The following is a 105,479-nucleotide window of genomic DNA, read 5'->3' as shown; positions in this document are numbered from 1 at the left end:
ATTCCGGGGTCTTTTGGTATCAGCAACTCGAGATATCTGCAAGTTAACATGAACGTGGATTTCAACTCTCGGGTGTCCATAGTACACACACTATGCAGCCCATGCAGATGTAAGTTTGGAAACCCCCATGAAGAATCCCTTGAAGAATGGATCTACTAAACCATGCACAGTGGAGTTTGTGATCTGTGCCCAGGTAGGTGATGCTAAGTGGAGGTAAGCTCTTCTCCAAGGACGGGGGAATCAATTACCATAAATGGTGTTGCCCATAGTAAGTTATATATTAAAAACATTTCAGAAACTGGATCCACAGAACCACCTAGTGCTCAGAGGCTGCAACTACATAGTGATTGTTTACACCAAAATTGACACAAAAGTGTGACTAAAAATTGTGACAACCAGATGTGTAACATTTCATAAATGCTTCGGTATCATCTTCAACCTAAGTGTTGCTTGAATTTTATTTTCCCTTTACACGTTACCTACTGATGTAGGACTGCTCCTTAAATTTCTCCCTCCAAATAAACTCATCAGCCCATCTGCTGCTGAAACCCTCATGCATGCCAAACCCCGCTCAACCATCACCTCTGTCCTCCCTGACCTACATTGGCTCGCAGTCCCCCAACGTCTCAAATTCTCATCGCTATATGCCTCGCCCCTCCCTATCTCTACAACCTCCTCCAGCCCTACAACTCTGGCCTCTTGTGGATCTCTCCACTTTCACCCCACCATTGGTGACCCTGCCTTCAGCCTCCTTGGCCCCATGCTTTTGGAATTCCCTGTCTGTCTCTCCACCTCCTCTCCTTCTTTAAGACCCCCCCCACCCCTTAAAACCCACCTCTTTCACCAAGCTTTTGGTCACTCCTCCTAATATCTCCTTCTTTGGCTCAGTGTCCATTTTTTGATTACATTTCTGTGACGCACATGGGGACATTTTTCTATGTGAAAGGCACGACATAAATGCAAGTTTTTTGTACAAAGTCATAAACAAGAGTCGTTGACTTCATTCATGTTATTGGCTCCCCCAAAAGAACGTGGGGTTCTTCAGGACTCTCACAGAACCATTCAGGGGGGAACGCGAGGAATCTCCCCGTTCCCCACATGGCCAGTCTGCCCCAATGACTGTGGACTCTGTCTATGACTGGCTGGTTCAGAGCTGGTAGTGGAATCATAGATTGTTACAGCACAGAAATGGTTGCTTTTCTCCATATAAACCACCTCTTATGAATCACACTCTCCTGCTCGCTCCATGTACCCTTTTAATATCCCTTTTGCATGCAACAATCTAATTCCCTTTTTAAAATAATTTATGAAGTCTGCTGCAACAATAGCTTTGTAGCAGGGAATTCCACATTCTAACCACCTTCTATATAATAGAAATAAAAATTCTTCGTGGCTTTCATCTCAAGGGGGTTGGAATACAAAGGGGTGGAAGTTATGCTGCAGTTGTACAGAGCACTGGTTAGACCTGACCTGGAGCACTGCATTCAGTTCTGGGCACTGCACCTCAGGAAGGGTGTATTGGCCTTGGAGGGGCTGCAGTGCAGATTCACCAGAATAATCAAAAGCAAAATACTGCGGATGCTGGAAATCGGAAATAAAAACAGAAAATGCTGGAAAAGCTCAGCAAGTGAGGCAGCATCTGTGGAGAAAGAATCAGAGTTAACGTTTCAGGTCGAAGACCTTTCGTCAGAACTGGAAGATGTTAAAAGAGTTAACGTTTTTGAGCAAGTACAGAGTCAGGGAAAGGGGAGGAGGAGGAAAGAACAAAAGGGAAGGCCTGTGATAGGGTGGAGGGCACAAGTGATTAAATGACAAAAGGGATGATGGTGCAAGGTAAGGAAGGTGATAATGGAACAGGTTGAGAAACAAAAGATTGATCAGGAGTAGCTATAAATGGCAGCAGCAGAACCATTACCAGCACTGGCTGACCCAAAAAATGGATGTGGAGATGCCGGTGATGGACTGGGGTTGACAATTGTAAACAATTTTACAACACCAAGTTATAGTCCAGCAATTTTATTTTAAATTCACAAGCTTTCGGAGGCTTCCTCCTTCCTCAGGTAAATGGAAAATGGAAGCAGTGGTTATGATCTGAAGTTATTGAAATCAGCATTGAGTCCGGAAGGTTGTAAAGTGCCTAATCGAAAGATGAGGTGCTGTTCCTCGAACTTCCGTTGAGTTTCATTGGAACAGTGTAGGAGGCCGAGGACAGAGAGGTCAGAGTGGGAGTGGGAAGGGGACTGAAAATGGCAAGTGACTGACAGGTCAGGGTCATGCTTGCGGACAGAGCGGAGGTGTTCAACAAAGCGATCACCCAGTCTTCTCCCCAATGTAGAGGAGACCGCCTTGTGTGCAGCGGATACAATATACTAAATTGAAAGTACAAGTAAACTGCTGTTTCATCAGAATAATTCCGGGGCTAAAAGGGTTAAATTATGAGGACAGGTTGCATAGACTAGGCTTGTATTCCTGGAGTATAGAAGGTGATCTAATTGAGGTGATTAAGATGATTAAAGGATTTGATAGGGTAGATAGAGAGAAACTATTTCCTCTGGCGGGGGAGTCCAGCACAAGGGGGCATAATCTTAAAATTAGAGCTAGGCCGTTCAAGGATAATGTCAGGAAGCACTTCTTCACACAAAGGATAGTGGAAATCTGGAACTTTGTCCCCCAAAAGGCTGTGGATCAATTGAAAATGTCAAAACTGAGATTGATAGATTTTTGTCAGACAAGGGTATTAAGGGTTACGGAACCAAGGTGAGTAAATGGAGTTAAGAAACAGATCAGCCATGATCTAATTGGATGGCAGAACAGACTCGAAGGGCTGAATGGCCTACACTTATTCCTATGTTCCTTGTGATTATCTTACATTTGTGCCTTCTGGTAAACGCCTCGCCGACCAGTGGCAGCAATCTATCAAACTGTATGACTGTTGCGTTAAGAAAAACCCCACACCACAATGACACATGGGCCATTGCCTCCTCTCTCCCCTCTCCCGGGATGGAAACAAGCCCTCCAGTTTGAAATGCAGATTTGTGTCCTTCTAAGCGGTAAAGCTGCCGGGTCTCAATGTTTGCTGACCTGGACCCAGTTGCAATTTTTTTTTGTTAAAAACGAAGGGGTTGGATTCTGATGCTTGAAAAGACTGGAAACGAGGTGTTACACTTGGCAATTCCTTGTGCATTCGTCTCTTTCCGAACTGCCTCCCCTTTTGGTTAATTTGATCTGCTCAGCTGTGACCTTTTTTTTTGTTTTAAGAACGTAGCAACGTTGTAGCAACGAAACAACCAACAGTCTTCGGGTTTACTTGGATACAAATCTCTTCCGGCTGCTGCTTCAGTATCGCGCTGTGTGACTGGTGTGACAATCTACACCCCCCCAGGCAGAGCAACACATGGAGGCTTGTGAGAGACACAGGGCAGGAAGGCTGCAGAGAATCAGATTCCCAGCCATTGAAGCATTAAATTGCTAAACTGCATCAGAGAATCTGCAGTAAGCAATTAGCAGGAAGATGCAGTGTGAGTCAGTATCACTGCTCTCGCCCATCACAGCCTTGCAGTTTGTGGGAGACTACCTCCTTTCAGGTAACTTTCAATTATTATGCATTTTTAAATGATATTTTGGTTGAAGTAATGAACTAACCTCATTTATTAAGTAAAATCTATAAAGGAGCACCATTTATATTACTGCCAATTACTGAGAAAAGGACATCCTGCTTAAAAAAAAATTACATGTTTATGTTCTGTCACTAGGTGTCAGCCCTGGCTCTGTGGGCAGCCCGCTGGCCTCTGAGTCAGAGGGTTGTGAGTTCAAGCCGCACTCCAGAGACTTGAGCACAAAACCTAGGCTGACGCTGAGGCAGTGCTGCACTGTCGGAGGCGCCATCTTTCGGATGAGACGTTAAACCGAGGCCTTATCTGCCCTCTCTGGTGGATGTAAAAGATCCCATTCGAAGCAGAGGAGTGGAGTTCTCCCCGGAGTCCTGGCCAATGTTTATCCCTCAAACAACACCACTTAAAAACAGATTATCTGGTCATTTATCTTATTGCCGTTTGTGGGATCTTGCTGTGCGCAAATTGGCTGCCGCGTTTCCTACGTTACAACAGTGACTACACTTCAAAAAGTAAAACGCTTTGGGACGTCCTGAGGTCATGAAAGGCGCCATAGAAATACAAATTATTTTCTTCTGTCTCCCTCCTCACGATGACCAGCTCTCGGGGGAGGTACTAAACGATGCCCATGGAACCACAGGAGGAGTCAGCACCTTCAGGAGAGGAGAGAAAAAGTAACTGGGGGGAGGGGGAAAGTGGGTGGGAAATGAGAATAGGAAGCCTCTTCTAAAATATCATAGAAATAAAATTAAATCTGCTTCAGACACTAAGAATTGAAAAATTTGGAGCTGTATTAAATAGAACAGAAGAGACTAAGGGGTGATTTGATAGAGGTGTTTAAAATTATGAAGGGATGGCTCAGAGTAGTTAGAAACAGACTGTTTCCAATGGTTGAGGGGGTCTAGAATGACAGGACATAGATACAAGATAAATTGTAATAGATTTACAACAGAGAGCAGGAGAAACTTTTTAACACAGAGGATTGTGAGGCTGTGGAATGCACTACAAGAGTTAGTGATTGAAGCAGAGACCAGGTCAACATTTAAGAATAGGTTAGATAGGTGGTTGAAGGAAAGGGGAATCAAGGGATACGGGAACAGAGCAGACCATGGGATTAGGACTGCTGCTTGTGTGGAGGATAAACCAACACAGACTGGCCGGGCCGGACGGTCTGTTTACTGTGTTGTAATTTCTATGTAAAAAAAAAATTATTAACAGATCGAGTTAAATTTTCAGTGAAATATAATAACTTTTATTTATGTGACCCTTATTGCACCATTGAGAATCTTCAAAACACTTTGAAGTGCGGTCGCTGCTACGTGGGCAAATACAGCCTCCATTCTGTGCCAGTAAACACCTTGGGTCATTTTACTACGTTAAAGGCGCTATGTAAATGCAAGTTAATGACCCGATTTTTTGATTGAGGGAGCAACAGTGGCCAGAATGCTGGGGGAACTCTCTGCTCTTCCGATACAGCCATGGCATCTTTAACATCCAGTGATGGAAACAGGGAGGCTGGGCATTGGTAGGACCTCACCCACGATGATGCAGGAGTCCCTCGTTACTTCACCGGAGTGTCAGCTGGAACCCACCACATTCTGACACATTTTACTATCCATCCCTATTGACGTCAAGTGAATAATTGTTTTGTTGTAAACGTACTCTGTATCGCAGAGCCCTGTAATCTTGCATAAGTACAGGGAAAATGTTAACATTACGTAAGATATATAAAAACAACCTCACAAAATCGTTCATGCGGAATAAGTAGTATGGGACCTTCACAGACCATCACTTTTTGCTATGGGGATTGATCCGGGCAAATTACTCACTCGGGCTGAAGGTCTCGATTACTAGAGACACAAGTTAAAAAGTGAATAGAAGGACTTGCATTTCTATAGCGTCTTTCACGACCTCCGGACGTTCCAAAGCACTTTACAGCCAGTGAAGTACATTTTGAAGTGTAGTCACTGTTGTAATGTAGGAAACGCAGCAGCCAATTTGCTCACAGCAAGGTCCCACAAACAGCAATGAGATAATGATGTAATAATCTTTTTTAGTGGTGTTGGATTGAAGAATAAATATTGGCCAGGATACCGGGGAGAACTCCCCTGCTGTTCTTCAAGATAATGCCACGGGATCTTTTATGTCCACCTGAGAGGGCATTAATATCTCATTGGAAAGATGGCACCTCTGACAGTGCAGCACTCCCTCAGTGCTGCACTGGAGCATCAGCCTAGATTATGTGCTGAGGTTTCTGGAGTGGGGCTTGAACCCATGACCTTCTGACTCAGAGACCAAAGTGCTACCCACTGAGCCACTGACCATAGTGGGGGAAGTGGGGGTACAGTGATTGTGGTACTGGCCTAACAACCCAGAGGTCATAAGTTCAAACCCGCCATGGCAAGTTGTGGAAAATGAGCCCAATAAATCTGGTAATTTGTGGGCTGGCACCAGAAAGAATGACCATGAAAGCTGCCGGATTGTTGTTAGTAACCCAGTTGTTCCACTAACGTCCTTCAGAGAAGGGAACCTGCCACCCCGTACCCAGTCTGGCCTACACGTAACTCTATGTCACACTATGTAGTTGTCTGTTAATGTCCTCTGATGTGACCAAGTTGGAAACAATATAGAGGACAGCTTATCACCACTTACATAGAGTCACATCGAGTCTACAGCACAGAAACGGGCCTTTCGGCCCAACTTGTCCGTGCCAGCGTTTATGCTCCACATTAGCCTCCTCCCACCCCTCTTCATCTAATCCAATCAGCATAACCTTCTATTCCTTTCTCTCTCATGTATTTATCTAGCTTCCCCTTAAATGCCTCTATGCTATTCGCCTCAACTACTCCTTGTGGTAGCGAGTTCCACATTCTCACCACTCTCTGGGTAAAGAAGTTTCTCCTGAATTCCCTATTGGATTTATTAGTGACTATCTTATATTTGTGATCTCTAGTTTTGGTCTCCCCCACAAGTGGAATTATTTTCTCTACGTCTACCCTATCAAACCCTCTCATTATCTTAAAGACCTCTTTCAGGTCACCCCTCAGCCTTCTCTTTTCTAGAGTCAGAATCACAGAGACAAATGTCACTTTCTCAGGACAACTAGGGATGGGCAATAATGGCAGCCTTGCCAGTGTCCCCCGACATCCTGAGAAGAAATAAAAGACAAACAGACATTTTTAACAGCTTTTCTTTTGATAGGTGAAGGAGCCAGCGTGAACCTTTACGCCTTGAATTCTACAAATGGCAACTCCAGGAAGCTTTCGTGCAGCGTGCTTCGAAACTACTGCGTACATGGAATCAAACCTCGTTGGGCCACACACGCGCAAGCTAACGGCCCCCTGTTGGCAGTGTTTGGAGGGAAAGGCCTCATAGTTCTTGAGCTTAATACATGCGACAAAGAACCAAAGCTGCAGGAAATGGGCCAACTCCGTGAACTACACGACTGGATTTGGGACCTTCAGTGGCTGAAGGGCGACAGTGAATCTGCCATGTACGTTGGCCTGGCTCTCGGGCACAACTCTGTGGTTCTATGTGACTACAAGGCAGGCAGGACCTTGTGTGAGGTTCACTGTGATGAGAAATGCATCCTGTATTCCGCTTGCTTTGTTGGCCACAGCTGGGCTGAACTAGTACTGATTGCTGGAACCGTCTTTAACCAACTTGTCCTATGGCGAATGGAGGGTCCATCCAATGAGGACGGCAGGGTGAAAACGGAAAGACGCATTAGTGGGCACAGTGGCGTCATTTTTAGCATTAATTACATGGAGAAGAACGGTATTCTTGCCTCAGCCTCGGACGATAGAAGCATACGGATATGGAAAGTTGGGAACTTACGTCAAGATCTGAAGGGTGGTGACGGTGGGGCAGATTCTGTACAGTGTCTTCTACAGTTATATGGACACCAGTCGAGGGTTTGGTCAGTACGGCTCCTGGAGGACCACGTAATCAGTGTCGGAGAAGATTCTGCTTGTATTGTGTGGAGCTACAATGGAAACATCGTTAACACCTTTAGAGGACACAAAGGGAGGAGTGTGAGAGCTTTGGCAGTCAATGAAGATAAGGGATGGGTGGTCACCGGAGGAGCGGATTCAGGCATCAGGTTATGGAAGATTCAGGAGAATAAGCCAGAAGACATGACCGTCACACAACTCAAATTTGGTGACACTGAGAAAATGGGGACACCAAAAGCTTTGACATTGGTTGACCCTTCTCTTATACTGGTCATGACTGATGCTGGGAGCATCTACAGCCATCGCCTGGACTGCGGTAGATGGAAATTCATCCTGGAAGACCCAAGTTACCGGTCATACAGCTTGTTGGCAGTTACAAGGCTACTCAACGGCTGTGTGGTTTGTGCCATCGGGAACATTACAGGTCACGTTAAAATATTTCCGCTTTCCAATCCTGGAGAGCGGGTGGAGAATCAAGTGCATCAAGGAAAAGTCCACAGCTTAGGCTGGGCCTCCCGAGAAGGGCAGAGCCCAGACAGAGGCAACCTTTTCTCTTCAGGCGCCGACGGCGTCATGATCTGGCGGGAGGTTACCTGCGAGGGAGACCAGGTGACCTCGGTGGTGGAGAAGAGCCGCTACCTCCTCCCGTTGTGCAGGCACAGGTGGCACACGAGCGTGGCCTTCCTGCCGAAGCAACGCTTTTTGGTTTGTGGGGACCGCCGTGGCTCCTTGTTACTCTACTCGTGTGCTGAGAGAGACCAGGATGAAGGACTTGGTGCGGCAAGTCCAGACGTGGCGGTTTCAGAAAGTGCCGATGACCACCCAGCTGAACAGATTCCTGAGGGGAAGCTCCCGGCCAAAACCGCTGGCCGACAAGGCTGCCGAGAGCCAGTTTCTGCACTGTCGGGACTACATGGGAGGCTGGGGGTGACTTCGGTTCTTTGCCACGGCGGTTTTGTGTACAGCACCGGGCGGGACGGGTGCTACCGTCAGCTGAAGGCAGAAGATGGGAGACTGAGATTGCTGAGGAGTCAGAGAGCCTGTAAGGGGATGGACTGGGTCGAACGGCTTCTCGCGACACCTGAAGGCAACCTCCTCGTCCTTGGCTTCCATTCTGCTAACCTCGTCCTGTGGAACGTCAAGACCAACGAGCAGGTTCTTTCCGTCCCCTGCGGCGGAGGCCATAGGTCGTGGAGTTACAGCCTCTCCCCGAGCAACGAGCTCTTCACCTACATCAAGTCAGGCCACATCTTCGTCTGTCAAAGGAACTCGCGAGACAGCTCTCAGACGGTCATCAAAGAGTGCGTGCACGGGCGCGAGCTAACGTGCGTGAGGTTTGTCGAAAGGCTTGAAGTGTCAAATGATGGACCCATAAGTGTCCTGGCTACGAGCAGCGAGGACACAACAGTGAACATTTTAGCCGTTTACGAAAGCTCAGGCCACGTGTCCAAGCTGACGACAATCGGTGACCACATCTCCAGCGTAAGGACCATGGCTGTGGCCAGGAGCCGCGGTCCCAACAGCGGTGACGTTCGCTGCGGATCCTCGGCCGTGCTGTTTACCGCCGGCGGCCGGGCCGAGCTGGAATGTTGCCGCCTCCTTCTTGGAGGTGGTGATGGCCAAGCTCCTGTGAGCTGTCAGGTGGAGCACCTGGTGTCTCATCGGTTGGCTGAAGACTGGGATCATATGAAAAACAGGCACAGAATGCTGAAGATGGATCCTGAGACTAGGTATCTTCTTTTTTCTCCTTCTTGTCTCCGAAGGCATTGACTCTTGCTGAGGTGTAGTTCCACAGACTCCCCACCCCACAGGGCAGCCCTCTGGCACCTCAAGCAAGTGCCCGTACTTCTTGGGTGGGCCAAGAGAAGGAATTTTAAGCGTGGCAGATTGGCTGGTGTCGGCCATGGCTCAGCGGGTAGCACTCTCGCCTCTTCGTCAGAAGGTCACGGGTTCAAGTTCCACTCCAGAGACTTGAGCACAAAATCTAGGCTCTCATACCCAGGGTAGTGCTGAGGGAGTGCTGCACTGTCGGAGGTGCCGTCTTTCGGATGAGATGTTAAACTGAGGGTCCCGTCTGCCCTCTCAGGTGGACGTAAAAGATCCCATGGCATTATTTCAAAGAAGAGCAGGGGTGTTCTCCTTGGTGTCCTGGCCAATATTTATCCCTCAACCAATATCACTAGAAGCAGATGATCTGGTCATTATCACATTGCTGTTTGTGGGACCTTGCTGTGCGCAAATTGGCTGCCGCGTTTCCTACATTACAACAGCGACTAAACTTCAAAAGTACTTCATTGGCTGTGAAGTGCTTTAGGATGTCCTGAGGTCGTGAAAGGCAATGTGTAAAACCCAAGTCTTTCTTTTCAATGCGGCCAGCTTAGACCAATACGGGTGGAGACTTGGGAGCAGCTCGAACACTCGATCTTTGAGCGGCAGGGAGGGTTCGAAGAAGTGAACTCAATCTCACCTAATCTCAGGAGCCAGTCTACTGTGGGATGTCTTACCATTCTGTGACCTTTGCTCTCTCCCGTTAAGGTACATGTCCATTGTGGTGGTGGATGATGGGACGGATTCTGGAGCAGCCTCTAGCTCCTCCTGGCATTTCCTGGCTGCGGCCTGCAGTGATGGGGCCGTGAGGTGAGCAATCTCTTAAACCGTAGACCTGCTCAACTTATTTAAATTCTTCCCTTGCCTGCCTCCCCCCGCCCCTCCCGCGATAAAGTCACGAAGCACACAGACCAGGAATTTCCCAGAAAACAAAACAGAAACCCTCAGCAGGTCAGTCAGCATCTGCTGAGAGAGAAACAGCGTTCAGGTTTGTCAGGACGGGAAATTCATAGGCTTGGACCCTGGCGGGCACTGTTTGCTGCTCTCGGCCAGCATTAGAGGCACTGCAGTTAGAATCACAGAATCATACAGCAGAGAAGGAGGCCATTCAGCCCATCGTGCCTGTACTAGCACTTTGAAAGAGCTATCCAATTAGTCCCACTGCCCTGCTCTTTCCCCATAGCCCTACAATTTTTTTCCCCTTCAAGTATTTATACAATTCCCTTTTGAAAGTTACTATGGAATCTCCTTCCACCACCCTTTCAGGCAGTGCGTTCCAGATCATAACAACTCGCTGCTTAAAAAAAAATTCTATTTATCTCCCCCTCTGTTTTTTTTGGCCTCCGTGTTCCTGATCGCTATCTAGTGATCCCAGCTGGAAAGTGGGTGCGTGGATATCGGGCGAGGATGAGGTCCCTTCTGAAGTCTAATCGCCTGCCAGCACTCGCTGACTAGGCTTGCCAATAGCTCATTAATTCGTCTCTATAAAAGACGCACACTTGATTACAGTTACGTGCCGCGTTGTAATGCTGAGCCGTGGCAGTCTTTCACTTGTGGAATTGTCTTTGGTTTGCAGACTCTTTCTAATAGACGAGAGTCAGAAGAAGATCCAGCTCCTCGCTGAATCTTTCTACCACCAGAGGTGTGTGCTGAAGCTGCAGACCTTCACGTACCAGCCGGCCACCAGAAGGCGGTAAGCATATCATTAGAGGGTTCCAAAGGGGGTACGGTGCTAACCTGCGACCTGTTTTGAAGAGGCATTGGGCGGGGTGGTCCTGATCGCCAGTGTGGCTCAAACAGTGTTGCTGCATCTTGATCCTTGTTTACAAATCCCTCCATGTCCTCGCCTCTCCCTATCTCTGTAACCTCCTCCAGCCCTACGACCCTCCGAGATCTCCGCGCTCCTCCAATTCTGGCCTCTTGCGCATCCCCGATTTTAATCGCTCCGCCATTGGCGGCCGTGCCTTCAGCTGCCTGGGCCCTAAGCTCTGGAATTCCCTCCCTAAACCTCTCCGCCTCTCCCTCTCCTCCTTTAAGACGCTCCTTAAAACCTACCTCTTTGACCAAGCTTTTGGTCACCTGTCCCAATATCTCCTGATGTGGCTCGTGTCAAATTTTGTCAGCCCCCGAGAAGCGCCTTGGGACATTTTTACTACGTTAAAGGCGCTATATAAATGCAATTTGTTGTTGTTTGCTAGATTTGGTTATTATCTTAAAAACTCCAAACTTTGTTCCTGTGCATTGTGATTTGTAAAAAAAGGAAACAAAAAGAGTAAAGCCTCTGAGGGCGAGACAGGTTAGTGTTTCAGGCCGTGTCCTTTCTTCACAGCTGAAGGGTGAAAAGGGCTGCACTGCTCCCCTTTCCCCAACATCTTGATTCCCGAATCTCCGTCCTTTACGAGTCGCTCCTGGCCTCACTCTGCCGTATCTCTGCGGCCCCTGCCTGCCCTCTGCTCCGTCTCACACAATTCTCTTGGGCAATCTGAACCCAGTGCATGGTGGGCTTGGGTCACAGCCCCACAAGAACTGCTCCTAATTCAACACCAGCCAGAACTAAATTGGCGATCTTACTCAGGGTCCAGGCGATCGCTGATGTGGGAACGCTGGGCAGTTGTCAATATTTTTCTGAGGATCACAGTCCAGTGTGATCGATTTAGTTCATTAAGATTTATTCTCTCTGCCTTTGTGTATGTGTGTATGGGGATGTGTGTCTCTCTCTCTTGTGGGATGTCTCTCTCTCTCTGTCCCTGTGACTGTTCGTCTGTGTATACGTCTCTGTCTTTTCTCTCTCTCTGTTATCTTTCTTGTGCTCTCTCCCTCTCGTGCTATCTATCTGTATGTCCCTTGTGCTCTCTCTGTCCCTCTCTCTTGCTCTATCTCGCGCTCTCCATCTTTTGTGCTCGTCCCCCCCGCTCCCTCGGCCTCTCGATCTTGGTCTCTCTTGTTCTCTGGCGGTCTCTCTGACTCTTTTGCTCTCTGACTCCCTGTCTCTCTGTGTCTATTATATCTCAATGGAGGCTCAAAGCCCGATCCTCACTCATACTGACACAGTTGAGAGTTTTAAAAACTTTCAAGCGAAGCAATCATTTCATTAACGGAAATCGGAATTCAAAAGACAGAAATGCTGCTGTTTCACTTTTTAAAGTTACAAATAACAAAATGTCTCTCACTCTGTGCAGGAGGGTGTTTCTATGCAGTGCGGCCACAGATGGAAGGATTGCATTTTGGGATATCTCACGGACCATTGAGAGGCCCACGGTGGCAAATATTCTCCTGGAGAGTGCCCACCGACCCTGGGGTACGTACCACACAGCTCAGTAAAACCGCACCCCGTTGACTCAGTGACACTCCTGCTCTCCAGCATTACACTCACAGTGTGAAAATTGAAGCCAGGTTTTGAAATTTCGAGCACTTTATCCCCTCTCTTTTCCTACCCCTGTCCCACCCTCATAGACCTGCTTTGAAGGAGGAGCGGGCCAGGTGGAGGAGAGGGTGTGAAGAATGCATGGAGGGGGTGAGGAATGGACAGGGGGAGGGGGATGGAGGGGGTGAGGAATGGACAGGGGGAGGGGGCCGGGCAGGGGATGGAGGGGGTGAGGAATGGACAGGGGGAGGGGGCTGGAGGGGGTGAGGAATGGACAGGGGGAGGGGGCTGGGGGGGGTGAGGAATGGACAGGGGGAGGGGGATGGAGGGGGGGAGGAATGGACAGGGGGAGGGGGATGGAGGAATGGGGAGGGGGATGGAGGGGGGGGAGGAATGGACAGGGGGAGGGGGAGGGGGATGGAGGGGGGGGAGGAATGGACAGGGGGAGGGGGATGGAGGAATGGACAGGGACAGGGGGAGGGGGATGGAGAGGGGGGGAGGAATGGACAGGGGGAGGGGGATGGAGGGGGGGGAGGAATGGGGAGGGGGATGGAGGAATGGACAGGGGGAGGAGGTGAGGAATGCATGGGGAGAGGGGGTTGGGCGGGGGAGGGGGAGGAGGCCAGGCCGAGGATAATGGGGAGGAATGGACCGGAGGGGGGGAGGAGTTTAGAGTAAGTGATGCATTATTGCTTGGATCCGCCAGAAAATGTTACTTTCACTGTTTCTCCGGGATTTTTTTAATGCAAGTGGAAGTTTTCAGGCTGCAGGGTGGAAATACCGAGCGGATTGCCATGGTGCCAGATCACTTGCCGTAATTATGCTTCCTGCCAACCAGCTGCAGAATGCCAGTGGTGGCTTTGGTGATGGAGCTTGTGGTCTAGGCAGCCACCCTGTTCTGTTATGAGGAGGACTTGTGACAGCTGCCTGCAGGTATGGGACTGGGAGAGGTGGATTGAGAGACCAGGGCTTCTTGTTTATTGATGTTTGTGCCGCTAGAGGTAGCACAAGGGGGTCCCTCTCCCTCCCGGCCCATCGGAACCCTCTGTCGCTCCCTCATCACTTCCTCGTGGCGACATGTCACAGATCAGCAACTCGCATATAGGAGCAGGAGTACGGCCATTCAGCCCCTCGAGCCTGTTCCGCCATTCAGTTAGATGATGGCCGATCTGTATCCTAACTCCATTTACCCGCCTTGGTTCCGTAACCCTTAATACTCTTACCTAACAAAAATCTCAGTTTTGACATTTTCAATTGATCCCCACTCTCAACAGCTTTTTGGGGGAAGAGAGTTCCAGATTTCCACTCCCCTTTGTGTGAAGAAGTGCTTCCTGACATCACCCCTGAACGGCCTTGCTCTAATTATAAGATTATGCCCCACTGTTCAAATCCTTTAATCATCTTAAAACACCTCAGTTATATCACCTTTCAGCCTTCTCTACTCAAGGGAACACAAACCTATTCTGTGCAGATTATAAAGTTTAGACAGAGAGCTCCCCCCTCAATGAACCATTGTGGGTGAACTTTGACTTGGGCGGAGGCAGAAACGGGCGTTATGCGCTCCGCCCGTTATACGCCCCGTCTGATAATCAGTTCCATCTAAGTCATTGAATATCAGGTAGGGCTTGTTTAGGGCGGCGGAGGCGATAATGCCCGTTCAGCCTCCCCCCACCCAAGTTCGAATTTCTAGCCCTGCGGTCTTTCAGAAGAGTGCGAAGGTTGGGTTTGAGCCCAATGTCTGGTGAGTGTAACAGTGTGTGTGTGTGTGTTGTTGGGGTGAGTGGGTAGCGTAGGTGAACGTCCCCCAAAGTCCCCAACTAGAAGCAGCCGCTGGACCGAGCTGTTGATACCAAGTCCTCTTGTGTTTTCCTCACAGAGCTGGGGACTCCCCGCCTGGTGTTCGAGGCCCATCAGTGTGGAGTGAACGGGCTGCACCTCAGACCCCTGGACGACGGACGCTACCTTTTGGCCAGCGGCGGGGACGACAACGCCGTCCGGCTCTGGGTGATTTCCGTGCGAGCAGTTGGCGGCGATGATGGCGTCACGTCGGGAGGCGGGAGCTCGGGTGTTCGGTGCGCGGACGGAGACGGCGCCGGGGTCTCGCTGCGGGTGGTCGAGGGGCCTTGCGTGGAGAGCGCGCACGCCGCCCATGTGACGGGGGTGCGGATCCTGAGCCGCGGGCTGCTGGCGTCCGTCTCCATCGACCAGCGGCTGACCCACTGGCGCCTGAGCGACTGCGGCCTGCACTTCCTGCGCAGTAAACACTGCCAAGTGGCGGATGTGTCGGAGCTGGAGAGCTGGGAGGGGGCCGGCCCGGGGAGACACCTCCTGGCTCTGTGCGGTCACGGGCTGCAGATCCTGAAGAGTCAGCAGACGGAACCAGACTGCCTCTTGTTACAAAAAAGTACCGCTGAGGCTGGAAATCTGAAATAAAAACTGAAAACGTCTTTTAATCTTAAGCCGAGCGTTCCATTATGGACTCAGTGGGTAAATGCAATGCCTGGCTGTGTTTACAGACCAGCAGGGTCCCCGATTCGATCCCTGGTCTGTGCTCAATTAGCCGATTTCAACCATGGTGGAGACGATACAGTCGGGCTCAATATCCTCAGGGACGGGATCAGTCGGAATCCCAGTTCCTGATCACCATCCAGCAGAAAATGCACGCGTGTGAGAGCGGACTTAGGCGTGGATGCGATGCCTTCTATGTGCGAACAGCTTGCGCTCAGAATGGCCACTTGGAGCAAGGCGCCGCAGGGTGATCGGTGCCCATGGGACCTGTACGCCAACGAGAGTCATCAGCGTCAGGAGAGGAGGGAGTAGCAAACAGCCAGACTGTTTCTGCGTCATATTTGCCACTGCAGGGGGTTGGAGTGTGTTGCATTCAGGGCAATATAAGGGTTGGAGTGTGTCACACACAGGATAACCCACAGGCTGGAGTGTGCTGTGTCAGTAGTTTAATTTTGGGGTTCTTCTAATGTTATTAAGTCCCTTGACTTTTGCTGCTGGGCTATGTGACATTAGCTGAAGCACCCGATAAAATTCTCGCCTCCCCCGCTATCTGTCCAGGACTTTAATTTATCTTAAGTGGGAGGAGTGGCCCAAATCCGACCTGAATCTGGAGAAACATTCATCTTATCCGTCCATTGGCAAGGATAATAAATCCAACCAACATGGTCACTTCTACAGAGAACCACTGCCCACTTCCATTCCCTGACGTAACTGAATCGCAGAGGCCAAGAGCAGACCTGAATCACACTCGGTGCACTCTCAGGGCCTCCTGTCCGCTAACCGAGCTTTGGCTCTGGACAGCAATATTGAGTCTGAGCCCAGGCTTTTTGGAGAGGCTGAGGCCTTCAAGTAAAAACACAAGGAACAATTCAATGGATAAATTTCATGGCGTTATTGTGAATTTTTTAAAAAAAATGTTTCATTTTGTTCAAAATCGAAGTTTGGACATTTGAAATTTTAGTTATTGAGGAAAATGGCAGGTGAATTTTTTTTCAAAATGTAGTTTTGATTCGATTAGTTCATCAACAAAACGTGACAGGCAACTGTTTACATGGGGGAAATCCCAATATAAAATGTTTACACGAGCAGTTTTAATATTAAATGTTGACATATAAGCGTGACCGAAAAGCAAGACATAAGATTATTTAAAAAAAGGAGGGAGAGAAAACAGGGAACTACAGACCGGTTAGGCTAACATCATTGGTAGGGAAAATGCTAGAGCCCATTAGAAAGGATGTGATAACAGGACACTTAGAAAATATCAACGGGATTAGACAAAGTCAATATGGATTTATGAAAGGAAAATCATGTTTGACAAACCTACTGGAGTTTTTTGAGGATATAACTGGTAGAATAGATAAGGGAGAACAGTGGATGTGGTTTATTAGGATTTTCAGAAGGCCTTTGATAAAGTCCCACATAAGACGTTGGTGTGCAAAATTAAAGCATAATATACTGGCATGGATTGAAAATTGGTTAACAGACAGGAACAGAGAGAAGGAATAAATGGGTCTTTTTCGGGGTGGCAGGCAGTGACTAGTGGGGTACCGCAGGGGTGACCAGTGCTTGGGCCCCAGCTATTCACAATATATATCAATGATTTGGATGAGGGAACCAAATGTAATATTTCCAAGTTTGCTGACGACACAAAACGAGGTGGGATCGTGAGTTGTGAGGAGGATGCAAAGAGGCTTCAGGGCGATTTAGACAAGTTGAGTGAGTGGGCAAATACATGGCCGATGCAGTGTAACGTGGATAAATGTGAAGTTATCCATTTTGGAAGGAAAAACAGAAAGGCAGAGTATTATTTAAATGGTGATAGATTGGGGAATGTTGATGTACAAAGGGATCTGGGTGTCCTTGTACACCAATCACTGAAAGCAAACATGCAGGTGCAGCAAGCAGTTAGGAATGCAAATAGTATGTTGGCCTTCATTGCAAGAGGATTTGAGTACAGGAGCAAAGATGTCTTACTGTTGTTATACAGGGCCTTGGTGAGACCACACCTGGAGTATTGTGTGCAGTTTTGGTCTCCTTACCTAAGAAAGGATATACTTATCATAGAGGGAGTGCAACGAAGGTTCACCAGACTGATCCCTGGGATGGCAGGACTGTCGTATGAGGAGAGATTGGGTGGACTCTGCCTGTATTCACTCGAGTTTAGAAGAATGAGAGGGGATCTGATTGAAACATATAAAATTCTGACAGGGCTAGACAGACTGTATGCAGGGAGGATGTTCCCGATGGCTGGGGGGGGGGGTCTCAGGATACGGGATAGGACATTTAGGACTGAGATGAGGAGAAATTTCTTCACTCAGAGGGTGGTGAACCTGTGAAATTCTCTACCACAGAAGGCTGTGGAGGCCAAGTCACTGAATATATTTAAGAAGGAGCTAGATAGATTTCTAGACACAAAAGGCATCAAGGGGTATGGGGAGAGAGCAGGAATATGGTATTGAGATAGAGGATCAGCCATGATCATATTGAATGGCGGAGCAGGCTCGAAGGGCCGAATGGCCTACTCCTGCTCCTATTTTCTAAGTTAAGATTAGTGGACGGGAAATGCCTACATATGCAAATGTCAACTCTTGAAAAAATTGAATAAGAAAAGAGCTTTTATATTGAGAATTAACAAAGCTTTCTGTTTTCTGTCTTTATGAAGTTGTTCAAATAGATTATTGATACACACACACTGAATGTATAAATTCTTTCCGAGCGTGGTCTATTAGATTAATATTTTACTGTTTGGGCAGGTGGGGTTACTCGCTGTGTGGATTGTCATGAATGTTTAATGTCCCATTTTTCACCTGTTGTGCAGAGAGCATAAACTCCTATTGAACAGGGTCTGAGTGTGAGCTGCTCGTTTCACACCTGGGTGGCTCACAATGGCCTGTCACGTGCTGACAGACGCACTTCAGTGCTGGCAAAAGGGGGTGGTTATGTGTATTCTGACCCTGCATTGCGATTAAGCTTTGGAGAGACACACACGGGTTGCAAACAGGTTAATGGGCGGATTCAGCGCAGGACGCAAACCTTGCTGCGAAGGACAATGAGAAAAATAAAAGAGTCTCGAAGTAGGGTTCAATCAAAGTTTGGAAAGCGAGATGAACGAAGAGGATGGAACGTCCGCCTCACTTCGGTCCGTTAGCGACGAGGGCGATTTAGCGTTGGGTGGGGTGGGGGGGGAGGGTCGAGATGCTGCCTCTGGTTCACTTCCAAGTCCGGAAATTAATAGACGGATGATAATCACGGAGACGGTCACCGGTCCAGAAGGTTCTGCAAACCGCCGGTCATTCGGTGCAAACGTTGCTTCTCCTGTCTGAGGTAATGAGGTTGAAGGTGGTAAAACCGATGGTTCGGTTGGTAATGGCAATGTGTAACTGAGCCACCTGAACCAGAAGCTCCCAGGTCCATGTTTGGTGCTGATCTCAGATCAGATCTCAGCCTGGATGTCTGGGGTTGGGGGGGGTGGCGGTCAGGAGCGGGCTTGGTTGTGAGGGACCTTGGAGTGCATGTCCACAGATCCCTGAAGGTTGCAGGACAGGTAGATAAGGTGGTTAAGGCATATGGAATACTTTCCTTCATTAGCTGAGACATAGAATATAAAAGCAGGGAGGTTATGCTAGAACTGTATAAAACACTACTTAGGTCACAGCTTGAGTACTGCGTACAGTTCTGGTCACCACATTACAGGAAGGGTGTAATTGCACTAGAGAGGGTGCAGAGGAGATTTACGAGGATGTTGCCAGGACTGGAGAGTTTTAGCTGTGATGACAGATTGGATAGGCTGGGGTTGTTTTCCTTGGAACAGAGGAGGCTGAGGGGTGATTTGATTGAGGTGTACAAAATTATGAGGGGCCTAGATAGGGTGGATAGGAAGGACCTATTTCCCTTAACGGAGGGGGTCAATAACCAGGGGGCATAGATTTAAAGTGATTGGTAGAAGGATTAGAGCGGAAATGAGGAAAAGTTTTTTCACCCAGAGGGCGGTGGGGGTCTGGAACTCGCTGCCCGAGAGGGCGGTAGAGGCAGAAACCCTCAACTCATTTAAAAAAAAATACCTGGATGTGCACCTGAAGAGCCGTGACCTGCAGGGCCACGGACCAAATGCAGGAAAGTGGGATTCGGCTGGGTGGCTCGTTTCTCAGCATGATGGGCCGAATGGCCTCCTGTGCCGTAAATTTCCTATGATTCTCTGTCCTCCACAGTCAAGTAGCCGCTGGCACTTGCTGTCTAAGCTTGAACCGGAGGAACGCCGTGTAAGAATCACATTTATCGCCGTTCCTTCATCGTCACTGGGTCAAAATCCTGACAGCACTGTTGTAAGTTCACGTGGACTGCAGCGGTTCAAGAAGGCCCACCTGAACCTTCTCAAGGGCAGCTCGGGATGGGCAATAAATGTCAGCAACGCCCACATCCCCAGAATGAATGTTTTAAAAATGGTATATTGTGTGGCCACATTCCTGAGAGTGACCCTCTGGGAAGTTTTTGGTTGAAACTGTGGACCTGAACAGAAAGTTATTAAAATCACACTACTTTACATCATTTATGTGGATCTGCAGTCCTCTTGAATTGAAAAGCAGAGCAGTTATGTTAAACTTATATAGAACCTTGGTTAGACCACACTTGGAGTATTGTGCACAGTTCTGGTCTCCAAATTATAAAAAGGATATAGAGGCACTGGAGAGGATGCAAAAAAGATTCACAAGGATGATACCAGAACTGGCTGAACAGTCTGGGGCTCTTTTCTCTAGAAAAGAGAAGGCTGCGGGGTGACCTGATAGGTCTTTTTGATAATGAAAGGGTTTGATAGGATAGAGGTAGAGAAAATATTCCCACTTGTGGGAGAGACCAAAATTTAGAGATCATCAATATAAGATAGTCACTAATAAATCCAATAGGGAATTCAAGAGAAATTTCTTCACCCAGAGAGTGGTAAGAATGTGGAACTCGCTACCACAAGGAGTAGTTGAGGCAAATAGCGTAGATGTGTTTAAGGGGAAGCTAGATAAGCACATGAGGGAGAAAGGAATAGAAGGATATGTTGATAGGGTTAGATGAAGTAGGGAGGGAAGAGGCTCGTGTGGAGCATAAACGCCAGCATGGACCAGTTGGGCCGAATGGCCTGTTTCTGTGCTGTAGACTCGATGTAATGTAACTCTTCTTCATTGATGTGCTGCTTCTCAGCATCATACGTAAGTAGGAGGGGCATCTCTACAACTCCGCCTCTCCCACTGACCCACAGAGCTATCATCATTTTCACCAACTGTCTGTCCAACATTAAGACCTGGATGGGTCAAAACTTCTTCCAGTTAAATGTCAGTAAAACCAAAGCCACCCTCCTCGGCTGCCTCAACCATCTACCTTGACTCTGTCATCCTGCCCAGCTGCCTCCTCAGGCTGAAACCAGAGATTGTGAACCTTGATGTAACACTTGACCTCCAGTTCAGTTTACTCCCCCACATCCATTCCATTGCCAGGACTGCTTTCACCTTTGTCCACCTCCACCCTTATTCTCTCCTCGTTAACTGGTGAATCCCATTGTTACCTCAGAACTCGATTTCTTCAATGTTCTCATTGCCAAGCTCCATTCCCCACAAAACAAAACTCATCCCAAGTGTTATAGCTCACGTCCTCATCTGCAAGATGGCCCACTCTCCCTCCCGACCCATCCACCCCCCAACCAGCATCCTTGTTCTCGCCAAGCTCCATTGACCTTTTAAAATCTTTGATCTCACCTTCAAATCTCTTGTCCCCACCCTACATCAGCCATCTCCTTCATCCATACATCCCTATATGAACTATCTTCTCCGATTCCCACCAACTCATCCTCCACTTCTTCGGCCACTTTACCCTCTGCCCTCTGGTGCTCCTTCCCCCCACCACCTGAACCACCCTCCCTATCTTCAAAAGTCTTCCTCTTTGACCATGCTTTTATCTCCTTCCAATCTTCTTTTCTCCTTTCTCTCTTCTTCTCAGCGTCCACCCACCCTGTAAACCGTCCTGAGATATCAACCCGCACCGTGCTATGGAAATGCAAGTTATTGTTTAGAGGGTCTTGTCTTAGGATGTCTAGGATGTTGTCGAGGAGCAGCGATCATAGTATCATAAGGTTTAGAATAGCTATGGAAAAGGACACGGACCACTCTAAAGTAAAAATACTCAATTGGAAGAGGGCCAGTTTCAGTGGGATGAGAACAGATCTGGCCCGGGTAAATTGGAATCAAAGATTGGCAGGCAGAACTGTAATTAAACAATGGGTGGCCTTTAAGGAGGAAATAATTCAGGTACAGTCTAGGTACAATCCCAGGAGAAAGGTAGGGCAACTAAAGCCAGAGTTCTCTGGAAAAGAGATGAGAGTAAGAAGAAGCAGAAAAAAGGGGCGTATGACAGATATCAGGTTGATAACACGAGAGAACCAGGCAGAATATAGAAAGTTCAGAGGGGAAGTGAAAAAGGAAATAAGAGGGGCAAAGAGAGATTATGAGAATAGACTGGCGACCAACATAAAAGGCAATCCAAAAGTCTTCTGTAGACATATAATTAGTAAACGGGTAGTAAGAGGAGGGGTGGGGCCAAAAGGAGATCTACCCGTGGAGACAGAGGGCATAGCCGAGGTACTAAAGGAGTACTTTGCATCTGTCTTTACCAAGGAAGATGATGTTGCCAGAGTCTCAGTAAAGGACGATGTAGTTGAGATACTGGATAGGCTAATAATTGATAAAGAGGAGGTACTAGAAAGACCAACTGCACTTGAAGGAGATAAGTCACCCGGTCCGGATTGCATCCTAGGATGCTGAGGGAAGTAAGGGTGGAAATTGCGGAGGTACTGGCCATAATCTTCCAAACATCCTTAGATATGGGGGTGGTGCCAGAGGACTGGAGAATTTCAAATGTTACACCCTTGTTCAAAAAAGGGTGTAAGGATATACCCAGCAACTACTGGCCAGTCAGTTTAACCTTGGTGTTGGGGAAACTTTTAGAAACGATAATCCGGGAAAGAATTAGCAGTCACTTGGACAAGTGTGGATTAATTAGGGAAAGCTAGTACAGATTTGTTAACGGCAAATCGTGTTTAACTAACTTGATAAGAGTTTTTTGATGAGGGAGAGGGTAGATAAGGGCAATGCGGTTGATGTGGTGTATATGAACTTTCAAAAGGTGTTTCATAAAGTGCCGCATAATAGGCTTGTCATCAAGATTGAAGTCCATGGAATTAAGGGGGCAATGGCAGTATGTATACAGAATTGGCTAAGTAACAGGAAGCAAAGAGTAGTGGTGAACAATTGTTTTTCGGACTGGAGGGAGGTGGACAGTGGTGTTCCCCAGGGGTCGGTACTGGGACCACTGCTTTTTTTGATATATATTAATGACTTGGACTTGGGTGTACAGAGCACAATTTCAAAATTTGCAGATGACACAAAACTTGAAAGTGTAGTGAACAGTGAGGAGGATAGTGATAGACTTCAAGAGGATATAGACAGGCTGGTGAAATGGGCGGACATATGGCAGATGAAATTTAACGCAGAAAAACGCGAAGTGATACATTTCCGTAGGAAGAACAAGGAGAGGCAATATAAACTAAAGGGCACAATTCTAAACGGGGTACAGGAACAGAGAGATCTGGGGGTATATGTGCACAAATCGTTGAATGTGGCAGGGCAGGTTGAGAAAGCGGCTAAAAAAGCAAACGGGATCCTGGGCTTTATAAATAGAAGCATAGAGTACAAAAGTATGGAAGTCATTCTGAACCTTTACAAAACACTGGTTCGACCACAACTGGAGTATTGTGTCCAGTTCTGGGCACCGCACTTTAGGAAAGATGTGAAGGCCTTAGAGAGGATGCAGAAAAGATTTACTAGAATGATTCCAGGGATGAGGGTTAATTACTTGGATAGACTGGAGAAGCTGGGGTTGTTCTCCTTGGAACAAAGAAGATTGAGAGAAGATTTGATAGAGGTATTCAAAATCATGAAGGGTCTAGACTGGATAGAAACTGTTCCCATTGGCGGAAGGGTCAAGAACCAGAGGACATAGATTTAAGGTGATTGGCAATAGAACCAAAGGTGACATGAGGAAAAGCTTTTTTATACAGTGAGTGGTTAGGATCTGGAATGCACTGCCTGATGGGGTGGTGGAGGCAGATTCAATCGTGGCTTTCAAAAGGGAACTGGATAAGTACTTGAAAGGAAAAAAATTCCAGGGCTACGGGGATAGGGCAGGGGAGTGGGACTAGCTGGATTGCTCTTGTGTAGAGCCGGCACGGACTCGATGGGCCGAATGGCCTCCTTCCGTGCTGTAACCTTTCTATGATTCTAGGATAAAGGTTCCCAGGAAGCTGACACGTGCTCTATTTCTCCTCTTCTTCAGGGACCACCATATCTCGCACTATTCTCCGAGCAAGAAGGTAGGTAGACAATTTGGTCCTGAAAATCCACTGTAGGTCGGGCAGAAGGCCGGTCAATTAAGCTGGACCGCCAGATACCCCAGTCCAGGCCTCCGCTGCTCATTTCCATGGGGCCTTGTTTGGGGGGAGAACCTCTGGCCACCTTAAAACACCATGTGGCTGGAGGAGGGTTCTTGCAAGCTGGGTGTTTTCTCCGCCCCAGCCTGGGACGTGCCGGATGCCCAGTGCCGACCTCCTGGCTGGCTGACATGGGGCCCAACTGGGAGGTCCAGACCTAGGTCTTGGCTTGGACCCTTGGAAAACTCTGGCCTGGTCGGCCCCCTTTGCGACGGTGCTGGTAGACACTTTAAAATTTGGTCATTGGGCTGGGTTTGCCCAGCATAAACAGGAGCAGCGCTCCCACCCGTTCCCCCTCCTGCTCTGGCGGGAACCTGAGGTATGCCCAGAGTGGAGTGGGCACCTGCCAGAGGCCTTGTGACCTTCGTCTCTGACCGTTCCCCCAGCTGTAATTATCTTTCCTCTGCTCTTCAAGAGCTCGGTTGCCATAATGAAACATTCACAAGGCATACCCTTTGAATTATGATGAACTCTTATTTATTTTCTGTTTCAATTTCTCCTTCACGCAGGAAAGGAGCCTCGTCAAAAAAGCGGGAAGAAATGGATCGATTTCACCCGCAGAATCTGAAGAAAAACTTCTTGCCTTCCATTAGCAAAGGAGAAGAGTTTGCTTTTGGTAAGAGTAAGTTCTACTCTGCAGCTACCCCAGGGCCTGGACTTGTGGCTCCTCACACCAAATCACAGAGGAAGCGACTCTTTGTATATAAGGAGTTTTACCAGAATGTAAATTGCTGAATGCTTAAAATAATGGCATTGTACCCTACAGGCCAAACGGCTGAGCTAGCTGACCTCAGCCGGGCCTGTGCTTGCATGAAGAATGGGGGAAAATAAAATCAGCCAGGGTTCCACTGCTACAAACACTACGGAAGGTTGCTCTGGCTGCTTGCCTCTCTTCCGCGGTTTTGTCCTTGCGTGGGCGGCCCTAGAGAGGGCACACACGGTGTCTGCCGGTAGGCTCATGGCCTTCCATGACCAGTGGGCACCGCAGCGATTGGAGTATCTTATCGACGCCATCAATAGTATTATAATTTAGCTTTATAAGTTTGCTTTTTTGTTTTGTTGCAAGAATATTTTATGGTTGAGTTCCTTTATTAGTTGCCCCCCTTCATAAAAAGGGGGACATGTACAAATTTGTTTGTGGTGTCGATGACACTGAGACAACTTAGTGACGTCCTTGTGGATCAATTAAAAAGACATGGACATGAGGGACAGGAAAAGAGCCACCAGCCCATCTCGCCTGTTCTTTTTGTTTTATTTGTTCATGGGATGTGGGCGTCGCCGGCAAGGCCAGCATTTATTGCCCATCCCTAATTGCCATTGAGAAGGTGGTGGTGAGCCGCCTTCTTGAACCGCTGCAGTCCGTGTGGTGAAGGTTCTCCCACAGTGCTGTTAGGTCTGGAGTTCCAGGATTTTGATCCAGCGATGATGAAGGAACGGCGATATATTTCCAAGTTGGGATGACTTGGAGGGGAACGTGCAGGTGGTGTTGTTCCCATGTCCCTGCTGCCCTTGTCCTTCTAGGTGGTAGGGGTCGTGGGTTTGGGAGGTGCTGTCGAAGAAGCCTTGGCGAGTTGCTGCAGTGCATCCCGTGGATGGTACACACTGCAGCCACTGTGCGCCGGTGGTGAAGGGAGTGAATTTTTAGGGTGGTGGATGGGGTGCCAATCAAACGGGCTGCTTTGTCCTGGATGTTGGCAAGCTTCTTGAATGTTGTTGGAGCTGCATTCATCCAGGCAGTGGAGAGTATTCCATCACACTCCTGACTTGTGCCTTGTAAATGGTGGAAAGGCTTTGGGGAGTCAGGAGGTGAGTCACTCGCCGCAGAATACCCAGCCTCTGACCTGCTCTTGTAGCTACTGTATTTATGTGGCTGATCCAGTTAAGTTTCTGGTAAATGGTGACCCCCAGGATGTTGATGGTGGGGGATTCGGTGATAGTAATGCCATTGAATGTCAAGGGGAGGTGGTTAGACTCTCTCTTGTTGGAGATGGTCATTGCCTGGCACTTGTCTGGTGCGAATGTTACTTGCCACTTATCAGCCCAAGCCTGAATGTTGTCCAGGTCTTGCTGCATGCAGGCACGGACTGCTTTATTATCTGAGGGGTTGCGAATGGAACTGAACACTGTGCAATCGTCAGCGAACATCCCCATTTCTGACCTTATGATGGAGGGAAGGTCATTGATGGAGCAGCTGAAGATGGTTGGGCCTAGGACACAGCCCTGAGGAACTCCTGCAGCAATGTCCTGGGGCTGAGATGATCGGCCTCCAACAACCACTACTATCTTCCTTTGTGCTAGGTATGACTCCAGCCATTGGAGAGTTTTCCCCCTGATTCCCATTGACTTCAATTTTACTATTCCCATATAGTTGTGTTGCCCCATGCATCACGATACAGACACTCCCCACCCACCTGGAGCCATGTGATCTCCTGGGGGAGGTAAAAAAAACGGACAAAAACCCAGGCCGATTAGGGGGGAAAGATCTGGAAAATTCCTCTCTGATCCCTTTTGGCGATCGAAACTAGTCCAGGAGATCACACAGACCCTGATTTATGTTATAGGATACCTACCTCTTGTACGAGGTGATCTGCCCCCCAGCTAGAAACAGGTCCAGCTCTTCCCTCCTGGAGGATTGCTGATTGCTAGCTAGTGACCGTTGCTGGCAAGTGTGAGTGTGTGAAGAAGGCTGTGATGCCCTCCTTGGTCAAATATACTGTGAAGGCTCATTACCTGGGTTCACAAATGAAGAACTTGGGCAAGGTACTGAAGGGCTGGTGACACCTGGACCATCGCACAGCAGAATCAGACACCACCTCTGGCAGAGGATCACAGTAAATTACTGGACTAGTAATCCCGAGAACGGGAGTTCAAATCCAACCATGGCAGTTTGAGAATTTGATTTCAGTTAAAATAAATAAGTACATAAAACTGGAAATAAAAATCTGGTATCAGTAAAAGTGACCATGAGGCTGTCGGATTGTCATAAAAACCCAACTGGTTCACTAATGATCTTTAGGGAAGGAAACCTGCTGTCCTTACCCGGTCTCGGCCCTATACGGGACTCTAGTCCCACACCAAGGTGGTTGACTTTTAACTGCCCTCTGAAGTGGCCTAGCAAGCCACTCGGTTGTATATCAAGCCGCTACCACCTTTTCAAGGGGCAACTAGAGACAGGCAATAAAATGCTGGCCTTGCCAGCGACGCCCACATCCTGAGAATGAATAAGTTTTTAAAAATAGGACGGACAGTTAAATACTATTGGGATAGCCTGCCTGATCTGCACTGTGGGGACAGGGATGTATGTGTGTGCGACATGAGGAAAAACTTTTTTACGCAGTGAGTAGTTCTGATCTGAAAAGGTGGTGGAAGCAGATCCAATCGTGACTTTCAATAAGGAATTGGATAAATACTTGAAGGGAAAAAAATTGCAGGGCTACAGGGGAAAAGCAGGGGAATGGGACTAACTGGATTGCTCTTACAAAGAGCTGGCATGGGCTCGATGGGCCGAATAGCCTCCTTCTGTGCTGTAACCATTCTATGATTCTATGTGACGGCACTAGACCTTTACACATTGTCACTGCTGTGCTGGGATTTTTGCACACCCAATTCTATGTGTAAAACACTGATTGTAGGCTTCAATAAATCTGCAGTAATATTGGCACCAAGTAGTTCATCTAGTGTTGTCAAGTCTTGAAACAGGAACGAGAGCAGGGCAGGGTGCGGAGGGAGGAATTGCGATGAGTTTGCTTTGCTGAATACTTTTTTAAAATAGTAAATTACTCCTTCCACATCTGAGGCACAGAAGTAAGTGGAAAAAATAGTTCTATTTTTAAAGAAAAAAATATTTTGCGGGATAGTTTTTGTGAAATTCGCTCTCGAAGGGTGGAATTTTGATCGCAGGAACGTCTATTGGGAATTTGGGTGCGGAGGGCAGCGAGGTCTACAGAATTTTCCACCCCCAGGCTCACTGGTCTCCATGTCCAAAATTCCCGCTATGTTCTCCCGGTGTGTGAAGCTCCCCACCAGGAGTGCAGATTTCTCTTCAGCGTCAGGTTTATGTTTTAGAAATTTTATGGAAGCACAGAAGGAGGCCACTCGGCCCATCATGCCTGTGCCGGCTCTCTGAAAGTGCTATCCATTTAGTCCCATTTCCCATGCTCTTTCCCCCATAGCCCTGCAAAATTTTACTTTTCCAGTATTTATCTAATTGCATTTTGAAAGTTACTATTGAATCTGCTTCCACCGGCCTTTCAGGCCGTGCATTCCAGATCATAACAACTCGCTGTGTAAAAATAAAATTTTCCTCATCTCCCCTCTGGTTCTTTTGTCAATTATCTTAAATCTGTGTCCTCTGGTTACTGACCCTCCTCCCTCCTTATTTACTTTTATCAAAACCCTTCAGAATTTTGAACACCTCTATTAAATCTCCCCTTAACCTTTTCTACTTTGAGGAGAACAACCCCAGCTTTCGCAGTCTCTCCACATAACTGAATTCCCTCATCCCTGGTACCATTTTAGTAAATCTCCTCTGCACTCTCTCCAAGGCCTTGACATCCTTCCTAAAATGTGGTGCCCAGAATTGGACCCAATACTTTAGCTCGGTATTTCTGGACAGGCCCATTGAAAAACGGGACGGTCCGGATCAAAGTCGATGTGCAGCCATCTTAAATCGAATCCTCTCATGGCCCCTCAAAGCTTATAAGCAGCAGCCAGAAAGGTGAACTTGCAGCTTTATGTGGGTTCAATCCCCGGAGGCCAAGCAAAAGAATGAATTTCGTTTCTTTTTTTCTTTCCACAGAAAAGGCCCCTCGGAAGCAAGCACCGTCTTCCGACCGGGCGAAACCACTTAAACCATTGCCGCAGATGGCACCCTGCGTGAAGAGGAGCAAAAGCCATGCCAACAGGGATATTGCGCCATGGGTTGGCAGCTCGCTTCTGGACGCTTCTTTCGGTGCCATTCCACAGTCGCTGGAACCTTTCCCACATCACGCCGTGTCTCGGCGCCATCTTCCGTGCAGCGCCGTCGAGCCTCATAGCGGCCCTCCCAAGGATCCCACGGAGGAAAGCAACTTCAGCAGGAACCAGGACGGGCACAAACGAACAAGGAACAACGCCACAGGGCAATCTCTCAAAGCCGTGCCTGAGAGCCCAGTGGAGGCCACGGCATTCCCGAGCCAGAGAAGTGGAAAGGACGGCAGGTGTCGGAGGGGGCTAAGGGACAAACTGCGGGGAGGCACGAAGCTGCCTCCAGTACAGAGCATTTCCAACCTCAGCTTCAGCAGGAACTTTACTTTCTCTTTCTTTGAGCTGCCTCCGCACCTGTCGCAGCAGTATCGAGCGCAGGGGTCCCGCGCTGTTTACCCCATGATGAAGCAGATTCACTACTGAACCCCTCACAGGGCGTGCTGCAACGAGGGGAATTCCATCCCAGCACTGCAGCAGAGAAGAAACCTGTCCCAGCAATGCAGCAGAGAGGAAAGAATCTTGTCTTTTCAAGTAATAACCTTTTGCCCTCAAACAAACAGGCCAAGGGCAAGCCAGTAGTGTGGGTCAGTACCTAAAGATGCTATTTAAGTGCAAATAGTTGAAGAATGGAACAGTAGAAAATTTTAAACCATCAGAAAACTCGTAACCAAACTACTAAAATTTGCCATATGTTAAGATAAGTTATTATTCTGAAGAATTGGGACGGATAGACATGGAAGGACATATTCCCCTTCCCATTTAAGGGGCTTTTACCTCGTTCCATTCACCTAAACAGGGACTTCTAATTGATACAAAACTCTTTTGCCAGATTATTCCACCACAAATAATTTCTAAAATTATTTTACACTGAGGCCCTCTTCTTGCCTCCTTATAGGGGAAAGAACAATCAACTGTTTCCTGTCATTACACACTGTCCCTGCACACAATTCTGATTGCAGCCCAACAAAAGGTTGGGGGGGTTCTTTAAAGACAGTGTTATCTACTATACATTTATCTACTCTCATTTATTAAGTTATTATTCCAAGTTCAGCTGTTCCCCCCCCCCCCCCCAGTTAATGAAGTAACAAGCTTATTTTAGACTGTTCTGAGGATGGCTGGTAAGTTTTTTTTTTGAAACAAGCAGACTGGTTAAGGGAACATGCAATATATTTGGTTTTTTGAAATTATGGCTACAAGAAGCTCCTATCAAAAAAAATAGTGGTGCTCATTAGGTATGGATTTTAACAGCTATGAAATGTAGCAGTGTGTTTCTGAACTTGTGTGTTGAGTATCCTTTAGTAAAGATGTTACTTTGCTTTATGTGAAAACTTTCTACAGCTGCAAGGTTTGGAAATGGAGTAAAATCCTGTAGGCTTGTATAGGTGATGGTAACTGGATAAGGAGGCTTAGTGATGCAAGGAATTCAAGTACAGTGGACAGGGGTTTGTGTGGAAGTCACTTGAAGATTACTGAAAGTGGTATTTGTAAGGTGAGAGGATATTAGAAGTCAGCTTGTTAAAAATTACTGATTCCCTCATCATATTATCAAGTATGAAATGAGTGGAGTATTAAAGGGAAAGGAAAGACCACAGAATAATCTTTTCTGCAAAGCACTGTTTTTCCCTCATGCCCCTAGTGTGTTGTACAAACATATGAATGGCTTTAAAAAGTAAACTTGCTGCCTGATGGAGACCTGCCATTTTGAATCCCTAGCCCCGGTGCTCCTCCAGGTAACCCAATGGGGCTTACAGATTTGGGCTGACCCTGGGTGTGGGATTTATCAGGCTGCAGATATAAAGATTTAATTTTGAAGCCAACAGATATGTTCATGCAGCATGTCAGAGGCAGAAGTTGCTTTGCTCACCCTTGAGGAGAACATTCTCCTGGCCAAGGATGCATGTTGGATGTGTAGATAATTCATTCCTAATTGCTTTATATAAGTTTACATCTTATGCTTAAACACAAGGTAAAAGTTCTAGGGTCTTTCCTTTAGCCCATTTTTATTTCCTGCCTCAATCTGCCCCCTCCTTCTCTGTGCACCATCTCTTGGCCAAGAGGATGCAGAAATGACCTGGTCTGGGCTCTATATCAATATTGAGTGAACTGGCTATGGGGAGATGGGTTGTTGTCAAGGATGACAAAGTTGCCAATAAAAGTTTACGTGTGGTGACCTTGTCTTTAACATCCTTAATGGTCCGCAGTAACATTTTATTTTACAGTCTTTTAAAATTTGTGTGAAATACCTGATCAATGTCGTTTGGAGATCTCACAGCTAGCAAGCATATAAGTTTAATTTCTCTCCTTTTTTTGATGGGAGTTGTATGTGTGCCATTGTTCGTAGTACAATGAAGGGGAGAAAATTTGCAGGGCTATGGGGAAAGAGCAGGAGAGTGGGACCAATTGGATAGCTCTGTCAAAGAGCCAGCACAGGCATGATGGGCCGCATGGCCTCTACCTGTGCTGTAAGATTCTATACCTAATGGAGGTACTGATGTTCCTGACCCAATGCCAGCAGCTGGCTGACGCATCAGCCTCTCTATAGATGACACCCAAGCAGCTGAAACATGCATCACCCCATCCAAATAGAGTAATTTCCAAAGCCCTGGTGGCACAACTAAGCTCATCAGACAGGCGCACAGTTGGCGAACATGTTACCGCCACCCTGGAATCACACTCCAGGGTCGCCCACAGCCACTCTGTCAAACTCTACCTACCATGAGATACCGTGTATGTTATACCGAAAGACTGTGAGTGCTGATGCATTCTAACCCAAGGCCAACTGCAATGTTTTTTTAAAAAAAAAAGTTCACTTTTTTTATATTATTTAAAAACTACAGCTGGAATAGATCAGTACAAAGAAAATGGAATCTGTTCCAATCAAGAGTCGGTGAAGAATCAGAAATGATTATTACTATGGAGAGATGGTTCACATTGAGCTGTAGGACTATGCCCAGTACTGATGTTCTCTTTTCAATAGTGGGATGAACCAGACAGCCCACCTTCAGAAGTAATTTTGTAACCGCGGCCACCAGCTGCCTGTGTCCGATTCTGCTGAGCTGTGATGCACGCTCCTGGGATGGAGGAATGATGTGCAGAAGGTAGCAGCTTCTAACGGGAGTGCTGGAACATGGAGTAGGTCTAACACCAGACTGCTTCGCCTTTTGACATCCCATTTAGATAAGGAATATGGTCACATTTGACTATATGGAGGAGGTCCAAGTCGAAACATGACAGCATAATCTGACATCGGGATGCTGCTCTGTTCAGACTGTCGGCACATCTGGGGCAGGCTTACACTCGGCTGACTTGACGGCGGAGCACGAAGATTGCCCGGTTTTCGGATCCCCGACTTGGTGGTGAGGTACAGAACATGCAACTTGCCGGATTCTCAGAGCTGGCTTGGTGGTGGGATGTGCAGTGTAGCCAGTGCTGTGTGAAACACTTCTCTCAACGCCTTCATCAGTTGTAGGCGAGCAAACATCTGGTTGAACAAGTGTTCCAACGGTTCCTATGGAGGGAGAAGCCATCTTTAACACTGAGTAGCAGCAGAAATCTGAGCTGCACAGGGCAAGTAGCCTGTACTATTCCAGTGAAACAACAGATTGTTACTTTTGCCTCTGTATATCACCTCCTGAGGGCGAGCGGTCAGCCTGCGCTGCTCTATAACTGCCTGCTTGAAAGAGTCGCCCAGGATGAGTCTGCTATGCTGTTGTTGCCGAGGGGAAGGGGAGGTACATAGTGACCCTCCCACATACTGCTTTCTCTCTTTGCCCCAACCATAAGAGTACATCTGGCCTTCACTCGGCATCTCTTTTTAACAGCACAGCCGAGATTGGCGTTTCACCATATGGAAAGCTCTTCTCAACCAGCATCTCACTGCTCCTTGGTTCCAGCACACCAGGCTATCCAGGGAAATAGTACCTAGCTGTTTCTGTTTTAAAAACCAAAGCCGTGCACACAAAACATTAGGCCATTTCATAAATCTATGGTGGAGTTGGGTGCTCTGGTCTGGGGGCCCCCAGCTCCTGGTGAATAAGATGATTTTCATTTGATAATCCTTGTGTGAAATTCATCCGTTTTTGATTTTTAAAAAAATTTCCTGTTTTTTTTTACTGTGCTCACCTTTTCATCAAAATTAGCGATTTGGAGGAATCTCTCCCTCCTCTTTTCTCTCTCTTCCCCCCCCCCCCCTCCCCCCCCCCCGACCCCCAATGCCTTGAGTGTCGTGTGATTTGCTTGGGTGCACAGCAAGTTCCAGGTTTTGGACTATGGAGCCTCAAATTTGAGCTCCGCACATCCCACTGAAATTTAGCAATAAGTACCAGCTTCACAGCTCCTGGTTGGCTGTATATTTCACTTTCTCCCTCCTGCCATTTTAACCTCCCTAATCTCAAATCCCAGCCCAGTGGACATTTTTTTTTGCTTAGTTTGTTGGCTTTTGAATATTTTCCTGATAGCCTAGCAACACATCTATGGCACTGTAGTAATGGGACGGTGAACTGATCTGATAGAGTCACTCTGTTGACCTTTACTTTCAGTGAAACCTTATCCCCACCTCCAGTGATGGCTATAAACAGATTCTATTGTAGAATCTGATCTGTCTCCAAAGGAATTTTTAATCAAATTTAAGAGTCAGGATATTACTAATAACAAAGGTGCTGGAGCACAGAGTAGAGATCAGTCTCCCCAAGGATAGAATAGATCCCGCAAGGTATTTCTGATTGTCACGAACCAACCCTCCTTAATAAACCTGGCAGCGTCTTCAGTAGATGAGAGAAATTGAGGGGTTACAGAGAGACTGAAACCAAAAATGGAGATGGATGGGAAGAAAAAGACAATACAAAAGAAGTAGAGGAAGAAAGAGAATTAAACCAAAAAAAGGGGGATGAAGAGATTTGTTAGCGTGGATTTTGGACTGTTGATCTCCCAAAGCTTTGTCCAATAAACTGCATGTTGAATCTTTAAGTCTGACTCCGAGTGGTGATTTTTTCCCACAACAAATTCAAACCAAAAAGGTGGGGGAGGAAAGAAAGGCTTAAATAAAAGATGGGGGAGGGGGTAAAGAAAAAGAATTGAACCAAAAGGGGGGGGGTCACAAAGAATTAAAACGGAGGAGAGAAAGAGATTTAAACAAAAAAAGGGGAGGGGGTTAAGAGACACGCAACAATCTCCAAATGGTGAGGTCAATACTGAGATTCTAACTCCCAGACCTATGAAAATGAGTCAATTTTCCTTCCTCACTCTACACACCATTGAGTTTGATTAGACCGTACACAGTGACAGTGGAATGATTGTTATAGTATTGATACTTACTCCTAGGATGTGCACACGGTTGTAATAAGAGCTGAAATCCATGCCAAGGTTTACAAGAAACTTGCACACCTAAAACGCAAGTTATAATGGGAAGAGAGTATTCAGTAATTGATGAAAGAAAGACTTGCGCCTTTCACTTCCCTCAGGACTTTACAGCCAATTAAGTACTTCTGCAGATTAGTCGCAGTTGTAATGTAGGACACGTGGCAGCAAATATGCACACAGCATGCTCCCACAAACAGCAATCAAATAAACAACCAGATCATCTGTTTTAGGTGTTGGTTGAAGGATAGATGTTAGTCAGGACACTGGAAGAACTCCCCTGCTCCTCTTCGAATAGTGCTGTGGGATCTTTTACGTCCATCCAAGAGGGCAGACGAGGCCTCGGTTTAACGTCTCATCTGAAAGACGGCACCTCCGGCAATGCAGGGCTCCCTCAGTACTGCACTGAAGTGTCAGCGTAGATTACATGCTCAAGTCTCTGGGGTGGGATTTGAACTCATGCCCTTCTGACTCAGGTGAGAGTGCTACCCACTGAGCCATGGCTGACAACGTCACAATGTGCAATTATATCTAGTCCTTCCCAGGGGAGGGGACACCATGAAGGAGATGGGAACTTCAGTTGGGAGGAGAGGAGAGAAAGAACAGAGGCATTTCAGAAGCTTTTCAAGGGAAGGCGAGAGGTAGCTAGGTGAGGTGATTTAGGGAGAGTATTCCAAACTGAAAGGGCTTTACTGACTGAAGTCAGCCTTCGATGGTGGAGCAGATGATCAGTAATCCAATGTCGTAGAAATGCAGGTTACAAGCTGGGACATTAGGTGTGATTTTTAAATGCTGTCACTTTAAGTACTGGATTTGTTTTCTTGCTCAGTACATCAATGTTATATTGACAGCATTTCAAGCCACTGAGTGCTTGACTCTCTCAAGCAGCCTGGGTATCTCACTCACTGCCTCAGTTAGGCATGTGTAAAACATGAAATTAATTGAGTTTGCAAACATCTGGTTATGGGGAAAGAGCAAGGAGGAGTGGGACTAATTAGATAGCTCTTTCGAAGAGATGGCACAGGCATGATGGGCCAAATGGCCTCCTTCTGTGCTGTAAGATTCTATGATAGTATTGAAGACATTTTAGTTTGAAATGTTTTTTTTATATCAATCACTCATGAGTTCTACTTACTGTTTCAGTGTTGACTGTCAGGTGAATCCCTTTAGCTGAACTCAAGGACTGTGTAGTCTGGCAAAGTACATCTCGGAATGGGATAATATAATTGTACAGCAACAGCCATTCCCCCTGCACAAGGAGGAAACTGCAGTTATTCTTCCAGGATAAATTAACATAAATTGAAATGTTACAGTGGGCTTAAAGAAATTAAAGATCCTAGTTCAGCCAGGTGTATCTATCAACTTTTTTTTTCTTGAAAAAATGTAAAAATTTGATATTGAAACATTTTTGTTTGAGTAATGAAAAGATAGTGATTGTGGTCCATTACAAATTACATGTTATGTAGAGTTATATATACGGAAGGGTTCACTGGCATCGCCTATTGGCAAGGTCTAAACTTAGCAGTAGACTTGGGTCAGGCAAGAAAGTCAACGTTTAGCCTGGCTTATACCTGCTGCTCTATACATCTGGTTTTCCAATTTGTCCGTGCTGTTGTGTGCTTAGAAGGGACAGTCAGATCCCAGCACCATAAAAATTTGTTCCGGTCCCGGAACACTCCTCACTCTGGAGCCAGCTGTGGTCAGGGGGATGGTGGCAATAGCCACACACATTTCAGGGTGAGTTTTGCTGCTCACAAGGGGCTCTTGGTTTATGCTGTCTGCCTGATGTGGCCTCACTCATGTTTGTCAATCGTCTAATGACCAGCTGGTGGCTATCCTTGGGGTAATTGTAAGGAGTCTTACAACACCAGGTTATAGTCCAACAGCTTTATTTGAAATCACAAGCTTTCGGAGGCTTCCTCCTTCGTCAGGTGAGTCACACTCACCTGACGAAGGAGGAAGCCTCCGAAAGCTTGTGATTTCAAATAAAGCTGTTGGACTATAACCTGGTGTTGTAAGACTCCTTACATTTGTCCACCCCAGTCCATCACCGGCATCTCCACATCATATCCTTGGGGTGTAAGTGGCTCTGGAATCAAGTAGGCTGAGCAATGAAAAAAAAATGCATTTATATAGTGTCTTTCAGGATGTCCCCAAAGCATTTTACAGCCAATGAAATACTTTTTGAAGTGTAGTCACTGTTGTAATGTAGGCAATCAATCATCAGACTTAGTAATTCAATATTGAGGCCAGGCAGGTCTGCAGTATCCCAGGGTCCTACAGCTATCCCTTGAGGAGGAGAGTGTTTGAGGTACACGGGACCTGGCCCTTAGCTCCACGACCATTGTTCCTAATTACTGTAGCACATTTTAATCCATACATAGCACTTGTCAAGGAGGAGAACAGAAAGAGTCACATTGGTGTTAATGAATTGAGTACCTCTTCCTGAAGCGCTGAAAAGTTCAACTGCGATGTTTCTGGGAACTTTGGGTACAATCCTGAAAAAGCAAGAAAATCTGTTTTTAAAAAAAAAACACTTTTGGCACCTTAAATTTAGTATTTGTGGAATCCTGTGTTTTAAGACAATTCAAAATTGATTGTGATGTGGACTGTACTACAGGTAAATTCTACAGAAAGCAGACCTAAACACAATCTGTTTCTCTTACTTGGCAACTATTTTTTGAGCCAATGCCTACTCTTCTCTCCCAATTAATGTCCCTACTAGCTTTGTGTGACCCTAATTTTAGTGAGTTCTGCTGCTCAAAAGGTGGTGTTACCCTCCTCCCTTCCAGGATGAGGAGGAAAGGGGCACGATGATAAGAAAAGACTCTCTGGGATTGACTTGTCTACAAGATATCTTGCCTGGTGTATCCTCTGTGGCAGGCCAGAGGCTGATGCCTGAGCAAGAGTCTCAGCCAGGCAGGTTGATAATACTCCGAGGCACTATTGACAATCGAGCAGCCAATTATGGTTCATTAATAGGACTTGAATGGGTAAACTTGTCACTGAGAGCTGGAATTCTTTCCACTTGCCTCTAGGTAACCCAGGTAGGCCCTAAATAATGTGGTGGTCCCAGGGGAAAGGTGTGTGGTTTTAACCCATTAAACCCCAGCAGTATCCCTATGCACACGTGGGTCTCCAAGCCTTGACTGTCTGCTGAGTTACCTGGGTTCAGGTAAAGTGAGGTACTTTCCTACAAGGAGAGAATGTGCACTTCACATCAGGCAAATAGAAACTCTACCTGCATGAATTCCTCAGTAGTTTGAAAGAAAAAAAAACTTGCTTTTATATAGCGCCTTTTACGACCTCAGTATGTCCCAAAGTGCTTTACCGCCAATGAAATACTTTTGAAGTGTCGTCAATGTTGTAACGTAGGAAACGCGGCAGCCAATTTGTGCACAGCAAGGCCCCACAAACAGTAATGTGATAATGACCAGATAATCTTTTTATTAGTGATGTTGGTTGAGGGATAAATATTGGCCAGGACACCAGGGAGAACTCCCCTGCTCTTCGAAATAGTGCCATGGGATCATTTATATCCATCTGGGAGGGCAGTCGAGGCCTCTGATTAATGTCTCATCGGAAATACAGCACCTCTGACAGTACTGCACTCCCTCTGGCCCTTTACCGCCAATGAAATACTTTTGAAGTGTAGTAAATGTTGTAATGTAGGAAACGTGGCAGTCAATTTGCGCACAGCAAGGTCCCACAAACAGTAATGTGGTAATGTTTGGTTTGGCTGACCAAAAAAACCCACACTTAGGATAACGTAGCTGTGCTCTTGGCAGATCCCCTGCTCCTTTGTTACAATTAAATCCAATTTACAAGTCAGCTAGCAATCTAGTGACCCATCTGATGAAGGGTAACACCTCTCTCTATCAGATTAACTATTCAATGAGGTACTGAAATAATACTGAATTGAGGTTTCCCAACCTGCCAGGTAAATGCCAGTACTGCAGCAAGGCAAATGAACCAGAGAGGGTCCTGGGTCCAGTGTCTGCTTCTTGTTGAGTTGGCCAATCTCAGCCAGCAAGCGTGGTGTTGAGAGCACTGCAGTCGGGTCTCTGCTCCTGATCACTATCTGGTGACCCCCCACCCCCACCTGCTGAAATGCATGTTTGCTCCTCTCTAATGAGGATGGGTTCGGCCTTGGCTGTCACGCCACCGACTGCCTACACTCATGTGAAGGATGGGGCAGTTGGGATGGAGGTACTGAGGACACTCGTGGAACTCCAGCACGAGTCACTGAGAGGAGAGAAGATGAATTTTCAAAGCAGCCACGAAGGCTCCTCCTAATGAGGCCCGTAGCACTACTGACACTGAATGTAAACGCCAGCTGAGGACGTCTCACTTGAAAAATCAAGATTCCCCAATCTGGTGTATCCGGGATCCACTGTTTAATCTATGGACGTTCATTCCTAGCAAAAGAGAGGTTTCATCAGTCATCAAAGAACTCACTACAAAAAATGAGATGACCTTATGGCTGTCTTCATCGATATCAAAGGACGAACAATAAATTACTATCTTATGGTTAACGAACTAACCAATTATTTTGATGTTGCTGTTATCTGCTGGTTCAATACAAACCTAGGGAGTTTTCAATTGTTTCATATACAATAAATCTAATGCTGCATTTACATGTCTAAATTCAAAATGCACCATGTGCCCTAGCTGCAGTATTGTGTTGAATTCCAGGCACCACACTTTAGGAAGGATGTCAAGGCCTTGGAGAGGGTGTGGAGGAGATTTACTAGAATAGTACCAGGGATGCAAGACTTCACTTGCATGAAGAGACTAGAGAAAGCTGGGGGTGTTGTCCTTAGAGCAGAGAAGTTTAAGGGAAAATCTAATAGGTGTTCAAAATCAGGAAGGGTTTTGAGAGAGTAAATAAGGAGAAACTGCTTCCAGTGGCAGAAGGGTCAGTAACCAGAGGGCACAGATTTACGGTGACTGGCAAAAAGAACTAGAGGCGAGATGAGGAGGAAATGTTTTACACAGCGAGATGTTATGATCTGGAATGCACTGCTTAAGGGTGGTGGAAACAGATTCAATAATAACTTTCAAAAGGGAATTGGATAAATACTTGAAAAGGAAAAATTTGCAGGGCTATGGGGAAAGGGCAGAAGAGTGGAACTAATTGGATAGCTTTTTCAAAGAGCTGGCATAGGCACGATGGGCCAAATGGCGGCCTCCTGTGCTGTATGATTCTACGTAATTGTTCCCAGCTCCACCATCCTGATTCTTACATGAAGTTGTCCCAGGGATGCTGCTCCAAAGGAGACCCACAACCTCCCATGGGCCGTTCTTCCTGCTGTCATTCCTGATGGAAGCTGGAGATTTAGGATTCCTATTGCTGAAAGGGAAGGAATCTATTTTTTAACTGGACACCTGCCGACAGCTCGCGAAACCCAAGATGTGTGTCTATGATTTGTGTTTACAAAGGTTGGGTCGTTAATGGCTGTCAATGGCAGGAATATGATACATCCTGCACTACAGGAAGGATGTGATCGCTTTGGAGAGGGTGCAGAGGAGATTCACCAGGATGTTACCAGGGCTGGAGCGCTTCAGCTATGAAGAGAGACTGGGAAGATTGGGTTTGTTTTCCTTGGAGCAGAGGAGGCTGAGGGGGGACATGATTGAGGTGTACAAAATTATGAGGGGCACAGATAGGATGGATACTAAGGAGCTTTTTCCCTTCGTTGAGGGTTCTATAACAAGGGGACATAGATTCAAGGTAAAAGGCGGGAGGTTTAGAGGGGATTTGAGAAAGAACTTTTTCACCCAGAGGGTGGTTGGAGTCTGGAACTCACTGCCTGAAAGGGTTGTGGAGGCAGGAACCCTCACAACATTCAAGAAGCATTTGGATGAGCACTTGAAATGCCATAGCATACAAGGCTACGGACCAAATGCTGGAATATGGGATTAGAGTAGACAGGGCTGATGGCCGGCGCGGACACGATGGGCCGAAGGGCCTCTATCCGTGCTGTATGACTCTATCTACCATCAATGCGCTCCTGTGACTGTAAAGCTGGTTTAAAAGTCTGCTCTAATGAATCAGACTGTGGCCAGTGTGAATAGTCAGGTGAATCTACACTTCTGTTTTTATTCTGCCTGATGTGCTAGCTTGCCTATCTTGACTAAAAAAACATGCGTGTAATTCTGGGGTTTATGAGAGAACTGGATGGTAATATGCCTGGCAAAGAAAAAAAATAAGCTGACTGCCTGATCTCTCAAACAATTCTTAAAAGGTGGTAGCTTTTACCTTGTTGGACGGACTTGTTGAAACGATCAAATAATGTTGCGAGCCTGGCACAGTTGTACATGACAAATGCTCCACTCCTTGTCCCTTTGGTAGAGATGTTGACTGCTTCTGTCAGGTCCAAATTCAGCTAAAGTTCATGGTGAGAGAGAGAGGAAAGTGAATTTCTGTTATTCATAACGTTTATTTTCCAATATGACTGGCCCTCCTTGGTCTCAATTTCTACATGATTTCAAATCAAATATTTGTCTCTATAGTATGTCTTTTTAAAACAATCAAATGGCTGACATTCTGCTCCAGTAGAAAAAGCCTGAGCTTCCCAGCAGTGACACAGGGAAATACTACAGTCTCCAGTCGTCATTTCCAAAAGACCATGAGATGGGTGTTCAGCCCATCCATCACAGGAAACAAATTACAGTCTGTCACAGCATTTGTATCTTAAATGATTCCAGGGTTTTTGCTTCCACTCCCAGCCCAGACATCCATTTTGCTTGATCACTGTGTAAAGAAATAATTCCTGATATCAGTCCTAAATTTCCACTGTCTGAACCAGTGAATCTGGATTTACCAGTGCCTTGCCATTTACTATCTTAAAGACCTCTGAAGCACACTTTTAGTCACCTCCTTTCAATGACAAACAGCCTGTGTTTCCAATCTTTCCCCATAAGTCAGTCCTCCAAATGCCTTGTGGCTCTTCTCTGCACTGTCTCTAGGGCGTGTGACTTGATCTCTGCAGTTTTAGCCCAGCATCCTCCGTTGGCTGGGAATGCCTGGGGCTCCCTCATGGGGAGGGGAAGGTCTCGATCTTTGCCTGCTCTTGTGCACCACCTGGTAGCTGGTTATAGACTGGCTTTGGGCTGTCTCCTCCTCCACCGTTTTTTGCCTATATCATTGGTACCTATATGCACCACGACAACTGGCTGTTCACCCTCCCCCTCCAGAACGTCCAGGAAAAAGAGTGGCAGAGCTATAGTTATAGGGGACTTGATTGTAAGGGGAATAGACAGGTGTTTCTGCGGATGCAACCGAGACTCCAGGATGGTATGTTGCCTCCCTGGTGCAAGGGTCAGGGATGTCTCGGAGCGGCTGCAGGACATTCTGGAGGGGGAGGGTGAACAGCCAGTTGTCGTGGTGCATATAGGTACCAACGATATAGGTAAAAAACGGGATGAGGTCCTACAAGCTGAATTTAGGGAGTTAGGAGTTAAACTAAAAAGTAGGACCTCAAAGGTAGTAATCTCAGGATTGCTACCAGTGCCACGGGCTAGTCAGGGTAGGAATGACAGGATAGCTAGGATGAATACGTGGCTTGAGAGATGGTGCAAGAGGGAGGGATTCAAATTCCTGGGACATTGGAACCGGTTCTGGGGGAGGTGGGACCAGTACAAATTGGACGGTCTGCATCTGGGCAGGACTGGAACCAATGTCCTAGGGGGAGTGTTTGCTAGTGCTGTTGGGGAGGATTTAAACTAATGTGGCAGGGGGATGGGAACCGATGCAGGAAGTCAGTGGGAAGTAAAGTGGTGACAGAAACAAAAGGCAGTAAGGGAGAGTGTACAAAACATGACCGGACAGATGGTCTGAGAAAGCAGGACAAAGACCAAGGGAAGTCTAGATTAAACTGCATTTATTTCAATGCAAGAAGTCTGATTGGCAAGGTAGATGAACTCAGGGCATGGATGGGTACATGGGACTGGGATGTTATAGCTATTACTGAAACATGGCTAAGGGAGGGGCAGGACTGGCAGCTCAATGTTCCAGGGTACAGATGCTATAGGAAAGATGGAGCAGGAGGTAAAAGAGGAGGGGGAGTTGCGTTCTTGATTAGGGAGAACATCACGGCAGTAGTGAGAGAGGATATATCCGAGGGTTCGCCCACGGAGTCTATATAGAATCATAGAATCATAGAAGTTACAACATGGAAACAGGCCCTTCGGCCCAACATGTCCATGTCGCCCAGTTTATACCACTAAGCTAGTCCCAGTTGCCTGCACTTGGCCCATATCCCTCGATACCCATCTTCCCCATGTAACTGTCCAAATGCTTTTTAAAAGACAAAATTGTACCCGCCTCTACTACTGCCTCTGGCAGCTCGTTCCAGACACTCACCACCCTTTGAGTGAAAAAATTGCCCCTCTGGATCCTTTTGTATCTCTCCCCTCTCACCTTAAATCTGTGCCCCCTCGTTATAGACTCCCCTACCTTTGGGAAAAGATTTTGACTATCTACCTTATCTATGCCCCTCATTATTTTATAGACTTCTATAAGATCACCCCTTAACCTCCTACTCTCCAGGGAATAAAGTCCCAGTCTGTCTAACCTCTACCTGTAAGTCAAACCATCAAGTCCCGGTAGCATCCTAGTAAATCTTTTCTGCACTCTTTCTAGTTTAATAATATCCTTTCTATAATAGGGTGACCAGAACTGTACACAGTACTCCAAGTGTGGCCTCACCAATGCCCTGTACAACTTCAACAAGACATCCCAACTCCTGCATTCAATGTTCTGACCAATGAAACCAAGCATGCTGAATGCCTTCTTCACCACCCTATCCACCTGTGACTCCACTTTCAAGGAGCTATGAATCTGTACTCCCAGATCTCTTTGTTCTATAACTCTCCCCAACGCCCTACCATTAACGGAGTAGGTCCTGGCCCGATTCGATCTACCAAAATGCATCACCTCACATTTATCTAAATTAAACTCCATCTGCCATTCATCGGCCCACTGGCCCAATTTATCAAGATCCCGTTGCAATCCTAGATAACCTTCTTCACTGTCCACAATGCCACCAATCTTGGTGTCATCTGCAAACTTACTAACCATGCCTCCTAAATTCTCATCCAAATCATTAATATAAATAACAAATAACAGCGGACCCAGCACCGATCCCTGAGGCACACCGCTGGACACAGGCATCCAGTTTGAAAAACAACCCTCGACAACCACCCTCTGTCTTCTGTCGTCAAGCCAATTTTGTATCCAATTGGCTACCTCACCTTGGATCCCATGAGATTTAACCTTATGTAACAACCTACCATGCGGTACCTTGTCAAATGCTTTGCTGAAGTCCATGTAGACCACGTCTACTGCACAGCCCTCATCTATCTTCTTGGTTACCCCTTCAAAAAACTCAATCAAATTCGTGAGACATGATTTTCCTCTCTCAAAACCATGCTGACTGTTCCTAATTAGTCCCTGCCTCTCCAAATGCCTGTAGATTCTGTCCCTCAGAATACCCTCTAACAACTTACCCACTACAGATGTCAGGCTCACTGGTCTATAGTTCCCAGGCTTTTCCCTGCCGCCCTTCTTAAACAAAGGCACAACATTTTCTACCCTATGGGTAGAACTGAAAAATAAGAAGGGAGAGATCACTTTGATAGGATTGTACCACAGACCCCCAAATAGTCAACGGGAAATTGAGGAGCAAATATGTAAGGAGATTACAGACAGCTGCAAGAAAAATAGGGTGGTAATAGTAGGGGACTTAACTTTCCCAACATTGACTGGGACAGCCATAGCATTAGGGGCTTGGATGGAGAGAAATTTGTTGTGTATTCAGGAGGAATTTCTCATTCAGTATGTGGATGGCCCGACTAGAGAGGGGGCAAAACTTGACCTCCTCTTGGGAAATAAGGAAGGGCAGGTGACAGAAGTGTTAGTGAGGGATCACTTTGGGACCAGTGATCATAATTCCATTAGTTTTAGGATAGCTATGGAGAATGATAGGTCTGGCCCAAAAGTTAAAATTCTAAATTGGGGAAAGGCCAATTTTGATGGTATTAGACAGGAACTTTCAGAAGTTGATTGGGAGAGTCTGTTGGCAGGCAAAGGGACGTCTGGTAAGTGGGAGGCTTTCAAAAGTGTGCTAACCAGGGTTCAGGGTAAGCACATTCCTTATAAAGTGAAGGGCAAGGCTGGTAGAAGTAGGGAACCTTGGATGACTCATGAGATTGAGGCCCTAGTCAAAAAGAAGAAGGAGGCATATGACATGCATAGGCAGCTGGGATCAAGTGGATCCCTTGAAGAGTATAGAGATTGCCGGAGTAGAGTTAAGAGAGAAATCAGGAGGGCAAAAAGGGGACATGAGATTGCTTTGGCAGATAAGGCAAAGGAGAATCCAAAGAGCTTCTACAAATACATAAAGGGCAAAAGAGTAACTAGGGAGAGAGTAGGGCCTCAAGGATCAACAAGGTCATCTATGTGCGGAACCACAAGAGATGGGTGAGATCCTGAATGAATATTTCACATCGGTATTTACGGTTGAGAAAGGCATGGATGTTAGGGAACTTGGGGAAATAAATAGTGATGTCTTGAGGAGTGTACATATTACAGAGAGGGAGGTGCTGGAAGTCTTAACGCGCATCAAGGTAGATAAATCTCCGGGACCTGATTAAATGTATCCCAGGACGTTATGGGAGGTCAGGGAGGAAATTGCGGGTCCCCTAGCAGAGATATTTGAATCATCGACAGCTACAGGTGAGGTGCCTGAAGATTGGAGGGTAGCAAATGTTGTGCCTTTGTTAAGAAGGGTGGCAGGGAAAAGCCTGGGAACTACAGACCGGTGAGCCTGACATCTGTAGTGGGTAAGTTGTTAGACGGTATTCTGAGAGACAGGATCTACAGGCATTTGGAGAGGCAGGGACTGATTAGGAACAGTCAGCATGGTTTTGTGAGAGGAAAATCATGTCTCACAAATTTGATTGAGTTTTTTGAAGGGGTAACCAAGAAGATAGATGAGGGCTGTGCAGTAGACGTGGTCTACATGGACTTTAGCAAAGCCTTTGACAAGGTACCGCATGGTAGGTTGTTACATAAGATTAGATCTCATGGGATCCAAGGTGAGGTAGCCAATTGGATACAAAATTGGATTGACGACAGAAGACAGAGGGTGGTTGTAGAGGGTTGTTTTTCAAACTGGAGGCCTGTGACCAGCAGTGTGCCTCGGATCGGTGCTGGGTCCGCTGTTATTTGTTATTTATATTAATGATTTGGATGAGAATTTAGGAGGCATGGTTAGTAAGTTTGCAGATGACACCAAGATTGGTGGCATTGTGGACAGTGAAGAAGGTTATCTAGGATTGCAACAGGATCTTGATAAATTGGGCCAGTGGGCCGATGAATGGCAGATGGAGTTTAATTTAGATAAATGTGAGGTGACGCATTTTGGTAGATCGAATCGGGCCAGGACCTACTCCGTTAATGGTAGGGCGTTGGGGAGAGTTATGGAACAAAGAGATCTAGGAGTACAGGTTCATAGCTCCTTGAAAGTGGAGTCACAGGTGGATAGGGTGGTTAAGAAGGCATTCAGCATGCTTGGTTTCATTGGTCAGAACATTGAATACAGGAGTTGGGATGTCTTGTTGAAGATGTACAAGACATTAGTAAGGCCACACTTGGAATACTGTGTACAGTTCTGGTCACCCTATTATAGAAAGGATATTATTAAACTAGAAAGAGTGCAGAAAAGATTTACTAGGATGCTACCGGGACTTGATGGTTTGACTTATAGGGAGAGGTTGGATAGACTGAGACTTTTTTCCCTGGAGAGTAGGAGGTTAAGGGGTGATCTTATAGAAGTCTATAAAATAATGAGGGGCATAGACAAGGTAGATAGTCAAAATCTTTTCCCAAAGGTAGGGGAGTCTATAACGAGGGGGCATAGATTTAAGGTGAGAGGGGAGAGATACAAAAGGGTCCAGAGGGGCAATTTTTTCACTCAAAGGGTGGTGAGTGTCTGGAACGAGCTGCCAGAGGCAGTAGGAGAGGTGGGTACAATTTTGTCTTTTAAAAAGCATTTGGACAGTTACATGGGTAAGATGGGTATAGAGGGATATGGGCCAAGTGCAGGCAACTGGGACTAGCTTAGTGGTATAAACTGGGCGACATGGACATGTTGGGCCGAAGGGCCTGTTTCCATGTTGTAAACTTCTATGATTCTACCTTTCTAACGGTCAAGAATGATGAGTGGTGCAGCAAGGCTTGTAAGAAACAAAACATATCTTCCCCTCGCCTGTTCCCAAACTACTTTGCTGCAGTCGGAACATGCTGGATTACTTACTGGACTGCGGTGTGCTGTCGCTAGCAGTTCAAACCTGATGGTAGCTGAGGTCATGCTGCTGATGATTTCAGCCCACGAATCCCCTAGGGAGAAATGCAGCAAACTTGTTATAACTCAAGAATCTTCAGAACAGGGAATTTTTTTTTTTCATTGAGTCCATCCCTTCCTCAGCGCTCCTGCCTACCCACCTTCTGACCATAGCCCTCAGTCTTTTTTTTTTCCTCTCCTACCATAGTGGACTGGCCACTTCAGTGGTTTTCTTTGGTAACTTTTTCACCCAAAGGTCAACTGCAGAACAAATTCCACCTAAATTCTTCATTATAGGCCTAATTTTTAAGATGTCCCTGAATTTTTAAACTTTTTTACCTTTGAACAATTTGTTTGCATCATCTTCTCAATCACCTTCATAATCTTCAATGTTGGTTAGAGATGAGTCATGCTACTCACTGCCTTAACCAGCTGAGCATTGAAGGAGACTTGTGTTTCTTTAAACTGCAGTGCACAACATAATATCCCCACTGACAAATGTACCTGTCCAGGAGCTTTGGTACCACTAACACACTCAGCAGCAGGTGATTGTTTTCATGACCCGCCCAAAAAGAGAACAATGTTGAGACATCTTATTGTCAAGGCCGCTGATGTAATGATCTAAAGGGAAGGAGCAGGGGCTAGGCTATGCACTTGTCTAGGACACTGGATAGTAGAACTGTACCTTGCACTAGGCTTCCATACTTCATCACAGATGCTTCCTGCATTTGAGACCTGCGAAACCTGGAATTAAAAAAAAAGAACTGAGTGAATGATTTAACAGGTCATTTGTTTCAAATCTCGAATTCTGTAATTTAGCCTTGCTCCTAGATTATCAATGGGTTTAATAATTAAAGTAATTAAATACTACCAAAAAAGGAAAATTTTAAGATTGGGGCTAGGTTAAAACTTCATTATTAGTGAAAATGAGTACTGCACCGCCGGAGAGAGTCAGATGTGGGCAGTACATCCTACTGTTGCTCCAAGATGCCAATGGCAGAGGGGACAAACTCCACTTCTACAACTTTCTCCAAAGGGCAGGTTCTGTCCAGTGTTGGAGGCAATAATTTATAAGCCAGGAACTTCCCTTCAGACGAAATGAGAGAGTCTTCTCCTGCATTACGTCCTAGCACCTTTTTTGAACTACAAGTAGGTTGCCTGCTCACCACCTCAGGCAGGCCATAGTGCCTTGTGTGGGAAGCCAGAAGGGGAATATTACTAGGTTTAACTTGCTGAATGGGACATTTGTGCCACTTTTTAATCTTGAAATGCAAATTCTCTTTCTCCAGGATTTTTGACTACTTACTGATATTTCGTGCCTGTTATAAATCTTGGTCAGTTCACTGTTAGTGATTTGTTATCACTCAAGTGTTTTCATTACCCCTAGGATTTCTTGTGCAAAATTGCTGTACTAGAGCAGCAAATCATGCTACATATTCTAAGTGCAGAAAGTCACAGGATTTGTTGAGGGATGTTGTGCCCTGCCAATTCACTCTCCCTACTATTTGTATTGTTTTATATGATATCTCTTCTAGGCACGTTTTAAGTAATATCTGCAGATGCTAACAACTTGCATTTATAAATGCTTTTCACTTTTAAAAAAAAAATCCACAATGCTTTACAGCCTTGGTCACGAAGCAAATGTGGGGAGAAAATAAGGAAAAGACTGACTGCATAGCTAAAGGTAAGTTTTGAAGAAGGAGACAGTTAGAACACAGGGATGTAGTGGCCTCCGACTCTGTTTTGCGGGGGTGGGGGCAGAAGAGAGATGCACGGAAGACCAGTGTTGAGTGGAGGGTGTATGTTCAGTCAGACATGGGGCTGCAGAAGTAATATGGAGGGATTTGAAGACTTGGGTTTTATGAGAGCTAAAATAGATCCTGATCAGTTCACTTTTTAAAAAAAAATTGAGGCCAAGGTACAAAATATACAAACAGTTTTGTTATCAGCAAAATTACAACACATGACTCCATTGGTACATTAAATACAGTTAAATGATATGCTGGGCTTTTTACCTCTGGGAACCAGGTTGATATCTAGCCCAGAGTGACAGATGAAAGTCTGTCTTTGCAACCATTTTGGATTTGAAATGCAGTTCTGAATGAGCATGAGTGCACAACACAAAACTTAGGTTGTGTGATGCCTGATGGGACACGCTCTTGTGTTGGAGCCCAGGTACATTTTAGGAGCAGAGCAGAGAAGCTAGACTCTACATCTAACAGTGCTGTATCTGACCTGGGAGTTTTTGATGCTTAAACCGCCCTTTATTTTTAGAGATAAATATGTTTAAACCCAATAATTTTTTTCTTTTTTTCTTTCTCTCTCTCTCTCTCGGATGAATTTAAAAATTGGGATTAAACTCCTTCTTAAACCTGGGGGCATAGGGCAGGTCTGGTGTGATCTACACTTCCCTGTTTAACACTGAGCACTTCGTTGCCCTTGTCACAAAGAAAGCACTGAAAGAAATTTACATAATGCTTTTCATGTCAAGTTCTCTCGAAGCCAATGAATTACTCTTGAAATGCAACAAGGTCCTACAAATAGCACTCTATGAACGACCGGTTAATTTTGTTGTTGGCTGGGACTCCCTGTTCTTCAAATAGTGCCTTAGGATCTTTTACATTCATCCCCCACACGCAGAAGTGGCCTCTATTTAATCTCAACCAAAAGATGGCAGCTCTGACAATGCAGCACTCCCTTTAGTACTGCACTGAATTGTCAGCTTAATTTTGTGCTCAAGTTCTGGGAGTGGGGGTTGAACCCATGACCTTCCAACTCACAATTAAGAATGCTACCAAATAGCCAAGCTGACACTGATATAGCCCAAATGAGCCAAGCTGACACAGATATAGCTGGACTTTCAATTGCCTGAGTCACAGATGACAAAGTTCTATACATCAGGAGATGTTAAGCACGTGGCTAACTAGGCACAACAATACCTATTAGGAGTACATGTACTTTGTATACATTGTTGTAAACACTGAACGTTTACTTATTTTACTCCTTTAACTGTGGTTTGGTGACTGAATGAAGCACCATGTTGACATTCCAGCAACTCTGACAAATTCATGATCTGAGATATAACATTGGGGGAAGGTGTGATGAGTGAGTACAGCATGTACTGCATTCCCCTGCCAGAGGGAGGGACATATTATGACAGGCCCAGAGGATGTGTCTTGTTTGGCAACATCCATTTTCTTGTAACAATACATTTACAGCAAGAAAACTTGCACTTATGTAGTGCCTTTTAACATAGAAAAATGTCCCAGGGCGCTTCAGAGGTGTAATCAGACAGAAGTGAATGCTGAGACAAAGGAGGGGATATTGGGAGAGGTGACCAAAAGCTTGGTCAAAGAGGTGGATTTTAAAGGAGGAGAAGCAGAGGGATTTAGGGAAGGGATTCCAGAGTATGGGGCCTAGACAGCTGAAGTCAGGCCACCATTAGTGAGGCGAAGAGGGTGGGGGGGTGCATAAGGCTAGAGTCAGAGCAACAGAGTTGGGGTGGGGGTTATAGGGCATGGAGGAGGTTAAGAGATTGGGAGGGGGTGAGGCTATCAAAGAATTTAAACATGAGGATGAGAATTTTTAAATAGGAGGCAGAGGGGACCAGGAGCCAAAGCAAGCAAGAACAGGGGTGATTAGTGAGCGGGACCTGGTGTGGGATAGGGCAGCAAAGTTTGAGCTGAGGAAAATCGAAAATGGTGTTCCTTATATAGACAACTGCTTCAATGGGTAGGAATGATTCACCTCTTTATGGTGATTGCTTAATAAGCTTTGGACTTGTTTCCTCAGCCACGTGATGTAAATCAATAGTAATTATTTCTAGGGCCAGCAATTGCACACAGTTGCATTCTGGAGTCCAAATCCAATTAAAATGTCTTTATTACCTAAATTTATAAGTTCCCCTTGTCTCTGAACTGCCACTGCAAGACATTTGGAAGTTTTGCTTTGTCCTTAAATTGTTTGTCAGGATTCTGGGTGGCTGGCCTTGTGCCTTTCTGAATTCTATTCTGATCAGTAGTTTTGCTAAAAATCTTTTACACCAACTTGGATTATCAAGGTGAAGAACCTGGGCTGGTACTCTGTGTTTTCCTTTTTTGCTGTTCCTCTGTATATGGGCTGGAGGTTAGTAGTGCACTCGGTGAGGGTTCAGTACTATCCAAGACTATCGCAAGATGCATGGTCAAAATTATGGAAGAGAGCTGCAAGTATTTTGGAACTTTTTATTGTTTTTAAACCGGGTGTTCTATAATATAACCTAATCTGCTATACTGTTTTTGTTTTATATAATTAACATAAGTAGTTTTTGGCTTGAGCTAATAGTCTGAGTGTGGTGCATTCCTTCAGTTGGAAAGATTGTGTAAAGTGGTACCACGTTCTATTTCTAAGGAAGAACTTGCATAGTAGCTTTTGCGTTCCTCAAGACCTCCCAAAGTGCTTTACAACCAATGAGGTACTTTTTGAAGTGTAGTCACTGTTGCAATGTAGGAAACGGGGGAGCCATTTTGCGCACAGCAAGCTCCTATGATCAGAAATGAGATGATGACCAGATAATCCTGTGTTGTGATGATGTTGAGGGTAAATATTACCTGGCACAATTTCTAGTGCATACTTCACTGTTAAAAGGGTTCACTTCACCCAGGGGCCTGCTATGAACCACGTTAACTTTTATTTCATTATATAGGCATGTGCTTGTCTATGGAAGCTGACAAATAAGAAGTATTGGGGGAAGACGGCCTGAATTCTGACATCCTTTATTTCATGTGCAAATCATCAGCTGTAATGGTGACTTACTGGAAGTATTGAACAGCATTAAGATGAGAGTTTTCACCAGCTATTCTCACTGGTCCACACACAAGGTGCCTCTATGGATGAAAGAAAAATGCACTGTAAATATTAGGATCCTAAGTTCTGGGACCCAGCACCCACAGGTTAATTACAGAATAAAACCTCTTCTACATTGCCCAACCTCTGAACAGAGCTGCATTGTGTGGCAATCCATGCGCCATGCCAATGATCCTTTTTTTATAACCTCGGTAAGGGGGTCACTTCAGTGCCAAATTATGGGCAATGGAACTGGGTGCTCTATGAACAGGATTGAGATCACTGACTTACTGAATTAGGACATCTACAATCACGTGCACACTAGTCTTTATTACCGAAAATGGGTGTTGATCACATTTTGAAACTGTTTGGATTTCATATCCTGGTAACTTTGAAACTGAAATAGGTATTGAGGAGCCTTTAATCAGGTGATTCGAAAGCTTGATCTGCACATCTGAAAACATCACTTCAAAATTAGGCTGTGCACTAGGATCAGAGGTTAAAAGAAATGGCTTGGATCAGACAACTGAAAGAACTTTATGCAAAAGGTGATAAGTGGAATAACCTGCCAGACAGGATGGTAGCGACTTAGACTTTAGCCAAGGAGAGTTCTAATACTAGCTCCTGAATGGACTCTACTCTGTTTGAATGGAAATCCTCTGCAGTTTGCTGCTGTACCTAGGAACCGGAGCAGGCCATTCAGCCCCTCGAGCCTGTCCCGCCATTCAATTAGTTCATGGCTTATACCTGTCGAACTGAACTAACCTGAGTCACTTGATCCATCCCGGCATTCAGTATTTGCCAGAGCAGGTCAATCTTCTGCTGCTGAAACTCCTCCTCACAGCCCACCACGTGGATCACCAGACACTGCTCCGAATCCGCCTGAGACTTGAAACACATTCTGGCTATTAATTTTAAAACATTTTTACATCCGGCTTTACTTTAATGCAAAATAAAGTTTTACTTTGACCAACCGATTCCCCTGTTCCAGTGTGCCAGGCACCACGTCTAACTGAAAGGTCTAGTGGATCCGTTTTTACCAGTGTCACTTTATACCTGGCTGTTGGCACACTCTTCCTGTGGAGACTCTCTGCTCCACAGCATGGCATATTTAGATCTGGAACTATTCTGCACTGCTGCTTTGCCCTGTTTATTGAGCGCCGCCAAGGCTGATAGGATGAACGTTCATGTACGTGTGTGCGAGCGCTGCTAAGCTCTTGGGTAAAGCGGAATGGGCCTTGCGAACCCAGTATCTAGGACTTCACAAAGAAAGACAGACTTGCATTTATATAGTGCCTTTCACAACCTCGACATCCCATAGCGCTTTACAGCTAATTAAGTACTTTTGAAGTGTAGACACTGTTGTAATGTAGGACAAAACTATCCATAATTCAGCACTGAATGGCAGCGTCACTCCGCTCAGACCCCCACAGGGACAACTGGTGCAGAAAAAGAAAATATCACAATGTCGCAGCAGAGTGTGCTGTTCTGATGCTGCTGGTGAATTAGCAGAGGGAGCTTAACCTTGTGTCTAACTGGCGCTATACCAAACTTGGAAATGCTTTGTGCTGATACTAGATGTCAAAAGGAGAAATGTGCCACTGGTATCCCTCAGCGTACACACAGACTTGTGGATTAGAACAGGAATCAATGAAGAACATTTAAGCCTTTGGAGTATGTGCTTCAAAGAGTAGGTTGTGCTTACACTGACCTGTAAGATTGTGCGTTGAAGCTCTGCTATCTGTCTCAGGGCTTCCTCCTGCACTGTACAAAGAAGAATCAATTATACTATGACATCTGAAAGTACCAACAAGTAAATATCTTTCCTAGCTCCAATACAGAAAGAATGTTGTGCCTTAGCTATTAGTTTACTACTTTTAAATGATCCATTCAGTATACACTGCCCCAGCCATAACTCCATTTAAAGACAAAGACTCCATGATCTATATTCCTATCCGGAATGTATAAATTGAATGGCTTTGTGTCACTGCTGGTTCACATTGCTCCTATGGAGGAATTATTGGGTAAGTTTGTATACTTCAATCCACCAGATTTTCAGTATTTGTAAAAACTAAAAGGCTTGTTGTCTGATCTACTCAGCTCCAACCTTCTTGCAGCCATCCTTGTGTTTTTATTTTGAATAGCATAGATGCATTTAAGGGGAAGCTAGATAAACACACGAGGGAGCAAAGAATAGAAAGTTGTACTGACAGGGTTAGCTAGAGAGGTGGGAGGAGGCTCGTGTGCAGCATAAACACCAGCATAGACCAACTGGGCCGAATGGCCTGTTTCTGTGCTGTAAATTCTAATTTTGATACTATGGTTATTGGTCCTCTGAACCACCCTCCTTTGTTCCTACTAAGCTTCAATTACACAATCCCATATACACTTCCTCACTGTACTGAAATCAAAACTTACAATATAATTTCCTACTCTCCCAGGATCTTAAAAACTGGAACTCTTTGCCTCGCCCTGTCTCCCTCTCCTCCCGACACTGGCAGGTTTTAGAATGCAAACTGGGCTTCGCCTAACCACTACTTCTTGATGTACCTCCATCGTCTATTCTCTCTTCAATCTTGGTGCTGTCCTGCACAAAGAAACTTGTCCTTTCATCTGGAATTTTCAACTTAACAGCTTACCAACTTAGTGAGTTTACAGATATCACCACAAAAGAAGTTTAATTTAACAGGAGCAGAAGTGTAGATACGATTTAAAATATCGATCACAGTTTGAGCTGAATGTGCAATAATTGGTTAACAGACAGGAAACAGAGGGTAGGAATAAATGGGTCTTTTTCGGTGTGGCAGGCGGTGATTAGTGGGGTACCGCAGGGATCAGTGCTTGGGGCCCCAGCTAGTCACAATATATATCAATGATTTGGATGAGGGAACCAAATGTAATATTTCCAAGTTTGCTGATGACACAAAACTAGGTGGGATCGTGAGTTGTGTGGAGGATGCAAAGAGGCTTCAAGGTGATTTAGACAAGTTGAGTGAGTGGGCAAATACATGGCAGATGCAGTATAATGTGGATAAATGCAAAGTTATCCACTTCGGAAGGAAAAACAGAAAGGCAGAGTATTAAATTGGGAAATGTTGATGTACAAAGGGACCTGGGTGTCCTTGTACACCAATCACTGAAAGCAAACATGCAGGTGCAGCAAGCAGTTGGGAAGGCAAATGGTATGTTGGCCTTCATTGCAAGAGGATTTGAGTATAACAGCAAGGTTGTCTTACTGCAGTTATACAGGGCCTTGGTGAGACCACACCTGGAGTATTGTGTGCAGTTTTGGTCTCCTTACCTAAGAGAGGATATACTTGCCATAGAGGGAGTGCAGCGAAGGTTCACTAGATTGATTCCTGGGATGGCAGGACTGTCGTATGAGGAGAGATTGGGTCGACTCGGCCTGTATTCACTCGAGTTTAGAAGAATGAGAGGGGATCTGATAGAAACATATAAAATTCTGACAGGGCTAGACAGACTGGATGCAGGGAGGATGTTCCCCTGGCTGGGGGGGCCAGAATGAGGGGTCACAGTCTCAGGATACGGGGTAGGACATTTAGGACTGAGATGAGGAGAAATTTTGTCACTGAGGGTGGTGAACCTGTGGAATTCTCTACCACAGGAGGCTGTGGAGGCCAAGTCACTGAATATATTTTAAGAAGGAGCTAGATAGATTTCTAGACACAAGGCATCAAAGGGGTATGGAGAGAGAGCGGGAATTTGGTATTGAGAGAGGATCAGCCATGATCATATTGAATGGCGGAGCAGGCTCGAAGGGCCAAATCTCCTATTTTCTATGCTTCTAATACTGCAAAGGACAGAAGAAAGAAAGAACTTGCATTTATATTGCGCTTTTCATGACCATGGGACATCCCCAAGCACTTCAGTCAATGAAGTATAATCACTGCTGCAGAGAAACGTGGCAGCCAACTTGTGCACAGCAAGGTCCACAAAAAGCAATGAGGTAAATGACCAGATAATCTGTTTGAGATGTTGGCTGAGGGATAAATATTTGCCAGGACACCAGGGAGACCTGCCAAGCCCAAAAATAAAATTTAAGAACTGAAAAAAATAAACAAACACATTTTGAAAAATAAAGCCCACCTGGAAGAACAGAATTGAGATGTAATTTGCGAGAGTAAAGCGCCCCAAGATGGGGAGGACTGAAAGGTAAGTTTGAATAGTTTAGTTTACTTAGCGTTAGAAGCAGGCATGACCGAACTGTGACAATTATTATTCAGGAAGTGTGCCAGAAAATGCACATTTCTCATACACTGGACAGGTAAGAGAAACACTTCTGACTCGATACTTTTTGAGCGCATCCAAAACTCTGCCCGTCCCCTAACTCGCACCAAGTCCCATTCACCCATCGCCCCTTTGCTCGCTGACCTACGTTGCCTCCTGGTCTGGCAACATCTCAATTTTAAAAATTCTCATCCTTGTTTTCAAATCCTTCCATGGCCTCGCCCCTCCCTATCTCTGTAACCTCCTCCAGCCCTACAACCCTCAGATCTCTGTGCTCCTCCAATTCTTGCCTCTTGCGCATCCCCGATTTTAATCGCTCCACCATTGGCGGCCATACCTACAGCAGCCTAGACCCTAAGCTCTGGAATTCCCTCCCTAACCCTCTCCGCCTCACTACATGTGTCTCATCCTGTAAGATGCTCCTTAAAATCTATCTCTCTTGACCAAGCTTTTGGTCACATGTCCTAATTTCTCCTTATTTGGCTCAAATTTTGTTTGAAAATTGCTCTTGGGATGTTTTACTACGTTAAAAGCGCTATATCAATGCAAGTTGTTGTTGTTGAGTAGTGCCATGGGTGATTCACTAGTATTATAGATACACTTTCAATCCTTTAGCACATTTATTCTACCGCATCTGATTCGGGTCAATTCCCCTCACACGCAGTTGAGTCCCAGCCCTGACTTCCACTTTCTTTTAAGAGCCGCATTAAACCAAACTTAAAAATAATGTTTTGAAGTTTCCTATATTTGCACAACGATCCTTCACAATTAGGATAATCTACACTTTCTACTTCCTGCCCTTAGACACAAAACAATCTGAATGCTGTGTTTGTTTCCTCTTTCCAAGAACATACCCTTATCTTCCAGTTTCCATTAATCATTGGCAGCAGGAAAGAAAAGCATTCCAGTGTAGTTAGTTTCGTTCTGATTCTATCCTTATGTTTCCCATATTGCTATTGGTACTTTAAATAAAAAAGAGTGGAACTTTCCAATGTCTTTTTTTAAAAAAAAAAGTTGAGACCTACCCAAAGCCACGTCCAAGTTGGTATCGTAACCGCCTAGTTCCTTCTCCTTCACAAACTGTCTTAAATGCACCTTGAATAACACATCTTTTGGCAGTGCATTATGGCCCGGATCTGTAGGGGCCTCTGATTTCCTGAGCTGCGTATAAATTGATTCCGACAGAATCTTTTTGAAGTAGGAAACTCTTCCATCACTGGAGGTTGTTTGTAGGGTGGACGCCCAATTGACTCTCAGTAACTTCAGAAAGTTCCAGATGGCAGTGTTTTGGGGAAGATTTGGCGTTGCACGCACTACACAACTAAAGGGAGAAAGACAGGTCAAAAAGTGAGAATTACAACAAAAAAAACATGAAAGCTGTACCTACACAAAATGGTAATGCTGGAAACACTCAGCAAGTCAGGCAGCATCTGTGGAGAGAGTGTTAACGTTTCAGGTTGATGACAGATGCTGAGTGTTTCCAGCATGATCTGCGTTTTATTTCAGATTTCCAGCATCTGCAGTACTTTGTTCTTGCCTACGCAATGTTTTTGGCCATTGACTTTCTGAACACTTTTTCTCCCAGAAACACGGCATCCCCAGGTCACTGACTCCAATCAGTGGACGTACCTTTTATAAATTCTTGTATCTAATTTTCATATTGAACTTTTAACGTATTAAACTTCCCAAGGCAATCAAAGGAGAAACGAACACCGAGCAGTAACAAAAAAAGTCAAAGATGACCCAAGAATGACCTTTTTGAGGAGGCTTTCAAAGATGGCGGGGTTATGGGAAAGAGTTCCAGACAGTAGGGCTGAGACAGCTGAAAGTTCTACCATGAATGATTAGTGCAGAGGGATAGGGATGCACAAGAGACAAGATTCAGAGGAAGCATAGGGTACGAGCTGACGTAGGGCTGGAGGGGATTGCAAAGGTTGGTTGGACCAAGGCACTTCGTAAATGAGAAAGTATTTTGAATTGATTGTGTGCTTGACAAGCACACAGGTGATGGAGGAGCAGGACGTGGTGCGGGACAGGATGCAGGCAGCAGAGTTTTAAGATACATCGGAATTTGTGTAGAATGGAGTTTGGGAGGCTGGCAAGACGAACACAGGAGAAGTGGGGGCTGGAAGTAATGAAAACATGGTGTCTTGGTGGGGGCAGGCAATGTGGAGGTAGAAATCACCAGTCTTGTTGATCGATAGATATGTAGTTTGAAGCTCCTCTGGGGCCTGAAAAGGACAGCCGACGTTGCACACTGGTTAATCCAGAGCGAGCAACCAGGGAGGGGAATGGAACCAGAGGCAAAGGGTAGCTTTAGGAGCAAATGAGTCTTGAAGTATTTGATTTCCTCCCCTCCTATCCTGAACACACCAACTCTTTGAGGTGCAGTTCTATGGGCACTGGCAGTCCTGCAGCTTTGTGCAAGTAGCAGCCTATAAGTGAATGCAACACATGCGAGGGTGTTTAATTCCTCTGGCAGTGTGGGTATTTCAATCCACCCATTAACCTGTTTAAATGGATTAAAATCACCCAGAATAATTGTGCATTCAGTAACACTTTTTAGCACAATGAGGAAATTAAACTGCCTTGAATTATTTAAAACATTCTTTTTAAAAAAAAATATTAAGTGTCAGCTTGGGAGCTCCTGGCTTACTGGGTACAAGCTATGCCTGCTAAACCCCACAGACCATAAGCACTCGGGAGGAGAGGAAGTTGTGAGTGGGAAGGTTAGTTGAGTAAATAGGTGTGTAAATGGCAAATGAATGTGAGGTGGTGCATTTTGGTAGGAGAAATAAGGAGGCCACACACTCTTTTTGGAAAGAGAACTAGAAGTACAGATTCACAAATCATTAGAAGAAGCAACACAGGTTAGCCAGGCCATTAAAAAATGCAAACCAAGCACTGGGGTTCATTTATAGAGGAATAGAATTGAAGAGCAGAAGTTATGTTAAACTTGTAAGGAACCTTGGTTCGACCACACTTGGGAGTACTGTGCACAGTTCTGGTCTCCATATTACAAGGCTGATACCAGAACTGAGGGGTTATAACTATCAGGAAAAACCGAACAGGTCAGGGCTTTTTTCTCTAGAAAAAAAGAGAAGGCTGAGGGGTGACCTAATGAAGGGGTTTGATAGGGTAGACATAGAGAAAATGTTTTCCCTTGTGGGGGAGACCAAAACTAGGGCCATAAATAAGACAGTCACGAATAAATCCAATAAGGAATTCAAGAGAAACTTCTTTACCCAGAGAGTGACTGATTAGATACACAACTTGCTACCACAAGTAGTTGAGGCAAATAGCGCAGATGCATTTAAGGGGAAGCTAGATAAGCACACATGGGAGAAAGGAATAGAAGGATATGCTGATAGGGTGGGAGGAGGCTCGTGTGGAACATAAACACCAGCATAGAACAGTTGGGCCGAATGGCCTGTTTCTGTGTTGTAAATTCTATATAAACTCACCCTTGTTGCCTTAACGCTTCAGCCAGGTGGTCTGCCAGTAGGATCGCTCGTAAGTGACTAACTGTAAGCAATTCCAGTCCTCTACTCCCCTGCAAAGGCATACAGTTCAGAATCACACACTTCTTCTTTGCCGACGTCTTCAAAGGTCTCGTGTAGAGAGGGAGATTGCTCAGGACCTGCTTAAAAAGGGCGGGATGGTCCAACCGAATCACCAGCCCAGCAGCTGTCTGCTTGCAGCTCTGTATGTAGAGGTACTCTGACAGCAATCTTTCTATGAGATCTTCAGGAACCTAAAACCATTTTAAGGAATTGGTTTTACAATTTTTTGCATCTTAGTGGGCTAACAATTTTTTAAAAATGCATAGCAGGTCGGTCAGTATCTACACCAGAAAAGATAGGCTAACATTCTGAGTGAGGACTATTTTGATAAGATTACACCCAAACTGATTACCCGTCGTTGCTTTTATCTCCAAGGAACACCCGCAATTGAGCTATTTCCTATTTACTTTTGCCACCCTGCCCACTTGTGTCTGAAGGCAGGCAACCTTACCTCAAGTCTGTCACTGATTCTCTGCAACAGGCCACCATGAAACATGAGGCTGAGATCAACTTGTAGCTTTTCTTATTTAATGGGGGGGGGGAGGAGGAGGAGGAGGAAGAGGAAGAGAGAGAGGAGAGAGAAAGGGGGAACAAAAAACAAATATTTGAACCTTAGTCCCCATTACATATTGCTTCGACCACCTTAGAAATAAGCTTCGGGGCTTCACCACATGGTTGATTTGGTAAGTGCACTTCTCCATACGGATCAGATGGGTTTGATGCCGAGTTAACCTGTATCCGAGGGGAAGGCAAGTTGGGGTGCAGCAACTAGCCACTGTATCCCAGGAAAAGGCGGGGGGGTTGGAAAATCAGTCAGGGTTCTGACTCCTGAATGCTGCTCAGTGATTCTTGTTGGACAGGAGTGACCTTGTCTGTGATGCACCCCACTGGCTGAATTGCCTACTGACACTTGCTCATTCTATAGTTTCACTTAAAATGACTGGAGAAATTTGGAGGGGCCGGGAGTGCTCTAAATTGTTTTTTAAATAAGAATTATGACCTACAATCGAGAAGATGTATATTGCTATAATTGGGTCTGATCAAAAGTAGTTACATGCTTAAGAAAATGAGCAATTGAAAACTCATGTAGCACAAAGTGCCTTAAATTTAGAGTTCACAGTTTAGCATTTATTAAATGCCTGTAAGTAAATCCACTTGTATCTGATTAAAAACTGAGACTAATTTGTAGTTCCAGGTGTGATTTGGTGATATAATGGCATCACTGGCCCTCTGCCACCATTACTTGAGAGTTCCCCTTTAAATACTTTATTAAAAGCATTTAGAAAACTTGTTCTGCAAAAAATTCTTTCTACCATATATCATGTAAACTGATTGTCAAACTTATATGATTTATTGGAGCTAGCATAATGTGTATGATTTATGGGAGGCTGGAGACAATCCTAGGTGTTTTCTGCACCTGGCAAGGGATAGGACAGAACCTCTTCATTAAGGATGGTTCACCCCTTCAATCGAGCCTTTGCTGCCTTACTTCTAGTTCCAGTGTTTCCAACACCCCCCCCCCCCACCACCACCCTGCTTCTGACTGCCCTGAAGGTACTGACATGGGCTGTGGTACTGTGCTACATACCATACAAAGCCTAAGTACCCATCCTTCATGTGTGAACCTAAATGGTGATTGGTTGTCAGCTTCCTGTAGCCCACTGACTGAAGTTCTTGTCTGATATCTGCATAAGCCCATTTATCTGCAGGGGACACCGGATAGTGAGCAGCAGTAGGAACCCTGCTTGACTTTTTCCCCCTCCTTAGCCTGTGGATGGAGCACAACTCTAACTGCTGCCCTGACTGAGACCAATTATGTGCTGCAAGCTGGGACATCTGGTCTATATGGATTCATGTGACAATGGGCAGTGTATTTACCTATTAAACCATTGGGAGCAGCTTCACAGAAGAATTTCTAAACCAATACTTGCCAAATGTATGACTTAAATTCCACCCATGCATAATCTGTGTAAAAGAGTGAGGCTGCTTCTCCTTCCCCTCCCTCACCCCAAAATAACTTGTCCCACTACTTTTCACCAAAGGAGTGGATCAGACTGGTTGACTCTGTGGTTGCTACGAATTTTGCTGCTGTCAAATACCGTGAGGGATTGATTCCAAAAATGCCATGGCAACAGCATGTACAAGTTTTGAGTAGGAGATGCTCAGCACAATCAATGGGTTGGAGGTGCCCCCCCAACTGCAGGAGTATTGGGCCATTTATGAGTAGTGTTGTCTCATTTTGTACCTTGAACAGCAAGACCCATCAGGTTATCTACCATTCGGCTCAAAAGATCATAGAAGTATAAGCGCAGAAGGCTGTTTGTGCCGACTCTTCCCTAGAACAATCCAAAACTAATCCCACTGCCATGCGCTCTTTGCATATCCCTCTACCTCCTGTGTTTCAACTATCCATACAATTTTCCATTTTAAAATGCGATCCACACTACCTCAACCGCCCCATTTGGCGAAGCGTTCCAGGCTCCAACGACGTGCTGTGTCAAGAAATTTATCCTAACCCTTCTCACGCTCTCTCTTGACGGCTATTTTTAACTTGACGGCTCCTCGTCAACACCCCCCACCCACACAGAGGAAATAAATATAGTCGGTAGATGGGAAAGTAGGGTTGAGGTCACAATCCGATCAGCCATGATCTTATCAAATGGCAGAACAGGCTTGAGGGGCTGAATGGCCTACTCCTGATCTTTGATTCCTATGTTGGTAAGTCTTAGAAACATAGGAAACCGGAGGCCATTCAGCCCCTCGAGTCTGTCCCGCCAATTCAATTAGATCATGGCTGATCTGCAGGAATTGACTATCCGAATTTTTAAAAAAACTCTCCATCAACTCTCCTCTTAGCCTTCTCTGCTCCCAGTGGAAATAATCCCAGGATCTTTTGCTCCTAACCCACGAGGGGGAACCATAAAGAGGGACATCAGTCAATGGGCTATAAATGTGCCCCGCCCCGCCGTTCAATGCCTTTTTGCCCCTCACCTCCCATATCCTGCGGCCCTACTCCAATCGCCCACCTGCCCCCGCTGGTAAAGTTTGCTCAGGGCCCCTCTGGGCGCTATCCAATCCCGGGCCCTCAGGTTGCGCTCACTGCTCTCTTTGAACCAGATCCGGCCCGGGGTGCAGCAGCGGCCGCTCAGCGCCGCCTCCAGTGCGGCCGCGCAGCCGGCGAGCGAGAACTGTGGTGGTGGTGGTGGTGAGGAGGCGGCGGCGGCCTGGTCGTCCGTCCCTCCGGCCCGCTCCATCTCAGCGGGCGCTGACCCCCGAGACTCATCGTTTCCGGGTCATTCGCCAACTTCCGGTTCTGTTGAAGATGGTTGCCTTGGAAACCTGAACGCTCCCCTGAATTAAAGCAATGGTTTTAAAACCAGGGCTCCCTCTGCTCTGTGAGTATCTCTTAAGGAAGTATTTAAATGTCTCCTGAATAATGCAAAGTGAACCCCTTTTTTGATTCCTTGGCCCAAACACCATATGCCAGGAGAGCTCACACCTGAAACCCATCCCTATGCTTAGATCCACACAGGTAGATTTTTCATTTGCTGAAATGGCAGTCACGCTGTCTCTCTCCCCATCGAGGTACTTGTCTGAACCCAGGGAGCTCAGGTGCAGGTTGGCTAGATTCGAGGCTTAGAGACACCACCCCCCTCCCGCCCCAAGTGTGCCAAAGAACACTCATGGTGCTTGACCAGCTAAAACCACACCGCTTGGCAGCACTGGGTAAGCTTCCACTACTTGTCGAGCGAGGATCACCCTACATGTTGCTGTTGATCTGCTCAACCAGTCTCTCACCTCCACCTTCCACGTCCTTTATTGACTCCTATTCTGATCGTTCCTATGATGTAGCCCCTGTTTTTGCTCCCTCAAGTCCCGTGTTGTCCATTAGAAATTGCTGATGTGGCAATGGTGACACCGTTTTAGCCATGTGTAGAAAATGCCTTGCATAAGCTCACAGAATACTGGTGAATGTACTTAATGTGTATATTTATTTAACAAATATCTATGACCCTTCAGTAACCAAGGAAGTAAAGCACTCAACGATCAAAAAAAACTCGCATACTCTGCTTATTGTTTTGCCATTTTACCAGCAAACGCACAAAAAGGCTAAAGTGCACATGTATGTGCCGTGCAAATAAAAGTCTTGAGATCGCATGCTGAAAAACCGTCTTTCTATTTACGAATCAGAAATGCAATTGGTCACATGTGGCTAGTGGCTAACGTTTTGGACAACATTGATCAAGTCCAAGGGGCCCAGACTTGAGTGTATCTGGAGCACAACTGGCTTAGTCATCCATCACCAGGTCTGGCTGGACCACATTAAGCTCTATCGGGCCTCCCTCTTCTCTACCAAAAGCACCTACTGCTCCAGGACCATCCTGTTCCCATATCCCTTCAACCTTTTCTCTTTCATCCACCTATTCAATTTTATCTTTAATGTTTCTGCATCAACCAATAAACCTGGAAGTGAATTCCACAGCCTCAACTCTGCAGCAGTTTCTCCTGTCCTCCAGTTCTAAATCTTTTACATTTAAAGTTGTATCTGTGGCCACTTGTTCTTGACCCAGGTATGGTATTATCGTGGTTATGGTACTGTCTAGCAACCCAGAGGTTGAGCGTTCAAATCCTACCATGGCAAGTTGTGAAAATGAATTCAATAAATTTGGTAATTTGTGGGTTAGCAGCAGGAAAAAATGATCATGAAAGCTGAGAGGTTGTCGTAAACCCAACTGGTTCACTAATCTTCAGGGAAGGGAACCTGCCACCCCTACTTGGTCTGGCCTCCACTTTGGTGTAGTCCATACCTTTATGGTTGACTGTTTAATGTTCTCTGAAGTGGCCTAGCAAACCACTCAGTTGTACAATTTCTGGGTCAAGACAAGTAGGGATGGGCAAAAAATAAAACCTTGCCACTCTCGCCTACCCCTAGAGAACCAACAAAAAAGCTCTATATTTTTTAATGGGTTTGCAATCTGTCATCCATGCAGGTCGCAACATTCCTTGGAAACATGCTGCTTTGTCTCAGGCTCTTTCCAACAGCGGCCATCCTGCTTCATGTGGACCTTGTTGCTTTGAATGCTTTTGTGGGTCAGGAGATCGCAACTGTAGAATTTTTTTTTACACTTCGGACTCGCCTGCGTTTGAGATCGAACAAGAAGGTATGTGTTGAGAACCAATTTAAGGGGATCTTCCGATGGCCTACTTAGATAAAGGCCTCAGATTTAGTTCCCAGAATCTGGTGAGTTAGCTGATGTTGGTCAGGGCTGTAGAAAAGAAAAGAAAGAACTTGCATTTTTATAGCGCCTTTCACAACCTCGGGACATCCCAAAGCGCTTTAGTCAATAAAGTACCTTTTTTAAATGTAGTCACTGTTGTGATGTAGCAAACGTGGCAGCTAATTTGTGCAGAGAGATCCCACAAACAGCAATGTGATTATGACCAGATAATCTGTTTTAGTGATGTTGGATGAGGGATAAATATTGGCCAGGACACCGGGGCGAACTCCCCCGCTCTTCTGCGAAATAGAGCCATGGGATCTTTTATCATCCACTTGAGGGCAGGCGGGTGTTACAATGGTCCACAACACCCCTTGAACTAGGAAAATCAGCCTGGAGTCCTAGTCCTGATTTCATTGGATAAATGTGGGTGTCTAGGGTGAGGGTACGATTGGGCCAAAGCAAGCAGTTTTGTATTGTAGGTTGAATTTTTTTTTTACTCCAGTGTAATGGTAGGATTTCTGGCTGACTATCAAAACAAAAAGCTTTTCGTATCTGGTAAAACTAGTCTGACCGTGCAAATGCTTTCTGTGGTGGAATAGCCTGCCGATTCTTGCCGAGGAGTTATGATGTGGAATGCATTGCCTGAAAGGGGGGGTGGAAGCAGAATCAACTGTCCCTTTCAAAAGGGAATTGGATATATACTTGATTTGCAGGGCTATGGGGAAAGGGCAGGGTACTAGGCCTGATTGGATAGCTCTTTCCAAAGAGCTGGCACAGGCATGATGGGCTGAACGGCTGCCTCCTATGCTGTATGATTCTAGGAGGAATGGACACTCGGACGGGATTAGGTATCCGAACAGGAGGGAAGAGAAGAGCAAAAAAAAATGAGATTTATATATTTTTTAAAAATACATGGTGTTAGATAATGTGGTTTAGGTTATGCCTCGATTCCTCCACAATCCTGAGTTCCAGTTGCAGTAGTTTCCCCCTGGCGGGCAGAAGACAGGAGCGAAAATTAACGGATTTGTCACCAAACTGGTCGAGACCTGGGTGGAGATTTTTAATGACTGGACTGCAGTTGGTCATGACCTGAGAGACCAAGGGCATAAGAAGAACTCCACTTTGAGAACCAAAAATTAGCAAGATGATGAGTTCAAATTGTGGGTAACGCTTGAAATGAGGATGACTTGGGAAGATATTCTTTTGGGATCAAGACAATAGTTGAATCTGAGAACTGCAGGAATATTAGCATATTACTTGCCTTGTAGTAGCGCACAGTGCATCTATCCCTACAACCTGGAGTAATATTGTACGTTGATTTTTCTTTTTCTCTCTTCATTGTAACAGTTTCCTAGAACAATACGTCATGGAACCAACCAGGGAACAGGCAATTTTAGATCTTGTCTTGTGTAATGACAGGGTTAATTAGTAATCTAATAGTAAGGAATCCTCTGGGAAAGAGTGATCGTAATATGATAGAATTTCACATTGATTTTGAGAGTGATGTACTTAAGTCTGAAACTAGAGTCTTAGACGTAAACTTAAATAAAGCCAATTACATAGTTATGAGGGGCAAGTTGGTTAAGGTAGATTGGGAAATTAGATTAAAAGGTATGATGGTAGATAAGCAATGGTGAACATTTAAATAAATATTTCATAATTCTCAACAAATATACATTCCATTGAAAAATAAAAACTCTATAGGAAAAGTCATCCATCCGTGGCTAACTAAAGAAGTTAAGGATAGTATTAGATTAAAAGAAGAGGCTTATAATGTTGCCAAGAAGAGTAGTAAGGATTGGGAGGGTTTTAGAAACCAGCAAAGGATGACCAAAAAATTGATAGAGGGAGAAAATAGAATATGAGAGTAAACCAGCAAGAAATATAAAAACAGATTGTAAGAGTTTTTACAAGTAAATAAAAAGGAAGGGATTAGCAAAAGTAAAGAATCTTACAACACCAGGTTATAACCTGGTGTTGTAAGATTCTTTACATTTGTCAACCCCATCACCGGCATCTCCACATCTTAGCAAAAGTAAACATGGGTCCCTTTAGAGGCTGAGACAGGAGAAATTATAATTGGGAATAAGGAAATGGCAGAGACATTGAACAAGTATTTTGCATCTGACTTCACAGTAGAAGACAGAAAAAATGTACCAGAAATAGTGGAGAACCAAGGGTCTAATGAGAGCGAGGAACTTAAAGTAATTTAAGATTAGTAAAGAAAAAGTACTGGAGAAATTAATGGGACTAAAAGCCAACAAATCCCCTGGACCTGATGGCCTACATCCTAGGGTTCTAAAAGAGATCGTGGATGCATTGGTTGTGATTTTCTAAAATTCCCTAGATTCTAGAATGGTCCCAGTGGATTGGAAGGCAGCAAATGTAACTGCTATTCAAGAAAGGAGGGAGCGAGAAAACAGGGAACGACAGGCCAGTTAGCCTGACATCAGTCGTCGGGAAAATGTTGGAATCCATTATTAAGGAAGTCATAACCGGGCACTTAGAAAATCATATGATTAGGCAGAGTCAACGAGGTTTTATGAAAGAGAAATCGTGTTTAACAAATCTTTTTTTTTGAGGATGTAACGAGCAGGGTGGATAAAGGGGAACCAGTGGATGTAGTATATTTGGATTTTCAAAAGGTCTTTGATAAAGTACCACAGTGCTTTGGTGAGACCACACCTGGAGTACTGTGTACAATTTTGGTCTCCTTATCTAAGGATGGATTTACTTGACTTCGAGGCGGTGCAACAAAGGTTCACTAGATTGATTCCTGGGATGAGAGGCTTGTCCCATGAGGAGAGATTGAGTAGAATGGGCCTATACTGTCTGGAGTTTAGAAGAATGAGAGGTGATCTCATTGAAACATATAAGATTCTGAGAGGACGTGACAAGGTTGATGCTGAGAGGCTGTTTCCCCTGGCTGGAGAGTCTAGAACTAGGGGGCATAGTATCAGGATAAGGGGTTGGCCATTTAGGACTGAGATGAGGAGAAATTTCTTCACTCTGTTGTAAATCTTCGGAATTCTCTACCCCAGAGGTGCTGTGGATGCTGAGTCGTTGAGTATATTCAAGACTGAGATCGATAGATTTTTGGACTCTAGGGGAATCAAGGGATATGGGGATCGGGCGGGAAAGCGGAGTTGAAGTCGAAGATCAGCCACAATCTTATTGAATGGTGGAGCAGGTCGAGGGCCCGTGTGGCCTACGCCTACTCCTATTTTTTATGTTCTTAGTAGGACTTCTGCTGGCTATCAGAACTGGTAAAACTAGTCTGTGCAAATATCATTTGCATCTTGCTGCTTTGTTTTTCTTGCACCTGCATCCTATACCTATCATTAGTTAAAGGATAAAGAAACTCATTTTGGGAACTTCCATTTCTATTCAAACACATTTTGGCACAGCTATTCCTCTTATGACTGTTTGCCAACCAGGTGTCTTATTTGACCCCGAGTCGAGCTCCTGACCCCATATCCTCGTCATTACAAAGGCTGCATGCTTCCACCTCTGTAGTAAAACCTGCCTCTGCCCTTCAGCCCATCTGCTGCTGAAACCCTCATTCATGCCTTTTCCACCTCCCAGACTCAAACAATCCCATGCTCTCCTCGCTGGCCTCCCATCTTCACCTGGAACTCTGCCCTTATCCTGTTCTGCACTAAGGGCTGTTCACCCATCACCCCCTGTCCTCTCTGGCTGACATTAGATTCTGATCCTCACTAATGGTTCAAATTTAACATTCTCATCCTTAAATTGCTTCATGGCCTCAACATTCCTTTCCCTATCTCTGTAAGCTCCTCCAACCCAAGAAGCCTCTGCCCAAATTCTCCATTCCTCTGATCTGGACTTTTGTGCAATCCCCCTTTCCTTTTTGTCCCACCATTGGCGGCTGTGCCTTCAGCAGCCTAGGCTCCGCACTCTGAAATTCCCTCCCTAAAATCTCTCTCTCTCTCTCTCCTTTCAAGTCCTTCCTTAAATCCATGCCTTTGACCAAGCTTTTAGCCACCTTTTTCTTTTGTTGAGATCCTCTTGTTTCTCTTTCTGATTATGCCTCTGCGAAGTGCTTCACCACATTTTCTTATGTTAAGAGCAGTACATAAATGCAAGATATTACTAATTTTGTGGAATCTTGCTTTGTGCAAAATGGCTACCACATTTTTCCTAGATATGTCACTGAAACAGAGATGTTAGGTGCCATATAAATGCAAGTTTTTTTTAAAATTCATGTTCTATAACTTAATGCTTAGTCATTTATATTTTGTTCAGGGAAGGGATTTCCAAACTGGGGAATGGAACAGTTTCCCCTTTTTTCTGCACCTATTGTTATTCTCATGCCTATGCTCCAGAGAGGGAAAGACAGTGCATTGCACTATCACTTTGATTCATGATGTGGAGATGCCGGTGATGTCCACCCCAGTCCAAATGTAAGGAGTCGCACAACACCAGGTTATAGTCCAACAGCTTTATTTGAAATCACAAGCTTTCGGAGCTTTGCTCCTTCGTCAGGTGAAGTGAGGAGGAGTTGCATAAATATGCAACTATATATGCTGTGCCTTTATGCAACTCCTCCTCACTTCACCTGATGAAGGAGCAAAGCTCCGAAAGCTTGTGATTTCAAATAAAGCTGTTGGACTATAACCTGGTGTTGTGCGCCTCCTTACTTTTGATTCATAAGCATCCAGATGGTTTATTTATGATTTATTTGTTGAATCTAACTTTTTAAATTAAATTATCAAGTTGCAATGAAGACTAATGTGAATAAAACGACAGCAGTCTTCTAAACTGTCCTCCCTTGCAAATTTTTGTTTTCCTTTCCTCCCCTCCTTCCTATTTTTCCCTGGCTTTTTTGGGTGATATCTCAAACCAAATCCTAGAAGGAGGTTAATTCATCTCCTTAAGCCAGCCTATGGAGAACAGACTCTCCCTCCATGGCACACACTTCCTCTGCTGCTGGCGACAGGGACAGGGTGGGCTTTGTCTGTACAGGGGCCATAATGGAGAAGTGAGGATGAATTAATGCTCTGGAGCTTTGTATGATCACCTTTTGAGAATCGGGGATTATTTTTTCAGAGCTCTCGCTCGGGAGATTACATAATTGGGGTAGAGTTCATGATGAGGTAGATTGTACATGCTCTGTGGCCTTTTCTCTTTGCATGCTTTCTTATGAATGAATTATGTGGGAGTTTTACTGAATAATGCTTTTTTTAAAAAACAGGATATTGATCCTGTATTACACCTGGGTGTGAGAGATGTGTACATATAAAATGTGACTAAAGCATTTATATAAATACAGAATACAAAACGAGCCATTTAAAAAACACAATTCGCCATATTTGTATTCTGAATGTATATTCGGGCCAACGAGCTCAGTTATGAAGTGTTTTCTGGTTGCTTACATCTTTTTAGTTTAACATGGGTCCATTGTATCTACAAATCATTTCACATACAGTTTTTTTTTTACTTCCTTAATGTTGACAAAGTTTTAAAAGTACAGCATTCAGTCAGGTTGCACCAGTATCTGTTCCAGAACCGACTATGTCTTTTACAGAACTGTAAATCATCATGACAGAATACTGGAGGCCTATGCCTTCTAAGGACTCGTGGAACTAAAAGCAAAGGGCTATGTGTCAAAGTGACATTGGCAGTTGAGACGATAGAATTACATAGAATGTACAACACAGAAAAAGGCCATTTGGCCCAAAAGGTCCATGCTGGTATTTATACTCCACACGAGCCTCCTTTCACCCCTCTTCATCTAACCCTATCGGCATATCCTTCTATTCCTTTCTCTCTCATGTGCTTATCTAGCTTCCTCTTAAATGTATCCATGCTATTCACCTCAACCACTCCTTGTGGTAGCGAGTTCCACATTCTAACCACTCTCTGAGTAACAAAGTTGCTCCTGAATTCCTTATTGGATTTATTAGTGACTATCTTATATTTATGGTCCCTAGTTTTGGTCTCCCCCCACAAGTGGAAACATCTTCTCTACGTTTACCCTATCAAACCTTTTCACAATCTAAAAGACCTCTATCAGGTCACCCCTCAGCCTCTTTTCTAGAGAAAAGAGCCCCAGCCTGTTCAGCCTTTCCTGATAGGCATAACCTCTCAGTTCTGGTATCATCCTTGTAAACCTTTTTTGCACCTTCTCCAGTGCCTCTATATCCTTTCTATAATATGAAGATCAGGACAGTTCACAGTACTCCGTGTGGTCTAACCTAGATTGTGTACAAGTTTAACATATAGCTTCTCTGCTTTTTTCAATTCTATCGCTCTAGAAATGAACCCCAGTGTTCGGTTTGGTTTTTTTAATGGCCTTATTAAATTTGACACTTTTGCCCTTGCGGAGCCCAGCAATAAGTCATTCAAGAGGCAACTGCCTTAGGATATTCTAATTGATCCACGGCCAAATGATGACTTTGGCTTGGGCATCAGTGCGAAATTGATGGCCAATCAGTCGAGCATATTTGCTTGGTATCGGAATGATCTGATAGGTTTGAATTCCTGCCAAACCTATCACTGAAAGCCAAGTGTGCATGAGATACGGCAAGGTGCAGTAGCCTGTTGGAATATGTTCAGAGGAATGGCGTTGAGCAGAATTTCAAAGATACTGGTCTGTGTGGAATGCATATGATTTACAGGCGTGTTCGGTGTCGAGAGATGCCACAAAAAAAATTGCTACCACTTTTTGACATGTATGCTAAGGAATTTTATGCACTGGCAAAGTAGACCGCAATTTGAAAATGTGTTCACGTAACCTAGCTGTTCACCCCGTTTATACTACTTATCGAGTGTTATGAATTCAGGTCTGCCGCAGATATTCCTCTGGTTCAGCGGTGTCAGCTCCTCCCTTGAGTGGTCTGATTGTCCGCTTCTTACGAGTTCTTGTGGAGAGGAGAAATTTGGCTGGAAAGGGGCACGAGTTTGATCAACCTAGGGTGCTCTCCTGCCCTTTTCAACCTTTAGTCATGGCCTTGTTCTTTAAGTTTCTCTCCTCCCCACCCCCTCCCAGTCATGGTTGCTTCTTCATTCAAACCTGGGAACTTCCTGTTCTGCCTGGTTCAAAACTACTTATCGGATAAACTCCGTACAAGTTATTTCTGCAGAGCTCGAGAGGATTATAACTAACACACGTACAAGAATCACAAGCCCTTCCACCCACACCACCCACTGACCATGGTTTAATTGATTACAAATTGTACTTCTGATCAACCCACTCTAAATTAATTTCTCTTGTTTTATTACGACTGATTGGGATTATGTCCAACCAACTGGCTTAGTTTTCCTTGATTTATTTTAAATGGATGCCCCTCATTCAGACCGAGTGTCAAATATCATGTAAATTCGAATTGCCTGCTAGAAGCTAATTTACTGTAAATACTATTTAGTTAATAGTTACTACAAAAAAGCGCACTTTTTTAAAATAAAAAATTTGAAGCCAAGTTAAATTCTGAAGTAAAATTAAATTCTGTTTATCACTTTTTTTGGTAACTGGCTCTCATCTGTATCACAATTGTTAATGCTTCACATGGATGTCCTCACACATGCCGTTGGCACCCACACTATTGTTGGTAAAATGAAGCCAAAACAGAGAGACTGAACCTCACAGAACATGAACGTGGATAAGTCATACAGCTCGGTAGTGTTCGCACGAATGTGGCACTTTGCAAATCACAAACTTAATTTTATTTATTTAAGAGCACCATCATGATTTAATAACTTGTAACAGCAGTAATATCTCATTTTTCTCCCTTGATTCCTGCAGAAACGTTTTTCTGTACTGCAGTGCAATTCTGATTGATTTCAAATTAAAGTCAGTTTTTTTTTCTTTGATTCTAAGTTCCTCTCTCTTTATATGCAGTAGCAGTCTTTCTTGTTCATGGTCCAATCTCTCTTGAAGGTGTTTAATAAAACTGAAATAGAAATTACTGAGATGTGGTTAAGTTGTGGGGGGAGGGCGGGGGGAGAGAAATGTATATAAGAACATAAGAACATAAGAAATTGGAGCAGGAGTAGGCCAATCGGCCCCTCGAGCCTGCTCCGCCATTTAATAAGATCATGGCTGATCTGATCCCAACCACAAATCTAAAGAACACAAGAAGTCGGAGCAGGACCCGGCCACATAGCCCCTGGGCCCTCTCCGCCACCCACAGGGCATTGACCGATCCGAACTCAGCTTCATGTCCAATTTCCTGCCCGCTCCCCATAACCCCTAATTCCCTTTACTTCGAGGAAACTGTCTATTTCTGTTTTAAATTTATCTAATGATGTAGCTTCCACAGCTTCCTGGGGCAGCATATTCCACAGACCTACCACCCTCTGAGTGAAGAAGTTTCTCCTCATCTCAGTTTTGAAAGAGCAGCCCCTTATTCTAAGATTATGCCCCCTAGTTCTAGTTTCACCCATCTTTGGGAACATCCTTACTGCATCCACCCGATCAAGACCCCTCACAATCTTATATGTTTCAATAAGATCGCCTCTCATTCTTCTGAACTCCAATGAGTAGAGTCCCAATCTACTCAACCTCTCCTCATATGTGCGCCCCCTCATCCCCGGGATTAACCGAGTGAACCTTCTTTGTACTGCCTCGAGAGCAAGTATGTCTTTTCTTAAGTATGGAGACCAAAACTGTATGCAGTATTCCAGGTGCGGTCTCACCAATACCTTATATAACTGCAGCAATACCTCCCTGTTTTTATATTCTATCCCCCTAGCAATAAAAGCCAACATTCCGTTGGCTTTCTTGATCACCTGCTGCACCTGCATACCAACTTTTTGATTTTCTTGCACTAGGACCCCCAGATCCCTTTGTACTGCAGTACTTTCCAGTCTCTCGCCATTAAGAAAATAACTTGCTCTCTGATTTTTCCTGCCAAAGTGCATAATATACTTAGATTTAGTAATTGTAAACAATTTTACAACACCAAGTTATAGTCCAGCAATTTTATTTTAAATTCACAAGCTTTCAGAGGCTTCCCCCTTCGTCAGGTGAACGATGTGAAATGAAGTCCTCGAAATGAAATCGCATTTATAATTCACAGAACAATGCTTGGTGAGTACAGACAGTTTTTTCAACTGCCCGTTGCCAAGGCAATCAGTGTGCAGACAGACAGGTGTTACCTGCCAGGTCTCACAGAATATACAAATCACCAAAAAAAAACAACAAACAAAAAAAAACAGAGATAGAGAGGTAGAAACCTAGAAAAGACAGCAACTGACTCGTTATATTAAAAACAGATAACATTTGTTCGCTGGTGGGGTAACGTGTAGCGTGACATGAACCCAAGATCCCGGTTGAGGCCGTCCTCATGGGTGCGGAACTTGGCTATCAATTTCTGCTCGACGATTTTGCGTTGTCGTGTGTCTCGAAGGCCGCCTTGGAGAACGCTTACCCGAAGGTCGGTGGATGAATGTCCATGACTGCTGAAGTGTTCCCCGACTGGGAGGGAACCCTCCTGTTTGGCGATTGTTGCGCGGTGTCCGTTCATCCGTTGTCGCAGCGTCTGCATGGTCTCGCCAATGTACCATGCTCTGGGGCATCCTTTCCTGCAACGTATGAGGTAGACAACGTTGGCCGAGTCACAGGAGTATGAACCATGCACCTGGTGGGTGGTGTCCTCTCGTGTGATGGTGGTATCTGTGTCGATGATCTGGCATGTCTTGCAGAGGTTACCGTGGCAGGGTTGTGTGGTGTCGTGGATGCTGTTCTCTTGAAAGCTAGGTAATTTGCTGCGAACGATGGTCTGTTTGAGGTTGGGTGGCTGTTTAAAGGCGAGTAGTGGAGGTGTGGGGATGGCCATAGCGAGGTGTTTGTCCTCATTGATGACGTGTTGAAGGCTGCGGAGAACATGGCGTAGTTTCTCCGCTCCGGGGAAGTACTGGACGACAAAGGGTACTCTGTTGGTTGCATCCCGTGTTAGTCTCCTGAGGAGGTCTATGCGATTTTTTGCTGTGGCCCGTCGGAACTGTCGATCGATGAGTCGAGCGTCATATCCCGTTCTTACTAGGGCGTCTTTCAGCGTCTGTAGGTGTCCATCGCGTTCCTCCTCGTCTGAGCAGACCCTGTGTATTCGCAGGGCCTGTCCATAGGGGATGGCCTCTTTGACGTGGTTAGGGTGGAAGCTGGAAAAGTGGAGCATTGTGAGGTTGTCCGTGGGCTTGCGGTAGAGTGAGGTGCTGAGGTGCCCGTCTTTGATGGAGATTCGTGTGTCCAAGAAAGAAACTGATTCTGAGGAGTAGTCCATGGTGAGCTTGATGGTGGGATGGAACTTGTTGATGTTATCGTGTAGTCTCTTTAGTGATTCCTTGCCGTGGGTCCATAGAAAGAAAATATCGTCGATGTATCTGGTGTATAGTGTTGGTTGGAGGTCTTGTGCAGTGAAGAAGTCCTGCTCGAACTTGTGCATGAAAATGTTGGCGTATTGGGGTGCGAATTTGGTCCCCATGGCTGTTCCGTGTGTTTGGGTAAAGAACTGGTTATCGAAGGTGAAGACATTGTGATCCAGGATGAAACGGATGAGTTGTAGGATGGCGTCTGGAGATTGGCTGTTGTTGGTGTTGAGTATTGATGCTGTCGCAGCGATGCCGTCATCGTGGGGGATACTGGTGTAGAGTGCCGAGACGTCCATCGTGGTGAGAAGTGTTCCTGGTTCAACTGGTCCGTGGGTACTGAGTTTTTGTAGGAAGTCTGTAGTGTCACGACAGAAGCTGGGGGTTCCCTGTACGATGGGTTTCAGGATGCCCTCGATGTATCCAGAGAAGTTCTCACACAGGGTTCCGTTGCCTGATACGATAGGACGTCCGGGTGTGTTGGCTTTGTGTATCTTTGGGAGGCAGTAGAAGTCTCCCACGCGGGGAGTACGTGGGATGAGAGTGCGTAAGGCATTTGATGAGATACTTCATATGAAACTAGTGTACAAAATCAGCAGACATGGTATGGGGTGTGTACTAGAGTGGATTGAAAATTGGAAGGGTGCTAGGAGACGGAAGGTTTGTGTGAATGGGAAGCATTCCAATATGTGAGGTGTGACCAATAGTGTACCTTGGGGCTTGGGACTGCAACATTTTTGTAAATGATCTGGAACTGGGCACCAGTAGTTACATTTGAATATTTGTAGCTGGTGTAGTTAATACAGTGGAGGGTGGGGAGAAGCTACAGGAGGAGCTGGATTGTTCGGGGAAATAGGCAGAGAATTGGCAGATGCAGTTTAATGTGGATGATGCATACTTGAGATTAAGGAACAAGCAGAGGGACTATAGGATTAATAGGCTAAATATTGACCAAAGCAGACTGGGTAAGAGAGCCTACGCTTATAATAGAGATCCTGGAAGACAGCAAGTTTATATTTGGCAGCTGTGGGGGGGAAAGCAAATTGAATGTTAGGCTGCATAAAAAGAGGAATGGAATGTAAACCGAAGGAAGTAATTCTACCATCATAGACAGCATTGATCGGGCTACCTAGAATATTGTGTACAGTTTTGGAACCCACAATACTGAAAGGAAGAAGCTGAGCTGGAAAAGTTACTCTGATGCGGGGATTAGAGAATAAAACAAATGGGGATAGACTCCAGGATCTGGGACTCCTCTCATTGGAGAGAAAATGATTGAGATATTGAAGATAGTAAGGCTCAGGGATGTAGAAGTTCTGTTGGGGCTATTCGTAAAGGCAAGAGAGAACGGAACAAGAGGACACAGGTTTAAGCTGAAAAGAGGTAGATTCAGACTAGAAATACTACTTTACAAAGAGGGTAATTGTTTTTTGGAATGGACTTCCAGGTAGGGTAGTGGAATCCAAAATCTTGGAATCATTTAAGGGACAATTAGATGCTGTAATGAGGACTATTGGATTTTCTAGATGGATGAGCTACGATGGGCCGGCTGGCCCTTATCCTTGTGATACAGTCAGTGCTTAACAGGACGAATCTGATATCCTGCTCAATGAATTCAATGCCACAATATCAGAACATCTTCTTGAAACCTTTTGTACAAACTCTTTTTTTAAGGCACGGTCATTTTTGCTAACATTGCAGTGTTAAGAAGTCTGGTCCAAGGATAAGTACTTGACTCAAAATGTATCTTTCTTTCTCAATGAGTTTTGTTTTTTTCAAATGTTCATGTTTCCATGGAGATCTGAATTCAATCACTTTGTTGAATGAAGTGTTGCATGATGCAGCATACAGGGAATGAATCACAGGGAGCTCATCTGCTCAGTATCATTGGCAGCGAGTGTCTGTTTATGGCTGATTTGGAGTAATAGATGCCAAAGGCATAGATCAGTTGTTACAGGCAGGGGGCTTAGGTAAGAGTGGAGGCAGAATGTCTGTCCAGTTTGAAGCTCTGCTCAGGGTCAGACAGGACACCAAGGATGCATATGGTCTGCCTCCGGCCTGAGTAAACAGCCAGGAAGAGGGTTCGGGGGTGGGGGGTGGGGCTCCTCTCCTTCCTCCTCTCCTGAAGCCACTGATGAGCTGAGGTCCAGTTCCATAGGTACTAGCAGCCCTCTAGCAACTTTATTTTTGTTAGGCAAGGTTATTAAGGGTTACGGAGCCAGGCTGGGTAGGTGGAGTTGAGATACAGACCAGCCATGATCTAATTGAGTGACTGAACAGGCTCGAGTGGCTGAATGGCCCACTCCTGCTCCTATGTAATGCAAGTGGCCGCTCCCTCTGTGGGTTCGGACCGTGAATATCAATAAGGAGGGGACATCGCAGCTGAGCTTGGTCCTGTGCACTTTCCAGGATTTTGAAATCAATATGTTGGGGGATAAGAGCCAATAAAGACTGGTGATTGCAGAGTAGAACTTAGTGCAGGATAGGATGCGTCTGTGGCAAGAATCACTTGGAGAGCTAGGAACATTGAGACCAATCATAGCACGCCTGCCATCTCCCTGACCTCAAGTTGGCTAATTCAGTGAAAACTAGGGATCAAACCTCGAACCTTTTTTAGGGTTTGTTCAGCTCAGTAAACTACCACACAGTGCAATGACCCATTTTGTTGGGGTTGGGTGCGGGGGAGCCTGAGAACAAACATTTAAACCCTGACCATATTTAGTACTTGCCTATCGATAGTTGCGCTACGCAATCTTACTCCTTAAAATGTATACTTTGATCAGCGGCTCTATATGTAACAGAATTAACAACTATGGTTATTGAAAAAAGTTTGGTGACGGATCTGGATATGAACACAGTTGGGCTTAGAAAGAAATTTGGCCACTCAGCACCAGTTTTTCAAACGTTAATCGGCCTACTAAGCTTGCAATATGACAGGCAGGGAGCACGCACATATTTCAGTCTGGAAGTGTACCGCCCGCCATATTGGATAAGGCAGGTGAGCTGGTGGCAGAAGCGCAGGTCGACAACATTTAAAGTGCAGAATAATTTATTTAAATTAGGGTCCTGCGCATCTTGCAGGATCCGTTTCCGATTTTTCAAATGCCCCAGCGCTTCACTCACCATGTGCTGAGCTTGCACAGCATAACATGGCGCAACCAACAGGAAGGCCCCCAATACCCAATGTGGAGCCATGAGTCACTGGAGTGCTCATCCCAACCCCACATTAAAAGAACCCGTCCTCCCCCACTTGTCTGAGGGCCACTACGATGCCAGCAGCGGTCCAATCCTCAAGTACGATTTGCTGGCAGCTCGCCGGCTCCATATAATGAGGCCCAATAACGGGGGTGCCTCTTGCCTTGCCATTCAGGCGCAGGGATCGTAGTGGCAGGGGTATTTTCCAAGCTGTGCTACCAGCATGGATTCATTTTTTTTTAAGGCATGGAAAATCATGGGTGACGCACTCTCGGTTCTCCAATGTGCGCAGCAGCAGTGAGGCTCTCCCCGCTAACGCTGTGAACTTTGAAAATCAGCCCTTGAATATCACCCAGAACCCTATAATTCGAGCTGTGTCGGGCTATGGGAACGTTCTTTGTGGAATGCAACCGGGCAGGGTTTGAATAAAATGTAGATCACAATGTTAGATATCGCTGTGCTTTTACCTTGATTTGCCCTTTGGGTGCAGAGAGACATTTAACCGTTTACTGATCTTGCAGGTTTTTTTTTTGTTTTTACCTGCTCAGCTCTCGGGCAACACTGTCCGTTCAGTCTGCACTTAAGTCTGTCGGGACCTAGACTTGGCGATTTTCTTTGTGTGAAGTAGAATCAGACAGAGACTATCTAAACCACAGCACTATTTCTAGCCCTGACAATTCAGGTGCAAATGCCCAGGTAACTCGATTCTATTTGCCCTTGCACTTCTTACTTGCTGCTCTCTCCTCTCCTGTTTGAATTTCCTGGACCTGAAGGTTTGGAAAAGGCTGTTGTTGATGCTGTCTCCTCACCGGTGGATAAATCCTAAATCACAACACCAAGATCTGTTAGTATCATCAATTCTTGCCTCTTGCGCATCCCCAATTTTAATCACTCCACCATTGGTGGCCATACCTTCAGCTGTCTAGGCCCTAAGCTCTGGAATTCTCTCTCAAGACGCTCCTTAAAACCTACATCTTTGACCAAGCTTTTGGTCACCTGTCCTAATATCTCCTTTTGTGGCTTGGTGTCAAATTTTGTGTGATAACCGCCCCTGTGAAGCGTCTTGGAATGTTTTATTACGTTAGAGGCGCTATTGACGTAAAAACCCATCTGATTCATTAATGTCCTTTGGGGAAGAAAACCTGCCGAGCTTACCCGGTCTGGCCTATATGTGACTCCAGACCCACAGCAATGTGGTTGATTCGTAATTGCCCTCTGAAATAGCCTAGCAAGCCACTCAGTTTTAAAATCTCGCTTAAAAAAAAAGTCATAATAAGAATAAAACCGGACGGACTACCCGGCATCGGACCACTAGGCACTGGACACGACAAAGGCAAACTAAGCCCAGTCGACCCTGCAAAGTCCCCCTCACTAACATCTGGGGACTTGTGCCAAAATTGGGACAGCTGTTCCACAGACTAGACAAGCAACAGCCTGACATAGCCATACTCAAAGAATCATACCTCTCAGCCAACGTCCCAGACTCTTCCATCACCATCCCTGGGTATGTCCTGTCCCACCGGCAGGACAGACCCACCAGAGGTGGCGGTACAGTGATATACAGTCAGGAGGGAGTGGCCCTGGGAGTCCTCAACATTGAATCTGGACCCCATGAAATCTCATGGCATCAAGTCAAACATGGGCAAGGAAACCTCCTGCTGATTACCACCTACTGCCCTCCCTCAGCTGATGAATCAGTCCTCCTCCATGTTGAACACCACTTGGAGGAAGCACTGAGGGTAGCAAGGGCACAGAATGTACTCTGGGTGGGGGACTTTAATGTCCATCACCAAGAGTGGCTCGGTAGCAACACTACTGACCGAGCTGGCCGAGTCCTCAAGGACATAGCTGCCAGACTGGGCCTGCGGCAGGTGGTGAGCGAACCAACACGAGAGAAAAACTTACTTGACCTCGTCCTTACCATTCTACCTGTCGCAAATGCATCTGTCCATGAGGGTATTAGTAGGAGTAATCACCGCACAGTCCTCGTGGAGACGAAGTCCCGTCTTCGCACTGAGGACACCATCCAACGTGTTGTGTGGCACTACCACCGTGCTCAATGGGATAGATTCAGAACAGATCTAGGAGTTCAAAACTGGGCATCCATGAGGTGCTGTGGGCCATCAGCAGCAGCAGAATTGTATTCCAGCACAATCTGTAACCTCATGGCCTGGCATATTCCTCACTCTACCATTACCAACAAGCCAGGGGATCAACCCTGGTTCAATGAGGAGTGTAGAAGAGCATGCCAGGAGCAGCACCGGGCGTATCTAAAAAAGAGGTGCCAACCTGGTGAAGCTACAACTCGGGACTACAAGCATGCTAAACAGCAGAAGCAACATCCTATAGACAGAGCTAAGCGATTCCACAACCAACGGATCAGTTCATAGCTCTACAGTCCTGCCACATCCAGTCGTGAATGGTGGTGGACAATTAAACAACTAACAGGAGGAGCAGGCTCTGTAAACATCCCCATCCTCAATGATGGCGGAGTCCAGCACGTGAGTGCAAAAGACAAGGCTGAAGTGTTTGCAACCATCTTCAGCCAGAAGTGCCGAGTGGATGATCCATCTCGGCCTCCTCCCGATATCCCCACCATCACAGAAGCCAGTCTTCAGCCAATTCGATTCACTCCACGATATCAAGAAATAGCAGAGTGCGCTGGATACAGCAAAAGCTATGGGCCCCGAAAACATCCCGGCTGTAGTGCTGAAGACTTGTGCTCCAGAACTAGCTGCGCCTCTAGCCAAGCTGTTCCAGTACAGCTACAGCTACACCACCGAATCTCCCACCATCAACATCCTGGGGGTCACCATTGACTAGAAACTCAACTGGACCAGCCATATAAATACTGTGGCTACAAGAGCAGTTCAGAGGCTGGATATTCTGTGGCGAGTGACTCACCTCCTGACTCCCCAAAGCCTTTCCACCATCTATAAGGCACAAGTCAGGAGTGCAGCTCCAACAACACTCCAGAAGCTCGACACCATCCAGGACAAAGCAGCCCGCTTGATTGGCACCCCATCCACCACCCTAAACATTCACTCCCTTCACCACCGGCGCACAGTGGCTACAGTGTGTACCATCCACAGGATGCAGTGCAGCAACTCACCTTGGCTTCTTCGACAGCACCTCCCAAACCCGCGACCTCTACCACCTAGAAGGACAAGAGCAGCAGGCACATGGGAACAACACCACCTGCACGTTCCCCTCCAAGTCACATACCATCCCGACTTGGAAATATATCACCGTTCCTTCATCGTCGCTGGGTCAAAATCCTGGAACTCCCTTCCTAACAGCACTGTGGGAGAACCTTCACCACACAGATTGCAATGGTTCAAGAAGGCAGCTCACTACCACCTTCTCAAGGGCAATTAGGGATGGGCAATAAATGCCGGCCTCGCCAGCGACACCCACATCCCATGAACGAATAATAAAAAAAATAAATACAAGTTGTTGTGACAGCAACCTGAAAGATAAGCAAATTAATAGGAACAGTGATTTAAACTTTATATCTGGTCCCTGAACCTGTGTGACTAATAAAGACAAAAAGCTTGGATGCTCCTTACCTAAACGCTTCCCTACTGCATCCCCTGTAGGGTTTATACACGTTTGGATTGTTTGCAACCCATTTATTTCCCTCCTCTCCTGAAGTAAAAAGAGAGACTTAGAGAGACTTGCATTTATAAAGCGATTTGCAGCCAGTGAAGTACTTTTTTTTGAAGTGTAGTCACTGTTATAATGTAGGAAACATGGCAGCCAATTTGCGCACAGCAAGGTCCCACAAACAGCAATGTGATATGAGGGCACTGAGGTTAACGTCACCACTTCTAGCTCTCTGGCTTACGATCAGCCCAGTCGGTATTAAACTTGGGATCTTCCTGCAAAGTATGGTTAAGTTCCAAGCTGGACAGTGCGCCTACGAAGCAATTGGGGAGCAACAAAAGGTACTTTCAAAGGGGAGATCTACAGAAGAAAGTTGCTCTTTATTTACAGGTGTGAAGTGCGGCAGAGCAAAGGTGAGAAATTGCGCTCTTTCCCTGATGTTGTGGATATGTTTCTACTTTTCCCTGGCCATGTTTCTATCCGCTTTTCCACGAGGCACACACTTTGTGTTCCAGGAAACCATTGAAGAGTTAGGAAGCCCTCTTGCCTGACACGAATGTCCCGGTAAATACTTATTTCTGCTTAACCGGGAGTGATCGTGTCATGCCAGAGGACTCCTGCCAGTAGTGACCGTGCACGCAAAATTAACTAATCTAGCGCTACTGTGTGGTCTGTGTCATTGCTAATGGACTGATCCCTTCCTCTCTCTGTCCCTTCCCCACCTGCACACACAACAATCCCTTACTGGTGGCACCTGCGAAACTGTTCTCACATAGCCATTATTTAGTTTGAGGCTTGAAAGGGGGTGTCCTGGATAGTAGAGCCCAGTCCAGTTCTCTGCTGGTATTTGCATGTACACCCTTTCAGTCGGGGTTGTGTAGCACTCAGGAGTGGCCAATTTTCTATTCTCTAATCCAGCAGTACTGTAGCCTATTGTAGTTATGTTTTGGCTGCCTTGGCGAAGGACAGGCAAGTCAGGAGGGACACGGGAGCAAATGAGGGACTTTCTTGGTGTGTGTATAGCTCAGAGGCAGTGACTTAACCCCAATGCCACTGGGATGGTGATTAATCTCCTCTAACTATAAAATGCATTATGGATAAATATCTAAACCCACAGCAAAATCCTGGCCATTCAGGTCAGATTTGATTTGATTTTCATGGACTGATACAGCACAGAAGGAGGCCATTCGGCCCATCGTAGCTGTGTCACATTCAGTTTTCTGAAGGCAGTGACTCTTCCTGGTGCACAGTTCCACAAGGTACCAGTACCTCAGCTAAGTGGTTGTTTCCTCATGAGTGAGCCCAGTCAGTCCACGTTGCCAGGTGGTTTCGAGCATGTGGAGGCACCTTCAGTGTGATCCTTTCCACATGCACCCACATACAGCAGCGATCACTGGATAGCGATCAGGAATGGGGAACCCTGGCTGACTTATTTTCTTTTCCCCCTCCTCTTCTCCTTCCTAGCCCAGGCATGTGGGGCCAATTATACCACACCCAACCCAAACCCTGATTGATATTGTCTGACTCATCCAAGAACAGTTTAGATACAGGGATCTATTTTCCAGTAGCAGCATCGTTTCTATACAAGTGCTAATGCTAATGGGTCAATTTTAATGTTTTTTTAAAAAAGTGCACAAAAGAATTTAGTCCAAATGCATTAAGTATTCCTATGGTGTAGTGTCAGTTGGCATATATACCCCATAAACACAGAAATATAAGGAATTGCAATATTGAGGTACCAGCCTCACGGGGGGAAAAAAAGGCTCAGCTATGATCTGACATCCCTGTAGATAAACAAAGGGGAGTTTCCAGGAAATGCATGACTGTAAGTTGGAAAAGTCCCATTAAGCCATTGATTACTATTTTGGTTATTCATCTTTCCTGTTTGGGTGTATAAAAACTGATTTGAGGAAAGATGTTTGAAAGAACCGAGCCCGAGACTAATTTTGAGGGGGTGGGTTATTTCCAGGGGCTAAATACCAACCCACAAATTATAAGTGGGAGAGGAGTAATTGCATTCTTTGGAGGTGATTGCAAAAGTAACCACTCCCACCTTTGCTTGATCTGGGTGCTGGTTTTATTTAGTTTATATAATTTGTATACAAGCCGGATTTGATTCCTTTGGCCATCTACCTTTGCAAGTCTTTGTTCTATTTCAGTCTAGTCTGACTGAGCAGACTGGCCTTGGCTCGTGACTGGCTTTGGCCCAGCTCTGTGTTAAAACGTACAGTTGGCTGGAACTTGGCATGAGTTCCCATTGGCTTGCTCTCTCACACCATTCTGCTAGAATGGGTTCTAGCCAATGCTCTAAAGAGCTTGCATCTAGGGAGGGAGAGATATTCTCTAGTGCTATGTAATCAAGTCCCTTTACAAGTTTGATGGAAATAGTACATATAGGAAATCTTCTACCTTTTTATTTAGAGGGGACGCAAAAATATGAATGAAGCTGTGACCTAAGCACCAGATTTTATATTATTTAATAAACCAGGACATCACTCTTTTTAAATAAAAGCTTAACACCTACAGAAGAGCCATGGCAGCCAAAACTCTGCTGCCCATATCCTAACTCTCACCAAGTCCTGTTCACCCATCACCCCTGTTCTTGCTGACCTACATTGGCTGCCAGTCTGGGAATTCCTCAGTTTTAAAATTCTCATCCTTGTGTTCAAATCCCTCCTTGGTCTCACCCCTCCTTATCTCTGTAACCTCCTCCAGCCCTACAACCCTCCGAGATCTCTGCACTCCTCCAATTCTTGCTTCTTTTGCATCCCCCAATTTTGATTGCTCCACATTGGTCGCTGTGCCTTCAGCTGCCTTGGCCCTAAGCTCTGGAATTCCCTCCCTAAACCTCTCTGCCTCCCTAACTCTTCTCCTTTCGGACGCTCTTTAAAACCTATCTCTTTGACCAAGGTTTTGGTCACCTGTCCTAATATCTCCTTATGTGGTACGGTGTCAAATTTTGTTTGATAATCGCTCCTGTAAAGCGCCTCGGGACGTTTTACTACATTAAAGGTGCCATATAAATGCAAGTAGTTGTTGAGTTAAATGACTTGGTAATTGTGTTTAGCAGTGTATTAAATTTTGGTATAAAATTGTTCACTTTTTTTTAAAAAGTGATTAGTTTCATGGATGGGGTCCCACTGTATGGAATTACGAGTTTTCTAGATCAAGTCTTTAATGAGGAGTCTAGCAATGTAACATCTTCACCTTTGAAAATGCACTGCAGGAAGAAGCAGCATTGCTTTGCTAATTGAAAAAGGGAGGGGATTTGCAGCTGTACAGTTGATTAATACCAGCTCTGGGAGTGGGGAACCCTAAAGAATGAGGGCAACTAGTAGAGCTCGTACGCTCCTAGATAGTTTGGTGGGGAGTGGAGGTGATGATGGCGGTGGGAGGGGAAAATGTAGGAACACTGAAAGGATGAATTAGGTTCAGGTTAAAGTTGGTGATTTAGTGTTAATAGAATGAACCTATAATTAATGTCACTATGGTATTGAGGTTATACAAGAGTGCTCATCTCGACATTGCAGAAACAAAAACAATACTCACTGTTCTCGATTCTTAACTTTAAATTTATTGTGGCTGATGTGGTGTGTGGATCCCATACCTCAAAATAATTGGTGCAGTGCGTCTGTCGTTGAGCTGAATGATTATTCCAGCAGTCAGTCCACAACTAGCAGTAACGGAACTCAACAGCAGCCGATTATCGACCAACAGCTACTTTTGGGGTTCCGTTTGTGCTACCCGTGCACAGTGTCCCTGTAATGGCTTTCACCTCTGCTCTCAGCCCATCAAAGAATGCTTGATCTCTCGCAAGATACTTGATCTCTTGATTGAATGGGTAAACTTAAAAAAAATACCAACTTAGAGCTGGACATCTTATTTGAGGAATAATCCAATTATATTTTTCCTCCCACCAAGAATGAAAAATTGTACTATCCAAGTACAAAACCGTTCGTTATTCTAAGACTTAAAAACTGGCCTTGCAGGAAAAAAAATATATTTTGCCATTGTATAGTTTGTCACATAGGACTTACAGGAAAACATTAGCACATTGTGGTTGTCTGTGTGGTTGAGTACATGATGGGAACAGTGTGCTAGTTTGGGATTGAGGTAATTTGGGGGTGCACCCTGGACTTTCCTTTAACAGAGGGAGATTGAGGGTCCTGCCTAAGAAGAGAACTTTAGAAGGAGCGTTGCCACCAGGGTCCTTTTATAAAGATGAAACTGTTGCAAATAAGTTTGGTTGAGAGGATTCTTCAAAGTAGTTCTGAAATATAAATATGCCACTAAATGTGTACAGAATGGGACTGCATGTTTTGGTCTTTATGTAAGTTGAGACTTTAAGTTAACTTTGAGTGCTGTTTGCATCTTGTAATCATCCCTCCTCAAGGATGTTTATTGGAGGAGGGGCAATAACAAAGTACGTAAAGCATTAGTAGACCAGGTTTAGCAACTCCCGCAGTTGTGGGAATCTCTCACAGAAGAGAATCTCTCACTTTAGGATTCAAATCTAAAACATCAATAATACTTCCCACTATTTCTCCTGCTTTCAACAGCAAGAGAATGCTATGGAATAATATTCATAGCAATAGTGAAGTGCCATCATTAAAACACTCTACCACTGAAGAGCAACAGCACAAGCATGAGAATGAGACCACCATCCCCCCCACTACCCCCAAACCAAGTCCCCCTTCATCTTGCACACGAACCTGACTTGGACATATTTTGCCCTCCCTTCAACATCGCTGGATCAAAATTCTACACTTCCCAACCTGGCGCCATCACCAAGGACTGCAGCGGTTCAAGTAGAAAGCCACTTTCTCAAGGGCAACTAGGGATGGGCACTCTGGCTTTCATTCTCGCCAAAGAAAACCTTCCTAAATCCTACAAGTGGGTTGTGAATGTTAATTGTATCCATGTGATTTATATTAATTAGTGTTAATTGTATTCAGGTGGTGGGTATCAATTGGGAACTCTCCTATCCATTTATAGGAGGGAGCTTATCGAGGGGGATCTGAGAATAAAAGCTTGGAAGCAACTGAAGACTAGGCTCTAGTATTCTATCCTTCACCACCTGGCTATCCAACTTTTTACAGTGAAGAGAGAAATAGAGCAAAATTAAAAAGAAACGAGAGAGAAGAATAAATGAGAACCATTTGGTTGTCCCTTGCAGCCCACGTGATTCAGCCTGGCACTTTCAGCCACATTTGCTTTTGGCCCAAGTGGACTCCTCGTGTATGAGGACTGTGACTGAAAATCTCTCACCTAGGATTTGTTGAATGTTGACACTTGACCTATACATGCATGCATGTTAATGTAAACTACACCAAGGGTTAAATGATGCATTGTATGCTGAGTGCCTGCATCATGTGGGTATTATCTTGTTTCAAAACAAACCTATTTCCCACATCGTTCACCTGAGGAAGGAGGTAGCCTCCGAAAGCTTGTGAATTTAAAATAAAATTGCTGGACTATAACTTGGTGTTGTAAAATTGTTTACTATTTTCCATTGAGCAGCTGACTTTAAGAATGTTCCTTAAATGTCAACCTCCATGAAGATACTTGCATATATTAATAGGTCAATAAAAACACAAACAGTTCCCTTTCTCTCCCTCCACTTAATTATCTCCCTTTCATCTCCTGAAGATGCTTTCTTTTGCTGCCTTTTACTTCTACATGTGCTGGCAGTCCTCTGGCACCTTATTTAAGTAGTCATGCTTCCCGCATGGATCCTAAACCTTAGCCGTGGCTCAGTGGTAGCTCTCACGCCTCGGAGACAGAAGACTGTGGGTTCAAGTCCCACTCCAGAGACTTGAGCACAAAATCCAAACTGACACTCCACTGTCGGAGATGCCATCTTTCGGATGAGACGTTAAACCGAGCTCCCGTCTGCCCCCTCAGGCCAACATAAAAGATCCCATGGCATTATTTCGAAAAAGAGCAGGGGGCGTTCTCCCCAGTGACCTGGCCATATTTATCCCTCAACCATCATCGCAAAAAGACAGATGATCAGGGTCATTATCTCATTGCTGTTTGTGGGATCTTGCTGTGCACAAATTGGCTGCCACGTTTCCTACATTACAACAGTGACTACAGTTCAAAAAAAGAAAAGTATTTCATTGGCTGTAAAGTGCTTAGGGACGTCCTGAGATCGTGAAAGGTGCTGTATAAATGCAAGTCTGTCTGTCTTTAAACCAGGAGCCTCAGCAGGCTATTTGACTATGCGGGTGTGGATTGGTGGGGTGGGGGGGGGAAAGAGGGTAATCGCAGCCAAGTATGCCCCTGTCCTGACACACACAGGGGTCACTAGATAGCGATCAATAGCCATACAGACCAGGAACATCCCAGGTTCGAATCTCCCGTCCATGTTGAGTCGGCTGATTTCAGCCATGTTGCGGTTAAAGATATGACTGTTGGCCTTTGTAGCCTTAACCTGTTCATCAAAAATAAAATCTTATGGCTTCTTCTTTCTGTTCTATCCCTTATTATCTACCTGTCTCCGGCTGAACCAGACTGTTCACCACCTTGGCGTCCTATTTTACCCTGAGCTGACCTTCCGACCCGATATCCTCTCCATCACCAAGACTGCCTACTTCCACCTCCGCAGCATCACCCGACTCTGCCCCTGCCTCAGCTGATCTGCTGCTGAAACCCTCATCCATGCCTTAGTTACCCCTAGATTCGATTATTCCAATGCTCTCCCATCTTTCACCCTCCCAACAAAAAATGTGGGAAACACTCAGCAGGTCAGGCAGCATCTGTGGAGAGAGAAACAGAGCCAGGGAAAAGTATTGTGTTTGTGGGGGTAGGATGTAGGAACAGAACAAAAGGGAGAGAGGTGCAGGTTCATCCCTTTTTGTCTTCTGATCACTCCTGCCCTCCACCCTAATGCAGACTTTTCCTGCACCCTTTTCCCTGACTTTGTACTTGCTTAAAAGCTGTTCATCTCCTAACGCCTCCAATTTTGATGAAAGGTCGTCCACCTGAAACGTTAACTGTTTCTTTCTCCACAGATGCTGCCTGACCTGTTGAGATGTTTTCTAGCATTTTCTGTTTATTTCAAGATTTCCAGCATCTGCAGTATTTTGCTTTCACTGGGACTCGGTATAAATCTACGCACCTCCAGAGGCAGGAAACACTCTGCCTTGAGGGCAAAGTACCGGTAACAGCAAAAGCCGAGGGCTGCTCTCCCGGTACTTTCCGCTCTTGCTTTGACCATGGGAGACCAGAGCTCAGGCCAGCCATGTGTTTTGCCACCTGGTTGGACTGCACGGCTCCTTCCCCCTGTTATCGGGGGACAGTTGCCTGCAATGAATGGGGAAGTTATTATTCTGGACTTCAAATCAACCACGTGCGCACAAATCCGCGCAGTTCCCGCGGCGCTGCTGCTGGTTTCTGAACCATTGGGCCAGAAATTGCCGCAATGCCGGGTTTGGCAGCGAACGACATCAATTGGGCTTTTATGCTCACCATTGACAATCGAACTATATTTGCACCGCACGTTGCTGGGATGTCGATGCGATAACGGTGCAGCGATGCCAATTCATTGATGCAAACCTTTTTTTCAATTGTAATCCAGTACTGTCACTTTTTATATCAGTAAGTTTTTTTTCCATCTTCTTTCCCCCTGCCCTCCCCCTTTATAAATCACAACTCCATACCAGCTGGCTATAGTTGGCTTGCAGAGTAGGTCAGCCCACTGACAATGGCCCGTTAAAGGGACTGACTGGTAGGGCTCTGCTTGAGATCTTTGCAAAGATCTGGGTGCATGTTGGTTTTGTAACTATACTCAAACGCACAGACACAAAACTTGTGAAGTTGTACGTTGTATGCTGCAGGTTACAATATTTATGTGCGTGTGTGTGGAGTCCCTGCTTTCTAGACGCACTTAATAAATGAAAATCAAGTGCTCTACACCTCATGGACTGACTGACTACATTAGGGATGCGGTGATTCTAAAACACCTTCCCCCTCCACGTCCACCACCAAAAGCAAGGTTGGTGGTTGAGTGTTGGCACTGGGACTTCAGTAAAGTGTAATGTGATGGCTCTGTCAAAGTTTCCATTGTGTCTGCTTGAACTATGAAAAACACAGAGCAGTACAATTCTAGGTTTTCTCTTTCCAAATTTGGATTGTGCCTGGAGAGGATACTGTGCTGGAAACATTAAGGTGAAACACTGGTGGGTACAGATCTGTCACTGGTGGAGGCAGTGGGAGCAATTTTGAGGTCAAGGATTGGAACCGATGTGAGTCTGTTGGCTGTGCTGGACTACCTGGATCACCCTGTACTCTGAACCAATGCAACTTTCCTCATACAGAAAATCCCCAACACACGTTCTTACTCCGTTTATTGTTGGGGAAATTTAGGAGTGGCATCAGGAAATTCTACACACAGTGATCAATTTCATGGATAGTGGAGGTAAAAAAAGACTAGAATTGTTTAAGAAACAACTGAATCATGTGATAGATAAATGATCTGAGAGGTCTTTCTCATCCATATCTACCCTGTGGTCATTTAAACTCCATTACACCTGCTAAAAAGGCCACTGGGCTACCAGCAGGGCTGAAAAGAGTAAGAGAAAAGTCTAGATAAATAAAACAGGTGATGCCAAGCTTTAAGGTTTTAAAAGCCTGTTGATCATGGGAGGTGGGGAAGACTGAGGGAGAGAGAGTTCATGGGAAAGAATGAATTAGAATAGGAGAGAGTGCTATGAACCTTGATTTTTCAATACAGTGAGGATGCAGGGTGGAGGAAGAACCTGTATTTGGAGCTCAGGAGGAACAATGACTGTGGCCAATTACTAATTGACCGTAGAGTAATTAGAATTATTTCCTCTGAGTCAGAAGATTGTGGGTTCAAGTCCCACTCCAGTGACTGGAGCACATAATCTAGGCAGACACTTCAGTGGAGCACTGCACTGTCAGGGGTGTCATCTTTCGGATGAGACGTTAAACAGAGGCCCTGTCTGCCCCCTCAAGTGGATGTAAAAGATCCTGTGGCACTATATTGAAGAAGAGCAGGCCTGGCAAGGCCTGGCCAATATTTATCCCACAACTAACATCTAAAAAAAACAGATTGTCTGGTCATTATCTCATTGCTGTTTGTGGGACCTTGCTGTGTGCAAATTGGCTGCCATGTTTCCTACATTACAATAGCGACTACACTACAAAAAATACTTCATTGTCTGTAAAGCACTTTGGGACGTCCTGAGGTCATGAAAGGCGCTTTATAAATGCAATTTCTTTCTTTCCACTGGAGGAACCCAGTATACAGCTCAATAACTGCTCTCTTTAGAGTCATATTGGAGAGATGAGCCCTTGCTACTTGGAAGTGGACATTGTCTCTACAGAGAGATTGGAAGCTGGTCCATATTTAAAGATCAGCTAATTCAGTGCTTAGAATTTTAGACTGCATTATTCGTGTTAAATGATCTGAATCCAGCTTTAGACACATCTTCACATTAATCTTGATCCTGAGCAACTGGAAAAACCAAGGTCTACTCGACTGCAAAAGGAGATGACGAAAGCTGCTTTTATCTTGCACTTCGTGCTGTGCTGGTGCCTTTGGTTTCCGATATGCGGGTTTTAAAACAGTTGACGCAGTACCACGGTAAACTTGCCATGCTCCCTAAGTCCGGTGGCCAGGAAAACCCAATTTTTTTTTTAAAAAACGGATCTTCCAAATGCTGGTTTTAATTAATTGGGCGTGTTTACTTTGGTGGTACTGCCCTTGCATGAGACTGACATGAGGAACTAAGAGCACCAGCACAGTAGTAAGCACAAGATAAAAGCAGCTTTAGAGGGGACTCATAAAAGGCACATACATGATAATAAATAGGATGGAGGAGGTGAATCCAGAACATTAATTCCAGATAAGCTGTCCTGAGGGGCACAAACTCAAACTAGTATGAGGCAAATCTAAGGACTGCTGTCAGGAAGTTCCTCTCACACAATGATCAACAACAACTCTCATTTATATAGCGCCTTTAACGTAGAAAAACGCGCTTCACAGGAGCGTTATCCAACAAAATTTTACACCAAGCCACACAAGGAGATATTAGGACAGGTGACCAAAAGCTTGGTCAAAGAGGTAGGTTTTAAGGCGTGTCTTAAAAGGAGGAGGGAGAGGATTAGGGACAGAATTCTAGAGCTTAGGGCCTAGGCAGCTGAAGGCACGGTGGAGCGATTAAGATCGGGGATGCGCAAGAGGCAAGAATTGGAGGAGCGCAGAGATCTCGGAGGGTTGTAAGGCTGGAGGAGGTTACAGAGGTAGGGAGGATCGAGGACATGGAGAGATTTGAAAACAAGGTGAGAATTTTAAAATTGAGATGCTCCCAGACCGGGATCACCATGTAGGTCAGCGAGCACAGAGGTGATGGGTGAACGGGACTTGGTGTGAGTTAGCAGAGTTTCGGATGAGCTTAAGTTTATGGAGGTTGAAAGATGGGAGGCCGGCCAGGAGAGAATTGGAATAATCAAGTCTAGAAATAACAAAGTCATGGCTGAGGGTGTCAGCAGCAGATGAGCAGAGGCAGAGATAGGCGATGGTATGGAGGTGGAAGTAGGTGGTCATGGTGATGGAGCGGATGTGTGGTCGGAAGCTCATCTCAGAGTCAAATAGGACGCCAAGGTTGTGAACCGCCTGGATCAACCTCAGACAGTGGCCAGGGAGAGGGGGTAGAGTCGGTGGCTAGAGAACGGAGTTTGTGGCAGGGACCGAAGACAATGGTTTTGGTCTTCCCAATATTTAGCTGGAGGATATTTTTGCTCATCCGGTGTTGGACAAGCAGTGTGACAAATCACAGTGGAGGGTCGAGGGAGGTGGTGGTGAGGTAGAGCTGGGTGTCATCTGCGTACATGTGGAATGTGACATTATGTTTTCGGATGATGTCGCCGAGGGGTGGCATGTAAATGAGAAGTAGGAGGGTGGCAAGAATAGATCCTTGGGGGACTCCAAGAGAAGCCATTGCAGGAGATTCTCTGGCTATGACTGGATAGATAAAAATGGAATCAGGCGAGCACGGTCCCACCCGGCTGGATGACGGAGGAGAGGCGTTGGAAGATGTTGTGGTCAACCGTATCAAAGGTTGCAGACACGTTGAGAAGGATGAGGAGGGATAGATTACCACAGTCACTGTCACCTAGGATGTGCTTTGAGACTTTGATACGGGCTGCTCCAGTATTGTGGCAGGGGTGGAAATCTGTTTGGAGGGATTCAAACATGGAGTTGTGGGAAAGATGCGGCACGGATTTGGGAGGAGACAACATGTTCAAGGACTTTGGAGAGGAAAGGGAGGTTGGAGATCGGGAGTGGACTTCTGGGTTGGGTAGTTTGGGGTGACATCCCTGGGATAATCTAAAACAGTTGGATTCTGTGATAGGGGAGGGGGGGACTATAGCATCTTTGCAACTGTATGGGTGAAATGCCTCATCTGTATTTATCTCGAGACAGCTTGTATTTTTCAGAAAAGCTGGCGACAAAAGAGTTAATAGAAATCTTAAGTGATAATTGCAAAACAAGCAAAATAAAATATTTCTACGAAATCTCATTGTTGGTGGGGGTTTCTTTGGCTGTCAAGGGTGGGGAAATTCTGCGGACCATAAGTCTTTGAGGCGAACTGAGAAACAAGTCAGTTGATTGAAAGTTATAACTAAACGACTGCCTATCTATATATTTTACTTTGGCCTATCTACAGCAACCCACTGGATTTAAGGGTTTTTTTTTTTCCCCAAACTTTTTTTTAAAAGCCTTTTGAAATGTGTTCTGTTTGATTTTTTTTCTGCATTGGAAGTCCTCACCCTCCCCTTCCAGAATAGAATAAGTATAAATCGTATCAACATTGCCTATGGACTCACCCTGCGAGATTGCACAGTGCCCATCCCACAGCTTAGCCAACACTCGTGAGTCCTGTGATTTGCTATGTTTAAATTATGAGCACCTTTTTAAAAAAAAAAATGGCTACCATGTAAAATTATTGCATTTAAAAAGAAACTTATGCATATTGCAGGACATGCGACTGCTGAAATTCAGAACCATATGCCCTGTGACCCTCCCCGCACATCTCGCCCAATTTGTCTTTTATGGAGGAAAGATCCCCAAACTGGTCAACCCCTTAGTGTTAAATGAAGTATACAGAACTCTTGAGATTCCTAATGTAGGTGTGACCACAGTGGAATATCAATTATCTGCCAGAATTTTTTTTTTTTGCTGAGCTTAGGGCCACCGAATTGTATTAAAAGGAAAAATTGGTTTTGGTTTCTAATTTAGACATTTACAAAGGTTATTTAAAATGCATGTTGATTATCCGTCAATTTCCGTCATCCACCACAGAGGTCTTCTCAGTTGTGACAAACGTTTGAGGTTTCACTGTACCATGTAATGTAAGTTAATGTAATGTACCATAACATGAGAAGCCAGGTGAACTTTACTGAATTGAAGTTTTTAAAAAAAAACTCAATTTAAACCGAGTCAGCCAGTTCACTAGGCAAATCACCAAGAGTCCAGACAGATATTAAAAGGAGCAAAGCAGTGAGGCAGATTGACAAGGAGCCAGAGACGGAGAGGAGGATGGAGCAATAGGACAATGAACGGAGAGGGGCAATTGGGCAGGGCAAATAAGTGAGATAAAACAAGGGGAGTGGGGGAGAAGAAAGATCGAGAGAGAGAAAGCCAATATAATTAAGTGAAAGATGCATTAAAGGCAGTTGTACAATTTTTTAGAAACCAGAAACGCTGGATCACAGCTGAAGTACGATTTATCAAATGGAAAGTCTAAAGTTAGCGATTCTAATCAATGCTGTCTACATACCTGTCTCCTGCATGGCCCCGTCTGTGCTACCTGGGCACAATGTGCCGCGCTCTCTACTTTTCATATTGAATACACACTTGTAACCCAATGGGGATTCATCTATCCTGTTGAATATTAATGACTCATATCCTCTTCTAAAACAGCCTGAGACTGCTTTCATATTTCAGCCCTATTGTAACCAGATCCTGCATACTCCAAGTGAGATATGCTTTTGGTGGTTGGATGATATTGAACAGTTGGGCTGGTTAACCCTGTAACTCGTGGATAACAATTTTTTTGTGCTAAGTTAAGACTTATTTGTCATATTTACAAGCAGGATTTTACAAGTGATTGGTGGTTGGAGTTGAAAGAATGAATGGTCAGTAATAAAAGCTTGCTGCACCCCCCAATGACCCCCTGCCCTTTCGGATGGATGTAAAAGATCCCATGGCACTATTCCATGAAGAGCAGGAGAGTTCTGGTTTCCTGGCCAACGCTTGTCCCTCAACCAACACCAATAAAACAGATTATTTGGTCATTCATTCATTTGCTGTTTGTGGGATCTTGCTGTGTGCAAATTGGCTGCCTTATTTTCCTGAAAAATAATGACTACACCCAAAAGTAATTCATTGGCTCTGAAGCTTTTCAACATAGCCTAAGGAGGTGAAAGATATAGACATGCAACCTTCTCAGTATCCATGTTCCCAATGAGAGTCAGTGCCTTCAGGTGCCGAGAAACCCAAAGGCTTGCACCTACCTCAATAGTAGCACCATTGTATGGATGCTGAAAATTGGGAAAGTGACCATAGTCCACCATAGCAGAAGTAATAGCTGAGAGCAAGACACTCTGGGCTAGATCTCGACTTTGTGCGACAGTGTAAATCGGGTGATGGTGTGTCGGCAGCCCGTTTTACATCTCTCCTGATTTTTATTTCCATTCGAGGTCAATCGGGAGAGATGTAAAACGGGCTGCCGACTCGCTAGCAGATGTTATACACCATTGCGCAAAGTCAAGATCTACCCTTCTGTATTAGTAAGGGAGGAATTAGTTTTCATTTGTCCAACATTTCAACTAGGATAGTTGAGGAGAACTTTCTTGACCAGCACGTTTCCAGCCCAACGAGGAAGGAGGCATTGCTGGATTTGGTTCTGGGGAATGAGGTGGGCCAAGTGGAGCAAGTGTCAGTGGGGGAATATTTAGGGAACAGCGATCATAGTATCATAAGGTTTAGAATAGTTATGGAAAAGGACATGGACCACTCTGAAGTAAAAGTACTCAATTGGAGGAGGGCCAATTTCAGTGGGATGAGAACAGATCTGGCCCGGGTAAATTGGAATCAAAGATTGACAGGCAGAACTGTAATTGAACAATGGGCGGCCTTTTAAAGAGGAGATGGTTCGGGTACAGTCTAGTTACATTCCCACGAGGGAGAAAGGTAGGGCAACTAAAGCCAGAGCTCACTGGATGACAAAAGATAGAGAGTAAGATGAAATGGAAAAAAGGGGCATATGACGGATGTCAGGTTGATAACACAAGTGAGAACCAGGAAGAATATAGAAAGTTCAGAGGGGAAGTGAAAAAGGAAGAGGGGCAAAGAGAGAGTATGAGAATAGACTGGCTGCCAATATAAAAGGCAATCCAAAAGTCATCTATAGGCATATAAACAGTAAACGGGTAGTAAGAGGAGAGGGTGGGGCCGATTAGGGACTAAAAAGGAGATCTACCTATGGAGGCAAAGGGCATGGCCTAGGTACTAAAGAAGTACTTTGCATCTGTCTTTACCAAGGAAGAAGACGCTGCCAGAGTCTCAGTAAAGGAAGATGTAGTTGAGATACTGGATAGGCTAATAATTGATAAAGAGGAGGTACTAGAAAGACTAGCTGTACTTAAAGTAGTTAAGTCACCTGGTCTAGATGAGATGCACCCTAGGTTGCTGAGGGAAGTATGGGTGGAAATTGCGGAGGTGCAGGCCATAATCTTCCAAACATCCTTAAATGGGGGGAGGTGGTGCCAGACTACTGGAGAATTGCAAATGTTACACCCTTGTTCAAAAAAGCATGTAAAGATAAACCCAGCAACTATAGGCCAGTCAGTTTAACCTCGGTGGTGGGGAAACATTTTTAGAAACGATAGTCCGGGACAGAATTAGCAGTCACTTGGACAAGTGTGAATTGATTAGGGAAAGCCAGCATGGATTTGTTAAAGGCAAATCGTGTTTAGCTAACTTGAAAAGGGTTTTGATGAGGTAACAGAGCAGGTAGATGAGGGCAATACAGTTGATGTGTATATGGACATTCAAAAGGCGTTTGATAAAGTGCCGCATAATAGCCTTGTCGTCCAGACTGAAGCCCATGTAATAAAAGGGGCAGTAGCAGCATGGATACAGAATTGGCTAAGTAACAGGAAAGAGAGAGTAGTGGTGAACAGTTGTTTTTCGGACTGGTGGGAGGTGGTCGCTTTACACATCTCTGAAGCGCCTTGGGATGATTTTGTACATTAAAGGCACAATAACATTTGCCACCTGTTGCCAATTCTGCTAATCTACGTCTTCCCAAAGTCATTTATAGTCCTCCTTCCTATTTGTCAAGACCCCTACACAGAACTAGGAGAGGAGAGGGAGGAAACAGGCACTGCCACGAACAGAGGGAGACTGTGTCAGCATGAAGCATGAACTAACATTACCTCCGTGAGCTGGTGGTTAAAAGGATAGAAGAGTGGATTCATATCACTGTTTACATGATTGTCACAATTTTTGCCAGCCTCTTTTGCTGTACAAGTGACAGGATATCGGGTAAACCTGCAGCTCATGTTCTGACAAACTTGTACCTCGCCTCACTTTCCATGTAACTACTTGTCACTGGCTATATTCATTTCTGTTTTTGACTTGTCAGCAATTTTGAAGCTATTGGCCTGCTTCTGCTAGTTTGCTAGCTTGGCATATATTGTCATGATGTTTCGGGAAAGAACAAGTTAGAGTAGGATTTCAAGGTGTCGCCTTGCCTCAGTTGGTAGCACTCTCGCCTCGGAGTTGAAGGTTGTAGGTTCAAGCCCCACTTGAGACTTGAGCACATAATCCAGGCTGACACCAATGCAATACTGAGGGAGTGCTGCACTGTTGGGGGGCCGTCTTTCGGATGAGACATTAAACCGAGGTTCCGTCTGCCCACTCGGGTAGACGTAAAAGATGAAATGGCATTATTTGAAGAAGAGTAGGGAAGTTCTCCCCAGTGTCCTGGCTAGTATTTAGCTCCCAACCAACATCAATAAAAACAGATTATCTTTTTGCTATTTGTGGGAGCTTGCTGTGTGCAATTTTGCTGCTGCATTTCCTATATTACAACTGTGACTACACTTCAAAAGTAATTCATTAGCTGTAAAGTGCTTTGGGCTGTCCCGAGGTCATGAAAGGTGCTATATAAAAGTACGGAATCTTACAACACCAGGTTATAGTCCAACAAATTTATTTCAAAATCATAAGCTTTCGGAGATTATCCCCTTCGTCAGATGAATGAGTGAAAAGGTTCTCAAATCGCATATCTTATACTAGGCTGGGACAGCATCACACCAATCAAAAGGTGTCGTTGTTATTCAAACAGGCCAGTCACGGAGAACAGCACGTCCCAGTACACTGGATATACATTGTGTCAATTACACAGACAGGCAGAAAGAAACCCAAAATGGCATTTTGGGTTTCTTTCTGCCTGTCTGTGTAATTGACACAATGTATATCCAGTGTACTGGGACGTGCTGTTCTCCGTGACTGGCCTGTTTGAATAACAACGACACCTTTTGATTGGTGTGATGCTGTCCCAGCCTAGTATAAGATATGCGATTTGAGAGCCTTTTCACTCATTCATCCGACGAAGGGGATAATCTCCGAAAGCTTGTGATTTTAAAATAAATTTGTTGGACTATAACCTGGTGTTGTAAGATTCCTTACCTTTGTCCACCCCAGTCCATCACCGGCATCTCCACATCATATAAAAGTACGGCAGAGGTCCATGCAATGACATACGATAAAATGGGGAAAAGGTATCACCGTGCTCTCAAACAGTATAAGAGAACACGTTCACTCACTCAATAGAGGTACATTTGGAAGAAAGTTATCCTGGATGTCAGGGTATTAAGCCCTTGCCTTTTGGATTGCGTCTTCTCCGGCAACATCCCACAGCCATCTATCTGGTTTTGGTCTGGAGTGGCTAGTGACTATCTGGAAATTGCTACAATATAAACCAGATTCCTTTTTTTAAAAAAACACAGGTCTGTTTCCTCTTTTCCCTGCCACACCCGTTTACTTGCATGTTTTGTCTTATATGGAGGCATTAGTTACCGAGGCTACTGAGATAGTCATTGAATTATCATTAGCAAAGTTGCGATCCCATCCCCTGCCCAACCCCTGTCTTGTGCCAACCCTACCCACAAATTTCTTATCTGCTGCAGTATGTTATTACGACAGTTCAATGGGGAAAAAATGTTGCCACCAACTAGGGAAAACAAGTGCAACAGGATCAAACAGGTTCAGCCAAAACAATTCAAGGGAGTTGGAGCTTGAAAGGTTAAAGGTTTTTTTTGGAAGTGGTTAATTGTTTGAGTGAATTTTAGGGAAGTCTTGTTGGAAAGTCCCCTTAATCTGATAGACTTGTGCATTTCCTGTTCATACTGTGCGTGTGGATAATATGACCTGACAAGCATTGGGTTACAATGCTGGTTAGTCACATGGTGCTATCGTGCCTCTGGGATTTGTCACTGGGAGGGGAGAATATTCAAAGTATGCCACGTAAACCTCGATAGGCTTTCGGCCAATCGCTCAAAGGAGAAACAAAAAAATGAATGTGAGAAATGAAACTCTTGTTCAATTGAACCTGAACCTATTGATAAAGCACAAAGGGCAAGGAAGGGTCATTTTCAAGGGTTAATGGTTAATCTGGTGGCGTCTCTGAAATTGTGCAGAACCTTGGTTGGCACTAGGAAAAAAGGAGACCGTGACCTATTTTAAGTCAGCCATAAATAACAATTCCCAATCCTGAATATTTTGTGTCAGTGATGAAATCCAGACTATTCCATAAACATAGATACTGGGAAGCTTATACAAGAGTTGGTGCTTTCACATAGACAGTGGTTTAAATGTTGGGGCTCAGGAACATATAGCACGGAACGAGAAAAGGCAATTCAGCCCATTATGCCCATTCTTTCCATAGATAATCTACTGCATCATGGACTTTACCCCATCCATTTAATCTGAAGGAAGGTTTTGTATAAACATTACCTTTGGGAATCAGGGAATCAAACAACAATCCAAAGTGTTGATCCTGACCCATATCTCTGGTACATGATACCTGTTTGCTGTCCTCCAGATAACATTTATCTTTCCCATAACCCTAGCAACATAGGGACCGTTGTGCCCCATGGAATATTCAAACCCATCAGTTCATTCCTATCCCATTCACAACCAGATATTTATCTAGTCTCCATCAATGGGAGGAAGAGAAGACGGAGGAAAGTGAGTTTTGTAGCATAGAAGTTCTGGGACAAGAGAGAAGGAAGAATGTGCACTGCAGGGTATTTGGAACACAGGAGGAAAGTTTGGACCATTTCACCAAACTTGCCTAAATTAACATGTCTGCTAATTAAACCTGGGAGTGAAATTCTTTTTCCATCAAAAAAAATGGGCGAATGCCCGTTTCTCTCCATAATTAATGACCTAGTAATAAAAATGTGGGAATGTGCGGTTCTCAAATAGGAGAATGTTAAGGTAGAAGTTACCATTGGAGATATTGTACGAACGCTTCAATGCACTTGAACATCAGAATCATCCAATCATTTTATTTTAAAGGAGTTAACTCTTCTATTGAGATAGGAGAGAGAGGAAGTTGTTGAGTGCACTGTATCTGTACAATAACATCACTGACTTTGATTTTGTTGGTGGGTCATTAATTCTGAAGGAAAAAACAGGCATTCTTTTTCATTCTAAAACAAACGCCTCCTTTGTGTAAATACATGTCAGATGTTTTAAATTATAGTCGCCATTGTATTCAAGCCTTTTGGCACCTGAGATCACGTGAATTTTGCTTGTTATTTGGGCAGATATTTAACGGGACTTCACCATAGATTGGCTATGCACAGGCGGGCAAATTCACACTGCTGACAGTGGGTCCAGCTTCCCATTCTTGTATGTAGGCTACCAAATTGTGTTTGTATCCTGTGGGATTAAATGAGTCACAGAGGGAGCGATTAAGAGGGCTGACAAAGCTTGGTCAGAAAGCTTGGGTTTTGAGAAGATTTTTAAATGTGGGGAGAGAAGATTGTAAGGAATCTTACAACACCAGGTTATAGTCCAACAGTTTTATTTGAAAATCACAAGCTTTCGGAGGCTTTCTCCTTCGTCAGGTGAAGTGTGGGATTCCCTGAAGGTTACCGCATTTATAGTCAGAGAACAATGTCTGGTGATTACAGATAATTTTTCCAACTGCCCGTTGTCAAGGCAATCAAAGTGTTCAGACAGAGAGATGTTACATACAGGACCACCGAATATACAAACGGCCAGAACAAAAGACAGAGAGAGAGAGAGAGAGAGAGAGAGAAACATCCGAAAGGAAGAGAAAGAGAGAGAATGACCCGTTGTATTAAAAACAGATAACTTTTTTTCGCTGGTGGGGTTACGTGTAGCGTGACATGAACAGATGATGAGGCAGGGGCATTTAGGGAAGGAGTTTGAGGAAAGGGCAGAAACGGCTGAAAGTGAGAGTACGGAGGGGTGGACAAATGGGATGATGTTAACAACTTCAACATATAATTAGCCAAGTGCAACAAGACCTGACTTTAGATTCGCATCCCAGATTGCGTATCCTCCTCTAATGACCAATTACTTGTTTTAAAAAAAGGATAGCTGACATAGCTTAACCTATTAACATTCCAATGGCATGGCGTGGCCTAACTAAAAATTCGCATGAAAACACAAAACACAGCAATGAAAGAAAGACTTGCATTTATATAGCGCCTTTCACAACCTCAGGATGTCCCAAAACGCTTTGCAGCCAATGAAGTACTTTTGAAGTGTAGACACTACTGTAATGTAAGAAATGCGGCAGCCAAATTGTGCACAGCAAGGTCCCACAAACAGCAATGTGGTAATGACCGGATCATCTGTTTTTAGTGATGTTGGTTGAAGGATAAATATTGGCCAGGACACTGGGGAGAACGCCCCAGTTCTTTTTCGAAATGAGTGCCATGGGATCTTTTACGTCCACCTGAGATAGCAGATCGGACCTCAGTCTAACGTCTCCTCCAAAGTACGGCACCTCTGACAATGCAGCATTCCCTCAGTACTGCACTGGAGCGTCAGCCTAGATTTTGTGCTCAAGTCTCTGGAGTGGGACTTGAACCCACGACCTTCTGACTCGGATAGCTACCACTGAGCCACGCCTAACAACATATACTGAGACGACGCAGGACATATCCCAATTTTTGTCACTGTGCCAAAAAGTCAAATTTGCTGAACCATTGAAGTTACTGCTAGCTGCTATAAATGACCAGAATGGGGGGGATTCGTTCCAGGTCAATGAAACACATTAGAAGAGGTGGTCTTGGTCCTTATGCCAAGCCATGTGGAGACTTGCCATTGTTAGAAATTGCACGTTGGTCTATCACTGAGCATGTGGCGTGGGAGGAGGAAGCAGAAGATGGGAATGTGGAACATTCATGTCAGTGGCTGACTGCCAGGTATCTGCCTCCCCTGTGGTGAGTCCCATCTTTTTCCCCCTCCTCCTGCCCCCTTTTCTCCTCCAAGGGGTCGCTCATATTTACCTTGATGTTTATTCAGAATGTGGAGTTCATGTAGTTTACAGTGACATTGTGACTAAGGCATTTGACTCTAGGATTTGACCCAGCCTCTATATATAATTACAAGAAAATAACTACCTTAATTTGAGGGTGAAATCATGTCTCAATTCCTTTGTCTTCAGTTATGTGGAGAGACTGGAGAAGCTGGGGTTGTTCTCCTTAGAGCAGAGAAGGTTAAAGGGAGATATGATAGAGGTGTTCAAAATCATGTAGGGTTTTGAGAGAGTAAATAAGGAGAAACTGTTTCCAGTGACAGAGGTTCGTTAACCAGTGGACACAGATTTAAAGTAATTGGCGAAAGAGCCAGAGGGGAGATGAGGAGAATTTTTTTACGCAGCGAGTTGTTATGATCTGGAATGCACTGCCTGAAAGGGCGGTGGAAACAGATTCAACAGTAACTATCCAATTCCTTTTTGAAAAATACTTGAAGGGGGGGGGGGGGATAAATGAAGGGCTCTGGGGAAAGAGCAGGGGGAGTGGGACTAAATGGATAGTTCTTTTAAAGAGCTGGCACAGGCCGCCTCCTGTGCTGTATCATTCTACGATTAAGGTATTAACGTGTCAGTAAAATAGAGGAATAAAGAATTTCGTGAGCACTTCTACATCAATGTCGCCACACGATTCCTCACATAAGTTACAGTAAAACGGGAAGGAGACAATGACAAACGTTCCGCCTTTTCATATCTTTTTTTAAAAAAAAATTAAATAAAATCTTGCTGCCTGATTACTGACTCAGCCTCTCTGTCGCTCCTTGAAGGTTAAAGCACTGCCTTGGGCAAGGGAAGGCAGCTGGGTTACTGCCTTGAAGAAGCCTTGCTGATAACTTACTGCAGGCCTCCGAGCAGTGTTTTACGAGGGTGAAGGCCGAGCTGAGTGTCGACCACGGGTGTGAGGCGAAGCCGAGTTTCTGCTGGGGATTTTGGGGGCCTGCTCTAGGAAGCTTTGGGTTGCTGCAGGCCTATCGATCATTCGGTCTGATCCAAAAAAATGCACCAGTTAACCAAGTAATAAGTACACATATTGAGGCATGCAGGTGCTTGTTCAAGATCAGGGGAGTTGAAAGGTAGCGGAGAGATTTAAGAAAAAAAAAGCGGTCTTCGCACACAGAAAACAGCGTATAAAATACCTTCCTCCACCCCACAGACCTGCAGGGAGACTTTACAGCTGAAGAAGTTATCTTTACACATCAGTACTCACCAACCACTGGAGCCAGCCGCAGTCAATATATAATATGGCCTAAATTCTTTTAAGCTACTTTAAGTGGAGATTTGCAAATGTAAAACTGCATTGTTTTAATAACTATGCAGGTTATGCCCTTGAATACTGTATATATGCATTCTCCTCCTTGCGTGTTCCCCACTGTAGCTCCATAGATTCGTCTCCATAAACTTTTAAGCAAGACTTGGGACTTTCCACTCTTACTGTACAAATGCCAACCTTTACCTGTGTCTCCGAGAGAGGGGTTGCTCCACAGTGGCATCTGTCTTCTGTTGACATCTGCTAATCTGCACAGGTTAGGTTAAACTTTTCTTTTTTAAGGGATCATGCTTTCCTCTGGATCCTATTTTCAGTAGCACTTGTAGTCCTTAAGTGCCACTGAAAATAGGCTCTGGACGGAAACATTTTCCATTCCAGACGAGTCCTGTTTATGTGATTTGCTACTTACTGTTACCTGTCGTAACGCAATACTGCAACAGCCCCTAGCTACCTAACTATGCAAGTACAAAGTGTTAGTAAGTCCTGGCACTGGATCTCTCTGCAGGTGAACCTGAGCCTTGTCGCTACCTTCATCATTTTCTGCTGAAGTATTCCCCGCCTCCTGAAGACACTAACTAATTTCTCTTTCCTCCATCCTCTTCACCCCCGCTGCCTTGGCCCTACACTCTGCTTCTCCCCCTTCTAAATCATCCCAACTTTTCTCCCTGCTCCTTTTGAAAACCTTTTTCAAAACCCATCTTCCACCAAAGTTTCTGACCTCCCCTAACTGTCCCACCAGGCCACGGTGCCCCAAAGCTTTTTTTTAAACTCACCGCAGCACAAAGCTGATTAATTCAACACCAATTGGTTTTAATTGGGAGTCTTACTCAGAGAGGCCACAAAGCTGGCCTGTGTAGGAAATGGCACAGTACAGCCTACTTCTACCTCCGTAACATCGCCCGAATCTGCCCCTGCCTCAGCTCATCTGCTGCTGAAACCCTTCTTCATGCTTGTATTACCTCCTAGACTCGACTATTCCAATGCTCTCCTGGCTGGGCTCCCATCTCCCACCCTCTGTAAACTTGAGTCCCGTTCACCCATCACCCCTGTGCTCGCTGACCTACATTGGCTCCCGGTCTGGGAACACCTCGATTTTAAAATTCTCATCCTTGTTTTCAAATCCCTCCATGACCTTGCCCCTCCCTATCTCTGTAACCTCCTCCAGCCCTACAACCCTTTGAGATCTCTGCGCTCCTCCAATTCTTGCCTCTTGTGCATCCCTGATTTTCTTTGCTCCACCATTGACAGCTGTGCCTTCAGCTGCCTAGGCCCTAAGCTCTGGAATTTCCTCTCTAAACCTCTGCCTCTCTACCTCTCTCTTCTCCTTTTAAGATGTTCCTTAAAACCTACCTCTAACCAAGTTTTTCGTCACCTGTCGTAATATCTCCTTATGTAGCTCGGTGTCAAATTATGTTTGATAATCGCTCCTGTGAAGTGCTTTGGGACGTTTTACTATGTTCAACTTGCAATAACAAAGCACCTTTTTGTTGATGATATAGGGTTAAGTAGGCATTTTATTGGGGCAAAAGTAATGGAAGTGTTCCCTTCAACGGTTTGCTCCTGAGGGCCACCTGTGGTCCATCAGTCCTCATCTGTGGTCTTCAGCACACCTATTGTACCATGTCACTAAATTACAGCCCACCAGTTGCTGGATGCTGCTAGATCTGGGTTTGGAGAGGGAGTGCACAGAAAGAGACAGACAAACACAAAGAAATAGAGATAGAATATACAGCACAGAAACATGCCATTCAGCCCAACTAGTCCATGCCAGTGTTTATGCTCCACTCGAGCCTCCTCCCTCCCCATTCATCTAACCCGATCAGCATAACCTTCTATTCCTTTCTCCCTCATGCGTTTATCTAGCTTCCCCTTAAATGCTTCTATGCTATTCGCCTCCACTACCTTTTTGGTAGCGAATTCCACATTGTAACCACTCTCTGGGTAAAGGAGTTTCTCCTGAATTCCCTATTGGATTTATTAGTGACTATTTTATATTTATGGCCCCTAGTTTTGGTCTCCTCTCCCACAAGTGGAAACATCTTCTCTACGTCTACCCTATCAAACCCTTTTATAATCATGTGTGTGTGTGTGTGTGTGTGAGAGATCTAATGGAAATTGTGCAACGTCAACCCATGATTTCCCAAAAC

At 45.2% G+C, this 105,479-nt stretch overlaps 3 protein-coding genes across 17 annotated transcripts; 1 reads left to right on the top strand and 2 right to left on the bottom strand.

The window, feature by feature from the left end:
- The first annotated feature begins 3,425 nt into the window (after positions 1–3,425).
- Positions 3,426–18,433, top strand: wdr6 (WD repeat domain 6). Its single transcript, XM_067998418.1, has 6 exons — positions 3,426–3,584; positions 6,813–9,294; positions 10,100–10,201; positions 10,968–11,084; positions 12,571–12,689; positions 14,632–18,433. The coding sequence occupies exons 1-6, from the start codon at positions 3,512–3,514 to the stop codon at positions 15,186–15,188; spliced, it is 3,450 nt and encodes a 1,149-aa protein (XP_067854519.1). The 5' UTR covers positions 3,426–3,511; the 3' UTR covers positions 15,189–18,433.
- A 13,105-nt stretch (positions 18,434–31,538) lies between these two features.
- On the bottom strand, positions 31,539–62,371 carry dalrd3 (DALR anticodon binding domain containing 3). 4 transcript variants are annotated; one of them, XM_067998414.1, is made up of 13 exons: positions 62,119–62,371; positions 58,994–59,283; positions 56,555–56,850; positions 52,993–53,045; positions 52,047–52,169; positions 51,252–51,322; positions 47,143–47,201; positions 46,431–46,513; positions 40,370–40,496; positions 36,547–36,605; positions 35,243–35,356; positions 34,066–34,134; positions 31,540–32,260 (listed from the first exon to the last, which is right to left on the bottom strand). In XM_067998414.1, the coding sequence occupies exons 1-13, from the start codon at positions 62,344–62,346 to the stop codon at positions 32,141–32,143; spliced, it is 1,692 nt and encodes a 563-aa protein (XP_067854515.1). In that variant the 5' UTR covers positions 62,347–62,371; the 3' UTR covers positions 31,540–32,140. The 4 variants fall into 4 exon arrangements, with proteins under 4 accessions (XP_067854517.1, XP_067854515.1, XP_067854516.1 ...); XM_067998415.1 differs by having other exon boundaries at positions 52,047–52,163; XM_067998417.1 differs by having other exon boundaries at positions 58,994–59,082.
- An 816-nt stretch (positions 62,372–63,187) lies between these two features.
- LOC137334011 (uncharacterized) lies at positions 63,188–103,742 on the bottom strand. 12 transcript variants are annotated; one of them, XR_010966038.1, is made up of 3 exons: positions 103,519–103,742; positions 78,569–78,660; positions 71,813–72,227 (listed from the first exon to the last, which is right to left on the bottom strand). XR_010966038.1 is itself a non-coding variant. In XM_067998412.1 (2 exons), the coding sequence occupies exons 1-2, from the start codon at positions 103,570–103,572 to the stop codon at positions 73,542–73,544; spliced, it is 1,650 nt and encodes a 549-aa protein (XP_067854513.1). In that variant the 5' UTR covers positions 103,573–103,742; the 3' UTR covers positions 73,243–73,541. The 12 variants fall into 12 exon arrangements, 1 of the variants encoding a protein (XP_067854513.1); XR_010966031.1 differs by lacking the exon at positions 71,813–72,227 and adding an exon at positions 75,045–75,667; XR_010966032.1 differs by lacking the exons at positions 71,813–72,227; positions 103,519–103,742 and adding exons at positions 75,045–75,667; positions 94,257–94,413.
- Positions 103,743–105,479: the final 1,737 nt, after the last annotated feature.

Source organism: Heptranchias perlo, chromosome 17, assembly GCF_035084215.1.
Source record: "Heptranchias perlo isolate sHepPer1 chromosome 17, sHepPer1.hap1, whole genome shotgun sequence".
Classification (NCBI taxonomy): domain Eukaryota; kingdom Metazoa; phylum Chordata; class Chondrichthyes; order Hexanchiformes; family Hexanchidae; genus Heptranchias; species Heptranchias perlo.
Note: the sequence above shows the minus strand (reverse complement) of the source record. Positions and strands in the feature narration are given on the sequence as shown.

What these genes read in the sequence shown, in the direction of transcription:
- wdr6 (XM_067998418.1), top strand. Translation starts at nt 3,512, where the DNA reads ATGCAGTGTGAGTCAGTATCACTGCTCTCGCCCATCACAGCCTTGCAG. An exon ending in AAGATGGATCCTGAGACTAG is followed by an intron (nt 9,295 to 10,099) that starts GTATCTTCTTTT and finishes TCTCCCGTTAAG; the next exon opens with GTACATGTCCATTGTGGTGG. An exon ending in CAGCCGGCCACCAGAAGGCG is followed by an intron (nt 11,085 to 12,570) that starts GTAAGCATATCA and finishes CACTCTGTGCAG; the next exon opens with GAGGGTGTTTCTATGCAGTG.
- LOC137334011 (XM_067998412.1), bottom strand. Translation starts at nt 103,572, where the DNA reads ATGTCAACAGAAGACAGATGCCACTGTGGAGCAACCCCTCTCTCGGAG. An exon ending in CCCCTCTCTCGGAGACACAG is followed by an intron (nt 75,138 to 103,518) that starts GTAAAGGTTGGC and finishes TGCCTCCCAAAG; the next exon opens with ATACACAAAGCCAACACACC.
- dalrd3 (XM_067998414.1), bottom strand. Translation starts at nt 62,346, where the DNA reads ATGGAGCGGGCCGGAGGGACGGACGACCAGGCCGCCGCCGCCTCCTCA. An exon ending in AACTTTACCAGCGGGGGCAG is followed by an intron (nt 59,284 to 62,118) that starts GTGGGCGATTGG and finishes AAATGGTTTTAG; the next exon opens with GTTCCTGAAGATCTCATAGA. An exon ending in TGACAGTCAACACTGAAACA is followed by an intron (nt 34,135 to 35,242) that starts GTAAGTAGAACT and finishes CTTGCGTTTTAG; the next exon opens with GTGTGCAAGTTTCTTGTAAA.